Consider the following 120,207-nt stretch of genomic DNA (forward strand, 5'->3'; position numbering starts at 1 on the left):
CACATTCTTCTCAGAGATCTGAAGATTCACACACTAAACCCCTCCACGAGCATCCAGGATCAAGTTAATCCCAGATGTAATATGACTGAAGTTACACCACCGCTGAAATTGGCACCTGCATCACAATCATCCACCTTTGTCTGAGTGTTAATACCATGCTGATCAATGTAGCATCTGATTGAAGGACAGGAAAGGAGTCCCGCACAGGTTCACAATTCTGAAGAACAGCTGTCCTGCAGAAGGCCCATACATAAACCCTACTATCTCAGAGAAGGAGTATTTGGCTTTTAATCATATTTCTGTTAATTCTGCAGTAATCATTTCCTCTAGCATAATGTTGCTATCTAATTAAGGGAACATAATTCTCCATTCCCCCCAGTATTGATATTCAGTTTGCTCTCCTTTGATCTAAGGGAATCTTGCAGGAGTTCAAAGATGGACGGGATTTGTGTTTTCACTGTTTGATCCATTTTTATTATGTATTTTTACCTCCATCACATACTTTATGCTGCTTCACTTTTATTTTAATCATGCATCGTTATAACTAACATCTACCTACTGCTCTTTTTTCACTCCTTCTGGTCTCCCACACTCTCGTTACATACAGTTCAGACCTGGGATGTAAACTTTTATCTACCCAAAAATGCCAGGGGAAGTGTACTATTCTGGTAGCTTTAGTACAACAGGAATAGCAACTCAAGCGCACTTCAATATCAAAGGCTAATGGACCAGACCCCACACTGACAATCTACCTGGCATCACTCCACTGAAGCCAGTGGAGTTAAACCAGTATAGCTGGGAGAACAATCAGGCCCATGTCACCATTGTTCATGGAGAAACAGTGGAAAATGCTGCCCCTGTCATATTCTCTTTTGGGAAGCACAGGAGACATTGTTCCCATGGACTATTAAAGGGCCACTGCTATGAACAATGGATTGCAAAGCCAACTTACCTGGAAAGCGTTTAAAGTCCTTTCCTAAGGAAGAGATTGAGTCAAGTCATGAAGTTCAGATTCACAAATGGATCTGAGCCCAGCCTTCGCCAAAGTTCAGGTCTGGTGGGAACATGTGTTCTGCTTTAGCTTGTAAGTAGGACTGTATGATGATGTCAGTTTCAGAACTGCATCTGGATCCACACCTCCCTGAAACTGGAGTTTGTTCAGTTGTGTTCTGGCTCAGCCTATTGTTCAGACACAAAGTTCTGATGTGGAACCAGAGCTGAACCTGAACGTCCTCAAAGCTTAGGAAGGAGTGCTGAGATCTGGTGTGTGGATCAAGCCCATTTAAAAGATGGCAAATGTCTCATCTCAGTTTTGGAACAGTGCAGAACCCTTCTTCCCATGCTCAAAAGTTCCATTCATTCTATTGCAAGACTCAACAAAATCGTGCCTGTGCTCTGTCTCCTGCTAGAGTCCAGCTCTCTGGGCTTAGTTTCTAAACATGCACTCAGATATCACACTGATGATTTCAGTATAGATGCCTGGAGAGAAAGACTATTGAATTGGCTGGTGAGGGTTTTTTGGCAATGAGAAATAGGGAAAGAGAATTCGTCTTCCTGTCCACTTCTTTCACATTTAACATAAATGAGTGCAAGGGACTGGACTAGATGACCTTTCAAGGTCCCTTCCAGTCCTACAACTGTATAAATGGGAACAGGGATTTCCCTCACTTCAAGTATTAGTCTTTAGCTGCAAAGCCACCCAGCCAGCTACCCCTGAAAGATCTGCTATTTTTTTGTCCTTTCCATCTTCTTTTCTTTCTCTCCTCCAACTTCCCTCCTCTGGTAGACCATTCATTTTAAAAGGAAGAACTAAAGCAAATAAATGATGATTCAGCTAGCCTCATAAATGCAGTTTTGAAAACTGAACATATACCTTGTTTTTAAACTTGCATGTGTCTCACTGCACATGGGTCACCTTCCTCCAAAGCTTGGACAAGCTAAACTTTCCTGAAATGTACAGATTTCCCAGAACTCTCTGGGGCACATGCCATGATCTTGTACTGTGCATAGGGAACTTCGTGGATTTCTTATTGCAGTCTTGCCTCTTCTATCCACGTCTCCCAGTTCTGGGAACCATGTGAAAAGTTCCTCAGTGTCAGCATCTCCTCTCCAGCAGGCCTGGACTGCAAATCCTTTGTGGTACTAGCTCAGGCAAGAAGCAAAAGACAGAAAAGTCTGGCAGAATTTCCCTTGCACCTGAAGGTCTTCCCAGCAGTGTCACCTTTATCAGTTTCTTCACTTAGGACTTGTGAAGGCAGGAATGTATTGATGCTCAGCTTTTTTTATTGTTTCCCAATTCCAGATTTTTCTCCTGAACTTCTATGTTTGTCCATGGGAAATAAAACCCTCTATTATAAAATTTGTCAAATAAGACCACCCAAGAGGCTGAGGGGAGAGGATTGGGGAAGTAAGAAATGCCTTGAACACCCATTTTCTTGTTGATGGCTTAGAAAGAGAATTGACAGTTATTGTCTCCCTTTAAATATGTTCTTTATGAGGAGGTCATGTAGCAGGCACATCATTTTCTAATTACAGCTATGCAGATAACATGGAAACAAAATATATGGAGTTTTTCCAAAAGAGAGGATGCACTCTCAAACAATATACCGTACGGTTCATTATCCCAGCCGCCCAAATACAGCATACAGCTTTACTCAAATGGGACTAAATATGGTTATAAGCCATTGAACGCTTTATTTTGCCAATTGTTTTATTGCCAAGGGGGTGTCTAAGCTTAATCAGCCATTGGCTAATATCTTGAAAATGTAATCAGCAAGGCCCATTGTTTAAATAGCCACATGGAAAACTGAGTTTGTGACTGGGATTTGCCAAAAAGGACAGACTTTTTATTTTTTGCATGTTCCATATTTATTTAAAGTCCAACTTCTACAGTTGCAAAGAGTTGCACAGGATTTAGTCAATGGAAATTGCATGTAATGGGAGCTGTTTGATGAAATTCCATTAAAGTCAATGGGAAGTTTGTGTAACGGCAAATTGTACAACTAAAAGTCCATTGATTTCAATGGGAACGGTGTACTTAAATCCAATTAACTTCAATGGGATGGAGTCATCCGTGGTGTAATTCTTCTGAAGTCACCAGAGCTTCACCACCAGAGATGAACTTGCCCAGTGCAAGTTGTATGTAATGGTGCCTGGTCAGCTAAATCCCATTAAAGTCCATTGGGGCTGATTTGGCTCAAATCCCATTCAATGGGAATTATGTGGCTTAAGTGACAAATCAAAATTTCCAGAGACAAACCAGTTACTGTGAAAAGAATGCATGCAGGTATAAATAAATAACAATGGACATTCCAGCAGTCCATGGCTCTCAGGGCTCCTTGCCTAGAGAAAGCCATATGAAACCACAGCAAGTGAGACTGAAAAACTCTTCCCCCATGATTTCAGTGGGAAAAATTATTTGACATTGAATACTGTTTTGGAGTACACGTCTGTCAGCATTTGAGGGAGGGAGAGTAATGAGTTGGATTTTGCATACCCTGTGAACAGCTGGTGTGCAGAATACATAGACAGAACTGAGACAGGCAATAGAAGATCAGAGGCTACAGTCTATTATCTTGCCACGAGACAAAGAGGGCACTATTTGTATTGACATTGGATGCAATTGTGCATGTTTTGCACCCATCTCATTTTCTGGTTTTCAGAGCTCTCTGCTTTCCACTACCAAAGGAAGGTTTCTTACCATCGATTTTCTGTCCCTGCAGTGTGGTCCCAGTCGTCCCACTGGAGTACATAAAGACTTTATCAGACTTATCCAGGACAGATACTGGCTTCATTCTCAGACACCACCAGAGGACGTCTCTTGGAACATGATCATAAGCCCTCTCAGGATTGAGGAATACTACATACAGAGTTTTCCTCTATATTTTTCCACAGATAATCTTAATGCAAAAATAGCATCCTGAAGAAAAACAGCGGCTGACAAGGAAACCTCTTCCCAGAGACTCATCCACCAGAGAGGAAATAATGCACTTTCAAGGGTGGTGAATTAAAAAAAACCATATAAACAGTGTCCGAAGCTTACTGCTATTCCCATCTAAACCAATGGGAATGGGATTCTCTCCGGGGTCTCTCAGTTAATCAAGTTTTCTGATCCTCCACAAAGGACTTCTCTGCCTTAGAGAAATTTGAGGCACTGAGCAGCATTTGGAAACTCTCCTACACTTATAATGCACTGTAGCATCCCCGTACAAAAAGGGGCTCCCAGATATGAACAGAGTGACCACCATTTGGATTAGACTTGCTTAGATCGAGGCTGACTAGCCACCAGGCAGGCTTCCACTGTGCCAGTCTCCCTGACATAGTGCCAAGGGAGATGGAGAACACTGGGACAATAGCCCCACAGTGCAATTAGTCCTGCTACCGTCCCAAGGTGCACCAGGGACTGCTCAGGTGTCACACTGGCTCATTCTAGCTGAAACTGACAAAAATAAGTGATGGAGGTTTTCCATAAAGGGCAATTTATGTGTGTTTATACTGCCACTATCCCCCTGCTTTGTTTTCATAAGATATTCAGGATAAAGGGATGTCTCCCTGATCTCTCTGTATTTGAAGCAATACAGTAGCATGTAATTGAGGGTGGCTCATTTTTAGGCTAAATGCACTGCTCAGAGTCCCTTAGAACAGTGTTTCTCAAACTTGGGGACGCCACTTGTTTAGGGAAAGCCCCTGGCGGGCCGGGCCAGTTTGTTTACCTGCCACGTCCACAGGTTCAGCCAACTGTGGCTCCCAGTGGCCATGGTTTGCTGCTCCAGGCCCTTGGGGGCTGCTGGAAGCGGCGCGGGCTGAGGGACGTACTGGCCACCGCTTCCAGTCGCTCCCATGGGCCTGGAGCAGCAAACTGTGGCCACTGGGAGCCGCGAGTGGCCGAATCTGCAGACCTGGCAGGTAAACAAACCAGCCTGGTCCACCAGGGGCTTTCCAGCATCTCAAGTTTGGGAAACATTGCCTTAGAATAATAAATGGTCATATGGTGAAGGAGAATAAGATAACATGCCAGATTCTGATCTCAGACACACCAGAGGAAAGCCTGAGTTTAACTGAAATTAAGAATGGTTCTCACATTTTCTGACTCCCATCTCTCTGCTTTATAGTGACCAAACTCTGCTTCTTTCCTCATTTGAAGCTATTTCTAACACTCAGTACTGCATGCTTAAAGAAAACCCCAACAAGCCTTAAGAAAATGGGAATTTCACAGAATTATTACAGAAGCAACTGTGTACAGAATCACTCTGGATAAACGGCCGCTTACTGGTTCTGATCTAAAACTAATCAATACCCCTGGGATAGACCTCCATGGTTGAGACTGTGATCCCCATTACACCAGTACAAAACTAAGGAAATTCCATTGACTCCAGATTTACAGTGGCACAGGCACAGCTGAGCACCTCACGCCACTCCAGAGTCCCCCTCCTACGTGTCAAGACAGATGATGTGGGCACCACTGCAATCAACATTCAGCTAGGCTTACTCAGAGAGCACACACCTTTGGAATACAATCCTCCTGGGGTACCACTGAACAAAGATTTGCACAACCTGAGCCTCCACACTCCCTTTCCCAGAAGCTTACTAGGCACCCTGAAACTTTTCTGTGATGGATGTGGGAGCTGCACTGTAATCATTTATGAATACTGCATGTTGGCCTGGTTATTGGGATGTTCACCATATGAATATATTGGGTTAACTCAGGAGAAGTCTGTTTGGTAAAATGGACAAGTGGGGGGAAGGGTCACACTAGCCACTTCAGCTAACACCTAGGAGTTGTTAAGGTACCAGTAGCAGGCTTATCTTTGATGATTTTGCCTCAGTCGCTACGGGACTGGTTTTGACCAGAAGAGTCAAGGTCCACAAACTCAGAAGAAAAAAGAACAAAGGACTCAGAGGATGAAAAGGGACCTTCACTCAAGGGGAGGCTATAGTTGTCCAAGGAAGCCAGTCTTAGGACACAGGACCTTAGTGGAGGTATCAGAAGAAGCAAGGCCTCCCTAGGTTATCATCAGAGGCAGATGAGAGAAACGTGTAGGCATGCAGAGTGTCCCTTGGGAACAGGCTCACCTGCATTGTAGGGGGATTCTGCACTATTGTTCCCCAAGACATGTGAAACTCCAAACTCAGCTATGGCAAGGAAGAGAACCAAACAATAATACAACCACAGAGCATGTGCAGCCTGGCAAACGGCAGCGTGAGCTTCTTTCACACTGCCCCAACGATGTGTTGGAAGGGCAGCTTGGGGGAACAGATGGGTGTGACAGTGTCACCCATAAGGCTTTATAAAAATTATATATATAAATAACATAACTAGAATGTGTTTTATGCTACATACGCGATGTAACATCTCTGTAAAGGTCATGATCTACTAAATCTATTAATCCTATTTGTATGCATGTATCATTTTTCTATTCAAAGTTATGAATATTGGCTGCATACTTGTTTAATTCTAAGTTGACTGTAGTGAAGTAGTTGGCCAGCTTCCTGAGGAAAAAATATTCTCAGTAAGTGCCCCATCAGGAAACACTTAAGCCAACAATGAACTTGGAGAAACCAATCCACATCTGGACTTTCCCAGGACTGTGGCTTGGCTGGTAAGGAACTCAGTCATGCATGGACATGTGACTTGCCCAGGTGACTCCAATACTCCATTTTATAGCTGGACTTTGCATAGGAGGGAGGAGGAGGTCTCCACCCACAAGAGAAAGTCTATTTAAGCCCAGGGGAGACCCCTCCATTTTGTCTTCAGCTGGCTAAAGGGAGAGCCTTTCCACCCCCCAAAATACCTAAAAGAAACTGGAACAAAGGACAGTGACTGCAAGGGGAGAAGGTGAGTGATTGCTGGACCCAGACTAAAAGGAGATTAGCCTGTAAAAGGAAGCCTTCTGGAACTGATGAGGATCTTATCTGTATTCAGTTTCTTACTGTATTAGACATAGACTGGCATGTTTTATTTTACTGGTAATTCACTTTGTTCTGTCTGTTACTACTTAAAACCACTTAAATCCTACTTTTTGTATTTAATAAAATCACTTTTTACTTATTAATTAACCAGAGCATGTATTAATACAGGGGGGAAAGAGCTGTGCATACCTCTCTATCAGTGTTATAGAGGGCAAACAATTCATGAGTTTACCCTGTATAAGCTTTATACAGGGTAAAACGGATTTATTTGGGTTTAAACCCCATTGGAAGTTAAGCATCTAACACTTCTGTTAGCTGCTTTTGGGTAAGCCTACAGCTGTTAGGGGATGTAATTCAGACCTGGGTCGGGTTTGCAGCAGGCTAGCAAGTCTAGCTCAAACCAGGCAGGGCACTGAAGTCCTAAGCTTATGGGGCAGGAAAGCAGGGGTAGAGGTAGTATTGGCACATCCATTGGTGGATTCCAAGGGGGGTTCTGTAATCCAACCTGTCACAATGGGTTATACATACATCATGTTTCTTTTATATCTTAATGTGTGCTCAACTCAGACATTAATGAATTAAACCTCACAGCACACTTGTAAGGTGGTGACATATTATCCCCAGTTTACAGATGAGAAACTGAGGCACAGTGTGAGAGGCTGAACATTTCAAGTTTGGCTGCTTAAAAGTATTGATAAGAGATGACAAGGAAGTAAAGGTCAGTGACAATCAGTTTGGATTCATGCCAGGCAAGTCAACAATGGATGCTATTTTTGCCTTAAGATTGCTTGTGGAAAAATAAAGAGAAAGGAAGAAAACCTGCACATAGTATCCAACAGTCCTGAAGATTATCACATTCTGAGAGCTCCTATTAATGCCAAGAGAGCAAATTACTTCATCTTCCTGTGCCTCAGTTTCCCATTTGCAAAATGGGGATAATAATCCTTATTTACATTACAGCACTAATGTGAATTTGGGACTTGAGTTAGAGGAGCTGAGTATCTGCTGCTCCAGGCCATTCATTCATTAACCTGGGAAAAGCACCTCAGCTGGAAGGTGCTGGAACAACCCAAAGTATTACTGATAGGAGAGGCAGGATGGCTTTGTGACTAAGGCAGTGGATTGGGATGCAGTAGTCAGCTCAGTCACAGACATCCTATGTGTGACCTTAGACAAGTCACCTAATCTCTGTGAATTAATTCCCCGTACGTAAAATGGGTGTAATAATTCTCCCCCTGCCCTCTTTGTCTGTCTTGTCTATTTAGATTGTGAGATCTTTGGAGCAGAGAGTAATTCATCACTGAACATTTACCCAGGGTCAAGATGGATTCTCCATCACTGGTGGTTTTTAAATCAGCACTGGATGTTTTTCTAAGAGCTCTGCTCTAGGAATTATCTGGGGGAAGTTCTCTGGCCTGTGTTATCCAGCAGCTCAGACTACATGGTCACAATGATCCCTTCTGGCCTGGGAATACCTGAATCTATGAATCCCATGTGTATGTACAGCACCTAGAATGGTGGGACCCTGATCTCAGCTGGGGCATCTCAGCACCACCATAACATGAATACAAGTAATCATATGGGGAAAGTATTTGAAAAATATATTCACTTTCCTAAAGATTTCACTCACAATTCTGGTTTGGATAGAAACTCTCTTTTTGAAAAAAGGAAACCATTCAAAATAAATGATTTTTCAGCATCAAGTTTATGGTGTTAGGACTTTAAGTTTTTCAATGAAAAACCACCCTTTTCCACTGAAAATGAGTTTTTAAAAATTATTTTTACAAAACCCCAAACAATTTCACCCAAAAGGATGTCCCCTCCCCCGCTTTCCTCAAAATCTTTCACAGCGGGAAAAAAAGTCATCATAATTTCCTAATCAGCTAGACCTTTCTTGTGCTTTGCGTATTTTTCCTTTATTATCCCAATTCTCAATAGGATTTGGTTGTGAACAAGTGTTTTTCCCTTTGCACCTGGATGCCCGAAGCTGATCCTTTGCCCTAATTTCCATTCTTAGGATACTGCTCTAACTAGCCATGTTTGTGCACATTGGTCCAGTCTGTGCATGTCCATTAGGGTGGAGGGGTGGAGATTTATTACATGGTAGTTTTTTGCTTGAAGAACTTGGCTTCTACATTTTGGAAATATAGCCCCATAAATGTAGTTTTATGACTCCTCTGGAGGAGGAAAGAGGAAGGTGAAGGACTGAAAGATGCAGAGAGGAACTTATTCAAAACAACAGATATGTTGAGGATGCGGAAGGATCAGCAAGGGACAGACAGACCAAGGGAGGCAAAGTAAATTGCACTTTTGTTTAAATGCTTTCTTTCCAAGCCTACCCCAGTGTGAAAGCCCCCCTTTTAAAGGGAACTGAGTGGGAATTCACACCTGTAAGCTGGAACCACTGCCTCCTAGGCTCAGGATGGCTAAATAGACACAAGTCAGCTTAGATCAGTTTCACTGCAGCTGGTGCATAAAAGAAACTGAACTCTTGCCTTTACACTGGATTACTCTGAAAGAAAGCAGTATTTGTTCGCGATGGGCTGAATAGTTCTGAAGTATTCACTTTGTATCTGTGTCCATCCCAAAGGGTCCTGCAAATTCAAATGAAAGCTTCTTGAGCCGCTTGTGAGGAAATCATTTGACGCTGGAGCTGGTTGGTCCTGGAGCTTTTTAGATGTATTACTGGAAAACTATGTGCTCAGACATAGCTCAAAACAAAAATATTCAGCAAATTATCCCTTCGAAACCCTAACCAAAAGGGTCCTCAGTGGCTTTATAATTGGTCAGTGTTTGACTGCAAGAGACTCCAAATTATTTTGACATTACTTGGCTGGTCATCTCCAGATCTGATCACTGTAAATTCACTCACCTAACCAGGGGTCGGGGCAACATGCAAGATCTAGGAGAAAATGGCTGCTTTCTTTCACATCATCCTGCTCTTCACTTTGGACCAAACCCTGGTCCCATTGCAGTCAATGGCAAAACAGACAAGGACTTCAGTGAGGCAAGGATTTGAACCTTTTAAAATAACCAGCTATTAATAAGTTATTTTACATGGCACTAAAACTAATCCAGGGGAGTAGAAGTGGGGCTTTGGATGGCCTGAGGGGTTGGTAACATGTTACAGAGCCATTCAGTTTGGGGTTGCTGGTACAAAGCCCATCAAGGTCAGCAGTAACTGAAACCTGATGGATCCTGAGTCATTCCAGTCCAAGGAAAAAAGTTATTTACTTGTTCCCATAATATAAGAACTAGGGGCCACCAAATGAAATTAACGGGCAGCAGGTTTGAAACAAATGAAAGGAAGCTCTTCACACAGTGCACAGCGAACTTGTGGAACTCCTTACCTGAGGAGGTTGTGAAGGCTAGGACTATAACAGTGTTTAAACGAGAACTAGGTACATTAATGGAGGTTAAGTCCATTAAAGGCTATTAGCCAGGATGGGTAAGGAATGGTGTCCCTAGCCTCTGTTTGTCAGAGGGTGGAGATGGATGACAGGAGAGAGATCACTTGATTGTTACCTGTTAGGTTCACTCCCTCTTGGGCATCTGGCATTGGCCACTGTCGGCAGAAAGGATACTGGGCTGGATGGACCTTTGGTCTGACCCAGTATGGCCATTCTTATGTTCTTAGCTCTCTTAGCACAAGTGTCTGCACTGCAATTGGCATAAATCGCAGTCTCAGCAAGGAGGTCAAGAAGTGAATGGAGGTGGGGCCTACATGGCTCTCTTCCCTGCAGTCGTGGCTCCTCCCAGGGCAGGACTGGACACTAGGAAGTTTAGACTTGAAATTAGAAGAAGATTTCTAACCATTAGAGGAGTGAAGTTCTGGAACAGCCTTCCAAGGGGAGTAGTGGGGGCAAAAGACATATCTGGCTTTAAGACTAAGCTTGATAAGTTTATGGAGGAGATGGTATGATGGGATAGCCTAATTTTGGCAATTAATTTGGCAATTGATCTTTGATTATCAGCAGATAAGTATGCCCAGTGGTCTGTGATGGGATGTTAGATGAGATGGGATCTGAGTTACTACATAGAATTCTTTCCAGGGTGCTGGCTGGTGAGTCTTGCCCACATGCTCAGGGTTTAACTGATCGCCATATTTGGGGTCGGGAAGCAATTTTCCTCCAGGGCAGATTGGCAGAGGCTCTGGAGGTTTTTCGCCTTCCTCTGCAGCATGGGGCATATGTCACTTGCTGGAGGATTCTCTGCAGCTTGAGGTCTTCAAACCACAATTTGAGGACTTCAATAACTCAGACATAGGTTAGGGCTTTGTTATTGAAGTGGATGGGTGAGATTGTATGGCCTGCATTGTGCAGGAGGTCAGACTAGATGATCATAATAGTCCCTTCTGACCTTAAAGTCTATGAGTCTATGACTGAAGCAGAGCCGTATGGAGATGCTCCCCCTGCTGTTGCTACTTGTGCTATGCTGGTTCTGTGGAGAAATTCTTTCAGGGGTTGGTGCAGGATGTGCTGGGTGAAATCTAGGGCTGGGGTTATGCAGGAGGTCAGAATAAGTGATCACAATGGTCCCTCCAGCCTTAATCTATGAACTCAACCATCATCTCTTGACCTGTACCTTGCATGGTCATGTAAACCACCAGCACTCTCTTTGGCAGTATTATGCCCACTGAGTACACACTTTGCACTGGTGTAGGACTGCACAAGATGCAGGGCAACAGAACATTAGGCATTCAGTGCCCAGAGTGGGTCAGTTTGGGATCTTCCCTGAATCACTAAGTCTCTGCACAGAAAACTCTCCCCTTCCCTGCTCCTCCCCAGAGATCCTGACCTTCGCAAGGAGGGCCTTACTTTCACTCCCTCTCCACTACCTACAGCCTGGACACATACATGGTCCCCCAAGCAGTGACATGGCTCAGAAGGTGCACTTTCACCTCAGCACTTTTGGGATTGATAAACCCACCTGATTATAGTCTCCTCTAAACAGCAATTCACCTTTTTGCATTTAGTGGTATTGCAGCCTTGAGTCCAGCCTGTTCAGGAACAGAGACACAGAACTAGATCACAAGCAACTGAGAAAACACATTCGACTGAGCGTTTTGTGCATTGTAGGTCACAGTGGCTGAGTAAATGGCTAGGGTGTGACGGTGTGGAACAGAGACATCTACTGGCTGAGTATGTGGAGTGCTTACTTCTAAACATGCAGAAGAAGCAAAGGCAGAAAGACCCCAATAGTGTTTCAGTCCCAATTAATTGTGTCCGGTATTAATGAGTATTTGGCAGATGCTATAATTTCTAACCCCAGCTTGGGACAATTCAGAGCCTAGCATCTTTCCAGTTCTGCACATTTAGAATTTGCCTGGCAAAATAAAAAAATGAGGTCAAAAAAACCAAAAAACACTATTCCCTTTCCTTTGCTGTAATCTTCTCAAAGAAGAGAAGAAATATGAACAGAACACACAATATTTATTGTAAATCAGTGACTTTTGCATTAAAATGATCAAAGCGTGTTGGGTGTGCACTTGAAGTTCAGATGCAAAGTGATTTTGAACTTAAATAAATAAGATTGTTTTTCTGTAATGCAAATTGAGACAGCAAATTCAAAGTACAATCAGATGCAAAAGCTATTCAGAAAGGACTGTCCCTTAATCAGAACCCAGATATTCTGGATGGCTAATGCACTTCGTCTGTTCAAGGCTTCATGCACCCACTCTTACTTGCCCTTTGAAGTAGAATGCACTAAACTGCACTAGAAAAAAATGGTACTCATTTGTCAGATCATAAATAAAATGTAGGTTAATAGCATAATTTACAAATTTAGATACTGACCCTTGGGGAGTGATCCTGGCTTGAAGAAGGGGCATCTTCTACTGGCTGGTTTCTCATCTAAACTACTTCCAAAAGAGACAGTTTCTTACATGTTCCACTAAATGCAGACATTTAAGTGGTCACAACAACAAGTACCTGGCATGATGAGATAACAAAACTGGTTGGGAACATAGTCTGTGCCTTTCAGAGAAATCCAGTGATTAGTAGTAGTGCTAAAAAAAAAACACATCCTATTTTGTGTTTCTCTAGTGCCCTTCATCTGGGAACCACAAAGCACATTTCTGCAAAGCAGGTTTTATTAGTTTTCTGTTTGTGAAATGAGGCTAAGGCACAAAGATTCCCAAGATTTTCAAAAGAATTTTGGGTGCCCAGTTTGAAATACGGAGGTCCCAATTAAGTCAATGAAAGTTAAGTATAAGCAGGTAGCCATGTTAGTCTGTATCCACAAAAACAACCAGGAGTCTGGTGGCACCTTAAAGACTAACAGATTTATTTGAGCATAAGCTTTCGTGGGTAAAAAACCTCATCTCTTCTGCATCTGAAGAAGTGAGATTTTTTTAAACCCACGAAAGCTTACGCCCAAAAAGACTAACAGATTTATAAGGTGCCACCGAACTCCTTGTTGTTTCAATGAAAGTTGTGGGTGCTCAGCACCTCTGAAAAAAAAAAATCAGGCCCCAAACCTCAAATTGGGCATCCAAAAAGTGAGGTACTTAAAAATAAAAAATAGCATGACATCTTTAAAAATGTTGGCTGAAGTGACTTGTCCGCACGTGCACAGTGAATGACATAGCCAGGATCAGAACTCAGGAGAGAGCTCTCAGACGCCCTTGTCTTACTCAAACTGCTGGCTACTCCTGCCCTTATTACTACTAGATAATTGCACACTCCCTCTCAATATTTTAACTGCTGCCTGCGCTGTTCATTTATGGAGGTTGGAGAGTTAACAGTGGTAACCTTTTCTGGCAGGGCAATGACATTGATAGTTCATAGATAGTTTTCTTTGGGTGAGGCTTTCCCCTTTCATAGGTTTTAGGAGAGTGCACAAGTTCTTGACTACCACATAACACAGGCTCACGTGCCAGGTAGTTCCACTGAATCTAATATAATACACACACATTCTTAGTTCAAATGTGCCTCTTTCACATATACACAGGGAGATGTCTAATTTGTATATTATGAAACTTACAAACAGCAGGTAATGTTCCATCTTTAATTTTAAAAATTATACTAAATAGTCAAATTTTTTGCTTAATTACAGGCTAATCCTGGTTTCTCAGAACATGTGATTTTTCTTATTTCTCAAAATGGAAGAGGCACATTTGAACAAAGTATGTGTAGGTGGAGGATTTTTGATTATCTGCATAGTTCGTGACTAAGAACAGCTGAGACACTAGCTAGGGTAAAAAGCTTAAATGTTATGGTCTAGTTAGCAGTCCACAGACTTTTGTGACCTTGGACATGTACCTTATTCTCTCTGGGCCTCAATTCCTTATCTGAACAATGGGGATAACAGCAATTCCCAACCTCTCAGCTTGGAAGGATAAAGCCATTAAAGATTGTGAGATGCCCAGAGCCATACAAGTGCCAGAGATACAAGATAATTTATCAGACATCAAGGCCCCAATTCAGCAAGGTGCTTAAGCACATGCCTAACTTTAACCACATGAGCAGTCCCACTGAAGTCAGGTAACACTGCTGTCAACAGGGCTATTCATATGCTTAAAAGTTAAACATGGGCTTAAATACCTTGCTGAACTGGAGCCCAGTTGATCCACCAATTGTAGCCAAGAAGATACTACACTCCCAGGGACTATTAATAGATGCATTATAGTGGTTTTTCACCTCTCTCCAAAGCATCATGCTTGGAGACAGGATTTTGGACTAGCTGGATGTTTTACTGCAGAAACCTAAGCTCTTTTTAGGACCAAGGAGCTCAAAGTGCTTTATCACAGCTCAGTAATTAAGCCTCACAATGCCCCTTTGCTGCAAGAATAATTAGACTGATTTTACAGGTTGGGGAAACCGAGGCACCAGAGCAGTTAAGTGACTTGCCCAAGGTCACACAGTGAGTCAGTGGGAGAGATGAAAATACCCAAGCATCCTGCCTCCCTGCTCTAACCACTCGATCACATGGCTTTTCTGTTTCTCCTTTCAATTATGCATCCCCTCTTTCCTCCACCTTAATGATTTCTGATGTTTGTTCCACCACACTGTGAGCAGACCTAGCAGATCAAAATAGCCAGTCACCTAAGGAAAAAAATGTCTTTGCCCTTTGTTCTTCAAAGAAACTAAATAATCTCAATCCTCTGAGAAAACTCAAAGGGTGAAGGCAAAGCATCCACTCGGATGAGAACAATGGTGGCGTATCACCAATGGAGGAATGTAGCTCTGTGTGGTTATATATTCCTTGTACTGAAAATTCCTCGGTTAATTACTTTTTCTGCAAGGAGATTTCCTAAGAGTTTTGTTGTTATTATTTAATGATTATACGTAATATAAAGGTGGATTTTTATGTGCAGAGATACAAGGTTTGGTAAATCTTGAATAACAGATTGTAGTTTCCACGTAATGTCTATGACTGTCACTAGTCACTATTTCATTTGGAGGCATGAGGAATTTTGCTCATTTCTCAAGATTATACAGAGAAATGCTGTGGTGTTTTCTTGCATTTCTTAGAATGGTTGTGTCCATATTTTCAGGAATAAAGGGCTGAGTGCCCAGTCCTGCTCCTCAATCAAGGTAGTGGCAAAACTCTCAATGACTTCAGTGGATGCAGAACCAAACCTCAGATTTTTCAGAACCATGGACCCTGACATGCAGCAGTTCTGGATACTTTCATTATCCTCTCCCCTCTTCAGCCCCATTGGACTCCATCCCTCACAGTTGGCATGGCATGTTGTAGAAAGAAGGTCACATACAAAATCTTGGGCCTTGAAAAACTGGGCCCTTTTTAAAATGACTCTTCAGAGAGCTCCTGAGTAGCACAAGTCAGCCTTGGGAAAACAAACGTGCAAGTTAGAGCTGGCTGAAAATTTTTCATCATAAAACATTTTCTTTTGGAAAAAAGTTTTCAACCCAAATGAAAAATTTCCAGCAAAAGGTTTCACTTTGGTCAAGGGGGGCATGGATCAGCATTCATGTCGCACTGCCCATCAGTACCTGGCTGAAGCCGGGAAAGCCAATGATCCAACCAGAGGACCAAATTCAGTAATGAATCTGGTCACTTGTCACTAGAGGCACGTTGTGCATATGCTGATCAGAGGACTTTGGTCAAAATGTTTGGTTTTTCAATGAACATTTTCAAAACAAAAAATGTCACTTTGTTTTGGCTGGTGGGGGTGGAAGGGACTCTCATGGTTTTCCCCCCAAACGGAAGAGAAGGTTTTTCAAAAATTTCATTCTGACCAAAAAAAATTTGAAAATTTCAAATGAAGAGAAAACGTATTTCTTTGGATTGCGTGTGCACATTTATGATATACCTATTTTTATTTATTTTTTTACTCTCTAGTGGAATGATCTGATTTGCAGTTGGAATTTGCATTGAGGGAAATGTTACAAATACAGGCTGGGATTTGGGGCACCTAAGGACTCCCTTGAAAATCCCAGCACAGATTTTATGGGTTTTGCAAAGTGGATTTGCCCAAAAGAAGGACTCTGTTTGCACAAGCTATTTTGCCAGTGCATATTGCTGTTCACACAACTGCCACACTTACAAGTCAGTTCAATACTCAACTACCCACTGGCATGCAGCAATGCGGTGTGTGCTCACAGGTAGAGAGGTGAAGCATATGAACCATGACCACAAACACAGGGGTGGGGTTGATGACCCACTAAAACTTTGTCCGTAACAAAAGCCAATTAAAAACAAAACACCTATTTTGGCATGGGGAAAACCTTGATTTGGTACCTTTTGTTGTTTGGTGCAAACTTCCACAGTGGGATTTATCCTAATTAATTTGGCCCTCAGGCCCTGGTGGTCTGGGGAGTAACTTTCCTGTATCAGTAATCCCAATGAGTTTAACAGAACTCCTCATGTGCACGAAGTTACTCACGTGAGAAATGCTACTCATATGCACAAGTCATTGCAGGATTCAGGACCTAAAGAGGAACTTTGCTCCCATTTTATTTAGAGCTGGGTGCCTAAAAAAAATGAATCCCAGAAGTGTCTGGTCTGAGACATATCTGGATGTGAAGGATGGTCTGAAATGCTGCATGGATATCAAATATGAAGCTGAAATATGTTTATTAAGCCAGTATTCTTTGATCATTGTTAGTCGCTCATCATAAGGAGATGCTCAATTCCAGAAGGTACAGAGTCAGCCAAAAAAGGAAAGGATTGTGTGAGCACTTGTATCTTAAAGATGTGCAGTCATTTAAAAAATAATAATAAAAACCTAGTCAATCTCCCAAGGGTAGCAGTGTGTTATGCTTAGAAAATTAATAAGTGTTTCATGCAACTATTAACTCTCCTATTCACCAAAGAATTAAGAGCTGCCTTCATTTCTAATGTCACCAAGTAATGTTACCTCTGATAACCCCTTACAAAATCATCCCATAGGATGGATGCTCTATTATTTACAAAGTATCAAAAGCTAATGTTATGGTTTTATGGCAGGCTCGTACAAAAGACAATAGCTTTCTATATATAGGGGGTCCTCTTTCCATTACGTTTAGAATAAGGAGCTCCTTGACTGTACTTTTGTAGCCCACAGCTCCCAAGAGAGCACTGTTTCTCAATGGTCATGCTAGAATTCTCAGCTCTGAGGGCTTCGTGAGACAGTAAAAAGCCTAAAAGAAAAGAAAATAAGCCAGAAGAAGAGTGAGGAGAGAAGTTTCCTTCCATCTTCTCAGTGTCCAGAGAGGCCAACAAGAAAGCAAAATGCAGGCTTGTTTTGTTTACCTGAACAAAAATGACTGCAGTGAAAACCCTACAGGGGATTTTAGATTGCATGGTTAAAAAGCCCTCAGACAGACTTCTTTTAAGGTCAGATAAAACACGACATGCCCCAGAGGAGGCAAGAACCCTTTATTGTGAGTCTTGTTTTCATAAAGATATCTAGGAGGGAATGCTTCCTGTATTCGTGAAGAGGACTGGGTCCTCCATTCATCACTGTGGCCAGCAAGCAGCATTTCTGATAACCCAGATTGGGAACCCAGCATCTGGGCTATCAAGAGCTGAAGCTGGGCTTTAGAGCAGGCCCTAAAGGAGAGAGAATATTCCCAGACAGCCTGCATACCCAGGGGCTCATCCATTAGCAGCACTTTAGGTGCCTGGAGCCAGAACCCAGGGAAGAGACACTTTCTGGCTCCTCTCCATCAGCTCAGCACTCTAGTGTTCACCATCATTGACACTGTGGGCAGAACCACAGGGATAAAGTGCCCCTTCACACACACACACACCAATCCCCAGCACTGACTCAGTACCCCCATGCTCATCCCTGGCACTTCAGATGCCCTGTGTAGGGACCAACAGGGGACAGAATGCATCAGTCACCCTTATGTCAGCACTCGACCAGTGACTGACATATCAGCTGTCTTTGGTCGATGGGAAAAGAATGTTCCCCAGATTACTCTGCACTAATTTGATGGCACTTTAGTAACCATTGGTTAGGACGGAGGGAGATACCAGTGAAGGTAAGTCTGGGGTGTGGTACTCAAGCTTCATTATTTCAGATGGCCCAGGGGGAGCTATGCATTAGACAGTACTGTACCAGTCCCCCTTAGCTTTTCTTTTGTGGGTGAAGAAAGGGAATATTCTTAAAAGAATGATCCCCCTCAACTGTATGTTAAACAGTTGTAAATGCCCCAGTGTTATAACTACAGCTCTGCAAAACACACTCTACCACACCCTAAACTCACTCGGCTTGTTATGAACTCAGTATGAAGCCCAGGTTGGGCCAAAGCTTCTGCAGAGGTTTGCAAATTCCTGGAGCAAACCTGGTCCCAATCCTGAGCTAGTCTGAAGACAATCTGAAGCAAGCCAGGGTCGATTTATGGTTTTGAGTTAAAAAACACCTGTGGAAAATGGCAGTGTTACCCAGCATTGATAGAAAACCACCACATTCCATCTGGTTTCCTATCAAGTTTCACTTGGGGTCTTTTTCTGTTGTTCAAACCTGAGACTTAAAGCACAGCATGAGGGAGTGTAGTAGGGTATTAGTGAATCTACACAAATCTAAATGGATGGGAAAGGGAAGGTTTGTGTGAATCCTTGTAAATCAAACCTGCAACCATTCACACAGGGCTAGTTATAACAGTGCTGGAGGTGACACACCATCAAGTTTTCCCTACCTCTAAAGGAAGGGCTCTTTTCCTGCTTTCACCCACCCTGCATTCTGCTTAGCTAGGATTTCTTAGCAAACTTTAAAGATGATTCTGTGCTTCTTTGGACCTACAGTGCTGCACAGAACAACACTCTGCTCCAAAAAACCCCTTGAGCCTGTATTGCAACTGTAGCTACTTTCCTTGGGAGCCTGAAAAATTAGTAGTCAGAATTAGGTCACAGTGGAGTTGAACCTTTGACCTTCCTACCCTATCAGTAAATCACAAATTGGTGCTAATATTTGCATGGGTTCAGATGGGACCAAATAAATGGCACCAATACTCAGTCTTCACTGATGTCACATGTTTCAGAGCAGTTTTTACAAGGAAAATGCCGGAGCCTCTTAATGAATTAAAAATAACCTGCAGTTGATCATTTACTCACAAGAGACAGCTTCAGAGATATGCAACTGGATTAAATAGAAGCATTCAAATTATTCAAAATGTGGCATGGGTCACAAGTCAAAATGAGCCTGAATTGAGTGATGGTGTGTGTGTGCCCCCACATCAAAGTGCTACTGCATAATTGGAAGACTCCTGCATGACTGGCAGCTTGGATTTAGGATTAAGATTGCTGGAGTGTTGTAGGTCAGGACTGAGGCATACATGGACTGGGATGGGGGAATCTGACATCTGTAGACTGTGCTCGCACCAGATGGGCCTCTTGCAAGGAGCATTTGCTTTCAGTTGTTTAACACACAAATTCATCCCAATGCTTTACATGTAGTATTTGAAAGTGCAGTTAGGGGCTTGCCCTCCGCCTCTTCTTGCTTTCTCCTTCCCTCTTTTCCCATCTATTCTCCTCTGTTTGGCATGGGGGGGGGGGTCGGGGGAGGACATAGGGGAAAGAAGCCATGTAAAATGTGATGATTTGGCATTTGATCCAATAACTCATCTCTGCCCTTGCCCTCTGGCAGGGTCTTGACTGTTATGGAAGAGCTTTGAAAGAGCAAGCCTGAAGATCTAGTGGCAGCAAATGTACAGTGCAGAGGATAGGGGCTCATCTCCTAAGCATTGCTCCCTAGGGGCTTGGCCTAGGAGCCACTGAAGTCAATGGAAAGACTCGCTTTGACCTCGATGGACTTTGGATCAAGCCCTCGCTGGCTCTAGGTTGGAGGTTGCTGGTAAAAGGTGGATTGGAGAGGATCTCCAGACAAGTCTTAAAAGAGCAGCTTATGTTTTCAGTGAATGCTCCCACCTCACCCCTCTCTGAGAGTTTTAGGCCAGAAGGGACCATTAGATCATCTAGGCTGGCCAGTATGTCACATGCCAGCCAGCACATCACAGGCCACCCAGCACCCACACACTAAACCCAACAATGGAAACGAGACCTGTGTCAACGCACCCACAGGAGACGAGGCTATTATGTTCCCAAAGCAGAGAATACGACGGACCAAGATGCACCAGTGTCCAAGGCCCCTGCACTGTCAGGGAAATGATTAAGAGAGATATGTCCAGATAATCCCAGCATGTGACACACACCCACATGCTGAATAGGAAGGAGGACCCCCACCCCATGTCACTGCCAATTGGGCCTGGGGGAAAATTCCTTCCCAACCTACATAGGGTGGCCAGCTAGAGTCTAATCACATGAGCAAGAACCAGACAGCCAAGCACCTGAGAGAGAATGCCTGGACCTTCCTCTCCTGTGGCTCCCAGTGAAGACAATGGGAGTTTTACCCAAACTAGCCCTTAGTCCCTCCAACTCTAGTAAGGGAGGAGGATAGGAGAAACTAGAGAATGTTTGGGCCTGTCTGGGTGCTGTTACCCGTCTCACTGGCTAACTTCCTTCCACTCCATAGAATAACAAGATTAATCTTATCTTTGCAAGAAGATGCTGATCCAATGAGAGATCCAGTGCTGGTTGTGGCCTCGTTTCATTTGTTTGGTTGACATTTGAGGTTCTAGACATTTGAATCCCTCACTCAAGCAGTTGTGTGATTTTCTGCTCTGGCTGCTGAAGCACAGAGTTATGCTGCTGGGTAAGAGGCAAAGCTGGTAGCTGATGAAATGCGAGGGGACAGCACAGCACGCTGAAGTTTGTTACAGTTCTGGAGCCCAATCCTGAAGCCCAAGGACTAGTCCCACTGGCTTCAGCGTAAGGGCTGCAAGACAGGGCCCCTAACCATTAATCCTTGCCAGGTGCACAGGCAGCAGCTACACACACCCGTGTGCCAGCAAAGACCTTCAGGGCTCAAAACAAAAGAAAAGGCAATTAAGTGGAGTTTACAGTGGAATTAGCCAGGAAAACTGTAAGTAAAGGGGGAACATTGCATATCCGATCATGAGATCATTATATCACAGAAGCTTTCAACACTAGCTCATAAGGAGACACAGAAAAAGACACAGAACATATTTCTAATGAAAGGACTGAAAAAAAGCAAACAAAGCATAACTCTTAGCGTATTGCACTTTTAACCAAAAGGCTTAGCCTGCACAGAGAACAGCGCTTTTCCTATTTAAATCCATTCAATGTTCTGCATGACAGAAGGAAACATATCCAGGGTTGGAAGCCCAGCTATGTGAGGGAACAAAATAGAAACCCCATGTATTGGAGTATGGGGCACACCCATTGTACACACTGAGTAAGTCATGCTACCAGCTTTAAGTGCAGCTACTGCTAGAGAAAAATCTAGAGACCACATTTTATTCTTTATTTGCTGATGGATTCCCAGAATTTGCTCACCTAGGAATAGATTGCTTTCAGCATATGGCACAATGGGCAAATGCATATCTGCTGCAGATGCATCTTAGGGAAGGAATTGTGACTCATGAATCATAATCTCTACCCTGCTTGTAGAGAGTAGCAATTTAGTACTCTTAGAATCATAGATTATTAGGGTTGGAAGGGACCTCAGGAGATCATCTAGTCCAACCCCCTGCTCAAAGCAGGGCCAATCCCCAACTGGCCCCCTCAAGGATTGAACTCACAACCCTGGGTTTAGCAGGCCAATGCTCAAACCACTGAGCTATCCCTCCCCCTGTATAGAATAGAGTCCTTAGGGCTTCTGCTGTGTTGCCCAGTTTGGAATTGAGGTGGGGGAGGCAAGCTAAGGTTCTGGCAGTGACATGAGGAGAGGTGATTAAGGAAACCCACTGGGAGCAGGCTTTTTAGTAGAGTCAAAAAGTCGGATCCTAATAATGGTTGCAGACCTGGCAGTTAGATGGATGTTGCCCCTCTGGCCCGAGTGGTTAGCAGGGTTGTTTGGCTTAGGAGGAAGGATTGGTGACTTAAGACAGGTATATTCTTAGTGTAACCTTGCTTAATTACCCCCAAAATTGTACACAAAGTCCTGTTTTCAGTACACAGTAGAAACACCACCCAGCAGTTTCCTTGCTCAGAAACCCCCAAGGATGCCACTTCAAGAAGTTCTGTATCCACGAAGGACAATCCTGGAAAGTTGGCATTCTAGCCTCAGCAGGGTTACCACCATTGAACTGCAAAAAAACAAACAAACCAGCACCCACAAGACAACTCCACAACCCCCTCCCCCAACAGCCACTTATAGTATCTAAAGAGATAACATATATTGATAAGATTGATAACATTGCATGTCTTTTCACCCCACTGCAGTTGCCTGGTCAGTGAGGTGAAGTTATGGTACAGCAGGCTATAAGACCTGCATGAATGTATTTGTGATAGCAACTGCTCTACTCACCATTCAGCAGCACTTCCTTGTGGCTCATCCAGGCAATTAGCTCTGCCATCTGGTCTGAGGCCCCTCCCTGAAGTGACTCAGTCTATCAGTCTACTCACTTACTCCGTGGCCTTCATTTCAGGACCTGCAACCATTTCCTCTTCATGGCTTAGCCCCCTGACTAAGTCATATTAAGGTTCTCCTCATCTCCAGGTATCATCAAAGTCTGCTTCCAGCCACCCCCAAATGGGCTATCCCTAGTGTGTCACTCCAGCAGCAAGTGGTAGGGGAATCCAGCCCACCCTCTACCCTGGGTTCCAGTCCAGGAACCCTCTGCCAAGCATCTCTAGGCTTTTATTCTCCTAACCCTTACTGCTCCTTCCCTGGACTGCTTCCTACCCTGCCCTTACAGCTGCCTGTTCTTCCCCCTTGGAAGTATGACTTCAGGTTTTCCTACCTGCAGTTTACCAGCTTCCTCTCTTTGCAGATCCTGCCTAGCTTTTCCCCCAGCCAGCCTTCATCAGCAGTTAGGCCCTAGCACACCCTGGGTTTCCTCCAAGTACAACATAAGGTTAATTGGCCTAATTCATGCCTTCAGGCCTTGTGTGGGGTGGCCATCCCATCACACTATTGATCTAGCTTTCCAGGCTGTGGGGCAAATAAGCAGAAAGGCAAGATAGTGGCTCTAGATAAGTAATCACTGAAGCTCTTGGGGGGAAATTACAGGACAATGGCCTACTTCCATGCACCAGCCTGAAGTGACACAGCTGTTTTGTCAATGCTTAGAACTAACAAATCCAAGGACTCTAAACAGTTAAAAAGGACCCACTCACTCCAAGTGCTGATAACAAGGGAAGGAGGATGACCAAAAAGATGGAGCAGCTTTTAAAGGAGAAGCAGGGGGAGAGAAATGGTTTGGTAATTAAAGAAACAGATTTTGCCCCACTGGTCCTGTGGGAGTGTCTGAAGAAATTTAGGCCTCCCCTGGCTCCTAGGGATGGCAAGCCTTAGAGAGGCAGATATATGTACAGTGTTTATTGTTTTGAGATCTGCTTACTATGAAATGCTTTTGTTCTAAATAAATAATGCCTTGTGTTATGGAGGCTGTCTGGTCACTGGTTTCCCCTGTCATTGCTCCAGTATGGGACAGAACTCCCGGCCCTGGAGATAAGTCAGGCCTGTTGAGGTAAACACAGCTGATGACAGAGGACTGCTGTGCAGGCTGGATCTGAGAGTGGGAGAATCATGTGATTCCCCTGCCTGAGACAAATGACGGCTTGTGACCAGATAGCTGGGTGCGGGGGCACTCAAAGAGACCAGGAGTCAGAGGTGAAGTTAGTTCAGTAACTGTGACACACAGCTGGTCAAATATGTGGAAGGAATTAGCAGAGATGGCTGCACAGACTTCCCAACATGGGAGGAGAAGAACTGACACTCCATATCCAGAAAAAGAGCCACATTTCTTTCTTCTTGCCTGCCTGTGTGTCTGCCCTCTGAATGGAAAGTGCCACACTGACCCTTAAAGGAAACACTCCCTGCTCCTGAGAGAGTGCCTATACCAGGGGTGGGCAAATTTTTTGGCCTGAGAGCCACATCAGGTTTTGGAAATTGTATGGAGGGCCCCCCCTCACTTCTTGACCCCTGACGGCCCCCCCGAGACTCCTGCCCCATCCAACCCTCCCGTTCCCTGACTGCCCCCGGAACTCTCACCCCTGACTTCCCCCACGTCCAACCACCTCTTCTCTCTGACCGTTCCCAGAACCCCTGCCCCTGACTGCCTCATCCAACCCCTCCTCTCATTCCTGAATGCTGCCCCCAAGACCCCTGCCCCCTTTCAACCTCCCTGTTCCCCACCCTCTGACTGCCCTGACCCCTATCCACACCCTGGCCACCACCCTGAACTCCCTTGGCCTCTATCCAACCCCCACCCCGCTTCCTGTCCCCTTATCATGCTGCCTGGAGCACCGGTGGCTGGCGGCGCTACAGTTGTGCCACCCAGCTGGAGCTGGCCACGCACCGCGCAGCACAGAGCACTGGGTCAGGCCAGGCTTTGCAGCTGCGCTGGCCACCGCCCAGAGCATTTCAGCTGCAGCACAGCGCGCTGAGGCCGCGGGCGAGGGGGAACAGCAAGGGAGGGGCAGGGGCTAGCCTCCCAGGAGCTCAGAAGCTCAGGAGTTGGGCAGGAGGGTCCCACAGGCCAGATATAGCCCACGGGCAGTAGTTTGCCCACCTCTGGCCTATACAGTAGCGGTATCCACGATAGGAAAATGGACGTACCAGGCTGTGTCTAGTTATGGGTCTTCTACTATGAAACTCAACTATAATTCCTCTCAGTAAAACTTTGACATTCCCAACAAAGCTAAAGCCACTGCAACTTAATGAGATGGGAAAAGTATATCAAGCTCATTAAGTAATTATGAGGGAAAATCCCTGAAGCAGATGCTTGTGTTGCCTAAAGTGACGCTTACTTTTAACTGGCAACTTTGAAAAGGATTCTGCTATTAAAGCATTATTTGGTCCCAAACTCACAACAAACTCTTTCATTTGCTTTACCAGTGAGAACTAGATGGGCAAACGGTGTGGACATGGGGGCTACTTCTTAGTGGTACAGATAAAAGAGAAGACATGACCGGGAAACCCTGGCTGAAGTCCTGGCCATATGGAAATCAATGGCAATATTCCCATAGATTTCAGTAGGCTCAGGTTTTCACCCAGTGTGCAGTTAGATGCTATGATCTCAAGAATCAAAGAAAGAATATCTTTGGAGAGTTCTGTATGTGTGTGTGAGAGATACTACAGACCCTTAAAAACAACGATGAGTCTGGTGGCACTTTGAAGACTAGCAGATTTATTTGGACATAAGCTTTTGTGGGTAAAAAACCCACTTCTTCAGATGCATGGAGTGGAAGTTAAAGATGCAGGCATAAATATACTGACACATGAAGGGAAGGGAGTTACCTTACAGACCCTTGGAAGAAGAAAAGGAACATGCTACACCTTTCCAGTATGTTTTTTCTACCAATCCCATAGAAATGCTGTCCCTAGAGGCACAGGGCACTAGATGATCCACATTCTCATTCTTTCAATTTTTAAAATTAATTTTCATCTAATGCAAGGTCATGGATGTGACCTATGGAGAATGAAAAGCAGCATGGGCCATGAAGTGCAGACTTTCTTCTGCTCCCTGACCTCACTGCCCTCAACTAAATGTGCATCCCCCTTGACCTAGAGGTATCAGTATTTGGAGTCAGTGGGTCCTTCAAGCTCACATCTCCATCAGTTCTTATCCTTGGTGCTGAGGCTGCTGGCAAAGGTCAGCTGTAATAGGGACTTGGGGGAGGTTAGATCATAGCTACCTGTCCACTGGAAGCTGGGCTGAGATCACTAGCTTATTTCTTATAGCTAACTGAACAGCCATGGGACGGTATCAGCTGCCAGCCACCAACCAGCCTTAGCAATGACCATGGGCTGAAAGCTTCATTCCCAGGTACCAGTTCTATGAGGCATCCAGCCCCCAGGTGCATGTGTTTTGTTCTTTCACACAACTCTGGCACACTTTGATCTAGTGTCCTTGGTCAAGATGGGCTTTAGAAATTCATCCAGGGGCAGGCAGATTTAATGGGTGGCAAGGCTGCCAAAGGCTTCATGATCTTGGTGCCCACTGGATACACAAAGGTTTGCGGCTCATCCTCATCTGCCAACTGGGCCTTTCATTGGCTGTCTGGGCCTTTATCCTGACATCACAGCCCCGCACAGAGTGGTTCAGTTGGTCAGTAGTGTGATATTACCATTTGCTGACAAATTGAATTGAGCAGAAACTTACTGTGCTATGCAGAAATATTTGCAAGAGCTGGACTCACTTCAGTGAAAACCAATTACATCTTCCTTCTCTAATTGCTGGCAACTGGCACTCAGTCTGAAATAACACATGCAATGTGCATCCCTTTGCTTTTCAGCTGTGGCCTTGTGTTCAGGGAAGCAGAAAAGGAAACTGTCGATCAGAAAACCATGCCAGCATCAGGACAATTATTTTTCATTGGCACTCAGGAATATGCCCAACACCCACCCACAAGATTTAGGGCTGAGTTCTGCCATCCTTTCTCTTGTTGAGTTGGACTTTCCTCCAGAAGGATTCCTGTTAATTTCAATTGGATTCCTTGTGCAGCCAATGGTATGACTCAATGAGAGTAAAGGTGGCAGAAATTGACCCAACATGTGTTATTGGATGAACCCCAAGTGGATTGGACCAGGGATGGGCCAAGAAGGGGCCGTGTTTAGGAGTTTTTTTCCCCCCAAACTCATCATCCTTATTTTTAAAGTGCCCAAAAGCATGCTGGGTGCCTCACAATAGATATAAAGAGACATAATATTTGTTCTGAAGATCTTACAGACTACTTTTTCCAATATGATGTCATAAAGCAGGAGAGTAGGTATTAAGGAGGAAAGGCAGGGGTAACACTGATAAAGATAGGGGATAACTTCCTACTCTGCAAGGACTTCTGGATGGCATGCAGGATAAAGAACATGTATGTAAAAGTTGGAATAAAATAACCGTCTATCCAGGGAGAAGTTTTGTATTAGGACCACACTGCAATGTCGGGGCAAAAAGGCCTAACGTGATCCTTAGGTGTATAAACAGGGGATCATGCATAGAGAAGTGATATTGCCTCTGTATGTGGTGCTGTTATTGGAAGGGTGTGTTCACTTGAAAACAACACTGAAAACTTGGAGAGGCTTCTGTGACGAGCCATAAAAAATGATCAGAACTTTGCAAGTGGACCCTCAGTTTATAATGGCCCATCTGAAACCAGTCACCCCTGAAACTATGGGGTGACTGATACATATATTGCAGCTTGAGCTCATCTTTACCATGCAGTAGTGTCTGTAGTAGGGGATCTATTACTGTAGCTACAAAGGACAATTGTTTGGACATCTTTGCTCCCAAATGGTCTAGGCTAGGGCAATTTCTAAGTAAAAATACCCAGTGTTTTCCATCCTCCCTCTACCTCAGCACGTCTCTAATCATGGGATCTTTACTGTCATGTGATTTCAGAGTGGTAAAATGGCCAAATTCAGAGGCAAATGCTGTTTGCTCAACAAACCTGTCATTAGCTATTTTTTACAGCAATTCATGTTGTTGTTTTCCTTTTCATAGGTAGTTTGTGGAATTGCATGGTCACGAAACCTCAGCTATTTTAAGGTCTTGTGAAACCCACACCCTTTGCTAGCTAGCTGTCCCTCCACTTATTAGTAACATTATCAATAAGGAAGTTCATAAATCGCTCACTGGACAGGAACTCAAAGACCAAAGTCGTGTAACTCAAAGAGGCTCAAAGCAAAGGGGTCCCTTTAGTGTCAGGGTGGTCTGTGTAAAGTTAGGAGACACCTGCTAGCAAGTCCTGGGACACTAGCATCTGTGTAAACTTGCCCCCTCCCTAGACCCGCAATCCTTATAAGGTGTTGAATGAATCAGTTTCATGAAAAAGGCACTGTTTAGAGTTGGTCTAAAGCTTACATATACCTAAGTAAAACAGAGCCGGTGCTGTGCAGTCCTGGGATGGATTACCAGGGACCACAGGGAGGCCTATTAATTATTGTGACAGACGGATCTGCTTGCTGACTGGTGGATTGAGTTCCAGGGATGGTGTTTTTTTTTTTTTTTTAATAACAGACCTCTCTGTGCAAAGTTTCAAGAAAGCGCAATACAGTTGAAAGGATTTGAGGAAACACGAGCACAAGATGAGAGTCCAAAACTAAATAATTCTTGACAAAATCCCAAGCTGAAAACTAACAAGATCAGTGCCATTTTAGCATTTCCCCAAATCTCATTGTCCGGTTTGATCTCAATCATGTTGGGGCAGGGGTGGGGGGAGCTAATCTTGCATTTTAGGAAGTTGGGTGCACAGTCTGTCCTGTGTTGCAAAACTTTGCTGGAGGCAGATGGACACAGTGAAGAGGGGGAAAAAAACCAAAACTGCATCAGATACTTTAATTCGGTGGGCTGATCTGCCCAGCCCAAGCATAAGTTGGAACAGCCTAGAGTAAAAGCAGCTGAGATGCACTCCCACACTCCCATTGTTTCACTCCTGACACACCCCCGTGGAGGGGTTGGTCAGTTGGATCAACAGCCAACTATGCCAGTTTTATGCCCTGAGAGCTAGAGGAATTCTCAGCTGGCCAGCCATAGCTACATCAGTGGTTCTCAAACTTTTTTTACTGGCGACCCCTTTCACATAGCAAGCCTCTGAGTGCAACTCTCCTTCTAAATTAAAAATACTTGTTTATATATTTAACATCATTATAAGTGTGGAGGGAAAACGGATTCGAGGGGAGATTTTTTCCCTAAACATACAACCGATCATCATGGGAATGGGGTGGAGGTTGAGAGCTTGCGACCCCCTCATATAATAAGCACACGACCCCCTGAGGGGTCCGAACCCCCAGTTTGAGAACCCCTGAGCTACATCCTGGCTTCTTTGCACCACCACAAAGTAGCTAGATTGCCAAAGACAATCTGTCCCTTAAAGTTATCTAGGACCTTATCCTTTTCCCACAAAAATCAGTGGCAAGCAGGATTTGAGTTTTGAAAAGAGGCACCTAAAACCATAAAAATCTTAAGCATGTGTCCTCAAACATGCCTAATGAATTAAGCAGTTGAAGTATCCTGTGCATTAGCTCTGTGATGAGAATAAGAGCTGAAATCTGCAAACAGCAATTTTTTTACCAAAGACAATTTTTTAAGAGACAAAAAATGATGTACGTGATTCTAAAGACTCTAGCTGTAGGTGAAAGTTTCTCATCACCGACTCTCAATATAGCCTGCACTTCTCTTGGAGGACATTTACTTTTCTCCATTACTGACGTTAGTTGAATTGTCAGATGACACTTTGTTGGAAACATTCAGACTTAGAGGTCAGAGAGAAAGTGGGAACACGCATTCTTTTGTCTGAACAAAAGTGCACATTTGGAATTTCAAATGCAAATTCTTTGGAGGAAGAATCACTTTTCTGGCAGGCAAGTACAGACAGAGCATTTGAAAGCAGGTTTGGCTTTAATTTTTTGACAAGTGTTATGAATAGACACTATTCGCCGCTATTAGAGGAAAGGGATGGAACTTTGTGAACTGCTCCCTTGTATTGGTAGAGGGAAGATAGCAGCCCACGGGACAGCCCCCAAAGGGGAGAACAGGTTCTGGGCAGTACATGTGAGAGTCCATCATTCCCATGATGATCGGTTGTATGTTTAGGGAAAAAAATCTCCTCTCGAATCCACATTGCAGATCTTCTGGGGCCACAGTCTAATGGCTAGGACACTGCTCTGGGAAACAGAAGACCTGGTTCTATCCCTGCCACTGCCGGTGACCAGGTGGGTGACCTTTGCAAGCCATTGCACCACTCCGTGCATCTGCTTCCCCCACCCCCTTAAAGTCTGTCTTGTCTCTTTAGACTGTGAGCGCTTCTGGTCAGGGATTTCTCTCGGTATGTGTTTGCTCAGCTCCTACCACACTGGGGACCCAAACTCAGCTGGGCCCTCTAGTTTGCAATGCAAACAACAACAATAATACTCTGTGCATGGGATTTACATTAATGTCAATGGAAGAAATAGGTGCACACTAGGCAATGGGGCTAGCTGGGTGCTTTGATGCCAAAATGCCTTAGATATAGAACCATTCATCTCTGGGTCATCAGTTCAATTCCAGCCCAGCTTGATAGGGACCAGATGGTGGCTTTTTAGTGGCCTACATTGAGTTTCATAGTCTCAATCTCTTTCCCAGTGGGCAAAGGGGGCTGCATCATGAAACAAACCCACCAATTCAGCTGGCAGCACCAGAGAGCTGGGCACTGACAGTCATCAAAGGGAAGCAAAGAGGCACTTGCACCACTTTCTTGTCTGAAACACAAAGCAGCTGCAATATTGGTCCTCTCCAATCTCAGGAAGAGCTAGGTTGGGAGAGTATTTGCACTCTGACCCTTGACAGCCCATCCCACTCATGTGTCCACTAGAGACAGTTGGAGTTATCAGCCATCACAGGGACAGAGGCCACAGGTCAGGTGGCTATACCAAAGTCACCTGCAGCACACCTTTCCCCACTCCTCAGGAAAACAAAACCTAAAGAACAAAAGAATCCCTCTCACTGAAATGAACTGGGCCAGTTCAGTGACTATGAATGAGGCTAAACTTCAACTAGGTTCCCAGCCTTTTCAACTGGCCAAAGTCAGAGCTTAGCTACACCTGTGTAACCTCAGTGGCTTGCATGAAAACAAATCAGGCAATGTCTGGTGCATACAATCTAGCTTCCATAATGCTCCTCACACTTTGCTTCTGGAGGGTCAGGCTCAACTCATTCTTCACATTCATGTTTCCTCTTTAAGGGTGTCCAAGGCAAAGAGAGAAGCAGGAGAGGGGGGAAAGATGCTCTGCAATGTCTCTGACTCCATTAGCTGAAACTACCAGATTCCGCAGTGTGTGTTGGGATTACTTATTCAGGCAGCCTCACACCCCAGGATGCACCCCCTTTTCCCTCACCTGAGATGTTGTTATGGGACATGTCCAGCTGCAAACTAATTTTTCCAACTGTGCCAAAAATTTCAGCAACACTTGATAAGCCAAAGGACTGGACAGGGGATAGGAAGGAACCAGCTCAGTCCCTCTGAATGTGTGTTAGATTACAGTCCAGTGTGCTACCCATGCCTTAACAAGGCACACAGGTGCAAGTGAGAGCCTTGAGGCTATGCAGCACAGCATTTTCCCAAAGTATCACTGTTACAGGAAACTCTGTGCTCGGGTTGCTCACGTTCATACCATATTGTGCCGGGGAAAGCTACCTGCCTAGCTACAGTGGTGGCGCTTCAAAAGCTGCTTCCAGCTGAAAAGATTCTCCTGGTCTGAGAGAGACTCTCTGTACATAAAGTGAGGAGACTGGTAGAAGCAGCAACATGCAGGAGGGAGATTTTCCAAGTGCCCCCTCCTCCGGTGCCCCTACATTACTACCTGTGTAACTAACTGAACCAAACACAAATCACTTTGCTGCATGCTGACTTGAGTGTGGCCTTCCACCATTACACTGATACTAAGCACTCGCATGGTGTTATGTCAGTTCAAAGCGCCGAATAGATATTCCCCCATTTAATCCTTACAAGATATGAAATAGGTACGTGTTATTGTTCCCATTTTACAGATAGGGAAATGAAGATATGAAGTGATTGCCCAAGATCACACAGGTCTATCAGGGCAGAGCAAGGAACAGAACTCAGGAGTCCAGACTGAGTTTAGAATTCAGCTCAAAGCCCAAATGTGCCACCCAGTAGGCTGCACTGCCTTTCAGCATACAGGTGTACATAGAAGACAATCATTATGCAGTATAGTACCCATCACTGTGTTCTGATCTCCTAGGGACGTTCCCAGAATGTCCAGGGTCCCACAGACATTCTCACTAACAGAGATATGTTCTGGTCACCTAAGGTGTGATCAGGTGGGCCATTGTTTTGGAGGGAATACTTCCAGGAAGAGCATTATCTCCGATGGCTAGACTCTACAGGAGGACAGCTAGCCAAATACCTCCGTCCCCGTTAGCAGGGGCCAGCATGGTATGTGGTGCTGAAGACCTCATGGAACTTCTCTGCTGATGTAATGAAGCGGTAGGTATAAGGGGGGGAATGGTACCTTTGAGAAGCAGGAGCACATTAATAATAATACTTCATGTTTGTATAGTAACTTCCACCCAAGACTCTCAAAGCATTTTGCAAATTTAGCTGAAAAAAGCCTCCCGCCACCCATGTAAGGGAGCCCAGTATTTTTACCCCCACAGTGCAGGCGGGGAGAGTTTAAACTGAGGCACAGAAAGATCACAGCCCATATCCTGAAAAGTGACCTCTAGTTTTCATACACTTGGGCTGCAACACTCCAGCACTGGTTCCCAAAGAGAGGCACCTAAATCAAAGTTTTCAAAAATGACTGGCACTTGGGTGGCGGGGTGGGGACTCAGTTACAGGTTGCTCAGATTGAAACACTCTGAAAGGGACCTCATTTTCAGAAAGTGCTAAGCACCCACTCCTGAAATCCAGGCCCCTCTCAGGTGGGCCCCCAAAATCAGAGTCCACTTTTTGAAGATCTAAGTGACTTGCCAAGTGGCAGAGATGGGAGCAGAACTCCAGTCACATCCTTCCCCTCTTCATCACAAGGCTGAGAAATAAGACCCAGTTCAATAAGGCATATGCAGCCTTTTAGCAACATCCCAAGTCCTGAAAACTCAGTCACATCGTCTGCCAGTTTCACAATCAAAAGCTACTTCTCAAGCCCCTTTTTATAGCATCCTCCTCCTGGAGAGCTCCTCAGTGAGGATTTGAAAGTTGGATGCAGGTTGTTTTTATTTATAAATGGCATTATGAAAAATGGTGAGGGATGTTACACTTCAATCAAATCAAACCAAATCCAGCCGGGATCGAGGTCCCCATGGACAATATAGCTGGAGTTCCTTAGCTTCCTGATTTGAATTACTTTGTTCTTCCAGACAGTGGGAGGGGTGGGGGCATGTGGCCTAAAATGAAACATTTTCCTTTTAAGTTGAACACTGGAAAATAGCTGGGAGGAAAGAGATTGAAATATTGTAACTGAGGAACAGCCCAGGACTTTCGCTGTTTGAAAACAGAAGCCAGGGAGCGAGCAATGGTGTGAAAAATGCAGCGCAGTGTGTCCTGCACACAAAGCGTGTTTGCAGTGACTCTGCAGTGTCAGAGCGTCTCTGGCAGTGACTGAAAACCCACTGCAAGGCACTAACCTAATTAGCTCTGTCAAGAGCTCTGTTGTTAAAAGACAGTGGCACGGCCTACGGCTTTGGTAAAGGCTATCGAGACGTTTGCTGTGTCTTGCACTACAATGACCAACATCAGAGTCACTTCACTTTCTTTTGCCAGATCTTGCCACTGCTGGTACAAGAGCCTTGTTCTCTGCAGCTCCCTCCGGTTATTCTTCTTTATAGCTCATTGACTTTCCAACTCTCCTCTGAACGCATCTCTGATCTGCACCGGCTGTGCCTCTAACTGCTCTTATGAGTAACCTTATGACTTTAAGTGGCACTATTATATCTCTCTCTCTCTTACACCACTGTGTTCTTCAGGTTGCATCATGTGCTAATCGCTCTCTTGCAGTGCTAGTTTCAGGACATGTATCTGAGATGCCGTTCCCAGTACGCTCCAGGGATGAAAGTCCAGTGCTGTCGGTGGTGTTATATAAGGGATTGATTTGGCCCATGGGGTATATGAAAGATGCTGTATAAAATCACACTGTCTTGTATCATTCAGGGTGGTGGAAATCTCATGAGATCTGGTGATTGCATGACATTTCTGCTATAGGGGGCCAACGTTTTCCAAAATGACAAGACTTGGGTGCTGTTAAATAGGAACCCAAGTCCTAGCTGAGGTTTGGCTTTGAACTCAGACCCCCAAACTAAAATGTGCTGCGTTCCAGGCACTACCTCCTCAGTCTACCATTTCTAATATTAAAACATTGGGTGTTTCATCAGCATGTTTTAAATACTCTTCTCACCATTTCTCATCAATGCATGAGCGTACACAACCACACACACAGAAACATGCACACACATATATGCCACCACATACTTGCACATACTATCAAGGAACATGCACACACTTACAAACCTACACATGTGAACACACAATCATCTGGTTCCTATTTACACTAAGGCCAGTTTGCACAACTCTGGCCGTCGATTACATTTGCACTCCCCTTATATCCTCTTTACACTTCCATGGTGAAATTTTAGCCCCACTGAAGCCAAAAGCAAAACTCCCATTGACATCAATAGGCCAGGGTTTCACCCACAGTGTGGTGTAAAGTGGCCTTAGGGCAAATGAGAATGAGGCACACACACATGAATGTGCAAACACACACACTCACAATCTAGCAATCATGCGCTCATCCAGTTCTGAAAATCTATTTGCTACAAGTTTCCTCCCCTAAGCAATAGGCTTTGCAAAGTATTTTAAAGAATAATTTGAGCAATAATTCCCAGGAAATCATTTGTTACCCACACTTAATGTCCAATCTGTTCACATTACATCTCCACTTTCTGACACACAAATCAAGGAGAACACTTACAAAAATCAGGGGCATTAGATTCAAATTGGTTCAGCCTCTGAGGATAATAAAGACTTAGAAAGATGTATAAATTTAAGTGGTTTTGAATAAAGACAGCATTTCAAAAGGCAGTGGAATTGTTACTTTGAAATAAGCCATTATTTTCTGCTTTTTAAATGCTAGTCTTTAATGGTGGATGAGATCCAGACTGCAGAGAACCAGGGAGAATGTCTGATGCAAATGAAAGTCAGGAGTTGAGAGGCAGAGGTATATACCATAATAGGCACGTACCGACTGTCGACCTAGGGGAGCAGGGGCTCCAAGCACTGCCTCACACATCTGCAAGGAGAGGACAGGGGCAGAGATTAAAGTCCTCTCCCCTCCAAGTACTTTCCTCATGGCTTAGCTTGTTTTCACCTTGTGCTAACAGCGCTGAGCTCAAACCACAGCCCCAGGTCTGAATGTCCCTGAACTCCGGCGGTACCAATCTGGATTCAAATGTAAAGAAATCCACCAGGTTGGCTGGTTTTGTTATCTGACTACCCAGTGCCTCATGACTTGGGGTGAGATCCTGAGGGACCTGTGATATTCCCTCATCCTCATGAGATCCCACTGCCCATATACAATCTGCAGCTCACCATCATGGTGCAGTCCTTGGCAGAAAGCTGTGTGGAGTCCAAGTGTCAGAGGTGCTTCAGACCCCATTAGTTATATTTAGAGTCTTCACTCCAAAGCTTGCCCATGGGTCACCAGCCAAATCTTTGCAAACCCTCAAGGCAGAGTAGAGAGCCGCTCTAGGGATCTTCCCTGCTCCAGAACAACCAGGGGCTAGGGCACCAGATCCAAGCCTCTTTTCTCCTTCCTCTCTGACTCAAAGGGAATAGAAGGTGGTCGTGGTATCCTTCTCCCACCCCCTGCCCCTATGTTAGCCAGGGCCCGTTTCTAGTTGCCGTGTTGTGAGTGTTTTATGGCTACCCAGGGTTTGGCAGAACACAACACGTTGCTAGTGAGAATTCGGTACATGAGGAGAGAAAGTGTTATGTGGTGGGGGGGAATAATATACCCCATTACAGCCCACACCTGGTCCATAAACGTGCTCCATGAATGGGTGTTCTGCGGGGGTCAGGCCACGGAGCAGCACTGCAGCTGCACAGGGGATTCTCCTGAGCTAGGGAAGATAGTCTCTGTGACGACTGTGTCCCCCTCACCCACTACAGTAGAACTTGGTGGGTGGCTCCGGGACCATGGATCTGCAGTCATCATGGACCTTGCCCCAGCCCATCCCTTATCTCCCCCTCTCCCCTGTGCAGTAACAGTGGATGAAAGTGGCCCAGAGTGCACTGCTTCTTGGCCTGCAGGGAACAATGACCCCTACACACTGGGGGATCCTTGCATCATGCCCCATTCCCTCACCCTCCCTAGGGTAGTGGAACTAACATAAGCAAATAGAAGAGCATAGCAAATACACTGGAAAACAGGAAGAACAGCAAACCCACGGGTCAGATGTTAGTCACATTGTGCAGTGCCCAACGGAAGGTTCTCAGACACTAGGGTGATGAGGAGACAGAACAACCCATGGAAAATGGAACCAAGTAGAATAGCAGAGAAGTGTGATAGCATGGGGAAAAAATATAAAGCAGCCATTAAAAAAAAAAAGGAAAAAAAGACCTTTATCCAAAGAAAAAAGGATAGTTAAAAATAAGAGAGGCTCTTTATAAGGGCCAGAACTAGGAGTGAAGGGCTCAGCCTAATTCATAGACACCCATTTAACAAGGAAACTCATTGATAAGCAAACCACCTGATGCTTACACAGCAGAAAAGAAAACACCTGGTTCTGCCTATGGGTTGATAAGCCAATATCTTTAATCTTGGTTTTTTTCCCTTGATGACTGAAGTACACACTCTGTGAGGCCTTATGCTCCAGCCACATTGGTAATAGTGACAAAGCTTTGATGTCCCCCTCATTCAACAGAATGTTGTTTAGTTCAAAGCAAAGAACAGAGGCGATTCTTTGCTTTTAAATTATTAGCTCCCTAAGTCTTCTGTAATGATATAGTTTGACTGAAGTGTGCAGTTTATTAACTACATAAAGACGATATTATTAGAGCGGAGAAAGGCAGCAGAAAGTTTTGCCTTTCAGCTCAGCAGCAGGGGTTTCTGATACTTTGATCTCAATCAATGCTCAATGTCTTTGTGAGATAGAGGGAGCAGCAGAAGTTACCTTTGGCACCACGGCTACATCAATTATTTAGCTCTTTTTCTTATAAATTAAAGTGTTCTTCAACTTTTACCCCAATTTCTGCTTTTGTTTTTTCCCCAGCTGATGGCGGGAGGGGGGAGGGAGAGGCTGACTAAAAATGTCTGGCTGCGTGTGCTAATAATGATCAGACGGAGCTTTCCTACATCCCAGTACTGAGCTTGTGTCTTAGATGAGCTTCTTCAGAATTGGGGTAATGGATTCTTGACTATAACAACAAAAGGGTGGTGCTGGTTGATTTGGTGTTTAACTATATGGTTATGGGGATTATCAAAGCAGATATGACCATCCTCAATTTTTTTCTTGGAATGTCCCAGTGTTGTTAACGGAGCTGATGTAGACCACTGTAAGAAGGCCACCTCCTTGTCTCTACAACAGCTCCAGCCAGGGATACATAATGCAACAGTGGGGAATTTTAAGAACCAGGGTGACAGCTACTGTCTTGGCCTGCAAACTGAGGATTGACCCAGGGATCTCTAGAGATGACAGCAAGAGCTGCTACTCCTTAAGCTAAAGAACCACACTTCTTAACAGGGTCTGTCACAGACTCAAACTTAAACCCAGGCAAAATGTTTCACACTCAACTTTTCTTTTCCCTGAAAAAATGCACATTTGGGTCAGAAGAAAATTTTGCAAAGTCATGTTGAATTTGCCAAATTGTAGAAAATAATCAAACATTGTCTAAATGTAACATTTTGACTTTGAAACAACTTTTTTGTTTCAATTTCTTACTTTAATTTTATTTTTCAAAAACATTTAAAAAAATCAAAACTGAAATTAAACAATTTGGGTCAAACCAAATGCTCTGTCTGAACTGAAACAATTCCTCCCAAACACATACTTTTCTGGGTTGCCAAAAAAGTCAACATATTTTATCTGCTCAAACAGAAACTGAATACTGTTTTGATTTTTGGGTTGGCCAATGAATTAAAAAATCAGTTATTCGCTATATGAGAATAGTGTAGCTGAAGTCGACGTATCTTAGATCGACTTAGAATCACTTACTTCATATCCTCGCGGTGCAAGATCAACGGCTGCCGCTTCTCTGTCGACTCCGCTTCCGCCTCTCGCCCTGGTGGAGTTCCAGAGTCGACGGAGAGCACGTTCAGGGATTGATCACTGCCTGCTGATCCGGCAGTTAGTGTAGACATACCCTAAGAGCCAGATTTGCAAAGGTATTTAGGCTCCTACAGATGCTTAAAGGCACCTAGTGGGATTTTCAAAAGAGCAGAGGCAGTTTAGGAGCCTAACGCCCAGTTTAGGAGCCTAACACCAAGTCAACAGGAGTTTGACACCTACCTCCTCTGAGGCTTCTGCAAATCCAGGAAGGGAACACACTAAGAAATAGACACGAATGGCCATTTTTACTTTTGGTGCAGCATGGGGGAACTGCATTGATTTCCGTGGGGAAGAATGAATATGGCCAGATGTTTTTGTCACAGCCGTTGTTGTGGAGAGAGACAGTTCCAGAGAATTAGCACACTGATGGGTCTCCAAAAATGAGGCCATTTTAATGGATGGGAGGCAGGAGGCAAGGTGAGGGGGTGTATTTCTGCATGCCCTGGTTTGAAGACTAATCCAGAAAAGTTGTATCAACTGAAAATGCAGATAAATTCTGGCCACAAAACTGAGCTTGGGAGAGGCAATGTGGGGTAGCAACGGACTTGGAGCCAGGGACTTCTGATCTCAGCCCTGCCACTGTATCACTGTGAGGCCTTGTGAAAGTTACTTCATCTCTCTTTATGCCTCTGTCTTCACCATTGTGAAATAGGGGAGTGATAACAGTTACTCCCCTCACAGCGGGGTTGGGAGAATGTCAGGTACCAGTGCTGGATGTTGTTATGGGTAATCAAATGATTTTATTTATTATTTATTTATTTATCACACCATTTAGTTTCTTATATACATCCAGGGAAGGGTGGAGTTGGAGACTGCAACATGAAGGCCTCTCCAAAATGGAGAATATACACACCTGTCCAGTGAGTCTTTTAAGCTGAGAGATGCAGGGGACTGCGGAGGAGGATGGGAGTTAGTGAGCTGGCTGCTAGTATTGTGGATGAAAAATGTGAGAAAGGAAATTACACACATGCTTGCGTTCTGGATTCCTGAGAGTCTTTTTCCTTCTATGCCCCGTTTCCCTCCGGAGGCTCCTTTCTCTGTACCATCAAAGCCCTTCCTGTGACGGGGCTCTGGAAAAGATTCACCTCTCAAGCCCTTGGGTTTTCTATGTCTCAAAAGTCCGATCCACTCACCCCTTGGCACCTGGGAACAGAGCCCATATGGGGGTGGTGTGAGATTCCATAGCCTGTCAGGAAACACCTTATGCAGATCATCAGCTGGCGTAAATCAGAAGTCAGTGACATCAATGGAACTACACCGATTTACACCAACTGAGAATCTGGCCCTGATCTTTCAGACTGTACTCTGCAGCATTTGGGGGAAGGGGGGGGGGTTGAAATTCTGTCCCTCTGATTGTGACCTTTTTCTGAGGAGGAAATAACATAGATCTTCATGGAGAGCAAAAGCATGAACTCTGGGAGCTTTAATACACACACACACACTGGAGAGAAACATAATTCTGTTTTCATGGTGATCAAAGTTTTGCAAGAATGAGAACACGAGGTGCTGTACCAAGCTGCTATGGCAACATGAATTTTAAAAAGTAAATCGAATTACAAGAGCTTCCTTTTCCCTTTTTAGAGTGGCACGGAACAGCTCCGGGAACCAGTATCACTAAGAGGATCCCATCTAGCAATCACAGCTGCTTCTGAGCCAGGCACGTGGCAAAATGCATAAACTATGTCACCAGGGAGCAAGGAGGAGATTCCACCAGTGACTGGATTCCCTGACCTCTCCCCCCCATTCACACCCCTAATCTAGGCTCTTGCCCTCCATCAGAGCACCTTCACAATGTATTGGTCCCAATTCTAACTAGGGGGAATTCACCCCTGTGCAGAGGGCCAATACAAGACTTATCCACTGCTTAAGTCCCACTCATGCCTTATTTTGAGGTCATGAGTTGGGTTTAAGGCTGCACAGGCCTCTGCACCAAGGTGAATTCCACCCAGAGAGCATGATTTCCAAAAGCAGCATTACCCAGAGATCTGTGCACAGGGGCCCAGCATCAGACACCCAGCATCCCAGTTGTGCCACGTTGACATGGCATGAGGACAGCTTGCCCCATGCTGCCCCTACCCTCTGGGGAAATCATGGCTTTCAGCCTCCAGAGGTGTCAGGCTGGCCCCTTTCACCAGCATAATTCCCATGCACATGAAATCCAGAACACCTGGTTGTGTCTCAGCTACGGGCCCATGTTTGGGTCTGTTTTTATTATAGCCAGAATAAATAAATAAATAAATAAATAAATAACCCCAACCCCAGAACCTGATCCCCCCACTGCACTGTGTGTGACCCCCTCTGTCAGCTGGGAATAGGTTGCGACTCACATTGTTAATCAAGTATCTTTCGTCTCCCTGCCACCGCCCCTCCCAAAGGAATTCTTGTAAGTCCTTCCATTACCTTCCCCGCCATGTAATGTCCAACAGCAAGAACCAGGAGCACAAGAGCTGAAATTTCCTGTGCCTACAAGTCAAAAGCAGCTCAGTAGCAGTAAGCACTGCCTGTGGGATATGCATAGTTGTCCGCTTTGCAGGGCTGAGGCGAACGGTAATAGGATCTGAGCGGCTGAGGCTGCTTTATGTGCCTGTGCTGAACTGGGGATAAAATATCTTCCTCCCCCCGCATGCTCACCCTGTCAGCGAGAAGGCAGGTGCAACAGTGACCTACTCGCACTAGGGCAAAGGTTCTCCTCTGCTACTGCTGGATTCTTCTTTCTTCTGTCAGCCAAGCAGCAGGGAACTTTTTGAGATGCTGCCCACAGGGAGCGATCACTTTTCCCAGTCATTAACCTTACACATCCTTCACGTTATCAGAGTACTTTGGATGTCTAAGTTGCTGCAGCGAGCTAATTCCTCCAGGTGACTTCAGCCAGCTTTAAACGGGCTATCGCACAGCAAGGGGACTTGAACACCCAGAGCCAAAAGCCACCAGTCTCCAGCACATCAAGCCTCCGACGCACGGGTGGGAGGGTGTGGGAGGGAATATCATCCGACGTCATTGTGCTAGCCGAGTGTAGTGACACAAGCACATCTCGGAGCTGTCTAGGGATCTGAGGCCTCCAGAGGGATAACTGATAAGATCCCACCCCCGTGTCAACCTCTGAAAGGTGTTTGCATCCTGGAGCTGATCACTATTACTACTGGCTGTGGACACCGAAGACCCCTTTCTGGGTGCAAATTTAAATCCCACCTATGCCCCATTTTGAGGGATTAAGTGGTGCATAGAGCTGGCACTGGCCCTTGGCACAGAGGCCAATTTCACCCTCTGTGCACAAAGCAGGTTCAGCATGGACAGCAGCCACAGCAGGCCACGCTTCTCCTGTGCTGCCACCAGTTTGCTTTGCCCGTAATCTGGAGGTCCCATAAGAAGTGTACAGTCTCCAGCTCCATTCAGCCCTGGGCCGCTCCGCTGATATTACCAATAGCAGGGAAGATTGTTGTGTGTCACTAGGAACTGGAAGGAGGCTCCGTGGGTCACTTAATGGTCACCACATGGCAGTAGCTTTTGGTCACGCCTGTTGGCATTATTGGAAAGCCAGCGCTGGTCAGTGATTAGTCTACTCTCTATCACACTAGTGGAAAATAATCAAGTCAAATTCTTTGTTCAAAATACCTAGAAATAAGATGCCGATGTTGTCCATCAAAATTTACCTAGGAGCCTGGGTTATGCAGCAGGACTCCAGAACTGGGGAAAGACCCCTTCTGGTGTTGGAACCAAAGCCATAGAGTGCATTTGGAAATTCAGCGGAGTCTGAGAAGTCAGATTTGGGAGGCCTACTTGCTAGACTGCTCTGACATTATCCACTAATTTCTTTGAGGGCAACAACCAGTGCTGGATCTTTCGTAGTACCTAGGAGCCTGGGTTATGCAGCAGGACTGCATTGTGTTAGGCATTGTACAAACAATTCCACCCTGAAGGGGTCAGTGTTTGCAGAACTCACTGCTGAAATAAGGAATTTCCAGTCTTCTCCGGATCTGTTTTACTGTAAGCCCTTTGGGGCAGGGATTGCCCTGATTACTGTGTACAGTACAGCAATGAGCACACTGTTGGTGCTACAAAAAAAAAAGAGAACAAGCTGTCAGTGATGGCCATGGAGAGTCAATGCACCAAAGAGTTGATTGTGACATGGTAAGCGCCTGGCAACAGGCTGCATGCCTTCCTCACAAAGCTCAGAGGATATTGTCAGAGCTCGACAAATGATCAAGTCCCCGTTCCGATACGGTGCGGGGAGAAGCCCAATAAAGTGGTTGTTGACAGTGGCCATCGCTGGTGTGTCTAATCACTCTGTGTCTGTCACAGCCTTACAGATAGGAGGAAACCACACGGATACAGCTGGGTTCTAAATAACCACGTTTACCAATGACATACAAACAGACATGTCCTAGCTACATGTATACACTGCTACTCAGTTAGGTTCTGGTAGCTTCTGCAAAGAAGAGGAAGGTGGCCCATTAGAGCAGATGTTGTCAACCTTTTTCTTTCTGAGGTCCCCCTCAACATGCTATAAAAACTTCAAGGCACACCTGTGCCCCCAACGACTGGTTTTCTGCATATAAAAGCCAGGGCTGGCATTAGGGGGTAGCAAACAGGGCAATTACCTGGGGCCCCATGCCACAGGGGTCCCCACAAAGCTACATTGCTCAGGCTTCAGCTTCAGCCTGGGTGGCAGGGCTCAGGGCCTCGGGCTTCAACCCCATGCAGTGGGGCTTTCGTTTTCTGCCCCGGGCTGCAGCAAGTCTAACGCCGGCCTTGCTTGGAGCCTCTCCTGAAACCTGCTCAAGGCCCGTTCCCCAACTGTTTAAAGGGATACTCTCCAATCTCGCTACACCACAAAGTTGCCCTAAAATTGTGAGTATTGGGTTCTATATTACCACTGCGCAAACCAAGTACAGCAGAGTGACTTGTAACACACATGGTGTTAACGACGGCAAATTACACCACATTTGTCACACTGGACATCAGAGATGACCATTGTCCGTAATGAAGTGCAGTGGAAGCAGATTCTTCCAGTAAATAGAAGGGAATCAGGGAGAGAACACGTTTTCAGTTCTCTTTTTAAATCTGGTGCCTTTGGAATATTTTCTTCTAAGGGGAAAGCTTAATCATGAGGGGCTAGTTTTCTCTGTTCAAAGTCTGAGACAAATCCAAATCAAAACTCCCAAGGAAGGCAATGGGACTTTTGACTGCAAGGTCCAGCCTGAGTTATGTTATAGCGAAGATATTTTTTCCACAATAAAATAAACGTTGGATCATAGTGCCAGCAGCTTGACACTTTGAACAGACTGGACTGTGAATATGCTCAGCCTCTGGGAGAAGGGAATGAGAGGTGGGGTCAGAGCAGGACATAATCCAGTGTTATAAAAGAGCAATTCTTCTTTGTAGATGAGCTTTGCACAATATTTTTTAATCTCATAATTAAAGGGTAAACAATGACTGTTTTGCACAGGGTCAGTGAGACGCCAGGTGTAGGCTGTGTTGCTGTTGGCTTAAGCTATTCATTGCAACGACTGTGCTAACTTCCACCTGAGTTTAAGACTGCAGGTGGAGTGGTACAAAACAGCTAAGAGAGGCTTCTGAACAGAGACACATGCCCAGCCGCTGACCAGACACTGCTGCACGGTTCCCCTCTTCCCTTTGTGAAACTGTCTCTACCTAAGAATAGCTAGAAAAGCCAAATAGGTGTTTGCAGCTTTCCACTGCCCAGCAGGGCACATGAGGAGTTGCTGATTGGCTCTGAACAAAGCCCTGTCCCTTTCCAGTATTCTTCAGACACGGGGATAGTGGCCTTGAATGTAGGAGGCAGTTAAAGTAGGTCAAAATCTTGGAAGGTTCCAGACTCCAGCAGGGGTCTAGCTCCCCTCCTCACAAAGGGGTGAAAGAGAGAAGTGGGAATGGGAGTTGCCAGAAGGACTCAGTATCACAGTGGGAGTCACCATAAATGATCGTGGCTGATTAAAAGGCAACACGTCTAATGCAGACAGACGGGAATATATTTATATGCAATGTACTACAAATCTGCGGAACTCACTGCTGTAGGATGTTGGGGAGGAAAACAGCTGAGGAAGTGCCTTAAAAAGTATATGAACATGAACATCTGCAATGACACTTGCTAGGATCAAATGGTGAGGGGGCCATCAGTCATCATGCTTCAAGGCATAAACTCATACACAATCAGTGTCAGCTTGAAAATTGGTACAGTGTTACTCATTGGGCACTGCCTTTTGTCCAAGGCCGCAGTTCAGGAAAGCACTTAACGTCAAGCATGTGCTTAAATCCTACTGAGACCAATGGGACTTAAGCACATGATTGAGTGCTTTGCTGAACTGGGGCCCAAGACCAGGATCCCAGAGTAGAGAAGATGGATTATTGCTCAGCTCCTGTGTAACAATTCCTCTCTGGAAGGTTTCCTTCTCAGAGAAGCTATTTCACAGCTAGTGCTAGGAAAGAGAAGGAGGGATGCTGCCCCTTTGGGCTCCTGTCTGATTCCCTTCTGGTCTTTGAGACCCCTGATCTGGACGGAGTGTTTCTCTGCCAAAGCAGCTACAACTCTAACAGGGTAGGGCCAGTTCAGAAACATCTCCAGCTGTGTCTGACCAATTGCCTAGGTCACCTCATCCCCTATATAGGTTGGGGAAGCTGTCCTCGGGATTCACAACATGACTCAATGAGAATCAAAAGGCCAGGCCAGTAACCTTGTGGCCTGTACTGCCAGGCAGGAGACCTGGTATCATTCTAACTCCTTCCTCTTGCTCACTGGGCTGGCAGCAAGCGTGCTCAGTCCTGGAGTTGGAGGAAGGTGTCTCGTTCTACCACACCCTCCCTGGCTGATGAAGGAGCTGCATTGATTGGCTCCTCCCCACTCTCCCCAGCCAGAAGTGCGTCCCCCATCTTTGCCATATGCTGCTGTCTGTCAGGATCCATCACTATACAGGGACATGAATGACCAGTGCAGAAAGCCCCCAGCCCCCCCATCTCTCTTTCATATCTAAATTAAACATTGGAATTGGAACTGTTCCCGTGAAATAAGGGCTGGGTGGCAAAGCCCAGCTGGAAGATTTTAAGGCTGAAGCCAATATATTACATAGGTACTCTGTGCTGTCCCCCATCTCTCTGTCTCTCACATACACACCCCACACACGCCCTCATCTCTCTCTTTCTCAACACACACCCCATACCTATCTCTCTCTCTCTCTCACTCACACACCCTGCACACCTACCTCTCTCTCTTTCTCTCTCTCACACACACCACCCCCATCTCTCTCTCTCACACACACACACACCTCGCACACCTACCTCTCTCTCTCTCTCACACACACACACATCCATCTCTTTCTCTCCTCCCCAAAGATCAGTTTAAACTCAATGGTGAGCCTTGTAAGGCCACATCATCTCAGGAGCTGGATGCACTGAACCAAAGTGCCCAGCAGAGGGCAGCAACTCTTTCACAAAAAACAGACAGGGACAGCGACTGGCCCAAGAGTCTTGCAGAATCTTCCTCTGGAGGTGGTCGCTTTGTGACCCCATGAGAAGCTGCGGGAAACCTTCCCACCCAGTTGCAAAGAAAGGGAGGTTCCTAGTGACGCCCAGGCTGGGACCCCTGCATTAGAAACCTCCCTGCATGTAATGCTGGGCAGCAGGAGTGTGGTTCGAGACCAGGCGTGTTTGAAATCTGGCAGGATTGCCCCGACGGGCCAGGGTTTAGACCATGCACAGGAAAGGGTCAGAGGGTAGTGTCGGTGGACTACGATTTAAATGAGGGTCCCAGTTCTCCTCCCACTTACACCAGTTTTGCCCGGTGCCAACTTCAGCAAGGTCCCTTCTGGTTTTCGCTGAGGTCACTGAGAGGAGAATCCATGTCTGTTTGTGGGCAGCCTGGCAGCTCCCAAGATGGCGAAGGGAGTATCTCACATCTACCTGACACAGGAGCAGGGTGGAAAAAGCCCTGAGGGAGCCACATCCTGCATAGAGTGTGGGTCTCTAGGACAGGACCATGCCAGGTGGGGGGGCACCTGGAGACCTCCAGAGACCCTCCCCCCTCCACCTTCCCTCACCACCTTTAAAAACAAGCTCCTTCAGAGGAGATTAAAGAAGAGAGGTTGTCCTATTACAGCCTTGCCAAGCTGGGCTCCCTTCAGTGATTCCACTGGTGTCCCTCTGACCCACCCCAGCTTTTATATCTGTGTTAATCAAAAGCAAGTGGTGATGGGCCTGAGCCAGAATCGTGAATCTGAACAGCCTGAGCTTTATGGAGGGGATAGGGGAGAGGTGGAATTCACACATCGGCCCATCACTAAAGAGAAAGACTCGAAAGCAGATCTTCAGCTGAAGCAGCCAATACAGCAAACGGCATTGGGCTCAAACAAGTACAATGCGTTAAACAGCAGCTTCACTTCCAGCCACGGAAATCAGGTCCATGTTATCATGAGTAGGAGAGGCTAAGACTTTAAATGCTGCAGTAGGAATCAGCGTGTTGAACTATTTCAAATCAACATGGACACATCTCCACATACCATTAGAAAATACAAAAAAACGCCAACACCTACAGTCGCGGGCCACGTGGCCTATTTACAAAACAACACCCAAGGTTAGTCATGTTTAGGGACTGCCACTGTACATGGACTCTTCTGTAGAAACGGAGAAGAGGACTCTCTTGATGTATTGACACCGTACAAGGAAGGTGATTTCTAACACTCTTGGCAGAGATGCAATTCAGTTGTGGGACAATACATCACTTTCATGTTCAGGTGGGCCCAATCTACTAAGTTTGGATCTAGGGCTAATCCCGATCTTCCCAAACATTCAGAAGGGTGGTTGGATCCAGGGTGTCAAGGCCCATCTTGGCACTGAAGGCCTATTGGAGGTAAGTGGAAAATAAGTCCTTTGATTTCTGTGGGGTTCACTTTTGTTGTTGGCTAGTGGGTTATGGCAATCCATCTGCCTTACAGTTGCCCCATGAGGATGTCTGAACTTAGATTCTCTTCATCCCCCAGCCATCAGATGCCTTCAAGTTACATTTCTTTAAAATTCAAAGCTGTTAATAATTAGAGATGGGCCTGAACTCAAACCCAGATTCCCAAGACACCCAAACTTTGGAGATGCCTAAAGTCTGAATTCCAGTCTTAGAGAGGCCTTCAAGACAGTTACATTTCACCAGCACAGCACTTACCAACACCTCAGGATCAAGAAACTACTTACATGTGAAAGAGTATCTCCAAGGACATATTTTTATCAGTTATAAGGCAGCAAATAAGGTTCATTTATCAAAAAGTCAGTAACAGATGAGTCTGACTTTCTAAAGATATGAAGGAAAATAGGTCAGGAGACCCTTAGAGTTCCCGAATTATACACAGATGTGCACGACTGGGTCTATTACTCATAACCAGGGTAGTTTGAGCCTCTTTGACGTTGAAACATAATTCTAATGCACTTTTTAGCAGCATGGTTCATATATTGACCTGTACGTGGTGAACCTTGCAGAGTCAGGGCCTGGAAAGAAAATATCCATTTATAAGTAGGTCACATCCTGTCTGCCTTAAGAGCAGCTTGTTATCCAGCTTTCCCTTGTTCTGTAAAGTTCTCCCAAGGGCAGATAACTTCCTTCACAGAGTCCTTACAAGCCCGGGGGCAGTCATCCTCTTCCTCCTCAGAGTCTATTGGGTAGATTCTGCTCTCCAGAGGAATATCCACTTTTATCTGGAAGAAGCTGTGTTGCAAAATGAAAACTCGTCATACACAAGGCACTTTCTGAAGTGCTTTCTGAAGACAACCAATGTGCAGCATGGAGTGTAGCTTTGAGTTTTTCTATTTCTCAGAGCATACTTTATGGACACATGCCCACGTGGCTTGAAGAGGGGAGAATGTACATACCAACCCCATTGAAGCAAAGGTGCTGAGTGCCACAGTTCCACAGTCAAGTGAATTAAGAGGTCTTGAATTTGTGGGTCTGTTTTTGCCGTTTAGGCTCAGTTACCTGGTCAGGAACAGAGATGGACCTAAAAGTGGCAGGGGAGGGCTTTCCATTTGGATTAATTTTAGGCTCGGGGAGGAACCAGGGCTATGGTGTGAGGGTGATGGAATCTCTAGGCCAACATCTCTTGGGTCATAGGCTGGTGTTGCACTATTTTGACCCCAAATGGTGGAACTCTTGAGATCACCTCATAAGGTTCCCCCATCTTGTTATCTGTTCTTCCACCTCCATGGGCCACATCTGAACCAGATCTGGGGAAAGACCCCTCCTGCTGTTGGAACCAAAGCCATAGGAGTGCATTAGGAAACTCACTGGAGTCTGAGAAGTCAGATTTGGGAGGCCTACTTGCTAGACTGCTCTGACATTAGCCACTAATGTCTTTAAGGGCAACAACCAGTGCTGGATCTTTCCAGCAATGCTGCCACCTTCTCTGCCTATTATCAAGGTGGCCATTCAGCACAAGAACAAAGTGCTCACACCAGGACAGAGAGGCATCATTTGAAGATCGACTGTAACTGGAGACAGGCAGCACAAAAACCAAACAAGCTCTCCTGTGGTTTTCAATTAGACTGTAAAACAATCCCTTTGTGGGCCTGAAGCCCTATTCTTCTTGCAGGAAAACACATTAGCTCAGAGAGACCTGCATGAGGTAAGATGACCGGGAAGGATACAGACTCCGAGGAGGCTCAGTGTGTGTCTATCAGCAGCCTCCGTCCCTCACCATCAGTCCCTGCAGCTGTTTATCTATCATACTCGTATGCCCTCCATCGTGATAGTATCTGTGCACCTCACAATCTTTAATGTTTTGCTCTGTTGGAAGATGCTAATGGCTGCCACTAGTCACAGATCTGGGTGAAGTCTAAGCACTCACGTGCTGGATCAATGAAGGAGAAATTAAGTGTCCTTTGTTTAATGATAGCTGACCCAGTAGAAGCCACCACACAAGGCACAGACCAGCACAGCAAGGCTAAACCCTGGGGGCTGAGGTGTTTCCCTGGAGACTGGTTGCAAACATGGGGGCTGGAGCTATTACTGGTTGACAGCTGTGTGTGGGTGAAAGGAACCCAAAAGCCAGGAGACAGTGAGAGAAGCAGTCGTAACTGCAGCCCTGAGAGGGAGCAGAGACAGAGCTCTGTGGGACAAAGGACTGGCTGGACAGGCAGGCTTGGAAACTGTGAGCCAAGAAACTGCTTGCTGCTGTTTGTTTCTACTGTGGTCAGGGAAACAGGACTGTGTCCACATTCCTTGTAAATAAACAGGATTGCACCAAATACCTGACTCATAATCAATTTCCGCTCCTAATAGAAACAGCCCAGCAAGGCCCTGAATATGGGATAACCATTTGGGCCATGGGGAAACAGGATTTATCCTTCCAGCAGTAAGGAGGCAATATTATCTTGGTTTTACAGATGGGGACAGATGCTAAGTGACTTGCCCAAAGTCACCCAGGGAGTCTGTAGCGGAGCAGGGAATTGAAGCCGGGTCTCCTAAATCCTAGGCTAAAGCTCTAACCACTGAGCCCATCTCCCCAACTCTTGTAAAGGTCTGCACCAAGCAGAGGGTTGGAAGATCCCTCACTACATCCCCAGATACAGCTGTGTCTGAGGGAGGTGAGGAGGAGGAAAGACGACGACACTGAGGAAGGGGTAGGGTATGTCAAACATACTCAGGCACTGGGGTACAGGAAGCCTCAGAACCACAATAACCCAGGCAGCTCGTTCTCACGGAGCAAGGTGGACACAAATCCTGCCAAACAGAACTCCCATGGACTCCCTGCTGAATCCATGGGCAGGGCTGCCCAGGGGCAAAAGGAACCCTTTGACAGGCCCCAAACCAAGCGGGCTTGCGACCTGCCAGGCAGGGTCAGAGCGTCCCTCACGAACATTTGCCCCACGAGGACCTCTGTCACAATGGAGGGCAGTTGGCCCAAACCTGCATCATGGCTCTGCGAGCCAGGTCTCAGCACCCGAGCAGGAGATGAGCCCAGCCCCATGGGATAGGAGCCAAGCCACCGCTACAGGTGCAGGTGTAACCCACACAGCTCACTCTGCAATACCCTCTTTCCCCCAGTCCTCCCCTCAGTGGTAATTCTTTTGGGGGCGGGGAGGCTACATTTCAGATTTGGTCCCAGCCACCCCCCGAAAAAAAAACCCTCTGTGCAGCCCTGTCAACAGGGCACCCCAGGAGCATTGCAAGCAGCAGGCTGACATGGGAATTTGCAGTCAGTGGGCACTGCAGCCCATGTAATGTGGAGCAGAAGGGCACAGGGCAGGGAAAGTGAGCGACATTGCTGTTAGCCCCCTCCCTTGCCGAGCTACAGGCCCAGGACACTGGCTTACCTTGGGGGCTGCTGCCCTGCAGGGCTAGCTCTGAATCCAGGGGAAGGCAGCAGGGCCTACAGGTGAGGCTGATCTGTAGCCTCCCACACCAGCAGGCAGTGGCAGAAATGCTGTATTGCAACCTCCCTATCCCTGGGCTGAAAGGGAAACTGAGGCTGCTCTGTTAGCTAATGTGTGTGGTGTTCTTCTGGCTTCCTAGCTTGTCTCTACGGGGTTGGGGTGTCATCCCCATGCCCACCCTATCCACAAGTTTCCTGTGGGCCCAATGAGCAGAGGAGATGGATGGTTTCACGCACACAATGGACAGGTAGAGGCGCTAGCTGGATGGGAGCAGGTGTGAAACTGGTTTAGGCACAGCAGGCCGGGCCTGGCTATAGAAGTTAAGCAAGAGCTGGGGGCTTGGGAAACACTGGGAGAGATCTCTGCCCTTCCTCCCACCGCTGAGCTTGGGGCTCTTCCCCCCAGAGCTCACCAACTGCAGCCTCTGGCGATCGTGGTCGCTGAGAGCCTGCCCCAAAGGCTGGTGGTGTTGGGGGAGGGGGCGTTTGCCTGCTGGGTATTTCCCTCTTTCCCTTCCCCCATCTCCTTATTTGAAAATTCTGACAAGTTGAAGAGCTTTTCAGAAGTTGTAGGTATCTTGGCAAGACCCTCTGACTTCTCAGGGCTCTTCCACTCGTCGGTGAGGGACAGAAAGCGCCATTCTCAGTTACTCTGGCCCTGCAACAAGTGCGGTGCCGGGGGGGTGGGGGCGGTAAGCCACCTTTGCACGCCCCATGTTCTGAGACTGCTCAGTGCCCCGTGTTAGAGCCATCTCAGAGCTGTGCTAATTTATACCCTATTGCTTGCAATCCCATTCTGAGAGCATAGCCGTAGCACTGTGAGCTCTGTCCACATTCCTCTCTGCACCTGGCCCACCCAGATGTTCTCAGGGGGCCGTGTCTGCCCCATGGGAGGCCCCTTCGTGCTGTCAGAGTGCAACATATAATTAGGCGGAGAGAGCATGGCTAACAACGTGCAGACACCACTACCTGGGTGTCCCTCTCACCCAGGCTGGCTGCCTGTAATCACTCAGAGCTGAGTTCCTTCACACACCACAGGTGTACTTACTTGGTCACTTTTTTGGACTTCTGCTGCAGTTGTTGTTCCAGGTCATCCAGTGGCTGGACCTTTCCGTGGGTGACAGCCGGGCACTTTGGTGAGAGAGTGGCAAACACCGGTGAGTTTAAACATCCCCGTTTCAAGAACCTGCTGAAGGACAAGGTCGTCCGGGATTTGGGAAGTACCTTGGCTTCCACATTCCCTGGTACCTGGCTGTTGCAAGTGCCCGATTCAGAGTCCACGGAGATCTCTGTGCTCTCAGTGATAGAAGGAAAGTGGTTAGTGTTAGACTCATTGGCTTCCCACTTCCTCTCCAAGCAGGGGGTGCTGTCCAGGGCTACGCTAATGGGTGAGGGGCAGACAGTGCTGTTTGGCAGAGTGATGCGTCCAGGGGATTGGAAAGGCAGGTTGTTTGGGATGTGGCAGGAGGGGTGCGGAGCTGATGGAGATGAAGGAACAGAGATACCAGTATACACAGCCAGGTGAGGGACCGGAGCAGTGAACTGACACAACTGCAGAGAAGAAAAGGAGACATTTTAGAGCAGGAAAAGCTGCCTGCTAGTCACGAGATACACAACCCCAAGCCCCGAAACCCTCCCTCTAGCTACCAGCTGGAAATAATTCCCCCGGAGAAGGCAAGTGAGAGATTATGAGCACTTTGGGGGATATATAGTTTACTGGAGTTCAGAGATTACATTGGGTCAGGTAAATACCTCAAAAGGTAGGTAGGTAGACTGTGTGTATGAGAGACTGTGTGATGGTGCCCTCTAGTGACTAGCCCTGAGATAGGCTAAGGGGCCCACTATGACTAGCTGCTGGAAGAGCTCTCTCTTAGCTCAAATGATAGCGGCTTGTGTTCTGGGATTCGCAGGACCTGGCATCACTGCAGGATGTACATAGCAATGGTGGTTGTCAGATCCATAACAGCAGGAACCTCTTTATCTGTCTGGCACTGAATTACCCCTGGCACATCTACCGTGCCATAGAAATGCTGAGGATTACTAATAACAAAACTCCAGAGAGCAAAGACTCAGATGGTGAATCCGGTTGACAGCTTGTGGCCCATCCTGTAGGTGAGGCTGATGAAAACTTAGGCTAGAATTTCCCCACATGGAGGGCCTCTGACTAGGCCATAGGTGGAGAGGAGAAGCGCTACCTGACCCCGGATGTGTCCCCTCAAAGAGGCTCCTGTCTGCTGGTTCAACCTGCTGTCTGCTCCTACAGCCACCAAGGGGCATCCCTAGCTGAGCAGCATGGAGCCCATGGGGCCGTGAGGGAATTGAGAAAGGGAGCAGCTACAGGGCAGAGCAAAGGAAAGGAAAAATATGGAGAACAAAAGAGAGAGACTGGACAGGAAATTAAAAGGAGGGGAAATAACTCAGGAGAAAAGGAGGGAAGGGAAAGAGACAGAACAAACGAGATGGTGGTAGCTGGGTCAAACCATCATGGTAGCTGCACCAAACCAACGCTGGAAACTGCTTCCACAGGAATGGCCCAAACTCATTGTAACCCTAATGGAGGAATTTAGTCATTTTAAAGAGATTAGTTGTAAGCAGGGAGTTCTGGGAGACTATAAGGCTCTGTTATTGCTAGTTACAACTGGGGAGCATATCTAGTGACAACCCGGTTAGCCCCCGAATCCATTACAACATGGTTAAAGCATATAGTGAGGGCGGGACTTTGGTTACGGATGGCATAACCAGGCTAAGAGCTGACTTGAAGGTGCCTGTGTGATGGACACCATCTTAGCTGACTCCTCAAGGACTGACTCAGGGACCTCCAGAACTAACAAGCATCAAGGCTGTGGCTGTAACCGTCTCGTGACCTCCGCGGGAGACGTAGTGCGCACCCTCACCTATGGGTTACACAGGCTCAGAAGGATAATTTGCCAATGGTTTTATCTTAGATGATGCATTTCAGGCTTCTCCAAGGCATGGCTTTCCCATAAGGTTCTAAATAAATCTCTACCAGCAGAAATAAAAATATGCTCAGCTGTTTACACAAAAATGTTAAAAGAAGCAGCACAAAAAGTAAATACACACATGCAAAGAGACAACACAATGAAGGACAAACACAATGGTCTTTTCCATTTTCTACACATACTTTTATTAGACAGATGAGCTAAACCAAATAAAACATGGAAATGATGGCTAAAAATCAATGGAGATCCATTGGAATACAATGAAATCCAATGAACACGAAATCCAATGGCAGATGCGGAGTGAAGTTCAATTCATAACATGCTGGGGCGGGGGGGCTGATAAACAGTCCTACTCAGAGAAGATGAAGAGCAAGGGGTGAACGCAGCCAGCTACAAATGGAATACACTGTGAGACAGAGCACCAAAAATGAGCTTACTTCTAAGAGTGCTGGTATTTGGTCATGATCTTACCAGTCCTGGGTAGATGTTTCAAACTCACAGGGTCTGCCTACACTGCATCAGAGGTGTGACTGAAGCACATATTGACGCAGTGAAGCTACAGCAACCTGGCCTGGTCAGGCCCCCCCAGGACTCTGGGTACAGATGCAAGCAGCTAGCCCCATGCTCTGCCTGTACTGCTGTGCCTTCCCCACTGCTGTTGTTGGAGATAGCTACACTTCTGTCTACCCGGGCTGCAGACACACCTCTGATTGCAGGGTAGAAATGATGGCTGGGTAGTGTTGAGACTTAGATAAAATCTGGGGAAACCAGTCAATGGAGGTGAGAACTAAAATAGATTCATTAAGCCGACTGACTGGAACCTATTTTATTATTTGTGTTATGACAGCATATAGAAGCCCCAATCATATATCAGTGACCCATTGTGCTAGGTACAGTACAACCTATAGAGAGACTATAGAGCTCACATGGTCCTTGGTTTCCCTGAGCTGTATATGAGCTTACAGGAGATCCCACATTGCCTCGGACTGACCCTGCTAACTGCAGAGTGCCCTCAATAACCATGTAAGTGGAGAGTAGCTGACAGTGCCCAGCACCTTGCAGAACTGAGCCTGCCAAGCGTGGGATACGTTTGAGAATGTAGTGCCTGCTCCTGCTCCCACTAAAAGCCATGGGGATAGTGCCATTGACTTCAACAGGAGCAAGAGCAGAGCTTTAATAGGCAGGCATCCAAATCAGCGTGAACAAACCAAATACACCCCACGTTGTTTCAACTCCTCTAGGAAGACTTTTATGTTAGCGCAGCTCAGGAGAGCTGCCTGCACCCTAACCAAATGTTAGAAGAGGAGCTCCTCTCATTTTACAGTGATATCATAACGGTACACAGGGACTGCCAGACTGGATCAGACCAGCGGTCCATCGAGCCCAGTATCCCGTCTCCAATAACAGCCAGTACCAGCTGCTTCAGAGGAAGGTGCAAGAAATCCTGTAGGAGGCAGATGGGGATTAACCTGTCCCCTGGGAAAGGTTCTTCCTGACCCTTATTAGTGGGAGGCTGGCATATACCCTGATGCATGACAATTTATATCCCTTCCAAAACCCATGGGGGTTTTAATCCTTCTAACTCTGCATGTTCCCATTACAACAAAATTTTGTTCTTACCTGCAAGTTTCTTACCTACCATCCAAAGCTGGCACTCTAGCATGTTCTGATGTGCACTTTTGGAACATTCTCACCTATGCCCAGGAGGAAACGAGGACTGGACAAATGTAATGGGATCTGACCACAGTTCAGAAAGGGGCTGCAGCAGAATGGTGACAGTACAGGCTAGAGTGGGAGCAGAACCTGGCACAATCTGGACTCTTGAGCTAGGATTTTTAAAGGAGCCTATTGGAGTCATGTCATTAATAATGGGATTTGTGTGTCTAATTCCTCTAGGCTGATTGGAACCTGGCTTTTCCTGGGAAGGTCAATTAGGTGCCTCCAAGGACAGGGTTCTCTATGCCCTCTCAGGCAACTGTTAGCCCCTGACTGGTGAGGGCATCTCTGTGGGAGGAGTGGGGGGTAATGGTAAAAGAAAGAAGCAGCCCAGAATAGAAGCAATGTGTGTGAGAGATGGAAGGACTTCCCTTCGCCTCCTCCCTCTCCCCACTGCCCAGGACATTAGGACTGGCTGCTGTCTCGGAGACATAAAGCCCTGGGTGGAACAAAGGTGCACTCGCTCCCGTCAAATTGCAAGAGTTTGGCCTGAGAAGGGACCTCACAGAGTGGTCCAAGGTGATAACGGGGAATGCTGGTTACTCCCCAACTCACAGCTCCAAACCCTTACGTGGTACGGATGGCGTCTCTCGGAAATGCACCACTGCACAGCATGGCGACAGCCTGATGTGGAAGCAGAACAGAACTTCTGAGCAACGGCCGCTGAGCCTGTGACCTTGACAAATGCTCTGGGAGCTAAACTACACTGGCTACTGAACAAGTGTGAAGCTGCAAGGGGCTGGCTGAAGCTGGCATGGCTCTGCCCCCAGGGAAGAAAGGCCCTCGGGCTAAAACTCATGTCCAGATAACGAGGAGAAACTGTTTCTGAGATTCTTCACCTCCACAGTACCTCAGCCCTGTTGCCAGCCACATCCTGCTCTCGCTGCCTCCAGGAAAATCAACCCAGCGAGAGCAGTGGATGAGCAAGACTGAAAGGATTAAAAGGTTTTCTGAGCCTCGATGTTTGCCCATCCCCCAGCATCCACTAAATTCTGAAGGAGGAGGAAACTTCTTTACCTTCTGCCCCTGGGTTTTCCACAAATCCCATCATGTCCTGGTGACCTTGGCTGGTCCAGCCCCTGCCAGTCCAGGCAGGTTTGGTATCTCCCTGAAATGTGCTTTGTACCTAACTGCAGGGTTTAGGTTTCAGGAAGTAATTTCCACTCCCCATCCCCTCCAAAAAGGAACAAGAGAGTATTTTATTAGACTAGGGGCTGAATCAGCCCTTCTGACCTCTCCCAATTACAGCGGCTTCTGGGCTACAAGCCAGGATGACCACTGGAAGCTGAGGTTTGTTCATTTTTAACAAGGGGAAAGAGCATCGCAGGGCAAAGACAAGACAAGAGCAAGATAGCGTTGCTAAAGGAAACCCATCAGGAGCAAGGCACTGCTCCTCTACTCCTCTGTCCTAGCTCTTCCCTCCAGGCCCATGCAGAACTCATTACATGGGTGAGTTCCTGAGGGACAAGGAGAAATCGCTTTCCCTGACTGGAAGTCTCAGCTAACCATGTCTAGGCTGAGATCTTCGAAGCTGCCTAGGGAATATGGGGGCCCAATTACCATTAAAACAGCCTAGGTGCCTTTGGAAATGTTAACCTTGTTGCTCCCAGCAGGAATCCACCCCTATCCTTCTGCACAGCAGCCGAGCTCAACTGCAGCCTCCACGTGCTCCCTCCTATAGCCACCTGGGTGCAAGACACCCGAAGCGGAGCCGTGGCAGATCTGGCCAGCTGCACAGAGCAATGCTTGGGGTACTAGCAGTGGGCATGCACCCACAGCATGCCTGAGAGCGCCAAGAGGTGATGGACCTTCTTGTGCTCCCCCTGGGGTGGGGTGGCTCTGCCCCACCTGACCCAGAGGATGGGGACAGGAGAAGGAACTGAGTTCTGTGCTGCCTTGGGCATCGTAACAGAATCACGACACAAGTTCTCTGGGTCGTGGGCAGGGATTTAAGAAGCAGAGACACACAGATGGAGGTTTGGGGCAGTTATAAAACATCCCTTCCTGGACTTGTAAAAGGAGCACATGGCATGGGACCCACAATGCGATTCAGACACAGCCGGCTTTCTGACTCTAGCAGCATTTTCATGCCTCACAGTGCTTGTGATGTGACATCTGCTGCTACAGATGCCATGGCAACCTGCAGGAAGCAGGCTGCAGGGAGAAAGGGGTCTGGAAAGGTAAAGCAGCACTGACACCTGCAGGTGGGGGGCAGAAATCTCCCACCAGCCTTGCCAGCATCCTCTTGTCTTTCCCCTGCTTTGTGCCCTAGACAAGGATCTGGAGCCTACTTAGGAGGCTCCTGCTTGAGCTGGCTCCTACGGTCCAGCTTGCTCATAACCTGGGTAATATCCACGTTGGTTGCTGCTTCTTTGGCCTTTGCCTCTTCTTCCTGCTGCCTCAGGATGACGGGGCTGGGGCTGGAGCGGAGGTGACGGCGTGCAAATGGGAAACTGGAACTAAGTAGAGAAAGAGAGAGAGAGACAGAAGCAAGGAGTTACTGGGGACAGAGAGACAAAACTGACCAGAAAATGGGTCCCTGTCACCAAAAGCCCAAGGAACTTGCTTGGAGGGAGAGGGGTTGTTAGTGTCCTCCATTTGGAGCAAATGACCTGCTTAACCCAGCAGAACCCAGTCCAGACACAATTAACATCGGTATCAGAACTCCCTTTAGCTTCTTCAGGAGCCAGGCAGGGCCCCAGACTCATTCCACGATGCTGCAAATGTTTATGTCTGCACATGACTATCGTGCCACCAATGCCAGTGCAGTTCAGCCTCAGAATGCACTGATCAGACTTTTCCCATGGCATTTCCTGCAGATTCATCCTCACGGCCCGTTTTCACGCCGCCCAGATGTTCCTTTGTTATGAAATTTCATACAAGCAGTAACGTGATGGTGAGACTGTGCAGGATTAAGACACTTCACGTAAACCCCTTAGCTGGGAAAGGCTCCACAGTGCCATGAAGACGACATGAAAATGGGACCAGGTTTGAATCAGCCAAACTGCTCAAATGTCACAGATTTCAAATTGTGCTGGGAATATTTTGTCCAACTCTAGTCAATGAGGGCCCAGTTCTGCCACCTGTAATCACTCTGAGTTCACACTGAAATCAGTGGAACTATCTGCACAGGAAGGTCTGACTTATCACGAATAAAGGTGGCAGAATCTGGCCCTAACCAAGGAAAATGGCTGTAAAATAGTAGCAAGCCCCCTCTCCTGTCTCATTTAGAATCTCTTAGAGAGGACACTGGATACAGAAACACCTGAATTCTGACACCACCCCAAGTCCAACAATAACCCCTAAATTTCCCTAGGCTGGTGCCAATTATTCCAAAGTAACAGACTTGTTTTCGATACACAGCAAATAACACAGCAATTCACTGAGCAAGCAGAACCTGGGCTGAAATCCCTGAGCATCCAGATGGCCCCCGGTAGAGAAGCAATACCAATTACAGAAACAGCCCATTCAATTAAATCCCTGAGGCTATGCATTAGATGTGTGTGTAGACTCCTGTCACAGCGTCTGAACAAAGGCAGTGCATATATGAGATAACATATGATGCTGATACTTGACACTTTGATCGCATCTTTCAGCTAAGGATCTCAAGGCTCTTTCAAACAGCAGCTGGTTATGAATTCCACCAGCCCTGGAGACAGGTGACATAATACCCATTTCACAGAAGGATATGTTGAGATACAGAGAGACGAAGAGCCTAATTTGTAAATGTGCGTTAGTTCACGTGCCATTTCCACCACTGTGCCAATTAGGAAAATGCATGTGCAAAGTAAGAGGTGTATGGAGCGTGCCCATTTTAAAAGCAAACATGGCCTCAGTGAATGGACTGAAGCCATGCAAATCAGTTGCAGAGCTGCCAGCAGAACAAAAGGGTCCTTGCTCCAAGCCCAAGATATGGGAGTAGCAAACCCCTCCATTATACACATCGGAAGGTAAGTAACACTGAGCCTGAACCATTGAGGTCAGTGGGAGTTGTGCCACTGACCTCAATGGGATTAAGATTGGGGCCATTACGTCCTTAATCATCAAATGTGCTAGAAGGGATGGGAATGATGGATGAATGCTCTCTACATTGGCCTAACTGCTAGTGACATCAATGGGCACTTTACCATTTACTTCAATGGGGGAAGTTAGACCAGCATCTCTCAACAGTCGGTCCATGAGAGCTCCCTGACAGTTTAGGAAGGCAGCTAGCCAGTCCCTGGTATCAAAAAGGTGGAGAAACACAGTTAGACCAATGCTCAAACCCCGCCCTAACCGCTCTGTAGTGAAATGCACTGCCTGTTTGGCTGCAAATTACTTCCCTCCCTTCCTGAGGAGTTTTGCCTTACGCCATCCTGAGCAGACCTAGAGCAAGGCTCCTCTCTAGCCTCTGCTCGCATGGCACATCATGCTCTGATGGCCCTCTTTGGCTGTTTACACAGGAGCTTTCATGTCCTCTGTGATGCACAGATCTCTCTCTCTCTCCACTTCCTTTGCTTTTCCATGATGGAACCATTATCAACAACAATGAAAACAAGTCTCAGATAAGCAGCCTTTGATGTGTTTTTCTCTCTCAGCAAACGCTGGATGCTGTCTGAAGTATGAATACTACATCCCAGGAGCAGCTAGCTGCAAACATGAATGCATTTGCCAGAATTACAAGCGACCTCTCCGGGATGTGCGGCACGGCAGCAAGACAGTGGTGGCAGCTGGGCGTGTTACAGAGCTGCACATTGCATCTGCTGGGGGATGGGGGGAAGAATCCTGATCAATCATCATCTACTATTGCAGTGCTACCTGGAAGGGCCCTGGACCAGGATTCTGCACAGCTTGGTAAGGCACAAGAACAAATCAAGAGCTGGTGTCTCTGCAGATGAACACAATCTCCTGTCAGGGATCCCAACTTCCTGGAAGCCTGGGGTAATCTGGCATCTGTATCTGCTCCTCAATGGCCTTAACACCACTTGCCAGTGGGAGTGGCGGCCCCCAGTAACAACCTGATCCAAAGCCTATTGAAGTTAGCAGGAGTCTTTCCATTGATTTCAATGGGCTTTGGATCAGGCCCTATGAGAGCAGAGCTTGTAAGACCCCCTCCTTCTTACTTGCTGGGTTATGGGCTGTCAGGGGCACAGAAAGGAGCTCCCTGTCCCAGAGGCAGCAGCCACCCCTTTTGGCTCCGACGTGGCAAGTTTGGCCCAATGAGACGCCTATACTTAAACCAGGCTGCCTGAAGTCCCTGAAACTGCTGTGGCAGCTGATACGAGAAGTCAGCATTTGATCTGGAAATAGTCTTGTGGAGCCGGATTTTCCAGTGCCTCGCACCTTGTGCCAGCGTTCCCACCAGTGCAAAAGGGAGTGTCAGACACTATTACTCCGCTCTGCTTTGCACTGCTGTAAATAGCTACCCGGGTGCAGGGCCGTGAGCGCTAACAGCACACAAATGCCAAATGCCATGGAGCAGAACATAGTTACCCCATCTCACCTTAAAACCCAGAGGGCTTTGGATGGGATCCCTTTATCCCGCACAGGTTCTCTCAGGCCTGATGTACAGCACCTCTCTGGGGACAGGTAATTACTAGCTCAGCAGTCACAGCCTTTCCATGCAGACGCAATAGACAAAAAAAGGATTTAGCACTTGCCAGATAGGCTCTGACTGCACACAAGCCATTTCCACGGGGTTCACACACAAACAGGGTAATCAGCAAGACTTAAATCCACTTTAATTAGACAAATGTCTAAATCACAGTCATTTTGCTGAAACTCAGGCTCTTTGTATCCCCGGTACAATAAAAAAAGTACATTGCCCACAATTATACCCCAATTTACTTGCCTTTTTTTCACTGTCTCTTGGGGCACAATGGCCTTGGCCAACATCTCCTTGTATATTGGAGACTTTAAATAGCGACCGTAAGAGTCCTACTGGGGGAAAAAGGGAAACCGGTAGTTATGGACTGCAAACAGCCTAATTAAAATCATCTCTGAGTACAGCTGCTCAGGAGCCAGTGAGGCTGAGAAATTAGAAATCCTGCCCAGCAGATCTTATTCATTAAAACCAGCAGCTTCTCAATCCACAGGAAAGTCCCCGATGGAGAATTCAGAATGAAAAGGGGATTGATGAGCCTAGCTCAAGACTAAGGTCTTTTAGGCTATGTCTACACTGCAATAAAAAACCCACGGCCCCGAGTCTCAGAGCCCGGGTCCACTGACACAGGCTCCCAGGGCTTGGGCTGCGGGGCTAAAAACAGATGTTCGGGCTTGGCCTGGAGCCTGGGCTCTGAGTCCTACCTCTCTCGTGGGGTTTCAAAGCCCAGGCTCCAACCCAAGCCTGACCGTCTACATTGCCATTTGGAGCCCTCCAGCCTGAGTCAGCTGACCTGGGCCAGCCAGGGGTCTTTTACTGCAGTGTAGAGGTCCCCTCACTATCATGGCAGTGACTTCACAATCTTGTGCTAGGCCATGTCCTCAGCTGGTGCAAAACAGCACAGCTCCATTGACATCAATGCCAGTTTTCCCCCGATGCAGATCTGGCCCCCAGTGCCCCTCTTTTCTAAGTGTCCTGTCTAGCCCATAAGTGAGGGGAGGTCTCAGCTGGGGCAGTATTTCTTGTTACCGTAGTTTAATGGACTGCACTGACTTGATCTATCTGTGAGTCATGGCTCCAAACATCAGATCTACAATAGGGTGCCTGCCTACAGAGAAAGGGAAAGTGCATGAAAACACAGGACAAAAAAGGTATTTTTCAGGGGCAGCACCACAGCATATGTTCTTGGTACAAATGGCACCTCACCCATTTGTATCCCAGTATTCTGAACCTTCCCACAATTATCGCTGGAACACACTATGCTAAAAGGGGCTTCCTCTCACATGTTGACCTGATCTGGGATGCAATAGGGTGGGCATCTGTAATTCCACAAAACAATAACGACAATTAACACTCAGATAGCACCGTAAAGTGCTGTACAAACGGATTAATATAGACTCATAATGCTAATTAATTCAGGGAAGTTCTGTGGCCTGTGTTATACCGGAGACCAGACTAGATGATCATAATGGTCACTCCTAGCCTTATAATCTAGGACAGTATTATCATCCCCACTTGTCAGATAGGAAAAAGAAGCCACAGAGGAGCTAAGTGATTTGTCCAAGGCTTAGTGTGAGTGAGTGGCAGAGTTAAGATTTGAATTTGGGACTCCCTAGTTCATAGCCCTTATTCTGTCCACTAACTAGAGACATGGAAAGGCACGGACAAGCTGGAATGCCTTCCGGATTTGTAAACAAATGACAAACCTTTTTCATGAGCATATAAATATGAGTCTGAGCAGCGTCTAAAACGTAGCGATGAGGGTGCTTGAGACCTCTGACTGTGATGCCCATCGTTGTGCCATCAATGTTAATCCAGCGCCTTGCCCCTGGAGCCAGGAAGAGTCTGAAACCAGAAACAGTCAGTTTCATGAGGTGAGAACTAACAGAGACTATTCTGCTTCCATGGATGGAACGAAAAGTGCATCCAACTGCCAGCCAGAATTCACCACTGGTTCTTTGTCATACCCTAGGGGAGTAAACCTCCCTTTTGCCAGAATGAACGCCTCAGGACCACCTACAATCACATGCTTTGATGCCACAATTTACAGTATTAACAATATTTTGCACTCAGGACCTGCTCCAAAACCCAGTGTGGGTCTTTCCATAGACTTCAATGGCCTTTGGGTTAGCCTCTCATCTGGAAAGCTCCAAGCGCTTTCACAAATATTAATGAATGAAGCCTTATGACACTAATGAGAAGTCCAGACATAATACCCTCCCCATTCTCCCGACTGGATAGAGGAAGCTGAGCATCACAGAATAAGACTGAGGCAGAACCCAGCGCTTTTGTCTTCCAGCAGGACTAACTCTCTCCTTTGTATGAATCATTGGGTGCATAGAGGAGGGGGAAAGTTGCTTTATAATAAAACAACGTTTGTTTTCTTTATCCAAAGGGGCTTCCTTCCTACAGCGGGACTATCCCACATGCAAGCTTCATGCCAGCTCCCAAAGTAAATCCTGGCAGATACTCAGCTTTACACTTTTCCTAGAGGAGAGCAACACAAGACAAGGATGGGGATGGCAACACATCAGGAAGATGGACTGAAAACCAAGGCGTCCTAACACTCACTTGTAAATTTCTTCGGCTTTTTCTTTGACCTTGGATTGGTCTCCATACTTCAGGTCCTCACAGGCTTCCCAGAACCCCAGGTTCTCTCCTGAATAATGAGGGATCAGTGACAAGGGTGGGAGAGGGACAAAGAAAATGATGGCTGAGTGAAATAAAAACCCTCAATTGAATTCACTTGATTCAATATTTGCTGGCCATGCACCTGAAACTCTCCTATTATGACAGTCACCCTGAGGCCTTCTGTTTGGTGTAGGCTTTTTGATGGCTCTCTGCACACGGATGAATTTCACCCTAAGTTCATATAAAATTGACATGTGCAATTTCTTATTAGCATCAGTTGATTTCTTGGTGCTCTGTCAACAAACCAGCTCACTTTGCAGAGTGGGTTCTTTGCCGTTGCATTTTATGTCCTCTGCCACTAGATGGTATTGCATGCCTGTCTCCCCAGCCATCAACGTCACTTCTTAAGACTTCCCATTTTTGTCTCAGATCACTGCCCCTATTATAAGGCAATGGCTTTTTAAAAATACCCCGTCAGCTGCCACGGTGTGTGGTAAATATGCTGTAGCGATGCTGAGAGGGTGATGGGAGAGGGACAGGAACACAGACCCACCACTGAATTCTTTCTTCAGGAACAGCTGGAAGTTCTGCCGGCCTTTCGGGTCCCTCATCAGCTCGTTAAAATTAAAAGCCCATCGCTCCACGCGCATCCTGGTAGGGATTTCCACTCTGCAAAGGTTTGAGCACAAACACCACCATTTCTCTCTGGAGTCAGTTCACTGCAGGATTGGGCATATTAATTAAAAACAGAACGGCCTTCGCTGCAGTGCCAAGAGATTTCCCAGCACTGTTTGCTTTCTGGTCTGCTGTAATGAGCTCCTGAGGTCAGCCCACTAGGTAAGTGGCAATTAAACAACCTTCTGCACAGTGGGGTCAGGAATGACAGTCAGAGGGTACAATTCTGCTCTAATTTACACCAGTTCTGTACTGGTGCTGCATCATTGGCTTGCTACTGCTGATTTACATTGGCATGAGGTTAGAATCCAACACAAAATATCATTGCAGCCCGCCAGCAACACAACACAGCGGTGTACTCAGTCTAACTGACCAGTTCATGTGTGCACTTGCAATGGAATAGATCTGTCAGGGGACACACTGTATGGGGCTGATGCTTCAGTCCTTAGGCAGGGAAATCTCCTGGTGAAGTTTTGACTGCCCAGGATCTCAGGACTGGGGTCCACACCTATAACTTAGCTAAGGCTGCTCCCTTGCTCATAATTGGCCACATTCTTCTCTTGGGTGAATGGGAGCCCCTCACACTCATCCAAGAGCAGAATTAGGCCCAGAGGCATGGTATGAATTTATGAACTCCCATGCCATTAAGGAAGACTACACTTAAAGAGAAGGCAGATGATACTGCAAGTACAGACGTCAAAACTGCCCAGGGACCACTGACCTTTCCACTGTCAAGCTACCTCACACGCGAAGAATAGGAAAGCATCGCCACTTATCACAGGAGAGTGGATATCATGAGTAGGTCAATGCTTCTTTTTTTTTTTCAATATCCCGCAACGTAAAGGCTTTGTAAGCCACAAGCTGGCGGGAGAGTAAATACATACAGCTTTGCATTGAGCTCCCAGAACTCAGAGTCATCAGTTATCCAGGGATTGCTGGGGAGGCATCCAGACATGATAGGATCATTGGAGAGGAACTGTTCACTGTACTTCACAAGCCTGAAAATAATTCAGATGAAACCAAGATGATCGGCTGCAGGCAGCACTTCAACCAACATATTTATAAATTATTACACAGGGCTTGGACCTCTTTCTAAGTGCATATATAATGGGGCCCGGATCCTGAATGGGACTTCTGGGTACTAATACAATGCAAATAATAATTAATAAGAACAATGAATCTCTTCCCATCCAGCCACAACACACCACAAAAACACGCACCAAATGCAGGTCTGTATGTTGTCTTTCAAAAGTGGCCAGTGATCTTGGGGGGGTCCCAGTGTTTGGGAGCTGAACTTAAGATGCACCCGAGGTCACACAGTGACTTCAGAAGCAGAGCGAGGAACAGAACCCAGGAATCAGGAACTCAGATTCCCTCACAGTATGGTTGCTGCTTTGATATGAGAGGAAAGGAGCAGACAGAAAGGAAAATGGATGTTGCAGGAACCTGAACTGGGATCCAGACAACCTGACTGATGGACTTCGGGGACAACTTCAAGAAGGACCTTGAGCAGTTGCCTTACAAAAATGTATCTTTTTAATTTTGCTGCAATGGGTTCCCTCCCAGGGGCTGTTCTGTCCAGCAGCCTGTCTCAGTGAACCCTGGGTAAATGGGACATGGCTGAGCATGCCCCAGCTGGCTATCGTGTTCCTCTCCACTGTATAGCTCATTACTCTGTAGAGCACTTTGAGCTGCTTTATGTATGAAGCCAAAGTCTCTTCTGTTCTAGTAAGAGCAAAGCAGAGAAATATTTAATGTGCCACCTCCAGTTCAGGGGCCGGCCAGACTTGTAATTACAACCAATTTCATTAACACGCTGTGAATGTTTTTTTTCCCCTTCTTCACTTTTGAAAAATTCGTCTGGTTTCTGTGTTTAAAATTCATCCCAGGCTACACTGCTCTCACGTGTTCAAAGCTGGGTGCATGCTGTCCACACCAGTGATGCTAACAGATACCTTGGCACAGATCCTATAACTATACAAGGCTGCTGCACATAGCGTATTGTGGGTTTGACACCAGCACACTTGATACTATCTTCTCAGTGGAAATGCCAAGGCATTCTGCGCTCACATCTTTCAGTCCAAGCCATATATTCTAATCGAGCTGCAAATCTGAACCCATCAGCTCAGGAGACAGTGCATTTCCAGCTCCTCCAGGATCAATAAAGCACTGTGATGTGTGCATACTGTCTGAAGACTGATCCTGCCCTAACCAATAAGGATTAGAGTCAGGCTCAATCTCTGAGATTGGCTCAAGGTCCACATTTCCTCAAAGCTGAAGGAAGCTTGGCTCTAGGGACTGGTTTTGACCCAGTATAGAGATAGGGCTAGTCACTCTTGCGTGAAGAGTTTCATCAGCAAATGTTAGCTAATTAAGCATCACAGCACCCCATGGAGGTAGGCAAGTTCACAGACTGGGAAACAGGCACAGAGCAGCACATGTGACCTGCCCAAGGCCACAGAGGGGAGACAGAAGCAGAGGCAAGCTAAGCACACAACAAGAACTCCTGACTCCTTTCCCCCATTATAACCACTGGCCCTTCCAGGCCTTCCTCTAGAATGTGACCATTTCACACCCACCTGGGGGAATCCACTCCCAGGTAACATGGCTCAGTACCAGGTGGATTGCAGGGAGGGGAGGGGAGGGGAGGAATCCTCTCCAGAGGGCATGGAGCAGCCACACAGCCAATGCATGGAGATTGCTTCAGCCCAGTGATAGAAACAGTGGCTTCCACGTGTGAAGGTCATTGGGCTTGGGCTCTGAGACCCTGCTGTCCTTCCCTGTCTTCCTCCATAGCCACTCACTGCTGGGTAAGAGGTGCATAGCCTCCCAGATCCTCAGGGCTGCACCAGTCCCATGGCCTGAGTGCTCTCCACACCTCCAGGAGAAGGCAGGACTTGTCCGTGTGCAATTCCAAATACCATCCCACTGTGACACATCACCGTCCCCCTGCACTTTCGGTTGTTTGATTCTCTGGTCTGTGTTAGGCAGGAGGTCAGACTAGATGATCAAAAACGGTCACATCTCTCTTTAAAATGGATGAATCTCCCAGGACCATAACTGCCCCTGTCCCAGCATTGCCAATCCCAAGCACTCAAAATTACGGAGTGACCAGCCCCTACCCCACATCATGAGATTGGTTTAAACTCATGAATATTTAAATATCCTGTAATACATTTTGGAGGAAAAGGGTTTAGAGCCTCTAGAGGTCACATTCTCAGGTTTCCTCCATAATGAGGTACAGAAACTTGGGGGGGGGGTTGTTAAATGAAAACAGAGATAGTCTGATATCATCACGATTCCAAGAGCTGGAGCTTTAAGACAAAACACCAAATTTCACAAGACTTGCAGTAAAATCTCAAGAGAGGGAGGCACTATATGCAAAACAGCTGGTGGGGCTTGATGTGCCTGGACTGGACTCCAACATAACTCATAGACTCATAGGTCAGAAGGGACCAATCTGATCATCTAGTCTGACCTCCTGCACAAGGCAGGCCACAGAACCCCACCCATCCAATTTTATACAACCCCTATCCCAGGATTGAGTTTTTGAAATCCTCAAAAATGGTTTGAAGACCTCAAGCTGCAGAGATACCACCAGCAAGCGACCCGTGCCCCACACTGCAGGGGAAGGCGAAAAACCTCCAGGGCACCTGCCAATCCGCCCTGGAGGAAAATTCCTTCCCGACCCCAAATATGGCGATCAGCTAAACCCTGAGCATGTGGGCAAGAGTCACCAGCCAGCACCCAAGAAAATAAGTGACCTATGTCTGAGGTTGGGCATCATCATCTCCATGGCAAATGCCAAAGGGATGTGACCTCTTTGCCAATCAAGCATTACTCACATCAAATCTAGCTAGTCCTTGTGACGGTCTGGCTGGCTGGTCAGTCAGAGTCTATCATTGGCGATCTTATGCCATCTAAACTTCCAGCACCAGGTCACGTAGCAGCAGTGCTTGGTAAACGTGCTTTGTAATTCGCTGGTCTCCCATCCCAAGAGCCTCTCTGTTCTGAGAGCACAGCAGGTAATTGGCATGATCAGGGATCCGTTTGGGAAAGACCCCAATGGGGAGTGAGGACAGTCCATCACTTGGCCTACTGTGAGAAGCAGCTTTCAGCCCCCAATTTTAACAATGTGGGACAACCAGGATCTGTTTACACTGTCCACGGCACCGAGCCAAAAGACTCGGGCTCTGGGGGCTCATGCTACCACGCTGAAAAAAGCTGTGTAGACCTCATGGCTAAAGCTGCAAAGCCCATTCCCCTCCTTAGGCTTCAAAGCCCGAGCTCCAGCCTCAGCCTCTAAGCACTGTCCACACAACTATTTAGAGAGCGCCAGTAGGAGCCCCGCAACCCCCAGTCTGTGGGCCCGGGCTGGGAGGCTTGGGCAGTGTAGACGCGCCCCCAAGTGACTTCATTCACCGCATTCTGCGGAACACCCACATCGGGAACTAGAACGCTGACACCCAGCTGATGGTGAAAAGCTGCTGTTGCACTCTGATACTGTACAGCTGGATTTCACCACCAGACACATTATCTGTCTAACATACTGGTAGTTCTGGTGCTTTCCATTGCAGAAACCAGAGAGTTTTCTTTATTGATGAGGCTTTGTTCCACTCTGTTTTCCCAAATAATCCTTTCCTTTTAACCCAGAACCTGGGTTACCTTCACGGCCCTTCAGCCTCACTAGTCATGATACTGACTTCCTGTCAAAACAATGGTGGTGGTAGTGATGAATATGATAGGGTACCTATTCTCAGTCCCTGCTTAGTCAAAGTTCCCATTGGTTATAACTGGAATCTTAACGAAAGACCTGACCCTGTTCCCATTTCAGTTTATGGCTAAGCTCCCATTGCAGAACTGAGCCTTCATGCCAGGATTGGGACTCAGAGCGTTCTCTGCTTTATGAATGACCGTGGTTTTACCACCAGTTTCCAATCCAGTTATTACACAGCCTTGAGAGACTGTGTCTAAAGAACACTGTATGAGGCCATGCAATTAACGGGCCTAGTGAGTCACCAGCTGTCAGAGTAAATAGGTTAATCATCTCATTAACGGAAGAGAATTTAAGACTAATTAATGAATGGGCATAAGGGAATCAGAACTTACCCTCCAAGGGAGACAGAAGACTTCACTGTGGACTTCATGATGACTTGCTGATAGTACATGATCTAAGAGGCACAGATATGTTTTGTAGTTAACAGAATTGCAGTCATTTGGGTGAAAACTGGTTATCATCTACTTCATCCCTTCTGCAAGATAGTAGGACAATTACAACAGTTTCTGCATCATCCCTAACAAGAGGGTGTCCACGGAGTCCCAGAGTCACTGGATTATTTTATCGCCACAGTTATTTTCATTAGGGTTTTTCAAATGTCTCGAGAATGATCTATAATGTGCAAGTAATTAGCTGGAGTTCCCTAGGTTCTATAATAATGGAATAATAGCTACAATGGCACTTTTGTCTGCACAATGAGTCTGATTACCTACAGATGCTCTGGAGGATTTAGGTGTGCGATTATCATTGCTACTTGGTTGTCTCTATGCCAGCAACTTTGGGGATATTTCCTATCACAGCTCTACCACTGGTACAGCTCCATCAGCATTCAGCAACGGTGGGAGTGCTTTTACACGCTGAGAGCTTTCCCGCCACTGCTCACAATGATGTCAGTGCAATGCCGGAACACTTCCTGAAAATGCATTAGACTGAAAGCTTTTGGAGGAAGGAACAACGATGATCTGTGTGTATGAGAAGCACCTATCTTTGGGCACTAATGCAGCACAAATTCCAACAATAATAATAGACAAACACCTAATATTTGCAAAGAAGTGAAGGTCAAATTACCTCTCTTCTATAAACATCAATGTTTTTTTTCTGTAAAACAACAAAGCAAAAGCATTAAAGTTGGGTGGGTACTCAAAACTATTCTTTAAAAGAAGAAAATGCAGTTACAGGATTCCCTGTTGGGCACCTTTCTCCCATTTAACCCTCATTACAATTGAAAACAAATACAGACTAGCATCCAAGCAGCTCATCTAATCAGAGTATTATCAATTCTTATTTAGTCTGCACAAAAGAAGAGTGAGGGGGGATTTGATAGCAGCCTTCAACTACCTGAAGGGGGGTTCCAAAGAGGATGGATCTCGACTGTTCTCAGTGGGGGCAGATGACAGAACAAGGAGCAATGGTCGTAAGTTGCAGTGGGGGAGGCCTAGGTTGGATATTAGGAAACACTGTTTCACTAAGAGGTGGTGAAGCACTGGAATGGGTTACCTGGGGAGGTGGTAGAATCTCCATCCTTAGAGGTTTTTAAGGTCAGGCTTGACAAAGCCCTGGCTGGGATGATCCTGCTTTGAGCAGAGGATTGGACTAGATGACCTCCTGAGGTCCCTTCCAACGCTAATCTTTTATGATTCTATGATTCTAATGCTAAGTGCATCTACAGACCATACGTGGTTCCAATAGATGTAAGTATTGTATAGTGCCCCCTACTCCATCACAGCCTATGTATATTCAATTACAGCGTTATTCTAATTGAGCTAAAATAGATTCATTTAGCAGACACTGATTAGATCATTCAATACTAGTTAAAGGAGACAGGAACCAACACATTGCAAAATACAAACACAATTAAAAAGCCTCAGAAACAATATCTGCGGTGGAAAGGTGGTTAAATTGTGATTTGAATAGCTCAGACTATGTTATATGTCATCCACAACTGAACAAGCAACTCAAGGCAAGAAATTAACTGCTGGGTGTTTATTCACGCAGCTTCCTTTGAAGCGCAGCACAGTTATTTTGTCTTGAATAAACCGGAGGAGAGAGAAGGAAAGGCAGGTAAAGTCAGGGATCTTCCAGGCAAGCCTCTAAACCCTTGCGTAGGCTTTTTAGCCCCGAGTCTCCCATTAAAGTCATGCAGCTAATCTACCATGCGTGATCTTGGGAGCTGCAGCCCAGAACTATCCCATCTAATTAACGCTGTGGGAGAATCAATGCCATGGATTGCTTTGTGGGAGGAGAGCACTTGCGAAAAGTGCTGGCTTGGCAGCCCTAGAGCCCCAAGTCCTTTGTCCACGGAGCTAGTACAGGATGGACAAGACCAGCACAAGTCCCCCTCTCTCCCACACTCTCGCCAGTGAACCTCAGCCTTGACCTTGGCAGCTGCATCTGTACTGAGGCAAAACTCCCACTGCACTTCACAGGAGTTTTGCCTGGAAAAGGGCTAAAGGATTGGGCCCTTAATTTAAAGATTTGGCAACAATTTTGATGGGCTGTAGTAATACCATTTGGAAAGTTAAATTTGCAGACATGAGGATTAGATGCTTCTCTTTTAAACAAAAGCTTAGATTATTCAGAATCTGCACACGCCGTGTGGGTCACAGAAATATGTCCAGCACATCAGATCCAATCCAGGGGCCAGGTGCTGGACACCTCTGACCCACCCCCCAAAAAAGAATTCATTCCTTCTGCTTTCTCCTGACTGCTGCATACTCCCCTCAGACCACCAGTGCCATGTTTGCTTGCTATGATCAGAGAACTACCATTCTCCAGCTGCACACAAGCACCCTTTTACACATATGGAGGGAGAAAATGTGCACAACCAGCTGTTTCTGACAGTATATACTCAGTCGTGAGCTGCCAAAATATTACCAACCGGTTCCCTCCTCCTCACCCCATGAGGTCATACCCCCCCCAGGGACTCCTGCCCCATCCAACCCCCCACGTTCCTTGACAGCCCCCCCCCAGAACCCCTGCCCCATCCACCCCCCTTCCCTGTCCCCTGATTGCCCCCTGCCGCCCCATCCAACCGCTCCTCTCATTCCTGATGGCCCTCCCTGGAACCCCTGCCCTTGCCTGCCCCCATCGCCCCATCCAACCCCTGCTCCTTCCTGACTGCTGTCCCCGGGACCCTTGCCCCCATTCAATCCCCCTGTTCTCTGTCCTCTGACCGCCCTGACACTAATCCACACCCCCAACACCCCCTCCCTTCTCCCTGCCCCCTTACCGCGCTGCCTGGAGGTCGGTGCCGGGCTGGGCCGCATGGCCGGGGTTGCGACCAGAGCTGGGGCGCTCGGCCGGGGCCGGAGTCGGGGCGCTCAGCTGGCTGGGACAGGGGTCGGGCCAGAGTTGTGCCTCCAGGCTTATCAGGCCCAGGAGCCGGGCTGGAGCCATGCCACCTGGCCGGCCAAGGTTGGGACCGGGCCAGAGCTGTGCCGCCTGGCCAGCCGAGGTCAGGACAAGGCCGGAGCCACACTGCTCGGCTGGCCAAGGTCAGGGTCGGGGGCCAGGCCGGAGCCATGTGGCGCCTGGAGCCCTCCTTGCACCCCTGCCCCAGCTCACCTGCAGGAAGCTGCTGCTTCCTTCTCAGCTCTCCCAGGCTTCCTGCGTGAACAGCTGATTCGCGGGAAGCCGGGGAGGGGAAGGAGAAGCCGGGGGAGCGTTCAGAAAAGGAGGCAGAGGTGGAGTGAGGTGAGTTGGGGCTGAGGGAAGGGCAGGGAGCTGCTGGGGCTTTTGTTAAATTTAAAAGCCTTTTCGAACCAGTTGTCCCTCGTGGGACAACCGGTTCTAAAAGGGCTTCTAAATTTAACAACCGGTTCCTACGAACTGGTGGAAACTGGCTCCAGCTCACCACTGGATATACTCCCCACCTCAGTGACAAGAGCGGGATATGCAGCAGAGCATCCAGCATGCACCGTGCTAACACAAATCCAGCCTGTGTGACGCTAACACAAACCTATCCCGTGTGGTACTAACACAGATCTAACCTACATGACATAAGAAGGAGAAGGTCTTTTTCAGAGACATCCATTGGAAATATCCTGAACAGATCTGACCTGCTGCAATGAAAGTGATCTCAGCTGAAACAAACAAGCTAATAGGAAAAGCAAAAACAATTTCTGCACCATTGAGAGTGATTCCCCACTAGATACATGCAGGACCTGATGTGAATGAGAGTAAGGCTTACACAAGGGGAAAATGCAACCCCTCGGAGTACAATAAGATCTTTACACACATGGGATCCAATGGTCTTAATCTGCATTTGGAGGACTTTGCATTTGATGGAGGACAGAACTGCCTTGCTTAGATGGAAGGGACTGATAAGTAGCACGTGCTAGTGAAAGACAGGGAAGGAGAGAGCTTATTAAAAACAGGGACATCGCTCCTGTTGTCTGTGTACAGGCAAAACTCCTGTGGGTGGCCGCAGCATGCAAGGAATCAGGGTCGGAAAGTAAAGCTCCAATGGTATCACCTGATTAGTACAGGAATACTTGAAGACAATGGGAATCTGCTTGAGCCTCGGCTGCGGGCTCATTATTTGCAACAAGCCTGTTATTCTGCACACAGTTAAATTGTTAGTTGAAATCTGCACCCACTGTGTCTGTCATATTGGGCCGGATTCTGGGCCCGGTGATGTCAATGGGAAAACTCTCGTTTCTTTCAATGCAGCATCAGGTTCATTGTAAGTACTGTGAGAGCTGATAGGATACTACATGTGGGGGCTAAAGATCAGCCTGGGTTTGCACACATTTCCTGTTCTGAGGGGGTGCCGCTGGCTAAATAGCACCTATTAAAGCCACATAAAGATTCCTCACATTTCTACATGTGTCGTCTTTATTTCAGATCCAATTGCTGTAGCCATGGAGGGCAGAAAATCATCTGCTTCTACCCATTCCCATAGGACAGGCTGAAACCCACTGCACTTCTACTACCTTAGAAAGCATCTTCTTTGCAGAGCTACAGTTCTATTCCAACGGAAGCTATTTCATATATAATGGGAGTTCACTATCTTCCTGAGGAGCGCTGAGACATAATCAGAACCCTTGGAATTTACCAAGTGCTGGCTAAACTATTCCACTTGCTGAGGCCTGAGGGTGGCTGCTGTGGTTAATTTAGGAAATATCAGTGGGTTGACTCCATTAGATCAGAAAGAAAAATCTTCTAAATTAAATAAAAGGCTCCCTCACCATGGGCAGCAGGTATTGTAGGCAGGGGTAGGCTCTGCCTCCCCAAACGGCCTAGCACTGCCCCGCCTACGCTCTGCCCACAGTCCAGGCCCTGTTCTGCAGTTCCCAGTGCTCTGCCCTAGTGGGCCCAGGCTGCCTGGGGCTGGCTGCTGGCCTGCCTTCCGCAGGGACTCAGGGTGACAGGTGCTGGGGCCACGCTGCTCGGAGCATCAGGGCTGGGGGCGCTGTGGCTGTGCCGCTCTGCCACCTGGAGCACCAGGGCTGGGAATAGCCTGGCTGGCTCCAGAGCACCAGCACTGGGGGCGCTGCCACCCAGCACACTGGGGCTGGCCATGCCACCCAAAGCATCGGGGCTGGCCATGCCACTCGGCTGCCCAGAGCACAGAGCACTGCTGCCTGGCACTCAGGGCCTGCCGCCCGGGGCTGGGGGCCGTGGGGTGGGTGCTTTGGGTTCTTGCGGGGGGAAGAGGGCAAAAGTGGAGGGGGAGGGCAGAAGGGGGGGGCAGAAGGGGAGGGGCCAGGGCAAGCCTCCTCCAATGGCCGCCTATGCCTCCCACTGGTCTTTATTATCCTGAATGGGTATTTCTGACAGACACAGCGCAGCTGGATGAGGAGAGAGGAAAGGAGGATGCTCAGCAGAATGGTTGTAGACGGCTTTCATGGAAGTTAAGATGCTCTAGTCTTCTACAGCGCAACAGATCAAGGGCCTCAGAGGCACGCAGGCAGCCATGCCACTCGCAGGAGAAACAAATAACTGGTGGGAAAGAGAAAAGGGTGGGGGGAGAGTAAATTAAATGTTACCTAGAGCAATAAATCCATGAATGAAATTGACATTGTTGGTCTTCAGAAAATAAATCGAAGCTCTTCTCCAATCTGTCTGTGTTGTAACACCACTAGCGTCCTACCTAAGCACCTGGCAGTATTCACCTGGAAAGTAGTCCTGAGTGTTCAGTTCACATTTCGGGATGGAACCTCCCCTCCCTGAATGCCCATTGCACTGACTTCAGTGAGAGCGTTGGGTGTGCCAGGGATGCGGGAGAGCCAGCCTCTGACAAGACAAACAGGTTTGTTTCTGAAGCAGGGGCAGTGACCTTACTTTGGAAAGGAAGGCCCTGCAGCAAGAGGTCATGGGTCACCGCAGTAAAGAGGTTGGCACAGTGAGCCCTCTAGGATCTCCTCCATTCCCAATTTGAGGGTCACAAGCAGGTGTCAGGGGTCGTGGCCCCTCCCCCTTCCACACTGCTATACTGGAGGGTGGTCCCAGCTAGATAGGAGAAGGCAGGGTCCAAACTAGATGGGTGGCAGTGCCAGGGGCATCACATGGCATGGTAGCTGAGCGCACTGAATCTGGGATGAATTGAAAGGTGGGCACAGTATGGAACACATGATTCCCCATCCCCTCCCAAAGGCTGGTGGGAGTTTTGCTGGGGCGTGCAGGACAATGCCCCCTGTGCCTGGCTCTAGACTGCTGTATTCGCCCCTTGCTTTCCCGAGTACTAAATTCACACAACCCTACACACGGGGATGGGGGCTGTGATTAAACATACCGATTCTGAAACAGCAACTGGACCATCCCAAAGGCATGAAACCATAAGGAAGTAACTTCTTTCTTGGTCACCTGGTTTTCTCCTGGAGTGGGGCCCCAAACATATCCCCCAAATCCACAATCTCTCCCCCCAGCTTTGTAGAAGTGAATTGCTATTCTCAGTCCAGTGCCCAGCGGACAAGCCTTCCTCCACGTCACCAGTCAACAGCGTAATTAGTCCCCTGGTTCGGAGTTTCAGGAGAAAGCTGAGGACTGGATGGGCCATTGAGAATGGTCTCCCCTCTCACCACTAGAAATAATAGTAGGACATTGCTGGAGCAAGCAGGGGAAATGTGCACTGCCAGGATACGTGCTGCACCTGTCACGTGGGTAGGGAGAGGGCGTCAGCCTCCAGAGCTGTCAATCTGGCAGTGTTTTACAGTCCTTAATTCCACACTAAGCATTTTAAGACAACAAAAGAAGGAATCTCAGTGGCCTTGCCTCCACAGCTGCACTTAGCTCCCCTTAGCTTCCTCCCCCAATATTTCCCACCCCAGCATTTCTACTTTCACTGCTTCTGTCTCTGCTAGAAACCCATCCCAGCAACTCTAAACGCTCTGTGCATCCTGGCTCTCCTCTGCCACTTACAGCTTGTCTCCACGGCGATTTAGTGCCCAGCAAGCCAGAGTGTGAATCTACTGTGAACTAGCTTGCCAGGCACTCACTGGGCACGTGGATCCTGCTGCCACACTTTGAAAGTTTCCTCGTGTGCTCTGACATACTGCTCCTTGGAACTGGAGTATGACAAAGTGCACAAGGGAACTTTAAGTAAGTGGGCATAGGGTCCGCATGGCCAACAACTGTGCAGCAGCTAGTGCATCATAGATTCACCCCCTGGCTTGCCGTGTGTGAATGTACCACAGAGGCAAGCCACTAGGTTGAATTCAGAGACCCACTAAACATACCACCACTTTTTCCCAACCCACTACGCATACAGGCCCCGTTCCAACTCAGAATCACCCTCCCGACCTGCCGTGCACCATCTCCGACAAAGAGATAAATCCTACGCTCACTCGGATTTATACAGGAATATCATTCAGCAGCCAAGGGCCATTTACCATTTTCCCTTAAAGAGTGTAAAACGGATTAATTGAGTAATACCCATCAACCAGTGAATTATCACAATTATCCAGTGCAGAAGCTTAATGTCCCTCTAGGCTTAAATCAAAATGCCAATTAGTGAAAGGCTCCAGCCAGTCTCATCTGACCGTCACATGCTCTACAAAAGGTTCTGCGTTGTGAGGATTATATGGGCATTCAAGCAGCACACACGCAGCCCTGTCGCTCGAGACAAAGCTCCAAAGGCAGCATGAGATATGCAGCAAGTGAAATGCAAGAAAAGCTGCTACTCAGATGCCGGAAAAGTTTTGTGTTTCAGCTGACTGTTCTGGTGCATTAGTTCCAATCAAACTTTGAAATGTAAAAATAGAAACAGGAAGCATCCTATCCACTTTGCATGGAGAAGATTAACTTCCAGAGATAACCACCCAGAGGCGCAGCTTAGACCCCCAAACTGCTAGAGCTGCTCAAAAGAGTTTCATCCATGTTGGATCGATGGAAAATAGATTTTTAACTAAATGGAAATCTTCGCTCAAAAACTCCCATTTGCATCTAAAATGTTTAGGTCTTTGTTGAAAAACTGAGGCTGTTCAAAATTGAAAATGTTTGCTTTTTAGCAAAACCCCCCAAAATTGCAAAGCTATCCCTCCCCCAGACACCCACTGCTCTGCCTATCCACTTTTCTCTTTCCTGTTCCCTCTCTCCTTCTGCCCCTTTCTCTTGTTCCACTCCTCTCTTTTCACCCTCTTCCTTCTCTGAGCTGCTCTCAGTTATTTACAGCAACCTACCAAACAGTACTCGTTTTCATTCATTTCTGTATTTTCCTTCTGTAGATTTAGAATAAATAAGACGAGCCCACAGACAGGCTCTGAGCCTCCTGTTGATGATGTAAAAATTACGAAAACTGAAGAGCAATACAATGAGTTTAACCCATCTACGAACACAAACAATATACTGCTCCCAGACATCGGCTGTACTGCAATCCACCTGCCTCTCTCCAGAGGCCAGGGGAAATAAACAAGCACTGTTGGATGCCCTGAAAACCAGCAAATCTGGACCGGATGTGGGAGGCCTTTCCAGAGAAAGCCCTGCCGACCGCTCCCTCCCTATTATATCCAGGGGACTCCAACAGCAGGGCTTCCACTCACTGCAGCAGCAGCAGTATAGCCCAGGGAGAGAGGGGTCTGATTCTGATCTCCCACTGGTGTTAATCGGGAGTAACTCCACTCAACACAATGGTGTTACACTGGCGTGAAGGAAAAGAGTGGAGAATCCAGCTCATAATGTGAACAGTGAGAGGCACAGCTCCCTTGCCTCTTGTGCTAGTGTTCATTATTGGTCGCTTGTGTCCATGACATTCTCTAGACCTGCAGCACGCTAAGAGCGAATTTTGGATTTCTTCGCAGTTGCCTGTTATTACTGCCCCTGGGGCTTATTTTCTGTCCCTAAACTAAAAAGAGTAAAATCTTTCCTGATAATGTGCGGATATTGCAGTACGGACCGTGGGAACACTGGGCTGGGGTTTCAATCATAGACTTATTGTATGCATGTGGGTTGGTGGAAAGGGCCCCTTGACAATTCAGAAGCCTAAAGTCCTCCTTTATCTACGGAGCAGGCACAGCAGGGGCAATAGGAGTATACTCTTCCCATCACCCTGCCAATATACTCCAGCTTTGAGCCAAGAAAGCTGAGAGGGTGTCAAAGTTCACATGGCCCATTCAGGGCCCAATCAAAGCCCATTGAAATCAATGGAAACTCTCGCATTGACTTCAGTGGGCTTTGCATCAGGCCTTCACTCCTTGGGCTCTCTGCTGAGATGCTAACAAGGGAGTCAACTGTGCTAATGAATTGTTTCTTTTGTTGTGGGGACTTTCGTCCAGTAGGAACTGAACTGAGAACCATTAATTCGTTTCACATAAGCCACTGAATAGCCATCAGATGGTTAATGACGTCTGAAAACATCTGCAAACCTAAAGATCTCTTTCCATGATGCTAGCTATAATATTGTGGGGGACAGTCACCTTATTACTCTTTTCAATCTCTGTTTGGATCCTCCAACTCAACAGCCACTCATGTTTTTATTTCCTTTTAAAAGGACATTTCAGTAGCTCTCACTTAGAGCAAAAAGAGAAAATACTAAAACCTAGCATTTTCCTCTGCGTTTCAGTCGCCATAGCAACAGAACCCACTAGCCCAAAGCAATGATCTGTGTCTGATAGCGGAGATGTTTAAGGGCCTTTATGAAAATGAAAAGTTTACTGGAGATAGGATGAGCTTCGTCAACCATCACCTTTGATCAAAGAGAAATGCTCTGCCTTCGCTCACCAAGCACAGGCCAAAAGTGCTGTCAGCTGAGGCTCTAGGCATGTAAATATGGGACCACCTGAAATCTGTATATACTCGTTCATTAGCCTGTTTGTTTATAAGCCGACCTGCCAAACTAGATAAGTAAAAGTAGCAGAAACTGTATGACCCTTTCATAAGCTAGCCCTACATTTCAGGGGTTGGAAAACTTTGGCTCCTGGCCCATCAGGGTAAGCCGCTGGCAGGTTGGGGCATTTTGTTTACTTGGAGCGCCTTCAGGCATCGAGCCCCTCGGCTCCCTGCGGCTGCGGTTCGCCATTCCCAGCCAATGGGAGCTGCGGGAGGTAGCACGCCCATTGGCTGGGAACGGCAAACTGCAGCCACAGGGAGCTGAGGGGCTCCATGCCTGCAGATGCTCCAGGTAAACAAAACACAATGTATTAGATATTCAATTAAATCAGTCCATAGAGTTTAAAATCAACAAATTTTGATGTAGACCCGTTTATAAGCTGACCCCTGCTCTCTGATGCGTCACCTTTTTACCAAAAATATTCAGCTTAAGAACAAGTATAAACAGTAATTGACTCACAGTCTCCACTGTTCATCTTCAGCAGAGCCATGGGTGAAAGATAAGGACGGTTCTAGCTACCAAGGCATACACTTAGTCCTGTAGACTTTCCAGACTACGGTACCCCTTTCCAGAGTCTGATTTGTCAGGCATATCCCAACTTTCACCTCACTTAAAAACGACTTGCTTACAAAATCAGACATAAAAATACAAAAGTGGCACAGTGCACTGTTACTGAAAACTTGCTGACTTTCTCATTTTTACCATATCATTATAAAATAAATCAACTGAAATATAAATATTGTAGTTACGTTTCAGCATCTAATATACAGAGCTGTATAAACAAGGCATTGTATGATTGTTTAGTTTGTACTGACTTCACTAGTGCTTTACATGTAGCCTGTTGTAAAACTAGGCAAATATGAAGAGGAGCTGATGTACCCCCGCCAGGGGTACACATAGCCCTGCTTGAGAACCAATGCTATATAGACAAGTCTACACCAGGACTATATCATTCACATTCATTTACATTCTCAGATCAATAGCACTACTCTGTTTGATTTAACTAATGTGGCAAGAAACCACTGAAAAACTGATAAGCAAAGTGAAGCTGCTAGATTCTATTCCTAGGGCCAAATTCTGCTCTCTCTCACATCGTACCAGCACAAATCCAGAGTAACTCCACTGCACTCAGCAGAAGTGAAAATCAAATGGGTTTGACTTCACAGTTCTGGTTCTGGCATAGTTCTACAGTTGTTATTTGGCTCGATATGGCCCGTTCAAACTGTTGCCATGCAACACTGGAGATCCATCAGTGCCATTCACACAGAATGAGTAGGTCCACACTGCAGTCAGAGGTGTGACTGCAGCCAGTGAACATATGCCCAAGGTACCTTTGATACAGCTAACCTGAGTATTAATAGCAGTGAAGCTGCAGCAACATGGACTGGACAAGCCAGGTATGCACTTGGGCAACTAGTCTGTGCTGCCATTGTACTTTGAGCAACCTAGATCAAAGCTAGTTCAAATATGTCTACACATACTGCAGAGGTGCAGTCCACACCTCTGATTGCAGCACACAGATACAGCCTTTGAGTGTTATGTAGATCTACCTGCTGTCCATGTCCTTGTACAATCAGTAAGTTTGAAAGCAAGCAGCCTTACCTAGTTTACCTTATTTTCATTGGGATCGGTGACTCGGTCTAGTCCGTAGTTGAGGACATCCTGCATGCCTGGCTGTTACAAATAAGAAACAACAATACATTTGTGTCTGCTTTTCCAAAACCATCTTAAGTCACGTGCAGAAATCTGCTGCTAATGAATAATTCCTCCAATTGGTGGAAAAAGGTAAAACACTGATTGATCTTTCCTGAGATGGCTATAGGGCTTGGCTGGGAGTGCATGGGAATATATATGGGACACCCAACAGACCAAGAGACATCTGTAGAAGGGGTAACCAAGAAGCATCCAAGCAGACGTAACACCAGGAGACAATCCAGGAGAGATTTAACCGGAGAGATCCAGAGACATCTAGCCATTGGAGATCAAGGGGCACGTATATAGGGAAAAACATGCTCAATCCAGCAATAATCTATATAGAGGAGACACACCTTGATATAGGCAATGAGAAGGGACAGGATGGTACCATTGTTATGTCTGCCTTGGGCACAAAGTGATTTTTGAGTAGTTACCTGAGCTCCATCACAGTTAGATAATAGTCACTAATTAGATCTCAGTAGTGAGCTCTTCTGGGGAATATGGAGAAACAGACCAGGAAAAAGTACTTAGTCTAAGTCTAAATTAGAACCAAAAGAACCAAATTCAGCCCTGGTAGAGCCAAAGGGTTTGCATCGGGGATGAACTGGGGCCAAAGTATTTCAATGGTGCAGAGTCTCCCACCAAGCGCTTTATCTGCAAGCAAAGGTCTAATTACCGGCTGACATTTGCCTCAGACTTGACGCATCCCTGTATGTTAACAGCTGGGTTCTCCACTGGCCACTTACTCAGTATACACCAATAAACTGGCTCTTTGATTACGACTGGGATGAGGGAGTATATCTCCTGGGTACATGTCAGAGTCTGACAGCACGCTGGGACCAGCCTGGCTTCACTCAGGAAACACCCTGGTGACATATGCCTCCAAAATAACAGCCCCCTGAGGACGAGGGCAGTTAGGATTCTCTGTTCGCAGCATGGATGATGTGGTGAGTAGTTCCTTACTTCCCCTCTAAGAGCAAGTCTCAGGGGTTTGGGAAGTTAGTAGGCAGAGTGGATTCAAGTTTCTTTTTCACCTCTAAGTGCACCTCTGCATTTCTGGCAGCTGGCCAAGCACAACCTTGGAGCACAACCAAAGCTACCTTCTTAAAGGTGCAGGAAGTTGCTCCTAGCTGAGCTCTCTGGACCCTATACCTCCAATATAGACTTTACAGCTGTGGAGGACGGTATTCTACTTACAGGTGTTCGATGCACTAGCCAATAGGCTTTCTCCTGACAATCCAGCGCATACCTGTCTGCCTTTTTCCGTTCCTTTCCTGTCCTGCAAAGCAAAGAGGAAGTTTTAATCAAATCAGAGGAATATGTGGGTTATTTTTCTCTTTTGATGACATTTTCTTGCATGTTAGCCCCAGTTCCTGCTGATGGGGACAGCACCAAAGGAATTTGTAATGTTTTCCTTTAAACTAGCAAGAGTGAGAACATGATGCTGTTCTGACCTTTCCTCAGCCTCCTACCTACAGGCTCACAAGGTTACATTCAGGTTTGTGTGTGTGCTGCTTCTTCAGGCCACAACTAAACTCTGCCATTTCTTGACTGCACGCCATGCTGTCCTAACTTACAACTGACGATTTGTTGAACTCCACTGATATCAATGCAGGGGACTAGCTTTTCAGTAATCAACCTCTTCCTGAGCTCAGCTGGGATTAGGTGTATTCTCTTCTGTTCGGCCTGACAACAATTTGTTAGAATTCCTCCCTTTTACCTGCACCCAATTCTGCCACCTCGTGTGTGTCTGTTCCCTGTAACATTTCAGGTGCATACAGTGTCTGCTGTTTACCGTGCGGGAGATAACTGTGATGTCTCTGACACCCATTTGATTGGGGAACGGGTGGGTTTGATGGGAACTACTGTCCACGGAAGTAGCATAGTGGACACCATACAGGCCTGGAAGCTAGGTAGTCTTAGGTCTAAACCTCTGACCTGGGGTGCTAGCTCCCAGGGCATTCACTGCATAGCGATGAACAAGTCACTTCCCCTGTCACGGTTTCAGGTGCCCCAGGGGAAATTTCACAGAGATGTTGGGAGGATCAGTGTTGGCTTTAAAAACTACATTTTGCATCTCTTAGGCTATGTTCACACTGCAGTCATGGAGTGTGACTGCCCGAGCTAGCTTCCATCCAGGGCCAGCTCCAGCTTTTTTGCCACCCCAAGCAGAGAAGCCAAAAAAAAAAAAAAAAGCCACAAACGGCGGCACTTCAGCGACAGCTCTACCACGCCGCTTCATTTTTCGGCAGCAATTCAGAGACGGGTCCTTCGCTCCAAGAGGGACCGACGGACCCGCCGCTGAATTGCCACCAAAGACCCGGACGTGCCGTCCCTTTCCATTGGCCGCCCCAAGCACTTGCTTCCTGTGCTGGTGCCTGGAGCTGGCCCCACTTCCATCTAGCTAGCTCGGGTACTGGAGCAGTGATGCCATGATAGCATAGGTTTCAGCCTGCGCTCTCCAAGCCTGCCCGGAACCTGGGTAATTACCAGGGTGACTAGACCGCACTGAAGCCAACACTGCCCCAGAGCTCCACTGCTCCAGCACCCAAACTAGCAATATTAAAGCAAGCTCGGGTATGTCTCCATGAGCTGCAATCACACGCCGGGACTGCAGTGTCGACATCCCCTTAGCCTGAGTCTGATCTGCACCAAATAGTGTTAATTTGCAGCAACAAATGGGAATTGACGGCATGTTTCCAAGTGGCAATCTGATAGATTCTTTTGTAATTTTTGACTTTTGCAATGCGGAAATGCCCAGTGCTGGGGTATCAGGGCAACATATTATATGCAAGGGCCTAGATGCCTAAAGGTTGAGACAGGAATCCAGGGTTAAGCCCCTAAATAAAAGTGATCTGATTCAAAGTTCAAAGGTGCTGAGCACATACAGCAAAGAAGACAGCATCACAGACTTCATGCTGGCTGTTGGCCAGGCCACTCAGATGGTGATTCAAAGAGAACCTTTTACAACTCCAAAGGGCCAAGGGCCTGATTCAGAAATTCCTACTCCCACAAAACTGGTATTGAAGTTGCTGGAAGCTTTGCCTGAGTAAGGTCTTTTGCGCGGCAGGATCAGGCCCCTCATTTTCAACAGAAGTTGTAACAGATGAAAGGGCAAAAACTTACTTTTGCATGTGCAATGAAGCATTTGCAAAGAGGTATTTGCACATGCAAGGAGGGTATATGCACACCCCCACACACGCTCCTTTGCATATGTAAACCACACTGCAACTCCACATTGTGTGTAAGCAAATTTAGTTATGCTTGTGTGCAAGAGCAAATGCAGGTGCAATGGGAGAGTGTGAATTTGTGTAGGCCACTGCCCACTCCCTTGAAAACGTGGGTTAAAATTTCTCAGTTAAGTGTCAAACGAATAGCAGGTAATGTGTGGAGGAATACAGTTCATATGGAAACAGTTTTTACCTTCACATTCCCAAGGGACTGTTAATAAGCTGCTGTAAAATTGTGATTTAATTTTTTAATTGAACTCTATTATTTGATTGTGCATCAAGTCAACACCCCATAGTCCCTCATGCGCCCAAATAAAGAAGCAGGTAACAGAATTTGAGAGAGCTCACCTATACTGCTCTTTGGCCTGCATAATAACAAAATCCCATTTGTAGTTTATTTTTTTATTTAGCAAGTTGTAATGTTCCTGAAATTAAAAAAAATAAAAAACTCCATTAGTACAAAATTATGAACAATTTGACAGACTTGGCAATTTCCTGCAATATGCTTGGAAGACTAAGTTTATGTATTATTGAGGGCCAGGATTGTATGCAACCTCTCTAGAGGAGAGATGTAACAGATGTGAGACTGTGGAGATCAAAAGACTATACTGAAAATGTAGCAGACAAATATGGACTTCTGGGACAATCAGAGTGAAGCGTATTTCCTGGGGAATCCCAAGGAAGAAGTTAATGCGAATTCCCCAGCTCTGGTTATGCAAAAACCAGCCTTCTGAATCTGTGCCCTGAAGAGAGGGCCATTGTCTGCTAATTACCTGCTACAGAAGGCCAAGATCAAAGGCCCGAGTCGTATAAAAAAAAAAAGGCTGTACTGCGCAGACTTGGGTCTCCTTTTGGGTGACGGATGGATGAATTTGTAACCACAGGGAAAACAGCTTTATGTTTTGAAGGACTAAACCCTACCAGAACAAAAGACTGGAATCAGAGCGTGATCTCTGGTAAGCTTTCTAGCATGCATGTATTTTAAATTATTAAAGTATTTTAGTATGTTTTCTCTGTAATGCTTAAATGTGCTTGCTTAGAAGGAAATGGTGACTTATAGCTGCAGGCAATAAACGGCTCATCGCCCTTGGACAGGAAGCAAAACGCAGGCAACGGCCTTTCAGGCAGTCTGGCTGGCTGGGGATATCACAGTGTAGGAAGGGACCTTTGCAGTCTTAAAATCCCCAGTCAAGAGGGAGGGAGATGTGGGTCTCTGCCCGAGAGAGGAGACAGCTGGGAGCCGGAAGACTAAAGTGGTGGACCAAAGAGGGTGAATACAGGTGCGATTGCTCTGAAACTGTCATAACAATACCATTCAGTCCACAGCTTTTGGTTCTCAAGATGCAGAACATGATAAAAACACGCCCTCCTCCCTGAAATAAACAAGGGATAGTCTGGCAATTTGAGCTAGAAAAACTGGGTGGTTCTGAAATGAATTACTACGAACTACATTCGCTCTGAATAGTTCATTCCAACATTTTGGAGAGGGTAACTGCCCTACTAAAATGATAATTTACTTTAAACACTGTCGTACATCTGCAGCTGTTTCACAAAACAGAGGTGCCACTGGGGCTTGATGCAACTGAAGTGGGGAGTGCACTGGCAGGTTGCACCCTTCAATATCGAGAGCAGCTGGCTCGGAGCTGGCAGAGGGACAAACAATAGAACATCTTCCTACCTTTTCATACTCTTCCAAAACCCCTTTCCTCTTAATATTTTTCTTGGCTAGGTAGATTGCTGGGAGAAAAGCAAAAAGGTTCAGTTACTAAGCAAATCAATAAAGCTAGTCCCTGTAATTGGAACGCTGACCCTATGACAAGGAGTGGGCCATTGGCCATCGTGACATCTTTCCCAGACACAAGCTCCAATCTCACAGAAGCCCACTCAAGAAAGATGTCCTCAGGGGCTGCAGTCTGTCATGGATGCTCCACTTGTTGATACAGAAGTACAAGAATGGCTATCCTACCTCACTCTCGAGCTTGATGTGGTTGATTATGCAGTTCTATGCCAACAAATTGTGCCTTCCTTATGGCCTGGGCCAAAGTACATTGGAGGCAATGGAAGGGTTTCAATTTGTCTTCAGTGGGCACTGGATCAAACCCTTAAAAGGTTAGGAATTTTTTTTTTTCCAATTTGGAGGCAATTTTTTTTGTTTTGTTCTAAAGCTTTTAAAATATTTTCTTTTAATATTTAAAACCAAACTGGGTTATTTTCAGAAGGCGAGGCCTTCGGATTCCAGGACAAATACAGAAGGTACAAAAGTATCAGGTAAATAAAAGCTGGTGACCCAGGCATCAGGAGCAACCCTGCAATGAACAAATCAGTGTACATAGGCATCAACTTTCCTTGGCGCCAGTGGGAGCTCACGCCTCCCCGACTCCGCCCCCTCCCTGCCTCTATTGGACCCCTCCCCAAATCCCCGGCCCCGTCTCTTCCCTGAGCGCACCGCATTCCTCCTCCTTCCCCCTCCCTCCCAGCACTTGCTGCACGAAACAGCTGTTTCGTGGTGCAAGCACTGGGAAGGAGGGGGAGAGAAGCAGGACTCGGCGGCGCGCTCAGGGGAGGAAACGGAGGCGGTGAGCTGCGGGGGGGGGGGGGGGGCTGCCGGTGGATGCTCTATACCCACCAATTTTTCCTCGTGGGTGCTCCAGTCCTGGAGCACCCATGGAGTCAGTGCCTATGTCAAGCGTGTACCCTAAAGCCCATGAGCAGCCCTATAATAATAAACCAAGATGCTCAGCCCAGTCTTCATAAGCAGCCCTACTTAGCCAGAATAGCAGGACCTAGAGAAAACACTTCAGAGTATCATCATCATCTACCTGACTATATGGAAGTGTGCTGTACATCCTCACGCTCCATTCAGCTTTCACAGAATAGCTGTAATGTTAAAACTTACCATAGTCGGTATCATCTGCTGCCCACTGCTGGGTGGGCCAGAAATATGGTGTCTGCAGAAAGAAGCCAGAAACAAGACCTCAGTTTTCATGTTGCCACCATCAGCTGCATCTGGCTCTTTAAAATCATTGTATTTGTTGGTATCATATCGGCTACATTGTATTTTTGTATAAACAGGAGGAGGGAGTCACCTGCTTTGCAAATATGCTACAAAAAGCATCTTATCATTCCCCATACTTCTACCATTTAAGGGGGTGAATCAACACACACACAAAATATCCATCTTCTTAGCTCAGCATAAGCAGTTAGGAGGATAAAAGACAAGGCTATTTTTGTTGTTGTTATTATATCAGGCTTAATGGAGTGTCAATTACATATCCACTTCCTCTGCGTTAACAATCAGTTATTGTTAACAAGGTGAGACTTTCAAAACCATGCAAGCTTTCCGAACATCCTAGTGCATGCTTATGTCTTACTTTGCAGTATTCTCCTGGATACTGTCAAGATGTTGGAGCTTGGATTGGGGAACACGAAGGGAACCAGACAACTGGTATTTGAAAACTATATGATAGTTCCCTAATCTCTCATTGTATGTGGAGGCAAGTCCAACCATGAACTATTATCCTAATTGCTCATCACATCCTGTTTCTACAGTGTATTCTATTTGCCCATCATACTGTCTTCTGAAATTGTTCCAATGATTTCATTTGCTAGTGTGTAAGCTGCAAGGAAAATACATTCAGAAGGAACCACTGGCGTTTTGAAGCTACAAGGAAAAGTAATTTCATTAAACAGAAGCACAGAAGCCTCCGTTTCTAAGCCAAGATGTAGCGTACATTATGTCCAGCCAGTGTTCTATGTCTAAGACATAACTTGCCTGAAATCTGTAGAGGCTGCTATCTGTTTTGAGGGTGAGGTTTTTCGGCTCCTGCAGAGGGTAGATGTATCCATACTTGACAATTAGATTCCCCAAGTTTAGTGCCTCTAAAAAAAGAGACGTCAGATATATTGATGATACAAAGAGACGGCAGCAGAATTCAGAAACAACCCACCACCCAGGAGAGAAGAATGTAGGTTGCATCTAACAACGAATTATAGTTTCACGATTCAAAACGACAAAAGCATTAGATGGTTACGCTCCTACCTTCCTCAGCGATTTTCAGATGCTGGATAATCCACTGCAGTATATCACCACCTGCAAGGCAAAGAAAATATCAGACACTATAAATCGGAAGTGGTGTGTAGCCCACAGAGTCCTACACTACAGTCATCATCTCCAGTATGGAGATGGAGGCTGTGAAGACTGTAGGTCCTAGTACGCCAAGACCTATCTTAAGCCAGGCAACTGCACTGCATTCCCATTTATTCAAAGCAGGTGTGACCCACAGGCTTCTGGCTAATTGCCAGTCCAGCTCTTGGTTGGGTGGTAAATGTACAGTCAAATCCATGCAGTAAAAAGGGATCCTGCAGACTACAGCAGGCCATTCTGTTATCACACTGTCCCTTGATGATGGTACTTGATCTGATGTTTTCCCCTTGTCAAACAGATCTCACCCACTGGTCTTCTCAGCATTTCCTGTGTCACCCAACTAACTTGGAAGGACTTCACAGCTAACGGGAGAGCAGAGCACGCTCTGAAATGATGTGAGCATAGCGCCACTGGAAAGTAAATTTACCATGCTTGGGGCAGTGGGGGAGACTAGTGAAGATGAGCCCAACGACTGTATCTCCTCTGCCCTACGCTCCTACAGCCTCCACAGAGATGGAAACCCAGAAAGCCACCCAAGAGGGGCGGCTGCAAGTCAGGGGCACCAGAACAGAGGGGCCAGAGGGCCATGATCCCCCACTTTTAAACATCCCTAAGGTGAGGTCTTAGGGAGAAAAGGCTGTGCAGGAACCAGGTCTCAGGGGAAGGGGCAGGGCAGGGGGAAGGGGCAGAAAGTGTTGGGGCCACAGTTCAGGTGCTGATGCACCCCCACACACACTGTTAGGAAGCTTCTGCCACCCCTGCTGCAAGTGGGATAAGAGTCACCCCTCTGAAGAGGGATGACGCCAGGCCTAAGCACTATTTAAGCCCTCAAAGTAGAGATTTAGTGGGACTTCAGCGATCCATAGGCCTCTTGTGCTGGTTCTCTGAATAGGAGTGAATTTCACCCAAGGGAGAGCATGCCACAGAGGCAAAATACCCACATCCTTCTGTAGGTCTAACCTTTTCTGCTCATGTATGCAGAGAGGAACCTGAGGCCCCTAATCTCCCTGTGGTGTAATTGCTCCACGTGTACATGACCGATAATAATATACACCTGTTTCCATCATTCATGGAGTAGTGAAATTCACCTTGATGTGGAAAGCCAACAAAAGGCAAGCCCATAAAGTCCCACTTAAACCCTAAATGGTGCATTATGATAGGGTGTACCAGGCCTCCTCTAGCTCTGTTGAAGGCATTGCCACCGTGACACACCTGCCCAATGGAAGAACGTCACTTGGGAAAGAGGGGCAGTGCGTTTAGTCCTCCAAGCACTGCCTAGAGATGCCACACGGGCTCTAGTACCTGCAGAATCAACAAGATTTGATTCCCTCCCCAGTGGCTAGATGGGAGAGACAGAGGCAGCAGCCAATCAGGATCCATCAGGTGAGATAAGAAGGCTTGCCTGCTTCTTCACAGGGTGGGTGTGGGTTGAATTTGGGGCAGAAGAGTTGCTCTCTGGTTCTAACAAAGCTCCCAGGCCTGGGTCAGGGCCTGGCAATCCAACTGCACCTTCAGCTGAAGTGTGCAATGAACTGTTTATTTTTTGTTGTGGAGTTGAATTGCCTGGGTGGTCATTTTCAGTTGAGTTTCAATTCACTGCTAGAGTAGCATGGGGCTTGCTGTTTGGGGAGGCCTTGCACAGGCCACGTTTGGGCTCAAGTGGGACTGGACAGAGGAGATGAATTTCAGCCTAACGTCTGCGAAGTGCTTTGAGATCCAGAGACAGAAGCACAATGGAAGGGCAAAGTATTACCACTACTTAGATTGTAAGGGGCAGGGGCTGGGGCTGTCTCTTTTGGCGTCCTGTCCATGACTAGAGCTCCTAGGTGCTATGGCAACACAAATAACAAATCAGAGTAATTGCCCATTAGGTGAGGCACTCAGCCAGTCCCTGCACAGGGTATTTTTAACCATCTTTCAGCTGCTGCTATTGTGCCTTTAGATATCTCCAAAAGCCTCCATTTTAAAATTCATATTTCTGCTGGTTTTTAATGAATATCTTTCTGCAATAACCAAACAAAATCGTTTACAAAGACGAACAATTTTTAGCATTGCTAGTGAGACTCCACATTAAAACTCAACATAATTGGAAATGTGAAGTGGATGTGTTCTTTGTAAAGGTGAACTCATAGAGAACATTTTACTGCGAGCATGAAAAGGAAGGGAATGCTCATCCGGAATCACACAACTCAATTAGAATCCTTACTCGCAAATTAAATTGAAGCATAAAGAAACAATTCAGGTTTCAAAGGCTGGAAACGTATAACTCAGTGATATAAAAAGCATTCATGAATCCAAGTTGAAAGGGGATTTATCGTTTGAATAGAAATACATTCAGTAGGCAGGGAGGTAGAAGGCTTGGGGAACTGGTAATGGGGAACAGAGTAGAGCTGGTTAAAAAATGTCTTTCTACAGGAAGTTTTGGGGAACAAAAATCTGTTTTGCAAAATTTTCCATGAGAATTTTTTATTTTCAAATACAGAACTTTTTAACTGAAAATGGTTCTAAAATAATAAAAATGTTTTCAGTTTTTTAAAACCATTTTTGTTTAAAAAAATGGTTTTTTTATTTAAATGTTTGTTTTAAAAATCAAAAGCCAGAAGTTTTTCCCGAAAACTGAACCAAAAAATGAAAATGTTAAAAACTGTAAGATTTTAGTTATCAAAATATTTTCAGTTTCCATTTTTTTTTACACAAAATTTAAAAAAAAAACTGAAAAATTTCAGCCAAAATTTAAATTTAAATTTTTCACTTTGGTCAAAAAGCTATTTTTGTCAACAATATATTTTGATCAAAAACTATCAACCAGGAGTAATACAGAGCCTCTCATTTTTAGGTCGTCATAGGTTCAAATCTAAGAATTGTTACCATCTGCTGGCTATGTGACATGAGTTTTGTGGGCCTCTGTCCAGACATCTCCGGCACAAAAAACGCCATCTGAACTGACACTAAATAGCCAATCCTATGCAAAGCCAAGTATGGAATGGGTCATGGAAACGGAACTACCCTCCCATAGCTTCAGATGACAATATCAGCACCACTTCTCTCTTATCATGATGGTCAGGGAGCGGTAGTGATGGACTTTGAAGGGGACCCAGTTCAGTCATCCTCGGCCAGAAGGCTGGTAGCTGTAACAGGGACCGCAAAGGTGTGGGGTATTAAGGAAAGAAATGGGGGGGGGAGGGATCTTCAGGGCTCCAATATTTCCAAGAAGAATCCCTACTCTCTAGAAGAAAATGTGTCCAAAAGAGCTGTTCTTTGGAAACTATGGTTTCCCTGTTAAGGAAGCTGATGATGAAGTGGTTGTAGGGGCATGCGATGGGTCACGGTGGCTGTGTTAGGTATTTTGGTTTTAAACCCTCATCCCTGCACGGAGGGGCCACATGAGGTCTGGGAATCATTTAAACCCCAGTGATCTGGCTTACATGGGAGGTAAGCGATGCATAGGTCTTGTGTGCATTTTCCACACAGGGGTGCATTTCTCCCCTGGGAATTCCCTGGAGTATGCAATACATGTGCTTTCCCGTCACCTGCTCTCACAGAATGGGCCAAGGTATGGCCAAACGATGTCACTGGGAGGCAGGAGTAGGCCTGCAGCCCTAGAAAGCATATCTGGGATAAAAAGGGTTCAATGAGGGAAGAAAGACAACCTTCACTCGACAACATCCTGTCTTAAAAGATACACCAAAATGCACAGAACACCAGTTCTGCTGTTGCTGCTTTAGAAGGCCACCTCTGTTAAATAACTGATCTTTGCTAGCCCCTTGAGTCGTTTCACTGGTTACCTGCTTTTGCAAATAATACCAAGTGCTTTCTCTTTCAAAATTCCCTTTGAAATAAATTCTGTCATTGAATTCAATGGGTGTTAGAACCTAGCTTCTCTGTCAAGAGTGGTCCATAAGACATACCAGAGAGAAGCCAAGTTCCATGTACTGAAATGTACTTCAGCTTTCAAAGGTCTCTCAAGGTGATGTGGCCTGTTTCCATCAGCCATACACAAAGTCAGCATCAGCCGCCACTAGCCCTTTCATTATCTTCTGAGGAGCAAACAAAACTCTGAAGCTCTTGCCATTTAAACAAGGCCAGACTAAAGCGCATTCGGTCCCTGATCAATTACTAGCCTCTCTCTTCAAATGTCACCTACAGTTGTGGATTGAAATGTTGACCTTTCCTGACATTACACTGATTACTTAGCCCTGTACTAGGAGCCTGGAGCTTTTATCCCACTGACTGCTTCCTTAAATAGATCAAATTAAAAGATTATTCTGTCACTCATACCTAGAGAGCTCTGTTTGTAAGGGCTCTCCCTAAAAGAAGCAAATTAAACATGGGTGACTATCTGCCTCTTGCAAAGAAATTCTGAAACTTTTTAGGGATTTGGCATGCACCTATGTAGTTTTCTGAACATGAACAGCCAAGTTCTCTGCATTGCCTGCCGTGGAGTTGTGCCCATTTATACCACGCACTCTAATAATAGTGCTATTGGAAGATGTAGGGCTATATCTCTCTTCATTGACTTTGTGTTACACCTGTTTAAGGAAACAGAGGGTCTGCTCCATAGTGTGTAGAAGGCATAGTCTAGGAATAAGATTGATGGCCAGGACCTCCCAAGTTCTGCCAGCTATTCCCTGCCCTGACACCAATTCCCATTGTGCCCTTGAGCAAGTACTTAACCTATCTACCTCAGTTTCCCCATTTAGAAAATGGAGAACGCAATATTCCCCTACAGCTCTTCAGGGCCAAATCCTCCTCTCAGTTACCCCTGTGCAGCCCCAGGGCATCACTGGAGAGGAGGATTTGGCCAAGAGAACTGCAGGACATTCTGCAGTCCTGGCTTCCCAAGGGCCAGGGCCGGCTCCAGGCACCAGCCGAGCAAGCTCATGCTTGGGGCGGCAGATTCTACGGGGCGGCATTCCGCCCAATCCTAGGATGGCACGGCAGGTTTTTGGGTTTTTTCTGGTTCCCCGATCTGGCTGCCCTGTAGGGGGCAGAGGAGGGGAGCGCCCTGCAGCAAACTCGGCAGGGCAGCCCAAGTCCTTCCCTCCCAGCCGACTGGAGCGGCACAGAGCCCTCCTGGCAGGCGGTGCAGTGGTTGGGGCCGCGGGGCGAGCGCCCTGCTGAAGCCCTGGCTGCCCCCCTTCTTTCCCTCCCATTAGACCGGGCACGCACTCTGCAGCACAGGGAGTCCCCCCCTGCACCCTGGCTCCGGCCACCCTGTAGGGTTTTGTTTTGTTTTTTCCCCTGCTTTGCCAGCCACACCATTTCCCACTCTCTGGCCCCGCTTTGCCGCTCCGGCCACGCCGCAGGTTTTTGGTTTTTTCCCCTCTGCTTTGCCGCTCCAGCCGCCCGCCCCCCTTTGGTACAAGGTGTGCAAAGCAGTGAGTATTTATAGTGTAATATTCTTCTGATGGTTTCTAGGAGAGGGAAGTAAAGGTGTTGACAATGTATTTCCAGCGCCGTGTGAAAGAAGCTGGCACACACAAAAGGAGAGTGTGTTCGTAGCTGACAGTAATGACAAACTTGGCACATCAAAGCACAGCTACCTATCTGTTTCTTCTTCAACCTATTCAAATGAGGAAACGCTGTAATTTAGAGGCACAGAAGTGGGTTGAATATTTTGCTTCTCTCCAGTGAATTCAAGAAAAATGATTATTACCAGAAAATGCTCAAAGGGGAGATTAATTGGTTGCTATTCATTTCTAAAGCTCCATATTACAGTCTGGTATCACTCTGCCCATTTTAATTCTTTCTGGAAATGTATATCCAGATGTGATGGGGCACACACTCATCACCTGTTAGACGTGGAGTTACGAGCCAGTGAGCGCACCTATGACTGACTGATGGCCTCCTGTCCAGTGGGGGTGGAAGTAGAAAAGGATCATTAGATACCTGGGTTTCACAAGGAACTAGGGTGATCAGACAGCAGGTGTGAAAAATCAGGTTGGGGGTGGGGGATAATAGGCACCTATATAAGAAACAGACCCAAAAATCAGGACTGTCCCTATAAAATCAGGACATCTGGTCCCCCTACAAGGAACTGGAGGGACTCAGTAGAGGGGAGACTGCAGAGGAGACAGGATTCTCCTTTGGAGAGAAACCCCCAGAGTGCGTCAGGCTCCTGTCAGAAGGAAGCCCGGAGGCAGGGTCAGTAAAAGCACTTCAGTGGAAGCTGAGAGGGGGAAGGATGGTTCTTCCAGCAGAGAAAGGAGGAGCTTGGAGGACATGGGGAGAATCCAGAGGCCTGGGAACCAATGGGAGGCTGGGTTAGGCACAAGCTGCCAGAAAGCAACTCGAGGGAGGTCAGAGGAAGGAAGTGGCAGGCAAATAGCAGCAAGTCTGAAGAAGCCAACCTGCCTGCTCAATACAGGGTTCCTGAGTCAGAACCCGGAGTGGGGAGTGGGCCTGGGTTCCTCAACCAGTTCCTCAAGAAGGATCATGCAAGCCCACTGGAAGCAATACTGAGCTTGGTGTGAGGCTGACGACTGACCCCAAAGGATGGGATGGAGGCTCCTTTGTATTGGGATGTCTTGTGAACTTTCAGTTGGACCTTCTTGTTACCCTGGAAGGGGACTGAACTTAGTGACTTGACCGGAGAGCTGACCCACAGAAGACCCAGCAAGAGACAGACGGCCTGCAGAAGATGCCAGGGACAAGGACCCCTTGCAGCACTATACCCTGACACAAGGGGACGCTCCAGGTGGCGAGTACACTACCTTACGCCATAGCGACTGAAGAGCTCTCCAAAAGTAGGTACGTGACGGGATGGAGAAGGGAGCAGCTCTTCAGTTCTGACACAGTACAACTTGTCAAGGCCATATGGGCAGTCATTTGTTCTTAACTAGTAATGACCTTCCTATCTGCTGCTTTAAGGGCTGGGGTGAAATCCTGTGCCCATTTAAGTCAATGGGAGTTTTGCCATTGACTCAGTGGAGCCAGGACTTCAGCCCAGATTTCCAAAGATGGGTGCATGAAACAAACAGGCCTATATTTGCACACACTTCTCGTAAGTGGGCAAAATGTCTGATGTGCATGCAGAAATAACGTATTTGTACAGGCACATGGCCCATTTTAGGCTCCTATCTGGCACATACTGCCTTGTCTATCCTAGAGGTTTAGAGCATTAGTTAGAATGTATTAGTAATACACTTTAAAACCAGCATGGCTAAGGAGTTTCTGCCCAGCCTACTCAGAGTTAAGCCCTGCTCCGAGGGGTTAATTGTATATTAAATGCTCATTTGCGCTGCACTTGTTTGATAGAATTCTCAGCACCCTTTACACCTACAGATCCAGCCTTTAACAAAGGAACAATATTCCTCCCCAGTGGTGGTAAATGGAGATTTTATCCCTAACAAACAATGGCCTCATGCTGGATGATGAATAATTGTGTAAACGAAAGCTAACCCAGAATTTTAAACAGCCTGTCTAAAAGCTCCTTCCCCTCTAAATTGACCAGCCTGTAGTCTCCTCTCTCATCTGATAGAATCATTTCACTAGTTCTCCAATCATCCATAAAGTCTCCTGGTGGACAAAACCTGACTTTCCGAGGTAAACAACAAGGAGATTTTTTATTATTAACAAAACTCTCTCTGTATGCATCCCAGAGTGATAAAATAAAAGGGGGTGGCGGAGGGGCGAAGGACACAAGCCCATTTTTTTTTCTTTTTTGCCTGAAACCACCAGCATACAGGACAGGGGCATAGCCATGGGTGGGCCTGGATGGGCCATGGCCCACCCACTTACTATCCAGGCCCACCAAAATTGCACTCAGACCATCTGTCCGGTGCGAGCGCCAGGCTGGTGGGTGGAGTGGGGCAAGCCCCAGTGCCCAGACCCTGCTCCCTGCACCCAGATCCTGCTCCCTGGTGGGAGTGCCGGGCGGGCGGAACAGGAAAAGCCCTACCGCCCGGACCCGCTCCCCAATGGGAGCACCAGGTAGGCGGGCAGAGAGAGGCAAGCCGCCGCGCCCCAACCCCATTTCCATGGCAGAGACGCACTGGGACTGCAATCAGAAGGGGTGGGAGGGACCCCCACTTGTCCTGGCCCAGGCCTCACAAAACCATAATTGTCATAACCTAGTCCCAGATTTGGACCTTAGCGTCCAAAATATGGGGGTTAGCATGAAAACCTCCAAGCTTAGTTACCAGTTTGGACCTGGTAAAGCTGCCACCACCCAAAAAATTAGAGTGTTTTGGGGCACTCTGGTCTCCCCAAAATCTTCCCTGAGGACCCCAAGACCCAAATTCCTTGAGTCTCACAACAAAGGGGAATAAACCATTTCCCTTTCCTTCTCCCTTCCAGGTGTTCCCTCCCTGGGTTCCTGGAGAGATAAACAGAAGCAAAATCCGTGAATCTAAACAGAGGGATTCCCCCCTCCCCGTTTCCAGCCCTGGAAAACAGAAGTACCGAGAGCTAATCTCTCTTCCCCCCTCACCCAGAGGGAATGCAAAGTCAGGCTAGTAAATCTAACACACACAGATTTCCCCATGACTTCTTCCTCCCACCAATTCCCTGGTGAGCACAGACTCAATTCCCTGGAGTTCCCCACTAAAGAAAAACTCCAACAGGTTTTAAAAAGAAAGCTTTATGTAAAAAGAAAGAAAAATACATAAAAATGGTCTCTCTGTATTAAGGTGACAAATACAGGGTCAATTGCTTAAAAGGAATATGAATAAACAGCCTTATTCAAAAAGAATACAATTCAAAACACTCCAGCAACTATACCATGTAAATATAAAAGACAACAATAGAAACCTTACTGCCTTACTATATTTGTACTTACAACTTGGAAACAGAAGATTAGAAAGCAAGAGACAGAAATCCTCCCATAGCCGAGAGAGAGACAGGCACAAGACAAAAAACTCAGACACAAACTTCCCTCCACCCAGACCTGAAAAAGTCTGGTTTCCTGATTGGTCCTCTGGTCAGGTGCTTCAGGTTACCTCTTTCCAGGTGTAAGAGACATTAACCCTTAGCTATCTGTTTATGACACGCCCCCCAAATTGCAGACAGTGGGGAAGCTCACTGGCAGCGATTTCCTCCTAGAACTTTAAAATAACCAGATTAATACAACACATGCACCTTTACATATACCACTAAGTATATAACTAACAGACTTCTACATTTTAAGAACACTTTTTAACTACTGGATTCTGGGAAACTCTGACGGGAGAGTGCATCAGCTACTTTGTTAGAAGCTCCTGAGATGTGCTGAATTTCAAAATCAAAATCTTGGAGAGCTAAACTCCAACGAAGAAGTTTCTTGTTGTTCCCCTTGGCAGTATGAAGCCACTTTAGCGCAGCATGGTCAGTTTGTAGCTGGAACCGCCGTCCCCAAACATATGGGCGTAGCTTTCCAGAGGGTACACAATGGCATAGCATTCCTTTTCACTGACTGATCAGTGACTTTCCCTCTCAGACAGTTTCTTGCTGAGAAACACGACAGGATGGAAGTTGTGATCCGTTGCTTCCTGCATGAGAACTGCTCCTATACCACGGTCAGATGCATCCGTGGTTACTAGGAATGGCTTGTCAAAGTCTGGGGCCCTGAGCACAGGGTCAGACATGAGCGTTGCCTTAAGTTGGGTAAAGGCCTTTTGACAATCATCAGTCCACTTAACTGCATTTGGCTGGGTCTTTTTGGTCAGGTCGGTCAGTGGGGCAGCGATTTGGCTGTAGTGTGGTACAAATCGCCTGTAGTATCCGGCCAAGCCTAAGAAGGATTGGACCTGCTTCTTGGACCTTGGGACAGGCCACTTTTGGATAGCATCTACCTTGGCCTGTAGGGGGTTTATGGTTCCTCGACCCACCTGGTGCCCCAGGTAAGTCACTCTGTTTTGGCCTATTTGACACTTTTTGGCCTTAACAGTTAGTCCGGCCTGCCTGATGCGCTCAAAGACCTTTTCCAGGTGTAGTAGGTGTTCGGGCCAGGAGTCTGAAAAAATGGCCACATCATCGAGGTAGGCAACTGCATATTCTCCCAGTCCTGCTAGTAGACCATCTACCAGCCTTTGGAAGGTGGCGGGTGCATTTTGCAGCCCAAAAGGAAGGACATTAAATTCATACACCCCCACATGGGTGACGAATGCTGACCTCTCCTTGGCAGGTTCATCTAGCGGTACTTGCCAGTACCCCTTGGTTAAGTCTATTGTAGAGATGAACTGGGCATGTCCCAACTTCTCCAATAGCTCATCGGTGCATGGCATTGGATAGTTGTCCGGACGAGTTACCGCATTTAGCTTACGGTAGTCCACGCAAAAGCGTATTTCCCCATCTGGTTTGGGTACCAGAACCACTGGAGATGCCCATGCACTGGTAGATGAGCGGATTATACCCATCTGTAGCATGTTCTGGATCTCCCGTTCTATAGCAGCTTGGGCGTGAGGAGACACCCAGTAGGGTGGGGTTCTGATTGGGTGAGCATTACCTGTGTCAATGGAGTGGTATGCCTGTTCAGTCCGTCCCGGGGTGGCTGAGAACAATGGGGCGAAGCTAGTGCACAGCTGCTTGATTTGTCGCCGCTGCAGACGTTCCAGGGTGGTTGAGAGGTTCACTTCTTCCACGCCACCGTGTTTTTTCCTGTCTTAGTAGACACTGTCAGGCCACTCAGCATCATCTCCCTGGACTGTAAACTGACAAACCTGTAAGTCTCTGGAATAGAAAGGCTTGAGAGAATTAACATGGTACACTCTGGGCTTTAGTGAGGAATTGGGAAATGCTATGAGGTAGTTCACAGTTCCCAGGCGCTCTTGGACCGTGAATGGCCCTTCCCATGATGCTTCCATCTTATGGGCCTGTTGCGCCTTCAAGACCATAACCTGGTCTCCTACCTTGAAGGAACGTTCTCTGGCATGTCTGTCATACCAGGCCTTTTGCTCTTCCTGAGCATCCTTTAGGTTCTCTTTAGCAAGGGCTAAGGAGTGTCGGAGGGTGCTTTGTAGGTTGCTTACAAAGTCCAGAATGTTAGTTCCTGGAGAAGGCGTAAACCCCTCCCATTGCTGCTTCACCAACTGTAATGGCCCCTTAACCTCGTGACCATACACAAGTTCAAACGGTGAAAACCCTAAACTGTGATGTAGTACAGCCCTGTAGGCAAACAGCAACTGCTGCAACACTAGGTCCCAATTATTGGAGTGTTCGTTGATGAATTTACGTATCATGGCCCCCAAAGTTCCATTAACCCTTTCCACCAGGCCATTGGTTTGATGGTGGTACGGGGTGGCAACCAAGTGGTTCACCCCATGCGTTTCCCACAGTTTTTGCATGGCCCCTGCCAGGAAATTAGATCCTGAATCAGTAAGGATGTCGGAGGGCCAACCTACCCTGGCAAAAATGTCTGTTAGGGCCTGGCACACAGTGTTAGCCCTGGTGTTGCCTAGAGCTACTGCTTCCGGCCATCGGGTAGCAAAGCCCACGAAAGTCAGTACGTACTGCTTTCCTCTGGGTGTCTTTTTTGGGAAAGGACCCAGAATATCCACAGCTACTCACTGAAATGGGACCTCAATTATGGGGAGTGGCTGGAGAGGGGCCTTGACCTGGTCTTGAGGCTTTCCCACTCTTTGGCATACCTCACAAGACTGGACATACTTGGCAACGTCCTTGCCCATCCCCTCCCAGTGGAAAGACTTCCCCAACCGGTCCTTGGTTCTGTTCACCCCAGCATGGCCACTGGGATGATCATGGGCTAAGCTTAAGAGCTTTCCCCGGTACTTAGTTGGAACCACCAACTGTTTTTGCGGCTGCCATTCTTCCCGGTGTCCACCAGAAAGAATCTCCTTGTATAAAAGTCCTTGGTGTATAACAAACCGGGATCGATTAGAAGAGCTGAGAGGCGGTGGGGTGCTCTGTGTCGCCGCCCAAGCTTTCTGAAGGCTGTCATCTGCTTCCTGCTCAGTCTGGAACTGTTCCCTTGAGGCTGGGGTCACCAGTTCTTCCTCAGACTGTGGACTTGGTCTTGGTCCCTCTGGAAGCGATGTAGGTGATGGGGTTGTTTCTGTTGCTGGTGAACCACTCTCTGCTGGTGCACCTGAGGGTATTTCAGGCTCTGGCTGAGCCTTTTGGGTATGGCTGTCTGTTGTTTCTGCCAGTTTTGGCTCGCTGGCGCCCTCTGGCATTGAGTTTGAAGATGTGGTTGCAATTGCTGGTGCTGGTTGCTGTTCCAGTTCCGGGCCTGGGACTGGAGGCGCTGTGGCTGTTTCAGTGGTTGGCATGGAATCCGGGTCCACTACCTCTGTCTGGGTCTCTGGTAACAGACGGGGCGTCTGTGGACGGCTCAGGAACAGGAATGGGTCTGGAAGCTTGTCTGGTTTGGCTGCGTGTAACCATTCCCACTCTCTTGGCCCGCTTCACCTGGTTGGCCAAGTCTTCCCCCAATAGCATGGGGACGGGATAATTGTCAGACTGCAAAAGTCCACATTCCTGACCAGCCTTTGTACTGGACAGGCAGTTCAGCTTTAGGCAAGTCTATAGCTTGTGACATGAAGGGGTAAATTGTCACTTGGGCCTTTGGGTTGATGAATTTGGGGTCGACCAAGGATTGGTGGATAGCTGACACTTGTGCCCCCGTGTCTCTCCACGCAGTAACCTTCTTTCTGCCCACTCTCAAATTTTCCCTTCGCTCCAAGGGTATTTGAGAGGCATCTGGGCCTGGGGATCTGTGGTGTGATGGAGGTGTAATGAACTGCACTCAGTTGGCGGTCTTTGGGCAGTTGGCCTTGATATGTCCCAGTTCATTACACTTGAAGCATCTTCCATCTGATGGGTCACTGGGTCGAGGTGAGTTACTGGAGACTGGTGAGGTGGAAGAATAGGGTGTCTGTGGCTTTACTTGGGTAGTATGTGGGGTCTTTGGCTGTCCTCGGTTGTAGGGTTTATGGTCGGTGTGCCCCCTGGGGTATTCGTTCCCCTTGAAAGTAGCTTTCTTGCTTTCTGCCACTTCCATCCATCTGGCCCCAATCTCCCCCGCCTGGTGAGATTTTTGGGTTTTCCATCTTGTATGTACCGTGTTATGTCCTCAGGAACACCATCCAAGAACTGCTCCATTTGTATGAGGAGGTGCAGTTCTTCCAAGGATTTAACATTGTGTCCTGATATCCAGGCCTCATAATTTTTCCCAACGTAGTAGGCGTGTTTGGGAAATGACACATCTGGTTTCCACTTTTGGGTTCTGAAAGGCCGACGGGCATGATCCAGGGTTATCCCCATTCTGTATCTGGCCTTGGTTTGAAAAAGTTTATAGTCGTTCATTTGCTGCTTAGGCATTTCAGCCACCACCTCTGCTAAGGGTCCACTGAGCTGTGACCTCAGCTCTACCATGTACTGGTCTTCAGGGATGCGGTACCCAAGACAGGCTCTTTCAAAATTTTCTAAGAAGGCCTCGGTGTCATCACCTGCCTTGTAGGTGGGAAATTTTCTGTGATGTGGAACCATAATTGGAGGAGTGTTGTTCGAATTGGCTGGGTTCTGTTGCTTGCCTTTTCTAATTCCAGGGCCTGCTTCTGGAGTTCCAACTCTTTCTCTTTTATCTCCAGCTCTCTCCTGTGGGCAGCCTCTCTTTCTCTTAGCGCCATCTCTTTTTGTTTTATTTCTAGTTCTTGTAGTTTTTTTTTCCATGTTTCGCTTGTGCTCTGCCTCTTTGATTTGTTCCTCTGCATCCACTTTTATCCTAGAAGTCATGTTTTCTGCTTTCTTGTGTTGGGGTGCCCTCTGGTGTTTTACTGCCGGAACTGCAGCTTCTCTGTTGGCTTCCTGGATTTGCTTAGCCACAGAGTCCTTCTTCCCTTTCTTCCTCTAGCTAATCTTTTCAATGTAAAGTAAACCAGAAAAACCACTTTATTTGCATGTGTATAGTGCTGGTATTTGACTCCTAATGGGAGTGCTATTGTGTGACAAAAGACCCGTAATAGTTACTTAATGATTGCTTGCTTAATATGCAAGCCAGAAACTGCAAGAGAGAGCAGAGAAAAAAAAAATTCTCTCTGGTTCCTTTTAAAACCAAACTGTTTCTCTCTGCTTAAAAGCCCCTAGCAGAGAAAAGAAAAATATAATATTCCTACTGGCTTCTGGATTCTATCTATCTCACCACTGCACACCATGTCATAACCTAGTCCCAGATTTGGACCTTAGCGTCCAAAATATGGGGGTTAGCATGAAAACCTCCAAGCTTAGTTACCAGTTTGGACCTGGTAAAGCTGCCACCACCCAAAAAATTAGAGAGTGTTTTGGGGCACTCTGGTCTCCCCAAAACCTTCCCTGGGGACCTCAAGACCCAAATTCCTTGAGTCTCACAACAAAGGGGAATAAACCATTTCCCTTCCCTTCTCCCTTCCAGGTGTTCCCTCCCTGGGTTCCTGGAGAGATAAACAGAAGCAAAATCCGTGAATCTAAACAGAGGGATTCCCCCCTCCCCGTTTCCAGCCCTGGAAAACAGAAGTACCGAGAGCTAATCTCTCTTCCCCCCTCACCCAGAGGGAATGCAAAGTCAGGCTAGTAAATCTAACACACACAGATTTCCCCATGACTTCTTCCTCCCACCAATTCCCTGGTGAGCACAGACTCAATTCCCTGGAGTTCCCCACTAAAGAAAAACTCCAACAGGTTTTAAAAAGAAAGCTTTATGAAAAAAGAAAGAAAAATACATAAAAATGGTCTCTCTGTATTAAGGTGACAAATACAGGGTCAATTGCTTAAAAGGAATATGAATAAACAGCCTTATTCAAAAAGAATACAATTCAAAACACTCCAGCAACTATACCATGTAAATACAAAAGACAACAATAGAAACCTTACTGCCTTACTATATTTGTACTTACAACTTGGAAACAGAAGATTAGAAAGCAAGAGACAGAAATCCTCCCATAGCCGAGAGAGAGACAGGCACAAGACAAAAAACTCAGACACAAACTTCCGTCCACCCAGACCTGAAAAAGTCTGGTTTCCTGATTGGTCCTCTGGTCAGGTGCTTCAGGTTACCTCTTTCCAGGTGTAAGAGACATTAACCCTTAGCTATCTGTTTATGACAATAATCCCCATAGGTGTAGGTGGCCCCCCATCATTCCCGCCCACTCAAAAGTGAGGCCCATCCAATTTTCCTAGCCTAGCTACGCCACTGATACATGGTGATGGGAGCCATATAAATGCTTGTAAATAGAATAATAGTAAGAGAAGCCAGTTTTTGGTTTATTACCATTGTACGAAGAAACAGGCTCTTCTCCAGAGGCTCAGAAAAATAGCAGGGTAGTGCCATTGGCATCTTACCTGTCATAGCATGTGGGATATTTGTGATCATCACCCTCTGAGTGTGCATTTTGATGCCAGTGTCTGGATTCTGCATCTCCATGAGGAGGGCTTCGATCTGCAAAGCATGATGGGTACAAGCGGTTTTGTGAGAACAAACTGGAGGGAAAAACAACTGCACAGCCTGACCTGATCCATGCTGTAAAGGCAACTAATCCAGACTAGCACAAGGGGAGAGAATTAAGGGGCTGGGCTCATCCCACTCCCTTTCATAGACGCTGCTTATGTGAACATGCTACTTGCACAGGCACGCTGACCCCAGTGGGCAATCCCTCCTCAAAGTGCCATCTTGCAATCATTCCCTGCTAAGCTACCCTGCAGGAGAGGCACACACCTGTGATTAGCTTACCTGGCCACTGGATTTGGCTGTTCCACATGAATTCGGCTAAGAGAGAATTCAGCGTGGCTTTTTCAGGAGAGATATTGACCAAGGACAAACTACAAACATTGGTTCCTTTTTGTTCTGCTAGCAATTTGCTGGGGCATCAAGAGAACTGTTGCAATACCAGTGGGGGTGAATAATATCCAGGCAGCTAGCTCCACTGAATACCTATCCCCTTTTGCTTAAAGACTAAACTTGAAAGTGCATCACTCATGGGGTGAATTAGCAAAGGTGTTCACACAGACTGGGTGAAAGCCAACCCCAAGACTGTCTGTTTCAGGGCCTGCAGAGAATAGCTGGGGTGGATTTTTAAAAATACAACAGCAGCAAAAGTATGTTCCACTGCTAACAGGCTGCGCAAAGTGCAGGTCAGTTGGAGCCTGATGTCAAAAAGATCTCATGGTGGCCAGCACCTCTCAGGCAGCACTCAGCATCCAGCAGGTTAGGAAGATAGCTAAGGAGTCCGCCTTTTCCTGACTACTTTAGGGATCATCCACGATAACAAAAATAGAAATCAGGCACCGCTCTGAGCAAAGAGGCAGCTCTGGAGTTCCTCCCCCATTTTTGTGGGCCACTGAACACCACCGGGCCTGATTCTCCTCTCTCAACGGTGAGATCACCAACCCCACAGAAGCAAGTGGAGTAACAACAGTGTAAAATGCCTATAAGTGATGGGAGAAACCGGTCCATCCTGCTGCTCTTCTGGAGCTCTCATAAAGAGAATAGCTCACTCCTGCACTAACACTTAGGCCCAGGTCCTCAAGAGTATTTAAGCACCTGCCTCCCACTGATGTGTCCAATAAAGTGGGCTGTAGCCCACAAAAGCTTATGCTCAAATAAATGTGTTAGTCTCTAAGGTACCACAAGGACTCCTGTTCTTTTTGTGGCTACAGACTAACACGGCTGCTACTCTGAAACCTGATTTCAATGGGAGCTGAAAACGATGGGAGTTATGTGACTAAACACCTTTAAGGTTCTGGGCCCTCCGGCATGATTTGTAAAGGTAAGTGAGGCACCTAAACATGCAGATAAGCTCCCAGGTGCCTATCTGCATTTTCAGCCATCTAAATACCTTTGAAATCGTCCTCTCCGCCCTTTTTCAAAGAATCCAGAATAACGTTTTTCCCTTTCAAGATTTCATTTCCTGTTAGCTACGTTGCTCTGGAGAGGGAGGAAGATAGAACAGTTGCTCTGAGGAGAGGAAAGATGATCTCGTGCTTAGGGCATTAGCCTGTGACTTGGGAGACCTAGATTCAATTCCCTGTTCTGTTCCAGACTTCCCTGTGGCCTTGGGTGAGTCATTGAGCCCCTCTGTGCTTCTGTTCTCCCCCTGGAAATGGAGATAACAGCACTACCCTAGCTCCCAGGAGTGTTGTGAAGAAAAATACACTGAAGATGGTGAGGTCCTCTGACAGTGTAGCAATGGGGATGTACAGGGGTGGCTCTATGTTTTTTGCCGCCGAAGCTGTGGGACTGGCAGACCGCCCGCAGAAACGCGCCCCCAACTCCCCCAGCTTGCTGCCCCAGGCACGCGCTTGCTGTGCTGGTGCCTGAAGCCTCCCCTGGGGGTGAAGAAGTACTGAAGATAGCAGGTCTGCAGAAATCTAAAGGTGCAGTGCACAGAAAACAAGACCATGACAGGTAAGTTACAGAGCTGCATACACCACAGTTCTGACCCCTGCGAGTCCCAGTAGCTTCAGTGGGAGCCGCGCTTTTCAAGACCTGGTCCTCTGAGCCAGTTTGTTGTCTAGTCCATGTTCCATTTTGACCCCTCGTGTCTGGAGTGGCTGTACAGGGCTCTCAGCATCTCTCTGCTTGGCCTCTACTAGGCAAGACCCAATAGTTAGTTCACAAAACCCACTCAGTCTTCTAGTGCAGGATGTTCTCTTTTCCTAATGAGCAAATAGCTCCGGAGACGTGTAGCTTTCCTACCCCTGCTGAGCACCCTCTGGTCATTTAAGAAATAACATATCTCAAAAGAAACAAGCGAGACAAGCTAGGGAGCTACCATCGGGTGGTGCCTGCTGATTCGGCTGCAAACTGCGCACTTTGCTGATCAAAACTCAGCAGGTCTTTTCCTCTTCTCCTAAGGGAACCGGCTGCTTATTAGGGATTCCTAGAGATTAGAAGTTGCCATCAGCACTAGCTTGTCAGCAGGAGCCAAGAAGGGCTGTTTAAAATACAATGAGGACATCTGCTTTCTTTTCTGCAGCTTTGTCACATTTTGTAACATGATTTTGCCCAGGAGAGCTCTCTGGATGGTTTTCATTTCGTATATATTGAAGCCACGTCTTGGCCTTGGTCCACGGGTGAAGGCTGCCACTGAGAACAATTCACAGCAGGTGAAATATACCACAGTGCAAAGAGTCAGCACAAAATATAAGTACCATTGAAGACCCTCGTCAGTCCTATTTTGAGTGAATCAGTGGTTCCTATGACCTTTGCATAAGGGTGAATTTCATATCTGGGAAAGCCTCCCTGGTCTGTATTTGGGAGGCCACCATATTTGGGGTTGGGAAGGAATTTTCCTCCAGGGCAGATTGGCAGAAGCCCTGGGGGATTTTCACCTTCCTCCGCAGCGTGGGGCATGGGTCACTTGCTGGAAGATTCTCTGCACCTTGAAATCTTTAAACCATGATTTGAGGACTTCAATGTCTCAGACACAGGTTTGTTACGGGAGTGGGTGGGCGAGATTCTGTGGCCTGCATCGTACAGGAGGTCAGACTAGATAATCATTATGGTCCCTTCTGACCTTAAAATCTATGATTCTATGAAGAGAAAAAGCAGAATTCTGAACTCAGGACTCGGGAAGAAGTTTATTATTTGTTTTATGGTAACACCTAGGAATCCCAGTCCCAGTCCAGGGTCAGGATCCCAAGATGCTAGGCACTCTACAGACAAAGAACAAAGCAAACTGTCCCTGTCCGGAGAGCATACAGTCTAAGTGCAGGAGGCGGCAGGGGGGAAGCAAGCAGGTGGGAGAGGAGGTAGTACAGAGAACAGAATTTTGAGTGTCAGCTATTTAATCCTCCAACTCGTTACCTGCTTTGCTTTTTCCCCTTGCTTGGAAATCCTGATAAGGAGGAGAGGCCTCTGCAAGTCAAAGCAGCCTCCAAGTGCTAAACGAGCAAGTGTCTCTGGAGCAATCTCCTGCATTGCTGCATATCATGAGTCCCCAGCCCAGCCCCATTGACATCTGGCTGCAGCACTCAGTTTTGGTCCTTGGGGGCATCCCCAAATACAAATGATTAAACTCACAATTTCTGCACTCCATCTTCAATACAGTCACTACGTAAAATCCTTTGGCTCAGTGAGGATTTATAGCTTGTTGTTGTGGCTAAGTGGCTGATGCAGTAGTTTATTCAAATGATTAAAGGCACAACGGCCTTCATAGGCAGGTTAGTTCTTGTTTCATGACATTGACCACAGCTTTCATTATGGGGTTGAGGTTTGGGCTGTTTTGTTTTTACTCATCAGTGGGTTCCAACTATTCTGGGAAATCAAAAATAGAAATACACAGAAAACAAATGATTTTGAAGGAGTCTCCCAGGCTATCTGGACCACAGTGTAGGAAACTTCCTAGATAGCTCAGTGGACACAAGAAGTCTTCTCCAACGTGATCTCCTCTGATTGCTCCTTTTCTTCCATCTGGCATCTGTTTCTACAATAATATAGCATAAGAACCCCCTGCAGATAGCCACAGGAAACAGAGAAGCATGTTCCCCTTATGGAGGCAGAGGTGTTTAATGCTGCTTTAAAAATGTAGGTTTGTTTCCTTGCAGAAAAATAGCCTTATTGGAAGGCAATGTATGGAAATGGGATTTTTTGTCCCTGTAGGATTGTCAGTCTGTCTATTTCAAATGCTCACCTCCGGCTTCAACTCTTGTATGGTTTGTATTATAAAGAGCTCCTATAGGACTTCACCAAGATCAGGGCTGCATTGAAGTAGTCACTGAACACACACATAATAAGAGATAGCTCCTGACCTGAAGATCTAAATAGTCAAGACAGGCTTTAAGGGTAGGAGGAGATACAGGGCACAGAGAAGCCAAGATCACACAGCAAATCATTAGCTGACTGGGAGTGAAACCGAAGTCTACAGACTTCCCACCCAGTACCCTAGCCACTACACCACACTGTTTGTCCTACCATGGTCAATATAAAACTACAATCTTGTCCCTTAACAGTTTTCCCTCCTCATACCCATTCCCTTTCAGTTTTTCAGAAGGGTTTACAGTAGAACCTCAGAGTTACAAACACCAGAGTTACAAACTGATTGGTCAACCACATACCCCACTGGAACCAGAAGTACGCAATCAGGCAACAGCAGAGACCAAAAAAAAGCAAATACAGCACAGTACTGTGTTAAATGTAAACTACAAAAAAATAAAGGGAAAGTTAAAAAAAAACCTGACAACTAAGGTAAGGAAACCATTTCTGTGCTTGTTTCATTTAAATTAAGATGCTATAAAAGCAGCATTTTTCTTCTGCATATCAAAGTTTCAAAGCAGTATTAAAACAATGTTCAATTGTAAACTTTTGAAAGAACCATCACATTTTGCTCAAAGTTAGGAGCATTTCAGAGTTACAAACAACCTCTAATCCCCAGGTGTTTGTAACTCAGAGGTTCTACCGTAATTTAATAAATGAAACGTAGTAGAGAGGTGTCACACAAAGGGTGCTGGGTGAAAAGGGCAATGGAAACTGGATTAAACTAATTCAGAATAAGGCACTTCAGAATTAACTAATTCCATGTGTATGGACACACTTATTCTGGAATAAGTGTGTCCACATGGAGTTAGTTAGGAAGAGTTAATCAGGAATAGCTATTTCTGAATAACTTTCTGTATAGACAAGCACTTAAGGTCATGGGCTGCTAACGGCTCATGGAGATGTTTTGTTCAGGGCCTGCGTATCTAGAGCAGAAGGATCCGAGTTCCACCATCCCTGCTGTCCCCAGGATATTTCAAGTGACTGTACTGCAGTGAGCACCACAGTGCCAGGTCAGAAGTTCCAGGTGGCCAAGGATTTGCTCCAGTATCAACTCAATGTTGCCCCTCGTTCATTACACAGATGAGTTGAGAAAATAGTTCCCTGCTCCTCTCAGATACACTTCAACGCACTATTAAACTCGCAGTTATGCCCATGCATCAGCCTGAAAGAACAGACCACAATCAATCATATATTTCTGATGCTGGAAAATGAACTCTCGGGATATATCCACAATACAGATCCCTTCCACTGGATTACTGTGCTGTTTGCCATGTGTGTACTCCCTGCACTGTGCTTAATTGACCTTTGCTTATGCAAAGAGGATTGACTGTAACGCCATGTGGAGATAGGCTTTGGGATTACACAGCAATTCCCCTCAGATCAGACATTTCCAAATTCCAACACCTTAACCCAGGAGTCAAATGCTGTTTGCAGCTCTAACGCCAAGCCCCTCATAGGACACGCACCCAGTAGACTCTGTATGATGCCAGCACCCACTCGCAGAGCTCTAAACACCTGTTTAATTAAACATTAAACACCTACTCCATCAGAAATGCTTGCCAAATTCTGCTCCCTCACCCAGCCTTCCCTGCTCCAATTTGTAAAGAACACATTCCCAGCTCCAATTTTTGAGGCGGTAATGCACCCTTTCATCTTAATCTCAACATCATCCTGCTAATTTTATTCTTTTCTGGACCTGCAATTAATAACCACATATCGAGATAGGGTCACAAAGTGCTTTTACAAACATTACAGAGCTTGTTAACCCACTGAGACATTAAAAAAAAAAAAAAAAAAAAAAAAAGTAGAGATGGAAAGTGTGTTTCCCTGCAGTCCACTCACACCCACCCACTGCACACTATTGCTCTTTTGCTACAAAAATCCCACCCCCAAATGCTAACCAGTTTGGAAATTAACAGCCTCTGCCACAGAACTCTTCTTTGCTCAAGATTACTCCACACCACTGTAACATTGCCGCCTCGTGAAATTTACAAGGATATACGCAAAAGTCAAAAACAGGCAACATCATCAGCCAAACCGTTTGGTAGCAACACCTGAGGTCAGCTTACTGCGTTGACTGTTGGGGATCTGGGATGGATTATAAATTAGATCAGAAATGAAAGTGAGTTTGTTGCTCAAAGCCAATTACCTAGTGGACATTTGTTCATGGTCCAGGCCCAGAACTAGACCCGCCGGACATTTCTACCCTAAAAAACCAAGCCGGAGGATAAAAGCAACTAAACCCCAAAATCATTCAGTCCAAAAAAGGGCATAAACCCTTTACTGGCTACTTTAATTGGTGCTGCTGGTGATTCCTTTAGAAAGCTGTTTGCCCTCAGTTTTAGCAGAGCTGTTGTGGTTACTCACAGCAGAAGTAGCAGCAGCGTACGACCTGCATTTGCTTTCTGGATGCATTGCTATAGCATGTTGCTTCACACCCCTATGCCTGGAGCATGACAGCCCAGCTTCCTTGCACACAGTTAGCTTAGTGGTGTCATTTAATTCACAACCAACCTTGCGCAGCATGAAGCCATTTCAGATGAGCGTCAGTTGCATGGAGAAGCTACAAAGCTCATGCATGAGGGAAGATAATCCGTTGCCACATATGCCCCACGTTGGGTACATTTCAGTAACAAGCTGATAGGCAGCCCACACGGGCACCGTCAAAGGCACTAGGATTGCAACTCCCACGCTGCTACCAAGACCAACAGCGTGGTGACATCAGCAGAAAATCCCCTACGCCCGGCTAGCACAAACACATACATGGGGAATACATGATTGGTGTGGTGCCAGCTGATGGCAAGGCACTTGCAGGGACTTGAGCAATGAATGAAGACTTTATGCAGTATCTCAGCTTCTTATGGGCTTTGATCCTGCAAGGTGTTGAGCAGACACTTACCAAGTATCCTCAAGTCCCGCTGTCAGTGAGGTTAAAGGTACTCAGCACATGGGCAGAGACTGGGGGAGCATTGCCCCCTCAAACTGTATATCAGTCCTGGTGCAGGCAGCAGATTGCCCTTTCCGCACCAAGGCTATAGTGAGTGTCAGAGCCCTGGTCAACTGACTTGGGCTCACAATACAGGGCTAAAAATAGCAGCGTAGATGTTCTTGTTCGGGCTGGAGCCCGGGCTCTGGGACCCTTTGCCCTCTCCCAGGTTTCAGAGACTGGATTCCAGCCTAAACAGGAATGTCTCCACTGCTGTTTTTAACCCCACAGAGCAAGCCCAAGTCAGTTGACCCTCACTGCTGTAGGGTTTTCGTGCAGTTCCCTGACGTACCCTGAGAGTCTTTCCATTGATTTCAGTAGATTTTGGATCAGCCCCATGTGAGGGGAATGGGAGCATCATCCAGCAGAACTGCCAGAAGCTGTGCTCAATATGTCTCAGATACTTATCGCTGTGTTTTAAAAGAGCTAGCAGCACTTGCCAGGATAGCTGTAAATTAGCGTGTATAGTAAAGCTAGGCATATAAGCCTCTGTACCTTCGAAGCCTCAAGGAAACTTCACTGTCATCTCTATATTGGTACAATAGTGGTCTGATTCAGACTGGTGCGGAGCATTCTCACCTCCAGCTGAAGCCAATGACACCGCTCTGCATGTGCAGGATGGAACCACTGATAGCAAGCTTTCCAAACACTGAAACAGCTACTACTAAAGGTCTGTCTTACATCATTTAAAAATGTGTACTCCATATTGGGATCTCTATGTGATAATAACAGGCCAGATTCTGCCACCGTTGCTTATGTTGCATAGCACTATAGTCACAACTAGCCTCATGGATAATGATGCATGGCCGCACATAGCCCAGTATAATAATACAATATTCTCCTATTCATCCAAAACCCTGTTATGCAAACCTTTGCATTATCCATATCCCATCTTTTTCTCCGGTGCAGCTTATGCTGGGAGACAAGGAAGCGATTCAGACAAAGCAGTGGCTTGGATATAGAGCAGAGACCCCAAGCCAGGAGTGGGAGGAGGAGGAGCCCCTGGCCAGGGAGCAGGCCACCCTGCTGCTGAATGGTTCCTGCAGCACAATGAGCTGCCTGCAGCCCCGCTGTCACAAGACTGAGTGAGCAGGGCAGAGCAAAGACCCCTGGCCAGGACTGCAAGGAGGAGGATCTCGCTGCAGGGGAAGTCACCTCGCTGCTGAATGGCTCCTGCCTTCTTTATTAGCCTAACTCCCAGATTATCTGAACAAAATCCATGTCCCCCCTGCTAACCAGATAATCAGGAGTGTACTGGCTTTCACTGCACCTATATAGACCCTTCCGTTTTAGGATCTCAATGCACTTTGCAAAGGTTGATAAGCAGCATCACTCCCACCTAGCAGCTAGAGTAATCAAATGTAGTGCATTTGGTTTTGTTTTCATATATAGGCCAATTCTCTGTACCTTCCCATCACCTTCAGTAGAATTTCACAGAGTACAAATCAACCCCAAAGTTGGCCCACTACTTTTTCTTCTTGACAGAACAGAGCTTCTCTGCCAAAGCCACTAGAAACAAACAGCCCCAAAGGAAGTATTGTGTGTACCTCCTTCAGCGTGAAAAGTGCAAGTGTTAGTTGGTATAGGACTCACATTGTGAGACTGCGTAAATTCACACTCCATCTCATCTCACCTTTAAATTTGTGTTCCCACCATCTCGTCTTGTTTGGGTGTTTACATACATGCTCTGCCAAAAGAGTTGATGTATATACATACTTTTTTTTTTGCTGCCCCTGATTGTTTTGGAGAGTTACCTATATCACAAACCTGAACCATACAGCTGTACTTGTCACTGGAAATTCAGCTAATTCCAATCAACTGGATAAGCCACAGACAAGAAAGACAGACTACTCATGGGAGAAAAGCTGGATTAATACCTATCCTGTTTAAAATCTTTTCAAATAATGGTTGTATTAAAATGTTTTTAAATGGATGTTGAAAAAAATAGAAACACTTGACAAAATCATACATTTCATCCAAATCATAGTTTTTCATTGTCATGCTCTGTAAATGTCTAACAATTATAAATACACAAGCCTTCCAAAATGCTGTACGGCAGCCAGATCACAAACCTTTTGGCATGATGTACCTTTGAAAACGTACATTGGCTATATGACATATGTAGCAAAGAGTGACTCCTGGGAGGGAAAATAAACCAGATTATGGCTCAAAGCAGAATTAGGGAATCAAACTCTTAAGATAATGATTTTTATCCCCGTGAATGATATAGTTAGAATGGCCCTCAGGGGGAAAAAAAAACAACTTTCCAATCGGAGGCATAGCATAAAATTGCATGATTAGCGGAATTAATGTTTTTTGTGGCTGTTTTTAATATACATAGTTTTAATACAATGCCTCTATGACTCCCACTTAGTTTTAATACAATGCCTCTATGACTCTCATGATGCAAAAGTGCCATGTAACAGGTTGCCTTCCCCTGGAGCCTGCAGAAAACAAGGACACTTGCCTCGAATCCTTCAGTAACAACAGAGCAGGAAAAAGAGAACTAAAAAGGATTTTGAAACACTTAATAACCAATAAGTCACACAAGTGCCCCTGAAGACGTTTAATTCAACAAACGATCATAAATCATATGTAATAACAAAATGCCTCTTAATACTGTACCCATCCTACTGCACCCTTGATTAGCCATACAGGCAGCAATATTTTACAGATGTGTTTAGGGGTCCTAAACAGGGGTTTGCAATAGATAGGGATGTTCATGTTATCAGGTAGAATTGCTATTATTTTTTTCAAGACCATATTACCTTCTTCAGGAATGCCATTCTTGGCCTGTAATGCTGCCCTTGGTCCACCCGTTTGACAGTCATCGTGCCCCACTGAGTCAAGGCAACAGCCACAAAGAAAGCAAACTAAAAACAACAAATCAATTAAAAGCCAGGTTTCTACACAGTTGCAGGGAAGCTGCTGCTGCTGCAGCTGCTGGAAACTGGAGCAGTCCCCAGTGAAGAGACTAAGGACAGCGGTGAGCAAACACTGCTCCGCCACAGCCAATCAACAAGCAGCTCCGAGGACCTGATTTGCATAGCCGACCGGCCTCAGCGCTTCCCACTTCTCAGCGCTAGGGGGAGCTCGCCTGCACACACAGCGAGAGAAAAGGCTGGGGGGAGGGGGCGAAGAGGGCGTGTCTTCAGCCAATCAGGTCTTTCCAGAGTCTCAACGTTCCAAACCCTATACATTATTACATGCTGTGGAATGCCAACTAGTTACCTCTATTTTTGATAATATTTAAAAGGATTTTTTTAAAACTTTATACCAGGTAAAAGAGATTTAATAAAAACTGTCTTTCAATCAACATAATTTTGCTGATGTATAGTGATCAGAAGTTGCTTTAAAATACAGTTTAAAAAAATAAATATTTCTGTCCATGGTTAACATTTCATTTCTAAAAAAAAAAAATCAGCATTTTCAGTTGTTTAATGAAAAGTGCCTTTGCCAACATTTCTGCCGAAGTGTAATAAGAAAGTATTTTTAAAATCAACATTCCTGATGGTGTTTAAATGTAGTAAGTTGTGAAAAAAAGTCAACATTCTTACTGTTTACTGGAAAACATTTAAAAATATTTTCTTTAATAAAATGTTTTACTACTAATAACAAAATGCCACTTAATATTTAGATCATTTTTCTTATTATTCGTGTAGTACTTCTATATAAACACCATTCCACAGAAAATAAAAAAGACAAGTCCTTGTCTTAAAGAGTTCCCAGTCAAAGGGCCCAATCTGGCTCCAACTGAAGCAAGGGCCAAACTCCACAGAAGCAAGGTAGGGTCCTAAATCAGCCACATACTGGGGACAACAATTAGATTCTAAGGGCTGCAGCCTAGCGAACACTTAAGCATGTGAGAAACTTTACTCATGTGAGTAGTTTCATTGAGGTCAAGAGATCTAATGATGTGAGAAAAGTTACTCATGTTTGGAAGACTGGAGCTTAAAATCATGAAGGGATAATGATGAAATCAACAGATTTCTAGAGACCCTGATCCTGTTACAATGCTGAATGTGTTCAACTCCATGGAAGTTAATGGGGTTGATAGAAAGTGATCCTTGCAGGATCAGGCTCTTAGGGCTGTGTCTTAGCTGACCTCAGTAGTAGGTCGTGCCTCAGGAGAGGAAAGGGAAGGAAATGGACCCAAAAAAGGATACATCCGACTAAGTGGGTGTTCACCCACAAAAGCTCATGCTCCAATATGTCTGTTAGTCTATTGTGGACTGAAATCCTTCATTTATCCAGACATGCTAATGGAGCAAGAGTCATGCAAACTTCCTCATCTCTCCCAAGTGATGCACTTTAGCCCTGATCAGGAGGGACCGCCTCTGTGGGTGAGGCAGAGGCGAGACCTTGGTGCTACACAAAAACAATAATTGTGCCAGGTTTAATATCTAATACATTTCACAGAAACACCTGCCATCCATGAGGCCACACACCCCGATACATGCCACACACACACTCACCGTAAATGTGCCCATACACTCACCACTCACATGTGCACTCATCTATATATATATATATATATATATATATATATATATATAAACACATACACCAAGCACATGCACATGTATACACTCATAGACTTTAAGGTCAGAAGGGACCGTTATGATCATCTACTCTAATCTCCTGCACAACGCAGGCCACAGAATCTCACCTAACCACTCCTGTATCAAACTTGTGTCTGAGCCACTGAAGTCCTCAAATCACGGTTTAAAGACTTCAAGGTGCAGAGAATCTGCCAGCAAGTGACCTGTCATAGACACAATCACTCACACCATGCCATGTGTGCATATACCCACATCCACACTGCAAAAGCATGTACATATCACACACATTAATGAATACACTATGCACACACTCCTTTGCATGCACTCACATACATGCTACACCCCCGCATACATATCATACATGCAAGTGCCAACACACCATACATGTGGCTGCACCCACAAAGAGACCAAGCACATACATACACTATACACATATATGCACACCAAATAAATGCACATATAAACTACACTACAGTCAAACACATCTCAGTGATATATTTTCATGGCACTCTCAGCATTACACTCTTTTGTGACTTCCATGACATCACGGCTCCTACCCTTCAGTAAAGTACATTGGCAATGTTGTCTCTCCACTAACAGCCTAAAGGCACTAATGACCTCCTCAGTCGCATTGCCGCTTTTCGGAAGCATCTGAATGAGTAGGCTTTCCTCCCATATCCTGTCTCTACTCATGAAGATTCCCATGTGAATTGCCTCCCTTTTGCATCTCTCCCAGCCACATGACAGTCAGCACACTTGCTTTATAGGTGTTTTTCCTCTGGAATTCTCTGCTTCCTGCTGCTGCGTGATTTAATGATTATTAATGACATCTGTAGTTCTGCCTGTGAATGCTAGGGGAAGTAGATCTCGGACTTCAGGGCATTAGCTGATTGTCATGGGGTTCAGGAGGGATTTTTTTCACCCATTTTCATCTTCTCACAATTGAATTGTCTCATTGCTGTTTTTCTGAAAGGAGTTCATCTACTGGCAATCCTCATCAATTGACAAAAGGACAGAAAATCTAGCAGCACAGAAATCTCCTAAGGGCAATCAGCAGGAGAAGGAAAGGACTTAGAGTAGACTCATGCCTGGTCTACACCTAAAACTTAGGTCAGCCTAGCTACATGGCAAAATTTCACACCCTGTGTGATATAATTAGGTCAACCTAACCCCTGGCGTAAATGCAGCTAGGGAGACGGAAAAATTCTTAGATCAACCAAGCTACCGCCTTTTGGCGAAGTGGATTACCTACATCAATGAAGAAACTCCTTCCAAACTCTTTTTAATTTTGTTTTATTTTAAGAACAAAGTATTTGTTTTTGGTTCATAAATCACAATCTGCAGTTTGCAACACCAAACGCATGCAATGTGTGACCCCCTTCTTATCTGAGGGATTGAGGGATAATAGATATGAAGCAAGTAGAATGATATTGTAAGCATGTCAAGCATATACTTCACACTGAATTTCATTACCTAGCGTTTTCACCACTACATCTCAAAGTTCTTTATGAAGGAGGTCAGTATCATTATCCCCATTTCACAGATGGGAAAACTGAGGCATAGAGAAGTAAGCAATTTACCCAAGCAGTCAAGGGAAGAGCTCGGACCAGAACTCACACCGCCACTGTTCCAGACTAGGTCTTGATCTGCTAGGCCATAGTGCAGAAATGAAGATGCTTCTACAGCAGCAACATAAAATCTGTGAGCAGGAAGGGGCTGTGTTTGTCTATTTCCATTCTCCCCTGGCAGCAGTAGTGAATTAGCTTTGGTGCTCTGGCATAAGTGGGCACAGCGCCTGCTGATTTCACTGGGAATTGTACCTGCCTAACCAAGGCTGAATTTAAAATCTCACTGAAACACACACATTGCAACAAACAAAGCAAAAGCAAATCATTCATTCCAACAGGGAGAGACTTTAAAAGTGATTTGGAAATGGACACAAAAAGATGGAGTTTCCATCGGATGAGTGGGATTTTGCAGGTCTGGGAAGCACATAGTAATGAGGGCACAGAACTCACTCAGTGGCGGTAATGGGGTCATGGTAAAATTCCTCCTTGGACTGGACATTGCATAAAGCCTTATCTACATGGGAAAGATTTGAATCTAAGGTGTGACTTTAAACTGGTATTGTTATACAAGCCCCCTTGTAAACACTTTTATTCCAGTTTAAGAGAGTGTGTGTGTGTGTATAACATCTCTATTTGTATAATGGTATAATTGGTGAACCTTTCCCATAGACAAGGCCTGAGGCTTTCTTTCAAGGAGACAGAGAAGCAAACAAGCTGGTGGGGGAGTTGTTATGTCAAATGGTGTAGGAAGAGACTTGAGTAGCTAGGGAGTTTTCACCCCTGGTATTAAAAACAATGGTCCAGTTAAAGTCCTCTGAACAAAAAGTAAAACCTTGAAATGTATTTATCATGCACTCTCCTCCGAAGTGCAACAACGGAAAGGAGTTTTTGGAACATGACACTAGAATGAGGAATCCGAGGCAGCTCAGGCTTCCGTTGTGATGTTTACACAATGATGGGGATGGGAGGGAAACAAAGAGGAAATGAAACGTTTCGTTCTTTATAAGCATTTTATCAAAAATAGAGAAAGGGCTTTAACATCTTTAAGACTTGGTTATTAGTTCATATTACAGGAATGGTCCCCATTTACGGATGGAAACCCTACAACTGCTAGGTGGAGTGGTTAGTATAGGCCCAAGGGTGTGCAGAGTTTACAATCACATATTTGATCTGCCTCAGCTTTGGTCATGGCCATTTTTGTTTATCATCTGTGCATCACAATGGGAATTTAAGCTAATCTACCAACGTTTGGCCAGTTCCTCAGGTAATTGCTACTACTCAATTGACCTGGAGATATACCAGCTTTACATCAGCTGAAGAACTGGCCCAAAAGGTTAAAGGGCAAAAAGGTCAGTCATCTTTTTCTTACAGTTTCACTAGTGGCATTTTTTGGGTCGTATTGCTCAAACACACACACAGAAGTAATATTGTTAAAATGCATGCACGCACTGGTCAATCACACACCAACAAAACAAAAACTGAGCTACATGGTGCCATTTTTACAGTTACTTGTCATTTTTGGATCAGTCATATTCCTTAAAGGCACACACACATACAAAACTCACATCACAGTAAAACAAACACACATGCATGGGTCATCTAACTCAGACACATGCAAGTGCACACGCATACACACCTCACATCACTCAGACATAGTTATATACGGGTCATTTTACAGAAACCCACTCACTGACTATATCAAACATTCCTTTTCTCTATCCTTTCCCCATCCTCTAATCCCTAACTTAGGCATCCAGCACTTCTTCCTCTTTCAATACTTTCCTGCCTTTTGTTCTCTTGATAATATTTTAGGTTTGGAAAAGAAAAAAAGCGGTGGGTGAGGGGGAGAAATGGTTGTGGAGATTGTGACTCAACTTTCATGCGAGGAAACTTTGACAGTTTATTGGAAAAACTATTTCCTTTAAATCAATACTTAAAAGTATCAAAGTTCACATTCCAGAATACTGGGTATGGTTTGTCCAGAAGGCTTGCAGTGAGTTTATCAGGGTTAGATTCCGTAAATAGTAAGGATTAGATTTTATCAGTAAATGTCAGTAAACATTGTCCAAAGAGCCACGAATTTGGGGGGCCTACTTTTCTGAGTGCTCCTTCTGAGTCTGCTGGTAAACAGCACAGAGAGACAAAAAAGGGGTAGAAGCAGGCGAGGAAAATCACGGTTGCCCAGCAGAGCAAGATAACAAAAAATTCCTTCTGGAGAATGAGCATAAGGCACTATGATCAAAAGAAGTTAGGCTTCCGACGTCTACTGAGGCTCCTAACTTCTATGGAAATCTTTGGAGGATTCAGCCCTTACTGTCTGTCAGGCAAGCTACTGACCTTCACTTAAAAATCTTGTGTTCATTTTTAAACAAAGACGGTTGAGCCAGAGTCCCCAGTTCTGAAAGTCACAACTGCCACCACGTATCCCCTGCACATGTAACAGCAATATCATCCTCCAGATCTGATTTTCCCCTCGCCAGAATGAATTACCATCTCATAGATGAGAATTTACTCAGAGGGGAAATAGAAATCATTGTTTTAACAATAAAACAAGCAATTCAACCCTGCTCCCCAATTCCATCAGCGAGAAGAACTGGGCCTCTGGCACTACCCTTCCAGTGAGATCTCACAGACAGTTTCACTCTCTGTCTAGTTCTCCATAGTTCTGTTGGTTTCATCATTTTCCTTCCTCTCTCACTTTGCATAACTTCACTTTCCCATCCCTCACCCTGTGTTCTTCTCACACAGTCAGTCCTGCAGCCTATTGGCTGTTCCTCACTGCCTGTTCCCTGACTCCCTGTCCTGCTCCAGGGGGTCAAACTGCTGAAAGGACACTTCTTTCAGGCTCCTTCTCTCTCCGGCTGCCCACTCCCAGCTGTCCAGTTCTGACTGTCACCATCCAATTGTCCATTTCCAGCAGTCACTCTCAGCTCCCCAGACCCTACTGACATTCCCAGTCCCAACTGTCAGTCACTCCACGTTTCCAGCTGTCCACTTCCCAACTGCCAGGAAAGCCTCCAAAGCCTTCTAATCACGATATTGCTCCTCTTCTTTTATCAAAGTGACTGACAACATCCCGGAATATTGTGGACAAAGCTGAATTTGGCCCACAGTGTTTTGAAATCATGCTCCTTCAAACCATCACAGACGAAGAGCTACCCTGCGTATTGTGTTTAAATGCTCAAGAGAGATTTGCTTTTACAGATACAAATAAACTCCTGAATTGTTCCATCATCAGTTTGATGT

At 46.3% G+C, this 120,207-nt stretch overlaps 1 protein-coding gene across 2 annotated transcripts; it reads right to left on the minus strand.

Annotated features, from left to right (window-relative positions):
* Window positions 1-46,676: 46,676 nt before the first annotated feature.
* RGS9 (regulator of G protein signaling 9) lies at window positions 46,677-113,781 on the minus strand. Of its 2 annotated transcripts, none has more exons than XM_050920652.1 (19): window positions 113,600-113,781; window positions 103,432-103,528; window positions 88,075-88,125; window positions 87,808-87,914; window positions 86,932-86,983; window positions 85,714-85,772; window positions 84,384-84,460; window positions 82,003-82,084; window positions 80,722-80,784; window positions 69,912-69,941; window positions 69,176-69,237; window positions 64,951-65,064; window positions 63,945-64,060; window positions 63,332-63,419; window positions 62,467-62,605; window positions 61,010-61,095; window positions 57,521-57,638; window positions 51,552-52,054; window positions 46,677-47,841 (listed from the first exon to the last, which is right to left on the minus strand). In XM_050920652.1, exons 1-19 carry the CDS (start codon window positions 113,660-113,662, stop codon window positions 47,685-47,687), a joined length of 2,064 nt encoding a protein of 687 aa, XP_050776609.1. In that variant the 5' UTR covers window positions 113,663-113,781; the 3' UTR covers window positions 46,677-47,684. The 2 variants fall into 2 exon arrangements, with proteins under 2 accessions (XP_050776609.1, XP_050776610.1); XM_050920653.1 differs by lacking the exon at window positions 113,600-113,781 and adding an exon at window positions 110,360-110,440.
* Window positions 113,782-120,207: the final 6,426 nt, after the last annotated feature.

This window comes from Gopherus flavomarginatus, chromosome 12, assembly GCF_025201925.1.
Source record: "Gopherus flavomarginatus isolate rGopFla2 chromosome 12, rGopFla2.mat.asm, whole genome shotgun sequence".
In the NCBI taxonomy this organism is placed as follows: domain Eukaryota; kingdom Metazoa; phylum Chordata; order Testudines; family Testudinidae; genus Gopherus; species Gopherus flavomarginatus.

Coding starts and splice junctions, on each gene's coding strand:
- RGS9 (XM_050920652.1), bottom strand. CDS start 113,662: ATGACTGTCAAACGGGTGGACCAAGGGCAGCATTACAGGCCAAGAATG. Junction 64,061..64,950: donor TGGGAGCTCAATGCAAAGCT/GTATGTATTTAC, acceptor AAACCTTTGCAG/AGTGGAAATCCCTACCAGGA. Junction 62,606..63,331: donor AAAGCCGAAGAAATTTACAA/GTGAGTGTTAGG, acceptor TTCTGGTTTCAG/ACTCTTCCTGGCTCCAGGGG.